Below are 144,179 nucleotides of genomic sequence, written 5' to 3'. Positions count from 1 at the left end.
AGACACACCTTAAGAAAAAGTTGAAGAGAGCATATAACAAATAGTACATAAATCATAGAAGGCAAAGGAATTTTTTATATTGTTTGAAAGAAGGTAAAAATGCTGATTAACTGTAGGTTTTTATAAAAATTGAACTTTGAAGGGATTTTAAAACACTGTTGATTTCCAGAGATTAAAACAAAACAAAAAACAAAAACAAACAAACAAAAAAAAGGCAAGACAACTGAGAAGACAAAGAGATGAGCTTCCTGAGATGATGGCTGAAGATTTTAAGCTGGTGAAAGACACTGATCCACAAATTCAGAAGGCTCAATCAGTGAATAATCTCAGGTCAGCAAAATAAAAACGAATCTTCCCTTAGCCCAACGAGGGTTCAAAAAATGGGGGGAAAGAAGTGCAAGCCAAACAAAATTAACAACCGCAATGAAAGTTTAAGTGCCTCTGTAGACGTCAGACAAAAATCAACTTTCAGGAAAATGGAATTTTCAGAGTGATGAAGGGAGTTCCTTCCAGTTCTGAGTGCAGTTAGCTCATCAGGAGGAAATAGCAAATCTAATCTTAAACTCGTCATACCATCGACTCAAAACACAGTAGGCAATAATTGTCAGAATCACAGCATCAAAATAATCACAATGAATCCGGGGATCAGCAAATCATTAGGAACACGAAAGACAGGACCATGGCCCTGGAGGTTGTGACTTGTGACAGGAGTGGGAACAAGACAGGGGTATTCTCCTGGTGTCTTCCACCGTTCCCTGCAGATGACACTGAAAACTCACACAGGAACAGGAAGAGAACCACACACCAGGTTACTATCACAAGATACTGGTGAAGATGTTGTCCTATTTCTCTCACTGAAATCTAATATTAAGAGTTGAAAATTAGCAGAGCAGTGGTGGCACATGCCTTTAATCCCAGCATTTGGGAGGCAGAGGTAGGCAAATCTCTGAGTTCAAGGCCAGCCTGGTCTACCGAGCAAGTTCCAGGACAGCCAGTGCTATGCAGAGAAACCCTGCCTCAAGACACAAAACAAAACAAAACAAAACAAAAAAGTTGTAAATTAGGATTGGATAAATGTCCATAAAAGCAAAATTATACTTTTTAAAGATACCAATTGAAGAATTCTAATTCCTGATTTGCTGTCCTTTTTCATAGTTGGGTGTAGCAGGTTAAAAGAAAAAGAGCTATTTACCCTTTGAGACACTGATCTTCATAGGAAAGCCTCTGCTTAGCCTACAGAATCTGAGAAAAATGACATTGCAATTCAAAGTCTTCCCTGAAAACAAGAGCGGTTCTCCTGCCTGAGGCCCCCAACACCTCTTCTGATGTTCACGCTACATTTACCTTATATATAGGATGCATCTGTTATGAACTTAGATAAGCTATAATCAGTAGCACCAGAAAATGGCCAAACTGTTTGCCCAGAGCATGAGGATTTTGCCTCTCCTTTCCTTTGGTAGAAGTGATGGAGCCAGGCATGTTGGCGCACGCCTTTAATCCCAGCACTCCGGAGGCAGAGGCAGATGGATCGCTATGAGTTCGAGGCCAGCCTGGTCTACAAAGTGAGTCCAAGACAACCAAGGCTACACAGAGAAACCCTGTCTCGAAACCGGCCCCCCCAAAAAATCATGGAAAATGGCTCTTAAAGAAAAATGATCCAACATAGGAACCATGTTTCTGCTTTAACAGGTTTCATCTTCTAGTAAGTAGAGAGAGAGCCAGGCTTGGCAACAGAGATGCTATCCTGGGGATTCGCCCTCACAGACAAAGTTCCCTTGAGGACAGACAGCTGGGTTCCGAAAACATGCTTCCTGGGTGATCAAGCTGGGAATGTCAGCCCTGAGAGTACAGACTGTCTTCAGCCCAGTGCAGGGCTGCCCTGGGGCCAGGAAGAACTCTCTGGCACTCTCATCTATTTGGGGTAACTGGAAAATAAGTAATATTGTTCTCCCAGTCTCCATCAGAAAAGCACTGACCTAGGCACACCACCTCACTTACCAGCCCAGCACACCTGATGCCATTTTAATTACTATGCTACAGCCTTCACGTCTCAGCGCTTTCCCTAGGGACTGAGTCACATCTCCTTGGCAAAGCAGGTGCTAGTGAGCATAAATTCTGGGTTCAGAGTCTCGTTGTGGACTCTGACATCACTCACAGTGAGCCCTCTGTTGCCTGGAACACGGAGAAGGCAGCACCTTCCTCAGAAGGGTGTCACTAAGATCAAGTGGATAGCTCACATAAAGTAAGTTCTTGGTGTACGGCATGATTCAATGTCTACTAAAGACATTGTCCCTTTCTTTGCTAGTCCCTTGTAAAGGTTTCCTGTTAACATCCCTTTTCCGGGCTGGCTTCTTGGTCTCAACTGAAACTCCTTTCCTCTCTCGCACTCAACTGTCTTTCATCTCTTCTCACTTGACCTCTTTTGCTTGGACAAGTACTTCCTGGTAGGCTCAAAGCACTATATTGTCTTACCTTCATCAAACTTAAATAAATTCCCAAGATCAGCTATGATGAAATAAGCCTTTAGGGGACTTTTCAAGTTACTATTTGAAGCTGCTATCCTTAGCCTCTCTCCCAAGTTCAAGATCTGTGTCCTATGTCTCCCAACTCACTGCTCCGTGTCCTGTGTCCCCCAATTCACTGTTCCTTTCCATGTCCTGGGCCTGGCTGTCTTTTCTTCCCGCCTCACCAGGGTTCATTGTCTTAATTTCTCCTTTTCTAGAAAGACCACCTGGATCAGAAATTTCCAGCAACACCATGGACCCAGGGCTGCAGGTCTAAGACTCATAAAATAAAATGGGGGTTCCAGATGAACCTCTCAACATCAGACAGAGGTCTGCCCAATTGCTGTGAAAGGGGCATATAAATATACATACATATGTACATATATATTGACTTTTTAACTGCTCCTGCTTCTGTCAGAACATTTTTTTTTTTTTTTTTTTTTTTTTTTTTGCCCCAGGATTTCATCCAAACCAATCCCATCTCTACCATCATCCTTGTAGGGGGAAAAATTTTTTTTAAAGATGAGAACGTCTCTTTTTATGAAAGCTTCATAAATTCTCTAGAAGAGCATTAAAGACAAAGAGTTCCAGTGGAAGTTTTTCAAACATTAATACTTCTCCAAAGTGGAAATAAGGCAGAAAAATCCACCTCTCACTACTGCCATATTGGATAGCTGCACACCCCGCTGTCAATGGGTTCTCACTGACACTGATCTAAACCACTTGTAGAAACACAAATCTCCACTGAATTGTTTGGCAGTCATTGTGAAGTGAAAACAGAAAAATAAATGGTTTTATTGTGCCAAGGCACAACCTAAAATTACCTTAGAAACAAAGCTTTTATATAAGGGGAAAGAGAATTCATTTGTTGGGAGGACCTGTGCTGTTCCACGTGGCTCACCAGCTTTGTCTCATTTACTCTTGCCCGCAATTCTGTGAGGCAGGTTCTGTTACTGTCCTAACTCACAGGAGAGAAAGAGCCTCCAAGTACTGGCACCTTCTAGAATGGATAGTAGAGTGAAATCCAAGGGTGTTTGGACTTTGTGGCTCCCAAGCTCTGCCCTTATATATTCTTAGTTATCAGAAGGACATAGGACTTTTCCTGCAGAAAGGGTAAGGAAGAACCTGTGGTTCATCCATGAAACCCTCATCTACTCCTGCTGTAGACAATCTCACCCTGAAAACACACGTGCAAACCCCTGACATCAGAGCCAGACACTCTAGCCCCTGACCTAAGAGCCACCTCCCACAAGCTGCAAACACTCAGAGAACCTTGGCTTCCTCTCTGTACGGAACAAGCTGTGTTGCCCACACAGACGATGCTGAGCCAACCAAGGCCATGGGACCATTCACATTGGTACACGAACAAGTGATAACCAGACTCCCAGACCAAGCAGCCACACCAAGTACAGACTTTGAGAGCTTAGAGAAAGAACACAGGCCCAAAGGCAAGCGGCGTAGGAGCAAAGCACACTGAAAATCAGAAGTTGTGCAAAAGGATTATCTGTTTCCCGTTTACACAGACAATACCAATACCATTTATAACCACTGCTATGTGAATCAAGTAATATGGAAAAGGCTGCTGGCAACCCCAGCGGAGGGCACTGGAATGTCCGGTCTGGTGGAGCACTGTGTAACTTGTCTTAAACACTATACTAAGAATCCACGATGCCTCAAGTTTCTCTTTGGATTTGACATGGATTTAAATATGTTACTATAAATGCTGCACATATAGAATAAAAGTACATTAGAAGCATTGAAATTAGTTTGTCAGTCATGGTCGATCAAAGCCTCATCGCGTAAGAAAGTTACACCACATGACCAATACTTAGGGGCAGGCCCATGCCCAGCAGTAGAAGGCCGACGCTAAACAAACTCAATTGTGTTTCTGTAGACTGTTTTCCTCATGTTGCTTTGCTTGAGCATTTAAAAAAAAAAAAATCTTGCTGTCTTTTGTTCTATATATTTTGATTTCTGATTTTTGTGTTTTTATGGGTTTTGTTTGTGCATACACCCCTCTGTGTCTGTCTGTGTGCCTGTGTGTTTCTTCTGCTTTTTCATGGACATTTTCCCCCCCCTCCCAGGCTTGTTTGGTATTTTATTTGTGTGTTTGTTTTCTAAAGATGGAGAAAGAAGGCATGGAGTTGAATGGGTAGGGGAGTAGGAAGGATCTGAGAGGAGATGGGGGTTGGTAAACCATGATCAGAATATATTGTGGACATTTTCAAGAAAGAAAGAGAGAAAATTATAGCATTCTACCCACCGCAGCTGCTAACAAACAGTATAACAGGCCAGGGGTGGTCTTTAGGCACGTCACACTATAAGCACCCACTGTCCTTCCTTCAGCAGGATTCACCACTGCACAGAGCTCAGTGGAACCCCAAATGCCCTGTCAGTTGCTGTTCCCAGAGCTGGGAGAGCAGCTGGGGCAGCTGGCACGGCCTGGGGAAGCCAGTGCTGACTTAGGGGCAGTGCGAGGCTCCTCAACTTGAGCTGTGTGTTGGATCCAGTAGTGACAAGACGTGTCTTCATGTTACTCGGAACTGAAAATTTGAAGAGAATAGAATGAGAGAGGAGGAAGGGAAGGAGAGAGGGAAAGAGAGAGAGGGAAGGATGGGGGAGGGAGGGGGAGAGAGAGAGAGAGAGAGGCTAATTTAGGTCGGTTCCCAAGCAAAGCATGAGGGTTCAGCAACAGCTTTGCTAGCGAGCTAATTCCAGCTGAACTACCTGAAGCATGTGACTTCACAGAGAACAATTCCATGCAGCTTCGTTACAGGAGCGAACACTGTCTAATTTGTATTTTTCTTTACCAGGAGCTGTCAAATTTAGACTCATTTCTTCCCTTGAGTGGGGCCGCTAATGAGGTTTCACAGGTGTAACACAAGATCCAGATTAATGTACAGGAAGGAAAATGGCTTCAGTTTTGAGCTGCTCTTCTGATACAGTACATTCAGGTAACTTCAGTTAGGCTTTCCTCCTCCTTCCCCTGAAATGTCCTCTCCTTCACTGAGGGAAACAGAACGATGCCGCCCACCCAGGTGTCCGCATCCTTGTCTGCAAAACTTGTGACCCTCTTTACCTAGCAGAAGGGATGCTTGCACATGCGAAGCTCAGAAGTTTTCTGTGGGGGGAAATTATCCACCGGAGGGGTCCAGTGGGAGGGAGGGTCCTCAGTAATGAGAGGAGAAACAGGAACATCAGAGTAGAACATCAAGTGAGGGAAATGTGGGGCGTCACCCGGAGTGGGAGACAGAAGAAGCCACCAGCCAAGGCATGCAGGGGACTTGTAGAAGACGTAAGGGAGCAGATTCTCTCACCAGCTCCCGCGACATCTTCATTTTAGCCTATTAGAGACATGTGTGACTTCCGGCCATCCAGAAATGTAGGGTGACATTTAAGCTACTAGATTTATAGTAATGTGTTAAGGCAGAAATCGGAAATTAATGTGTTCACTTGCCCTTTCTTCCCACTGTTCGGTCTACCTCCCTCCACAGGCACCCTGGCCCTGTAGAAGCAGGAAGCTTTTCACTCTTTCACGCCACGCCCACATGAAAGGGGCACAGCACAGCTTCCTTCTGTGGTTCTGCGTCGGGCAGGAAGCTGGGTTTTGTCTGGTATGCTCCCTGGAAGCCTGACCTGGTCAAACCCAGAAGAGCACGCCCTGGGGTAGAAAGGGGCAAAGCTCATGGTCAAAGGAGCTCAGGGTTCGGAATGGTCAAGCCAGTGGCTGCTTCAAGAACAGCTGGTAAGGGAGGCTCCCACAGAGCTCCAAAACCCAGAGAGGCAGAGGCAGGAGCCTGGTTTTTGTCAGGCTGGACAAAATGGCTGCTTTGGGAACAGCAGGCTACTTGTTTGCTCGCACAGACGGGCACTGCCGAGCGCAGAGCGGTTCGAGAAACATGGTGGCAGTAACCCAGGCTGACATGCTGGTGAATGGCAGAAGCTCGAAGAGGCCAGTGACATGTGGCTGGCTGACTGGCAGGCAAGCCCCAGAGGTCCAGTGATGAATTCTTAGGGGAAAGGGGAAGCTCATCCCTCCCCAGCATAAATGGCGAGTCTCAGCCTGTCAGTAAAATAGATGATGCTGGCCTATTATTTCATGTGAAGCAGGGACTTACAAGCCTTGAGCAGTGGGAGGGGTTTTGAGGGTGAATATGTTTGATTCAGTGGGGAAAGGAGCACCAGGGATACTTGATCTACATGTGAAAACATAGCCCTATTATATGAGGGGAAAGCGGTACTTAATTATCCTATGGGTTGGGGGAGAACTCTGGGTACGGTTAAAGGTCTTTTGCTGAAAACCAAGACACCAAAACATCTCATTAGCATAGAGTGGGTGTTTCCAGGAATCCTCAGCTGCTTGCTGAATAGGCTTCTTATCAGGAAAGGGTTGGGCTTGTAGTCTCCCTGAGGGCTATGTGATGATCCTTTAAAGACTTGGGTTTCCCCAGATCAGGCAGAGAGGGAACCCAGCTGAGAAAGAGAGGGCTCAAAGGCTACCCAGAAATTCCAGACTTTGACCTTACTATCAGGGTCCCACACTCTTCTTCCGGGCCTTGGGGAGCATGGGTTCTCCTCTGCCATCATGTCCTGGTGGTCTGTCTTCCTTCTCCACCACTCAGTGAACTGCTGCAGGAAAGGACTGCTTCTTGGAGTGCTTATGTCTCCTCTGCTGGTGTAGCACAGACCCTCTAAACACTTCTTAATGGATAGCTGCTACTTCCAAAAGCCCCATGCATCTCATATACCAGAAACAACACCTATTTCATCTGAGACTGTGAGCGAGTGTAAATGAAGAAAAGAAAGAGTGCTGATGATTCAAAGTGCACCCATGCATGAAGCGTATCAGAGAGTGGTGATGCTGCACAGAACATCTCGGAGAGCAATTACGCAGTGCATCCTGTCCCACTGGCTCCTTTTAAAATAATTTTTTGAAGTTAAATTATAATTGCATCATTTTTACCCTACTATTTCTTCCCTCTAAGCTCTTTCATATACCCCACCCCTTGCATTCTCTCAAAATCATGTCCTTTTTTCTTTAATTGCATATTTAAATGTACACACACACACACACACACACACACACACACACACACACGCATGCACACACACGTACACACACCTGTATAGTGCTACTTGTACTGTTCTCAGGGCTGACCAATTGTTATTAGATAACAATTGATGTGCTCTTCCCTGGGAGGAGACAATTTCATCCACTCTCAGCATTCCTTAGTCGACCGTATGTATTTCTTTGCCTAGGGTTGAGGCCCCATGAGATTTCCCACTACCATATTAGCACGGCTATTGGTGTTATTCTTCTTCAGGTCCTGTTTTAGGCAGCTATGCTGAGACATGGATGTAGTCTCTCCGGGCATCTCTAGGAAACACAGTCTCACAGCAGACTCCCTGCCCCTCTGGCTCTTGCAATCTTCCTGCCCCTCCTTCCACAATGGTCCCTGAGCCTTTGATGCAGGCGTCATACTGTGGATGTGTCACTTGTTTTTTGCACTTTGATCAGTTGTGGTTTTTTGTAATGGTCTCCATCTGCTACAAAGAGAAGTTTCTTTAACAAGAGGTGAGAGCTATGCTGACATGTGGGTATAAGGATAAATATTTAGGGTATAGTTAAAGATCATGCCAGTTTAGTAAAGTGGCAGTTGGAGCTTGTCCTCCAAAATCTATGATCTCACTAGTTCTGGGTAGTTGGCTAGGTTTCCAGTACCCAGCATGAGCTCCCTCTTTTTGTGCAGCCCACCCGCTCCACCCCCCATCATCGCCGTGAGGCTCCATGATTCTCCCCAAGGCTAAACCATCAGGTTCTCCTTCAGTTGCCATCCCCGAGAATTCCAACCACTATTCCCAAAGCTAACCCAGCCCAGTCAAATGTTCACTTCCCTCAGATAACTTCGCCTTGGGTTATTTTGTTCACAACAGTACTTCCAGAGAAGGTGACCGGTTTCATTTCTAAAACATGAAGGCTTTATCTATATTAATAAAAGAAAAGTGACAAACACAGTGCAGCTACTTTTCTGGAAGAAGGGTGGGGGGAGGTGCCTCATAGAGGGATATAAAATTCTGAAGGGAACAGAAGCAAGATTTTTATAAGACTATTTGAGATAATGTCAAGTACAAGAACAAAAGAACATAAACCAAGGCCCAGGAAGGGTCAGACCCTTAAGGAATTTAGGTGGAATATCTTTAGACACAGAAGCAAGTTTATAGACTAAAAATCAGAGGGTTGAAACAGAGAAAGGCTGTTGTAAGTCTATTTGAAGCTGTTAGACAGAAATTGTCCCCTGACTTATGCTCAAACCATAGATCATGGCTTCTAATTCTTAGAACAAAGTGACCCGAATTGTGTAATGGGCTCTCTTTTAGAGGTATCATTTTTTTAAATCTTCTTTCAAATTAGTTATTTAGCTACTTGGCCAAGTCTTAAGGTGCATAATCTGGGGAACCCCATGCCCCAAAATTTCCAGACAGCATTGCTCTCACAGGTGAGAAAACAAAGCTGTCCAAATTTACCTATGTGCCACAGGCTAAGCAACCAGTCCCTCCCTGACTGGGTAGACTGGCTCCTAGGACTATTGAACAGGAAAGATGCTACTTACTATATTAGACCTTGGGTTTGTGATTCTTTCTGAGGCTATAGTGTTGAAATTCCTGCTGACTCCAGAGACCATCGTTGTTACTTTACTATACTTTACTAAGAGAGATGCCTACTATTTCCTGTGTCATTAACTTGACAGTCCTGGCAAAGGAGGAAGAGTTTGGTCAATGCATGTGATATATTCAGCAGGAAAGGAAAACATTCCTAGCAGAAAATGAGACTTGAGATAGCAGTTATAAGATGGGTAGAAGTTGAAGTGTGCTAAGGGGAGGTGACCAAGTGGCAGACTGGGACTGCATGTGTGGAGACCCTGTGTCCTCAGCAGAGGACTCAGGCAAGGTACATATGAGCAATGTCCTTAGCACACACAGGCCAGGTCACACAGATAAGATCGAAACAAGCCAAAGAGACAAGCCATCTGTTCTGGCTAGTTTTATATCAACATTACACAACCTAGAATTATCTCAAAGGAGGGAAACTCAATTGAGAAAATGTCTCCGTAAGATCTGGCTATAGGACATTTTCTTAATAGGTGATTAATGAGGGATGGCCCAGCCCATTGTGGATGGTACTGCCCTGGGCTGGTGGTCATGGATTCTATAAGAAAGCAGGCTGAGCAAGCCATGAGAAGCAAGTAGTACGCAGCATCCCTCCATCGCTTCTGCATCAGCTCCTGCCTCCAGCTTCCTGCCCTGTTTGAGTTCACATCCTGACTTCATTCAATGATGAGCAGCAATGTAAGCCAAGTAAAAACCCTTTCCTCCTTAACTTGCTGTTGGTCATGCTATTTTTTCACAGCAATAAAAACCCAAACTAGGAAACCTTCAAGGGGGACTTTCAAACAAACCTCACCCAAGGCATCCGAGGCACATGGACTGAGGTTACTGAAGACAAGAGAAGGATCCAAAGTTAGCTCATTTCCCCTGTTGACTCTGCACATTAAAGCTAAAAATTAGCCTGGCCTGGTGGCATAGGATAGATACAATCCCATGTACTAAGGGGAGTGGAGGGAATGCTAAGGTCAGAGGATCACAGGTTCAGACCAGTCAGCAATGTAGAATGAATTCAAGACCAGCCAGCTAATTTAGTAAGATCCTGTCTCAACATTACCACAAGCAAACAAAAGCATGCAGAGAAGGCTTGGGATATAGCTCAGGGTTTCAGGGCTTGCTTAGCAAATTCAAGGCCCTAGGTTCAATGCCCAATTCAGTCAGTCAATTAATTAAATAAAATAGCAGTCTTTCCACAAGATTGGCTCCAACAGCTGTTGGGGGAGGCTGTGGATAGAGCACTTGCTGCTGTCGCAGAGGATCTAGGTTCAATTCCCAGCACCCACATGGCCGCTCATAACCACCTGTAACTCCAACCAGAGGAGCTGCCACCCTCTCCTGGCCTCTGCAGGCATCAGGCAGACTAACGGTGCACATGCATTCATGCAGGCACTCACATAACCTCAAAAAATAAAAGCAAACAAGTCTTGTCTTTTTTAATGTTAAGGCTATTAAAATAAAACTCTCCACATTCTAGCTAGCTTGTAAACAACAAAGTCAGCTGGACGTGGTAGTGCAAGCCAATGATCCCAGCTACTGGGGAGACTATCGTGAGAAGAGCACTTGAAATCAGGAGTCCAAGACCAGTCTGGGCCACACAGTGAGATTCCATGCCAAAAAAAACGGGAAAAAGGTGGAGGTTTCTCCCAGTAGATCCAGTGGTCCCCTTTTTCATACACAGTGGAAGCAGTTAGCTCCCGCTCTGTAGCCTCTTTTGTGAGGGTGCTAACTCCAGCCATGCTGTCTCTGCTATCACAGTTTGCCTTCCCCCCAAAACTCTGAACTCCTAATAGCATCATCTTACGGGCTGAGGTTTTAATATATGTATTTTAGGGGAGCCTCAAATATTCAGACCACAACAATCATTAATGCTGATAAGTGTGCTATATGAGAAATGTTCTTACATTGCAAAGCGGGGGTTCAATTCGTAAAACAAGCGAACAAAACTTTTAAGTAGCCAAAATTAGTTGATTAATTCAATTTGTTGAGCACTCAGTATTTACTGGGCTGGGGACTTTAGAAACATCTTGCTTTCCCCACCCCGTCTCTTGCTGGCTTCTGTGTTCTAGAGCATCACTGATGCCATCCCCCTGAGAGTAAATCTTTGTGTCCCTCTGAATTCAACACTGAAATCCTATCCTCTAAGAGAGGATGGTTCCAGAAGGCAGGGGATTAGGCAGAATCCTCAAGAATGGAGCCGATGAGCTCCTTAAAGGGATTGATGGGTATCCCGTAGTTCCTTTCACGATGTGAGGATGACGTCCCTTCAGACATCCCATGTCCCAGCATCTTTTCTTGCGCTCCACATCCTCCAGAACCGGGGGGGGGGGGGGGGGGGAAGCATGCATATTGACCATCAGCCAAGCTCACCTCCTGGGCAGGATGCAGCCATCCCTCCACCTTGAGCCCCTTTCTTTTGTTGTTGTGGTATTTGGTTTTTCATGACAGGGTTTCTCTGTGTAGCCTTGGCTGTCCTGGACTCCCTTTGCAGACAAGGCTGGCTTTGAACTCATAGAGATCCACCTGCCTCTGCCTCCCGAGTACTGAGATTACAGTTGTGCCCCACCGTGCCGGGCTCTCGAGCCCCTTTCAAAGAAGTCCTGTTAAGTCTTATATTCCACTATTAGGGCTTTGTACCAGCCAAATTGATGCAGTCAAGTATAGTGAAGGGCATCCAATGCATGTTTGAGTTGAAACAATTGAATTATATATCCTCAAGAATAAAGCAGATGGGTTTGTGTTTTTTAAATAACCCTAAACACAAGTCAGATGCATCGTCTGGTATTCAACCCAAAGCCAGTGATCTATTCCAGCACTGAGGCAATTGTGTTGCCAGACATCGTATACCTGCGAAACCCTGCACAGTAAAATTGACTGGTGATTGTGTGATAACGAGGACTACAGCGAGCGAATCATCTCCTTGTTGGCCGATCTTAAGATCTGACCATACTCCTTACCTGTCTCTCTCCTTCAAGCTCAGACAGATTGATACGAGAGAGAGCTAATGGCTAATAATAACATGTTTCTTATTGAGAAGTGTTTGCACACTGTGAACAAGGACAGTGGAGGAAGAATAGTCTTTCCACCAGGAATAAAATAGTGGCTGATACATGGTAAAGAAGATGGCTGTCAGCCAGCTTCCTCTTATACATCAGGACTTGAATTCTGTCTTTTTCAAATTCATTTAAAAAACCAAGATGGACCAAATGTAGTTCACAGTATCCCAGATGCCCTTTTCTATTTTGCATATGCCTTGGAAATAATGCTGTCCGTGAATACAGTCCAGCAAATAAAGTCTGCATGTACTGAATATGCATTATTCATTCTTTGTTTTCTCTCATCTGGTGCACACAATCACTCTACATGGCAGCCATTACGTTTGTTACATAGGAGAAAGTTGAGACTCAAGAAGCCTGGTTGTCCACTTGGTAAAACAAAGGCTTAACCTAAAGTCCAGCTGACCACTAGTGCTTGCTGTAACAGGACAGTGTTCTAAACCCCTTACTGGACCCTGGAGGCTTGGTTACATACAGCCTTGATTAGACTAGAAAGTTCCCAAGACCTTTGTCCTCGTAGTACATACTAAATAATGCCTCCTTAACCTCTGCCATTTAGCAACTTGTGAAGCACTTTTAGAGCTACCATCTCATTTGATTCATAAAATTTCACAAAGCAAATACCACTTTTCATTTTTATCAAGAAAGAAACTGTTGGCTAGAGTAGTTAGAACTAAGTTAATATGGTCAGAAACATGACTTGTGGCACACTAGGGAATATGGCAGGGACCAAAGTTAGGATCTTCATCCCCATGGAACAAGCAGCCCACGCTTGGGGGCACACCATCAGAACTGGGTCTACCTACACACCCAAAGCAGAGGCGGTAAGCAGAGGCCAAGGTTAGCTTTAAGGAGCCCACGTCTTTCTCCTTTGGACACTAATTTTGGCTCATGATGAACAGATTAAAACATTCCAAACTCATACCAGGACTTAAGTCAGAATCCAGAATGTTTCTTTTCAATTTTCATAATGGTTTTTTTTTTCTTTCTAAAATTGTTCACTTAATCACATGCCAATCTGCCCCCTGTCCTTTCCTCAGTTACTTTCTGAAGTACAGAAATGTATATGCTCATTCTCCGACCTGCAGCATCTGTGCATCCCTTTCCAGGTTTAGATCTCTTCAGTATGTCTGGTTCTTTTTAAAAGCTACATTCATGGTTAGGGAGAAATTAGATGGTGTTTGGATAGAGATCCAAGGAAATACAAATTCTACCCTTTCCATAGGGACTAAGAGGCAGAAAACACACAAGGAGAAATAGTACAGATGAAATGTAATACCACCCTCTTATTAGCCAGATGTGTATGTCTTAGATGAATCCTATTTCCTATGTACCACGGCCGACCATGAGGAAATCCCTCTGGCCATTATGCTACATTTGTGTTCCAGGAGAAATAGTGACAGCCTGGGATTCCATTCCTGGAAATTCTCCCACCGTCGACACATACCAAATCTTATCTTTAGAGACCACAAAACTAAAACTCAGTTTATCATGGGAATGGGCTGTGGTTACGACAGAGCTAACATTGTACTCTGTCCTTTCAGGCCACTCCATCCTGAGGGCGGCTTCAGACAACCATGAACCCACCAACAAAGTCATCGGAGGAAATGTTCCCATGACAAAAACGGACATGTGTGTGGGCAGACCCTTCCTCCCCCCAGCAAAATGGAAAGATGGGACTGCGTGTGTGAACAACCATGGAAACTCTGAGATGCCTAAATGCAAAGTCAGGGTTCAAGAGGAGCCCACAAAAACCCTCCAGCACCTCAGGGGTACATATACCAGTCCACAATTTCCCAGATGGAAAGCACATCTTCTGCCCTCCAGAGAACAGATAAGCATAAGAAATGTGATGCCTGCTTTAAAGTTTTCTTCCTTACCACCCAGCCAGATCCCGCACCTCCTTCTCCGGAGTCTAGCCTGAGAAGTGTAGTTCTTGCCTTTCATCAAGGAAAATTCTTTTTACAACAGACTATTGTAGAAAACCATAGCCACTCAAAATGCAGAGCTGTGGACCCCACTTCCAACAGGTACATCTACAAAACACCCCCACATCTAAGGTTCAGGAGATATCTTCGAAGAGTGAGCAGGAAGACTGTAAGAGCCAGGGCATCAGAGTTTGCTATGACATTATGTCTCTCAGTGATGTCAGAAGCCACGCCCACAAAGTCTCACCAACACGACTGCCCAAACATAGGCTGAATGAGGACAGCAGCAATAGACATGCCAAAACGGGCAGGGAAACGCCCAGAAGCCTCTGCCCTGAACAAAAAATACAGGCAACTAAGGATGCTGAGAGATGGAGGAATAGTCTTCCCCAGGGAAGAGCGCAGCAGTTGGTTACCAATGCCAAATACCCAGCCCTGAAGACATGCATACAAGTAACACTGTATAGACTGAGAAAACTGTATTTATGTATGCATATGTGTGTGTGTGTGTGTGTGTGTGTGTGTGTGTGTGTGTGTGTAACAACAATTAATGAGAGAGAGGCCATGAATTTGAAAAAGAGCAAGGAGGGGTAAGATAGGAGGGTTTAGGGGAGGAAACGGAAGAGAGAAAAGATGTGTAATTATATTATAATCTCAAAAAATAAAAGAAGTAAATGAATAAAATTTAAAAACTATAAAAAAGAAATTTCTCTTTTCAGCCATTCCTCAGCCATCTAATGCCCAAATGTTGTAGGAATTAAATACTATGATAGATCCAAATGCAGAAGGAGCCAGTCAACTATGAGCACTGACGATCCAATAACTGAAGCTCAACCCTTGGAAATTTTTAGTTAGTTATTGGTTTTAACATTCTTTTATGGCTACTCTTCTACAGAGTTCTTTTTCCTTAGCCTCTATCTTTCTAATTCCATGTACTAAAAGCTGAAATGTACCTAATTCCCACTGCCAAAGAAACATGGTGCACAAAAGATACTTAGTATGTTAAAATCTGTTTGTGCATAAGCTGGAGCCTCGGGTGTTTAAATTATCTTTTAAAAAATTAGACAATAGATCCAGGCATGGTGGTGCACGCCTTTAATCCCAGCACTCGGAAGGCCAAGGCAGGCACAGATATTTGTGAGTTTGAGGGCAGCCTGATCTACAAAGTGGGTCTAGGACAGTCAAGGCTACACAGAGAAACCCTGTCTCAAAAAAACCAAAAAAAAAAAAAGACAATAGTATTTTCTCAGTGGCCCTTATATCCCATGGAATCAAAATTCTAGAAAGCAAAGCCAGGTAATTTGGACATATTTCATAGGACTTTAAATAGGTTTAATGTTCTTAATAAAATCTTAGAGAAGGTACCTTGAGTCACAGACTGAGTACTCACAGATAATTTTTGTTTGACTTTCAAATCCAGGCCATACTATGTAGTGTCCCTCCACGATAAATAGTACCTGGAGAGTAAGAAGGGCTGTCTTCTACAGAGAAAGGCCTCCAGGCCCCCAATGTCCCCGCAACCTGTCTCCAGCCTTCCCAATCCTTGGAGGCATTTGAGTTTGTGATCCCTGCCCCAAAGTAATGGGCCTCAACTGGAGATTATATCAGGACTCCATGAAGGGGCCCTCCGTGCCAGCCTCACCCTCTCCCAGATAGCTGTGGACAATGGCAGACTGCACTGTCATGCCAATGGTCCTCAACCTTCCTAATGCTGCGGCCCTTTAATACAGTTCCTCATGCTGTGGTGACCACCAACCATAAAGTTATTTTTGTTGCTTCTTCATAATTATAGTTTGGCTACTGTTATGAATCATAATGTAATTTTTCTGTGTTTTCCAATGGTCTTAGGAGACCCCTATGAAAGGGTTGGTCAATCTCAATTGTTGATTGTGAAGTGTTGAGAACTGCTGGTCCAGACCACCATTGAAACAGGAAAGAATGGTGTTACCTTTTCCTAAAGATTGTAATTTATATTCCCTTCTTAACACTAAGGCAATAATAAATTCTACTGTTGAAACTGACAGTCAAAACCTTCTATTAATTTGCCTAATTCATTCAAGCAACCTGTCAATAGAGAGAGGGGGAAAGAAGTCTTGTAAGCCAATCATTTCACGCTGATAAAACTATTAAATTATCCAAATAGTCAAAGCAATGGTATGTAAGGATAAAGTTCTCCTTTTTTGGAGTCATAACCTATGCTTTTGATCTTTGCTAGGGGGAAAGAAAAAGCTAAAGCTAAAACAAATTAAAAGTCTAGCCAAAGCAATTTGTCCCATAAGCCCGTCTGTGTGAGACCTGGCATCTCAATATCTGAAAGCCGACACCTTCACAACAAACTCTAAAACAATCCAAGTTCCCAAGCTTGCTCTAGAATAGTGTTGCTCAAGGGGTGGCCTGGAAAGATCTTTTCTGTTGTTGTGTTGTTTTGTTTTTCGAGACAGGGTTTCTCTGTGTAGCCTTGGCTGTCCTAGACTCACTTTGTAGACCAGGCTGGCCTTGCACTCACAGCGATCCACCTGCCTCTGCCACCTGAGTGCTGGGATTAAAGGCGTGCGCCACCACACCCAGCTGAAAGACCTATTTTTATTTTATGAGTGTAAGTGATTTGCCTGCATGTATGTATGTGCACCGAGTGGGTGCCCCTAGAAGCCAGAAGAGGGATTAGAAGCCCTAAATCTGCAGCTTCAGAAAATTGTGAGCACCTTATGGATGCTGGAAACTGAAACAAAGTCCTCTGCAAGAGCGGAGCCATCCCTCCATCCCCAAAGTCTGGCCTGTAGACCAGTCATGTGAATATCACTTGAGAGACTGACAGGCATGCCAGTTCTCAAACCCAGAGCCCTGACCATCAGTGAGAAGTCTAGCGGTCAAATCTGACAGTCTATGTTCTCACATTCCCCCAGGGGGGACTCTGATGTGTGTGCTAAGTTACAAGAATCACGGGAAAGGCCTCAGAATTTTCTGGAAAGCTGAAAAAGAATCAGGACGCCTAAGCCCTAATCCCAGAGTCCTGTCTAACAAAACCCAAGATGACGTAATCCCCTCTCCTCACCAAATCCCACTTTGAACAGCACAGCTCTGAACTCACTTATGGTTCCCCGCCAAGTGTCCACAGGCATCTGAAGAGAGCAAAAACTGGGTTGATCTGCCGGCTACCTTAAACCACTTGAAGGAGTAAGCTTCGAGGATAGGAGCAGGCCTCCAGCATTTTTTCAAAACAAGCAGCTAAGTGGAGAACAACCTCCACAGGGGCCTTCAGCTGCCCCAGCGCACCAATGTCCTCACTTCCTACTCTGGAAGCATTCTGAGCCCCTTAAAAAAAAAAAAAAGAGTTGACGCCAACGTTCTCAGCTATTTCAGTCACTTTTCAAAGTGCAGCCTCTCGTCAGTTTAGTGAGATTTGTAACAACAGTTGTTTTCCAGCCCTTCTTGGATTCACATCTGAAGGTAGTGCTATTTGGGGATTACTGCAAGGGATGATGTCAGTGATGCTTCTGCCAGGAAATAGAATTTGTAGCCGTGAAAGTCACACGCCCTCCAGAAAACACCTTCTCTGGCTGAGGAGGAGACACACAGTTGTTCTAATGTTCTCAGTGTCACAACAGGTCCCCCTCCAACCAGCTTCAACAGTGCCCAAAGAGATGCTAAAGCCATTATCCCAAGGCAACACAGGTACTGAAATAGCACCCTGGGGCGGGGGGGGGGGGGTGGTCAGAGGACATGGTACAGGAGATTAAGACATTCTCAGGGCAATTGTTTGAAGAGATTGCCTCCCACTGCCCAAAATCATTGTGACTACTTTAAAGAAGTCTTGATGAGAAATGTGGGTAAATGATAGTATTTGACCGAAGTATTTATATAGACCCTGTGCCTAAAAATGCCTTAAGACTCAAGGGTGTTTTTCCCCTGAGGTGCCATGTGCTACTGACAGCTCATCAAAGGGAAGCAGAAAGAATGGGAAATGCATATTCATGTGTAATGACAGAGTAAAAAGACACCATAGGAGCAAATATTGATAGACAAATATTTTCCTAGAGAAAGTGGTATGTATATTTTAGCTTCATAAAAATACACTTGAAAGACGGAAAAAAAAAACTTTTTTCTTTCCATTTTGGCTTCATTAGAACAACAAGAGGCTTTGTGTCTCCCATCAAAGTACACCCGGATCCTTTCTGTCATGTCTGAGAAACTATTGATTCCTCTATTAAATTGTGCTATATGGAAAAATCTTGACAAGAGCAATATCATTTATTAGACTAACAAATATGTTAGTTGAACCAGCTTTGGAGACTTCTAAAATCCATTATACAACTGCAGCTCTTTTTCAGAGACCAGGATGTATTACAGAGACCAATTCTCAGGACATAGAATGACTAATTTACTGGCACATTCCAAGAGACCATTATATCTTAAGAAGTATAGAAAAATTATAACTTCAACTTTGGAGAAAATCACTAACAGCTGATGTGTCTGTACTGAAAACCACAACACGGCAGGTCTACAGCTCTGAGGATTTCCACAGTCAGCATTTTCAGACACTAAAGCAGAAACATGAACAGGAACTAGGAAGAGCAAAGTGAACTGGAAATCTGAGGTACTTTTGAGACGATTAATATGCACGAGGTCATCAGGCCCTTGCTCCAGCACTGTCTGTTCATATGGGGCTTCCCACACACCATAGTCCACTCTTCACCTGTTTCATTCCTGTTTCATTTTTCTCTATGGACAAGACACCACAAAGCCTCCTTAAGCCCTAAAATAATACACCCTAGTCTTAGACAAACACATCTTCCTTCCGAGACCACTTTATTCAGCCGCTTCTCTTTGCAGAGAAGGGAGCTGAAGCCTAGAAAGAAGATGAGCCTTACCCAACAAGATGTGAGACCACCATAGCGGCCATAGCTCCCAGTGTCATGTGCTTCCACCTCTCAGCTGTACAACCTCTGTCTTAAACCAGGTGAAATAAATCACGCCCCGTTCCTCTCTGAGCTCTCATGACATCCTATTGGGACTCTAGGTGAGAGAAGCATGGGGGAATAGAAGGATCCAGAGGGTCCTAGAAACCTACAAGAAGAACAGCATGATGGGCAGAACTGGGTACTGGGGTCCTGCTCAAACTATGGCACCAGCCAAGGACAATACATGCAGTAAACTTCGAACCCCTACCCAGATCTAGCCAGTGGACAGGACATTCTCCACAGTTGAGTGGAGAGCGGGGACTGACTTTCACATGAACTGTGGTCCCCATATTTGACCACGTCCCCTGGATGGGGAGGCCTGGTGGCACTCAGAGGAAGGATAGCAGGCTACCAAGAAGAGACTTGATACCCTATGAGCATATACAAGGGGGAGGAGGTTCCCCTCAGTCACAGTCACCGGGGAGGGGAGTAAGGGGAAAATGGGAAGGAGGGAGGAATGGGAGTATACAAGGGATGGGATAACAATTGAGATGTATTATGAATAAATTAATTATATATATATATATAAAAGAAAAAAGGAATTCATGCCCCATCACGCCATCAGTTCTATGGCAACCTCAGAACCCTCACTTGGAGACCTTGACTTTATTAAGAAGTTCATCTCTCCTCCCCAGTCAACAAATGATCTAGACAATATTGCTCCAGTAAGAAACAAATTCCACTATGCTAAGGCACTTAACTTTAGAGGGTGTTTATTACCAAGGCATCTACTGGCCTCTGCCAGTTGACAGAACAAGGGGTAGGAAGCAGAAAAGTTATTGAAAATGAGAAAGAATAGAAGCGAAGGAGAAAGAGGGAGATAGAGGGGAGGGAGAGGGCAAGGAGGACAAAGGGGACAGCAGACGGTAATAACCCCTCATATAAACCGCCTTCTGTTAAAGTGACAGAGACATGTGTTTCATAACAACTCCCAAGGGAGAAGTCAGTGCTCAAGGGTCACTGCTTCACACTGTGATGTGTGTGTGTGCACTCGTCTCTCTCTTGAGTCACACTTAATGCAATACATAGACATGCATTAATTACACATTCGCCATCTCAAGACAACAGAAGAGACCAAAACACAGACCAGGTCGCTGGCCTTACGAAGCCCATAAAGTATTGTTTCCTCGGCCTTTAAATTGTCGGGAGCCCCCTTCTAACTGCACCTGGCAGAAGGACAGGACGATTACAAACCCAGACACCAGACAGCGCTAAGTTTGGGACAGAGCTCTGGAAGCTGCTTTAGCTATTTGACCTTGAGTGACTTTTCAGTTGCTGCGATGAAATTTCCTGACATAGATAACTTGGTGGAGGAGAGCTCTGCGTAGCCTCTCAGGTTCAGAGACCCAGTCTCACCTGCTGGCTTCTATCATTTAGCCCACTAAGCCCAGAGTGTGGCAGAGAGTAACAGCTCCTCCTATGGTAGAAGGACAGGAAGCAGGGAGGTGGGACTTCCTGGATGTCTCCTCCTATGGTAGAAAGGCAGGAAGCAGGGAGGTGGGACTTCCTGGATGTCTCCTTTTATTCTGCTCCCCCTGTGTGTGACAGTACTCCCTACCTTCAGGTTGAATCTTCCTCTTCAGTCAATCCTCTCTGGAAATGTCCTCACAGACACTCAAAGAAGTGCCACACCAATGCAGGCGATCTGGTCAAAAGAGCAACAGAGATTCGTCACCCCACGCGGAACCTCCAGCACTGAGGGTCAATTTCCTCATCTCCAACACAGTGAAGTTAGGTGTAATGACCTCCACACCACTTCTAGTCCAGTATGAAGCCTAGGAATAATAACAGCCATAGCAACTGATATTTATTGGCCACTTGTTACATGCCAGGCAGGCACCCACTGAGCTTGGACTGTTGCATTCAGTCCTTTTTAATCAGTCACCATAGGGAAGGCATTCTTTGTTCCTAGCCCGCAAGTAAGCCTTGAAGAGGGGAAGAGATGTCTCAAGCCCATAAATTATTAAGTGCCATATTGGAACCATGACCCAGATGGAAAGCTGGCAAAATCTTAAGCTCACACCCTTAACCATAGTGCAGATAGCTATCACTATAAACATGTCCTCTTACTGTGGCCAAAAGAAAACTAAGCAAGGGAACTGGAGAGATGGTCCAGCAGGTAAAGGTGCAAGCCTGAGTTCAAAATCCAGGACCCACAAAGTGGAAGAAGAAAACTGACTACCACAAGTTGACCTTTAACCTCCTTATATCGGCTGTGATGCATTCATCTCCCCACACATATGAATAAATATGCAATAAAGAAAAGATAAAGCCGCTTTAAATATCTGTGTAAAAAATAAAATATTCTTTTAAAAGCTTTTAATAAAATTTAATGTGGGCGACAAAGCAGGTGGGGTTTATTTGAGGTTTTAATTTTAAACTTTCTCTTGGAGATATCAATGCTGCACCCCCTGAGGTCCTAAAAGAGAACGTGTCCATTAGAAAATGTTGAATAGTCGTTTTCTATCTCTGCTTGGAAATGAAGCGCTTTCATTTAAGATACATCATCTTCCTGCTCTGTGCTTTCCTTCTTGCCTCATCTAAGGCAGAGAAAAGACAATGTGAGTTTCTTCTTTAAACCAGACCCGTCTTTCTCAGTCCCTGCAGCCTCTGGGACAACTTTGCATTCTTCCTTTGTTGCCCTTGGATCAGTTAGGTTCCTGGTAAGCTGCATCCTGGGGTCCCTGCGTCTTAGGAGCCAGACATATCTTATCTACAGTACAGCTACCATCACTCTTCATTTCAGCCACTGTTGGTTACTTGTGTCCCTGTCTGTCCTTAGAACTAAATAAGAAAACAAACCAACAAACAGGTACAGACGTTTTCCTCTAGGCTTGTAATGGAACTTCAGGCGGACTGGGTATTTGGGAGAATCTTAGAGATCTAACTTTTTAATTTAAAAGTTGTTTCGAAAGAGCACTTGAGTAGAAATTCTAAATAACTGCCTGCCAGTTCCAACTAGCATGCCTGGGGACTCAACAGTGAGAGAAGGCTGTGCAGAAACGAGACACCTCCCAACCCATAACCTGGAGGCTGGGCCACATAACAGCAGTGCAATTGAATAACTTCTTCTAAGGGGGGAGATGCACCATCCATCCTCATGCTCAGTCTGTTTGTCTGGAACAATGTCTTTACAATGCTTCCGTGTGTACTGAGTATTTTATGAACAGAAAAAAAAATCTCATGCGCAACACAGACTGTAAGCTCATCTTGAACTCAGATGCTCTGGCAGAACATGAAGTGCGCCCCTCCCCTCAGATTCTCTTGGCACATAGGGAGTGAGCAGTAGCTGATCTTGGTGCACTGGGCTGAGCTTTCTGGGGCTCCACAGTCTCTATTACTGCCTGACATCTCATCCACAGGCCCCGTCGCCTGCGCGTTACCTTCCTGGATACATTAGGCTCTTTAGCCAGTCTGTCTAATCCAGGGTGCTTAGTAATACAAGGAGATTATGCCCAGGCTATAGGTGTCAAGAGACTTTCTAAAACTCCTGACCCAGCGGCTCCTGTCGTCTCCCTTGATTAACTCCACTTAGCATTGCAACGCAGACCCTAGAGAATAGCTAGCACTCACCAAAATATCAGTCTATGCCTGACATCCCACTCTCAAGTTATACCACTGCTCGTCTACATGGGACCCTGATTCTGGATGGTGACATCCATGGTTACTTTAGATGTTGCGTCAGGGTGGTAGGTAGTGTACCCAATCCACTCTGCACTGTGTTCACACTCACTGCACACACCCAAGTGGCTCCCGTGTGCCTGCACTGCTCTAGCTGTGAACTGTGTCCTTGTGAAGTTCACCTCTAGCGGGGTGGAGACACAGAATAAACAACGCACGATCCACCAGATGTTGCTGTTATGAGGAAAAATGAAATAAAATAGAGGGATTCAGAGCGTGGCGTGGGTCCTATTTTTGATACAGTTGTTGGCTCTGTTTCTTATCAATATACAACCCAACCAGCTTACACAAAAGGGGAAAAAGGTTAAAGGGAAACAAGAGTGAACTTTCCAGTATCCATTCCACAGAAGGAGTCTCTAGGTGTCTCTGGCCTGCAAGCTGGTCTGGCCTGTTGGCTGCTCCTCTAGATCCTCTCCACCTGCCTGTCTCTCACGTGCAAGGGGCGATCTCCCTCTCCCATTGAGGGTCTATTAGAAACACAATAGCCCAAGTGGAGTCCCTCTGTCCCCTTCCTGAGTTCCAGGCCCAGGATGGCTCCAGTCTATCTCAAGGTTAATCTCAGGGAGTATCAGTGGTGTGGTGGTGTGTCGAAGGGCAAAGGCCGCCAAGACTGCTTTCACCTGTGACAAAGCTTACAATCCCTCCCACATACAGTGATCAAGGAAACTTTTGAAAAGTGACATTTGGGCAAAAATCTAAAAGAAGTGCACTTGTAAACCACGTTCATACTTGTGGGAAGAGTGTTCCAGACAGACAAGTGAGTCAGGGGCCCTTGGGTATAATGTGCTCAGAACACGGCAGGAAAGCAGAACCAGTGTGGCTGGAAAAGGCGACGGGGAGCAGGACAACGAGCTAAACTGGCAGGGGAGACGTGAGCCTTGCGGTGAGCTAACTGATAGGCGAGACGTGACATCATCAGCTGGATAATTGCTGGGTGAGCCTGTGTAAGGCCTTGAAGGCCATGTAAGGACTTGATTTCTAATCCAAGTAGAAAGAGAAAGCAGTGGAGAATTTAAACATAGGATTGGGATGATCTGAATTAAGTAAAAAAAAAAAACCATTTGGTTATGTCTACATGACATGTACATGAGCATTCAAAGCCTTGTTCTCTATAGACAAGCTTGAAAACAAATCAATTTTATATCATCTGATAAGGGAATCAATGAAATATAGTATGTCCATATAGTGCAATGTTTTCTAGTAGTTAAAAAATCACAGTGACTTTAATCCCTATAATCCCAGCACTCAGAAGAGAAAATCAGAAGGATTGCCACAGGTCCAGCCTGGTCTATTTTATGAATTTCATGCTAGACTGGGCTATAGAGTAAAATCTTCTCTGAACATTGAAACATGGAGTTACTCTATAATAAAAACAATACCTCCTCCAGACATAGGCTATCAGGGATGACTTACTTCTTTTGGAGTTGTTGGTCCTCCCTTACTGGACGCCCACGGTGATGAAAGGCTATTTCCATGCCTCAGTTACACTTCAGAACTTGATGATAAGATCCTATTGCCGAAGACCACACACACCTGTGTCGTAGACCATGGAGAAGTCAAGCTGGCACCAACCTGGAGGCTTCCTCCCTACTGGCTGGCTTTCACAGTTCTGGGAGGGTCTCAGAGTGCTGCAAGAGGGCAAGGTCATCATCAACAGCATTGCTAACCTGTAGACTACAATAACTGCAAGATACGCCCCACTGGTGCTACATGGCTGCTACGGGGGTAACCAAGCACTTTCTTAGTGGACTTAAAGCCCACTCCATAATCTAGAATCCATGCCTGGTACCATTAACCAGACCAAAACCCATGGCTACCTAAGTCATAGACCACCACCCCCAACACAGAACCTAGTACTATTATTCTGACAATTGGATATAGTATTAAACTGCCCCCTAAGTTCTTATCTTTACACCCGTAGATTAGAGTGCATCTGTCAACCCTCATCAGAGGAGTTTCCTTTTGTAGTAGAGGCCAGCTAACACAGAGACCCACAACAGGTGGAGATGAAGAGAATAAGAGATTTTGGGATGCTCTGCTCTAAGAAAGACCCTGAAGCACAGGACAAGAGGATAGCTGATGACACCAAAAACTCTCACCATGACTGCTGCCTAGTTTACAACAAAATGAGGGAAACTTGTAACAGTGCATTGGCCATTTAAGTCAAAATACTAAATGTGTATGGCTTCAGACCCACGGATTCTACATTTAGAAATGTAAGCAAAGGAGACATTTGGGAAGTCAGTACATACCATCTTTCATACCGGAATTCTATAGCCACTAACAACTTAAAATAACGAAGTACTATTAACAAAATAATTTGAAAGTAAATGAAAAGTCTAAAACCAGGGCATTTTAAACAAATTAAGAGGAGCTAGAGAGATGGTTGGCTCAGAGGTTAAGAGCACTTGCTGCTATTCCAGAGGACCCAGGTTCAGTTCCAGCACCCACGACCCACAGCTGTCTGTAACTCCAGTGCCCGAGAGTCCAGTGTCTCTGGCTCCCAGGAGCATTTGCACTTGTGTGCACATACTCACATGCATACGCATACATGTAATTAAAAATAATAAAAATAAAGCCAGGTGGTGGTGGCTCACACTTTTGATCCCAACACTCAGATGCAGAAGCAGGTGGATCTCTGAGTTTGAGGTCAGCCTGAGTCTACAGAGTGAGTCCAGGACAGCCAAGGCTATACAGAGAAACCCTGTCTCAAAAATAAATAAATAAATAGAAAAATAAAAAAGAATATTTAAACAAATCAAGATATATCATACCATGTAGATAATATCTCATCATAAAAACAATGATTTGATTCTATATTTACTAATATAAAAAGAAAGTTAAGGCACATTGTTAAGTGTAAAAGAAAAATTAAAAACACACTACTGAGATTTATAAGTTTAACAAGAATTTTTAAGACCACAACATCTAATATAACTCTATTTGAAATATAGAAAGTCATGTGTGGCAATTCTCAGTTTTAAGAACATAGTGTGTGTGTGTGTGTGTGTGTGTGTGTGTGTGTGTGTGTGTGTGTGTGCACGTGTGTGTGTGTGTGTGCACTTATACACCATGGCATACCTGTGGAAGTCCAAGGACAATGTGTTTAAGTTGGTTCTCTCTGCTATGTGGGTTCCTGGAATTGAAGTCAAGTTGGGTTTGGCATCCCACTTTACCTTTACCCACTGGGCTATGTCTTCAGCTCTAGAGGATCAATGCTTAATGTCCTGTAACACAACAGGGGCTGTAGTCGGCAACAATTGTATTTAAAAAAAAAAAGTTCACAAAAGGGATTTCTAATTTTCCAAACACAAAGAAATGACAAATATTTAAAGTAATAGAAATAATCATTTATGTGTACTGAAATGTCACAGTGTACCTTGTAACTATATAAATTACTATATATTAATTAAGAATTTGATTTTTAAACAATAACTAGCAATGGTTTCTCAACTTTATCTCAGCCACCAAAGCTTGACTGTCACTGCAGGGTGCTCTCTGTCTCATGCAGGTAGACGCACCTTTCTCACTGCACTGATTGTCGCTTAGGACCTGCAGATCTCGGGTGTTATGAGAAACCGTTCACAACTGACAAGCAGCTCTTGAATGCTGAGTTCCAGACACAAAGCCAAACACGCAATGTCTCTTCAGTTCAGGGAATCTGTGGTTCTGTGATGCCCCTTTTGCAAAGCTTTGTCACTGACCAGATGACACAGCTGTGACCACAGGTACCACACAGCTTACTTGTACCAGACTGCCTAAGCCTTTGGATGGCTTCTGAACAGTCTCTGTGTCCCTCTCTTCTAAAATCTTGTTTTCTCCTCCCACCCAACCCAGTGTGAGAACTGGAGTACAGCCATCTTCCATATCTATGAGGGATGGACTGCAAGACCTGCTCCCCCATAGATACTGAAATGCATGATGCTTGAGTTATTCATATAAAATATTTGTATATAATGTACCTACATCCTCTTGTAGGATGACTTCAAGATATCCCTAGGTGACTGACAGTGCCTAAATCAACCTAAATACTATGTAAATCATTGCTGTGCTAAATTTTTCAGAGTATTAATAGCAAGAAAAGTGTATTGGGTGTTAATATAGCTACAATTAAAAAAAATATTTGAAATTCTCAGTTGATCGAATTCAAGATGTAGGACCATGAATATTGGGGATCAAATATGTTTTCTATGGCACTAAAACTACTCTTGCTCTGTGGTGTAAGCCCCTCCCTCTGTTTGACTACCTGCTCCCACCAAAGTAATACCCCATGCTCCTTTTTGTGGGTTCAATAACTAAAGGAACAGTTATTGGCAATCGGTGGTGTACCCTCCAGAAAATTTTCAGTGAGCATGCCCTAGCCCAGACAGTTGTCGTCTTCAGAACCGTACATGGGGTTACTTCTGGAGACTTTCTTGTTGTGGAGGCTTGAAAGAGAGCAAGAGGGACAGCACTGGTCCCCAAGGCTCTCTTGGCATAGGTGAATTTTTATCCAAAGCATTGCAGGAGCTTTGGTGCCTAGCACAGATTGCTGAGAGAGGCAGGAACAAACAGGGAGGGCTGTAACTGCCTGAAAACCATGTCAAACTGTGTTACAAGCTAGCCCCGCCACAGAGAGGGCCACTATCCGGCTCTCAACATGGTTCTGAGGGCTCTTCAAAGCACTCAATTGAATAATATTGCTTCTATAAAACCCAAAGCAGACTACTATGGAGCAAACAGATGCTATGTGATTAGAAACACAGGAAAGGGGGCTGGAGAGATGGCTCAACAGTTAAGAGCACTGACCCAGATTCAATTCCCAGCACCCACATGGCAGTTCCCAACTGTCTAAGTAACGTCAAGATGTGATATCCTCACACAGACATATATGCAAGCAAAACACCAATGTACGTTAGTTAGTTAGTTAGTTAGACAGATAGATAGATAGATAGATAGATAGATAGATAGATAGATAGATAGATAGAAACACAGGAAAGGTTCTGAAGATACTGGGTGTTCTAAATCTCTTTCTTGGCATCTCAAGTATGGTATCCAGAAAATGAAGCAGTGTTATAACTTGTGTGGTTGATTTTGTTTTCAAAATACCACTATTGATAGAGAATATTCACTATAGAGATATCTGAATATGCAGAAAATTGTAGAGAAAGATCAGACTCAAGAGCTTAGCACTCATTTTTCACTCTTTTGGTGCTTTATAGTGTGTTTTATAGCATACATTTTCTAATTCTTGAAGCAATCCATACTTAAATTTCTACACTGTCTTTTTAGTGTATCCCACTATTAAATATATTATCAAATAATATACTGGCAAAAATAACTTTTATCTCCTACAAGACCTTTCTGAGTTACCAGTCTATTTTTTAAACTCTTAATTATTTTAAAGCTGTGGCTACCCTTAAGAAATGAAGCTTGGCTGGGCGTGGTGGCGCACGCCTTTAATCTCAGCACTTGGGAGGCAGAGGCAGGCGGCTAGCTGTGAGTTCAAGGTTAGCCTGGTCTACAAAGTGAGTCCAGGACAGCCAAGGCTACACAGAGAAACCCTGTCTCAAAAAACCAAAAACCAAAAAAAGAAAAGAAAAGAAGAAGAAAAAGAAAGAAAGAAAGAAAAAAAGAAATGAAGCTTGTTTTGTTTTCTACTTTTCTTTTTTAATTGCATTTCCCTGTTTTTCTTTTCTTTTGGTTTTGTTTTGTTTTTCAAGAGAGGGTTTCTCTGTATAGCCTTGTTATCCTGGACTCACTTTGACCTCGAACTCATAGCAATCCACCTGCCTCTTCCTCCCTGAGTGTCCTGGTTTTCTACAACATACATAAGACTACTTACACAATGTTTCATAAATGTAAAAGGTTTTCAAGTAGCATGTGCTCTTCCCCACCACAGTTTTAGAAAACCACTGTAGACTGTAAATTCTGCTTATCTTTCTGCTCATGAGCAAGATTACAACAGAGAAAGTTGAGTTCCAGATTTTTAAAAACTAAGGAGATTTGTACAACTACACTCATTTATAAAACTATGTGGTCATCTCTTTAGCTTTCCCCATGTGATTGGCCGGAACTTAAGGTAGGAAAACAACAAAGCAAGCCTTTCCCTAAGATGGAGATAGGGATGCACAGACAATGCATATTCAACTCTTTGTTTTATTTAAAAGCACTCTCTGTTGTGAAAAAGAAAAAAAGCAATGTTCCAACCTTAACACATTCATTACCATCATGGTTTTGAAATAAGCAAAGGAGCATTAAAGGACTGGACATCATGCACTGAAAGTCTGGGAAGAAGAGTTGACTTGGGCAAGAACCTTCCCTTGTCAGGAGGAAAAAGAGAAATCATTTTTTAAAAAATGATGCTAGCCAGGCATGGTGACACGTACCTGTAATCTCAGCACATGGGGAGGCAGAGGCAGGCAGAGTTCTATGAGTTCAAGGCCAGCCGTGTCTACAAAGTGAGTCTAGGATAGAGACCCTGTCTTGAAAAAGGAAGAAAGAAAGAAAAAAAAAAAGATGCTATGGAAGAAGTAGATATCTCTATAAAAGAAGAAACAAAACATTCAGAGAAAAATTCATGCACACTACTAGTGCTAATCTTCCTCCATGACTCCTAAAGTTACAGGGGGAAAAAAACACTTATTTCCAAAAACTCAAGAAAGGAAGGTTTTGAGAACAAGGGACAGAGAGCTCTACTGGCTACAAGTGTGGTCCCAGTAAGGCTTAGTAAGCAGTGCTCTTCACTGTGTACCTGAGCATTTCATATTTACTGTGTACCTGAGCATTTCATATTTACTTATAGCTCTAATCTATCCCACTGTTTATGCTTAAAATTAGATTTATTTTGTATGCTCTTATTTTAGCAGTACGAGTCTCTAGAGAAGAAGTTTTATTGACTTGGTGTCTAATACAGCTTTCGTGTGTGTGTGTGTGTGTGTGTGTGTGTGTGTGTGTGTGTGTGTTTAGTGGATGACTAGAAGAATCTATGGGGAAAGCACTCACCTGGCAGCAGGTCACCCAGATCTCAGGCACACAGGGCCACAGAAAAAGCATTCACCTAAAGGCTATCGTGCGACAAATGCAGATCTACTCATTAAAGGCAAACTCACATTAGCCTAAATACTTCATGCCACAGTTAATGCCTGCTTCCTCTCCTGTTACCATGGAGATGAGGAGCAGCTGGTAGGCCCTGTGTCTGTGGTTCCCCAGCTAGCGCTGGCTGCACATCACAGTTACCCAGGGATCTCTTTAAAAGTCCAGGCTCTAACTTCACTTCCCCTCCCTGAAGCTCTCACTCCATGTCTCACTGGAAGGACGATCACCTAGGTTTTGCATAGTCAGCTCCGGGATTTTCATAAAAACCAGTTTTCTCCGAATTATTTTCCATTCTAGTGCCATCAAGAAGTAAGAAACTATGTGAAACATTTAGTCTGTGACATTTTATAAAACTCTTAAGGTTGTCCAGATGTTTGAATTGATTCAAATATTTAACAAAAAAAAGTTGCATTTTGATGGGGTTTCATTAAAAGACCCTACAAAAATATGCTGCTTCACCGTCTTCCAACTCAACCTCTTAGCAACCAATATCAAGACCACAAGGGCTCCCAGAGCAATTTATAACATTAAGTAAATTTGATTGCTTATTAATCAACTTAGGTTGTTTGTTGTTGTTGTTGTTTTGGTTTTGTTGTTGTTGTTGTTGTTTGGGTTTGGACATGATGTTTATTTTATTTTATTAATTTATTCATATTACATCTCAATGGTTATCCCATCCCTTGTATCCTCCCATTCCTCCCTCCCTCCCATTTTCCCCTTACTCCCCTCTCTTATGACTGTGACTGAGGGGACCTCCTCCCCCTGTATATGCTCATAGGGTATCAAGTCTCTTCTTCGTAGCCTGCTATCCTTCATTTTTTGTTTTTTTTTGTTGTTGTTGTTGTTTGTTTGTTTTTGTTTGTTTGTTTGTTTGTTTGTTTTGGCTGTCTAACCAAAATGGAAGCATTTTGTTAAGACATTTGTCACCGCAATTCTTTTCATTTTTGTTCTCATTTGCAAATAAATAAAATTAAGTGAAGGGGGGAGTGCACAGACCGAGACATACAAGAAAAATAGAGGGGGACAACGCAACTACAATGTCCTCTGGACGAACAGAACGGCCGAAGCCAGATCTCTGGTCCTGTACGAGATGTGTTTCACCTTGTTGAGAAATGGAATTTTCCCATTAATGTTCGGGCTGAACCTGTAAATACAGAAGAAGCACGTGCCTGCTGGAGATTGGATGCTTTTTCCAGCAGATGAGAACACATTGAGAGTTTATAGCCTGTGCTGCAGATTTAGGAACTCATTGCTTTTGTTGATTTGTCTACCACGGTGAGTAACCAGCTCCTCAGAGACTAACAGTATTAGCACCACACAGAGGCCTGTGAAGCAAGATTAAATTAAAGAATGAGCCTAAGTCTGTAAAAGTTTTGTGCCCGCAGAGGTACCATATCCACTTATCTAAGTGAATAGATTTTGGCTACAGATGGGGTTTTTAAAGGCATCTCAGGTCTTTACCCGAGGGATCGGGCTTGGCAGGCAGGATTCTGGCATCCCATCCAATGGATAGATTGTCCCTCTACCGGACCCATCAGTCCAGGGAGCAGGAGTAATGCGGGAAGTGATCCAGGGTGGTTAAGTACCACCTTCCTCCACTCCCGTTCGTTTGTTCGCCAATGTGGCTGGCATTCGAAGGGTTTGAGGGGCCTGGTGCTCCCGCCTGCAAGTGCAGGTTCTGACAACACGCTTCACACGTTCCATCATTGCTTCTCATCCGAGGTTCTTTCTTCTCCTGAACTGAACCGTCTCCTGACTCCCATCGAACCCCCAAGCTAAGCCGCCTTTCGCCCCCGCAGCACGCCCATCTATGTAAAACGCTGCAAAGAGGATATAAGCGGTATAAAATCCTGATAGAACAAAATAAAATGAGCACCAATGTGCATCTGATAGATGTAGCAATTGATTTGTGGATTAGGTTTTTATTTTCAGCCCATTGAAAAGAAATAATGTATGGAGGCAATCTAGTACTAAGCATTTTAGAAAATCTATTTGAGATCATTTCTGCAAAAGCCCTGACAGTTTGTCATAAGAGGGGAGGAGAGCAAAGGATAATTGTCTCCAGTCTAGTAAAACACAGAATAACTGCCATCACACTTGAGTGAGCTTATAGCCAGCCGGTCCCAGGGCCTCCAGAAGATAGAGCAGTTAATGTTCCCTTTTATTTCAGAGGTTATGTCACTTGTATCACAGATTTATACCATGATACAGCAATTTCATCCAAACAGATGGATAATGATGTCAAAGGCAGAAGCCCTGTTTTTATTGAGTTTTGCAAAGATTGCTCAGATAGCGGCTTCAATTGAAAAGCCCCAGCAGTACTTCAGCTCTTAATCTTTGTAATCTCAGTGGTATTAAATTTCATCATTTTTGTTTGAAGGAGGAAAATTCTGCAGTAATGGCTTCCTAATAGGAAACACAGAGGCGGCAAAGCCGGGGGCTCTCGGTGCGGCTGCTCCATAAGCACTGCTGATTTATAGAGCTGTTTATGACAGAAAGGAAAATTATCTTCTGCAGGTATAAATCAGGTAAAGAGTAGGAAATTGAACTTAGATATCATCTTGTCAGATGCTTAATGTTCTTCCTCCTGTCACTTTGGATAGGCCCAATTTGTAGAATACTGCAGAGGTAAAGGATGACAATTAACAGTGACAGGGTGGTAATAGATGAAGCTATAAAACCAGCCTGCTGGTGCCCGATGCTATGTATGATTTTAAGATGAAGTGCTGCCAAAAGTATATATTAGCTCAAACCAACCATTTCCTGTGTTCAGCAATACCCAGTGTGGCACTTGTTTGTCACTTTCATTGAGATCTACATACTACCGTTTACATATTAATGAACCCATAACATCTCACCTTTCCTGAAAGTCAAAGAAGTTCCACGGTGGCTTATTTGTTGTTTACTTATCAGAGGCGCAAGGATTATTTGCCTAAGGAGCAAATAAGGAGGTTTCTCATTATGATGATCGCATTTCTGCCAGACACCCAGAGGAGGGAAGGGAACTTAAACTCTCCAGACCGTAGGAGGTAAGGAAAGCAAGGAGAGGTCAGGATCTGGGCATGGGGAAGTGACAACAGCACAGTCCCCAACACACACACACACACACACACACACACACACACACACACACACACACAGTGAGAGCCAAGGCAGAGCTATTTCTTTGCAGTAAAGGTTAGGGAGGCTGGAGCAGAGATGGGTGGGGAAGCTGACGACCTTGGGGCTCAGGCCACAAGAGGCAATTATCCACAGAGGTTACTGACAACAAAACAAGAGAATGAATTCCTGGCCGACAGCCCTTTTAGGAGCTTTGTTAAGGCCACGTGGAGAGTCCAGCTGTCAAGAACAGAGGACTTCTCGTTGTGGGCTCTGTTTTGTTTTTCATCCCATCAGAGCCCCACAGAACATTTGGTGTGACAGGGAGATTCTATTTAGAGTGAGCGAGGCACAGCACTCGGAGGATCTCCCTCCCATCTCCTGATTAAGTTTCCACAGCTGGCAAATGAGGCTCAGTTACACATTGGAGCCCGGTCTGTCAACAGGCAGGTCCCAGGCAAAGAACTGTTTCAGGGTTAGGAAACCTACCTCAGCCCTGTTAAAGGGTAGTTGCTAACAGTAATGATGTTTAAGAGGAAAATAAGTTGCCTGAGAACATGCTTCTTCCCCAGAAGAAACAGACCTAAGGGATTTCCAGAGCTGCTTAGAAACACCAGGAAGTCCCCTAAACCACTATTGCTAGTAGGTGTCATTTCCAGAGGACTCTTGGCACCTGTTGCAATGTACAGGAGAAAATATTTCAACTGAAATTCCACATCGGGACTCAGCATAAGAATGCTGGCCCCGGGAGAGCCAAATTCTATACCATCTGCCCAAGTAGGCTGCACGTTAGATACTACATTGAAATAGAAAGGTAGCGTGAAGTGCATACTCAAAGGATTAAATCTGAACCACTAGGGCTGGAGAAATGGCTCAGAGGATAAATGCACTGTCTTGTATTCCAAAGGTCCTGAGTTCAATTCCCAGCAACCACATGGTGACTCACAACTATATATAATGAGATCTGATGCCTTCTGCCCTGCAGGCAAAACACTGTATATGTAATAAATTAATAAATCTTTTTAAAAATCTGCACCAGTGTATACTTGGAATCTATGGAGGGAGGTTATTGTGTTTTGTTTTTTATTCTTTGGGAGTTGTTTGTTTGTTTTAAGAAAGAATATTCTGCTGCTTGGATCCTTAATCATTCTTCTCTGGTAAATAAATATTTTTAAATATACATTGGTATTTGACACATGGTTTTAAATCTATACTTTTTTTTTATTGTGGGGCTGTTTTCCAACCAAGCATTCATCTGTCTAACATGTGAGCATTTGGCTAAGTCTCTGACATCAGTGAACAGTAGGGAGAGGTGACAGTGAGAACATGGACAAGCGAGGAAGCTAGGATCCAGAAAAGGCAGGCACAAATGGAGAGGGGTCGGAGGGATTAGAAATCAGAGGTGGCGGGCCATCCACCCAGGAGAAGTGAGTTCAGCAGTAAGTGAAGGAGGGACCAAGAACACTGATCACGAACAGTGAGGTGGAGAGAGGGCAGTGAGCCATTTGCAGTCTTAGAAAGGATACAAGGCCAGAACTGATAGACAACAAGGAAAATATTGGTGCAAATGGGCCAGAATTTACAGAGAAGAGCTCGTTGGCATTTCCTTACTAGCGTAGGGCAGTGGGGAAAGGACACCCACAGGACATCAGGTGGCCATTGCTGAGGTTTTAAAAACAGAGTCGCAGAGGTCAAGCTGTGGAATATGGAGGAAGCAAGAATAGACTTTTCCAGATGTTAAGCTGGGAGGAGAAAGCAAAGGAGAGGAAAAGGAGAGACAGAGAACAGGAAGAGTTCTCTGGGAAAGTTGAAAGCTTAGGCCTTTGGGCTGATGGGGGATATGCTCGGACAGAGCGTGCAGATGTGGAAATTTAGGCAGGGGTGGAAATTAAAGGCAAATGACCGGTCTTGGGATGGGTGCTAGGAGACTCATAACAAGACGAAAGGATCAGCTCTAGATATGTCAGATCGCTGAGGCGAAGGATGCCAAAGGTACCAAAAAGAAACACAGCATGTCTACATGTGTAAAAACACAGTTCTTTGTGTTGGACTTCTGAGGATCCAGCAACACATGCCTAACTAAAGCCAGCTAACAGAATAATAATAAGCTGGCGCTATCTTAAAATATCTTCTTTTTAATACTTATTTTATGTGCATGAATGTTCTGCCTGTGTGTATGTAAGTATGCTGTGTGTGTGTGTGTGTGGCACCTGCAGAGGTCAGAAGAGGGAGTCCAACCTTCTAGAAATGGAATTACAGACAGTTGTGAGCTGCTATGTGGATGCTGGGAATTGAACCTGGGTCTTCTGGAGAGCAGTCAGTGCTCTTAACCTCTGAGCCATCTCTCCAGCCCCTTTGAAATATTTTCTTGCTGTTAAATAAATTAGCCTAGGGGAAAAAAAAAGAACTTCAGCAATACTTGGAGAGATTTGCAACCCTTAAATATTTTTCATTTTTTATTTTTTTAAGATTATTTTGTGTGCTGTCTCTCTAGCCCCAATTTAAAAGGTCTAATGTAACTGGAATGTTTAAGACAAATAGATGAAACACCCTAAGAATAAATGCTCACTGCCATTTATGGCAGGGAGAAATAAAGGCCTATCAACAATTAAAGCGGAAACTTGTTGTTTGTGAGGGTAAAGATCAAATCCAGGCCTTGCACATGCTCAACTCCACCCGCAGCCCCCAGAGCGCCGTTCTTGAAGGACACTGTGCCTCTTGGGCACACACCCCCAGATCCTATGGCTCTGGACCCTCACCAAGGCAGACAGGCTCCTTTTCTTCACAGGCCAGGGTCCCTGCAGATGCAACTGGAACCAAGTCAAAGCCTTCCATACTTGTTGGCTGCGATACTTGCTGTTTGTGGGAAGGTGAGGCAACCTCAAGAACCATCAAAAACGCAGCTAAGCACGAATGTCTGAGTAAGTCGGTACTGGGCATAAGTGCTATAGAGTTACATGCAGCTGAGATAGTGTAAAGCTTTGCAGCTGGGCTTTTCCCATAGACTTTTTGCCCTTCTTCAGTATAACCACTCACACCTATGCAGAGAGAGCACAAATCACATTTTCTTTTCTTGGCAGTTTTCTCTTGACTCTTGAATGCTATTTGGCTTCTCTACACTTAACAATTTGGATTAAGCTAAAATCTAATAGAATTAGGAACCCAAATTTATAAAATAAATCTTTCAATATGCCCGAATTTTTAAAATCAAGATTACAAAAAGTTTTAAAGCAAGTAGAAGAATATAAGAAAGTGAAAAGATTCTTTGGTCACTGTAAGATGCAAAGCCATGCTTAAAAAAATATGAAGCTCATAATTTCACGGCCAGAATTAACATATACTCCTTCTACATATGAAAAAAAGATGTGCATTAATTTGACAGTGTAAGGTTTCCTCGTGCAGCTCTAAGGACAAACCCTGTACTCTTAGGTAAAGTGATAGCTAAAGTACATGACAGTGCCTCATGTCTATGGGAGGAAAGTCAGCCAAGAAAGCTGGTTGGCTATTCAACAAATACCTAACTAAAAATATAGTACTTGAGTTGAGCTTTGAAGGTTGTTTGGATTTCCATAAAATAAAGATGAAATGAAAGAATACAGTTAGAATGGCAGAGACAACATCAAGAACAGCAATTTGATCTGGACATGTTGCTGTTTACACCATTAAATTGCCTTAATAGGAAGGATTATGATCAAAGTTAGATAGATAGATAGATAGATAGATAGATAGATAGATAGATAGATAACAGAAAATTGTGAATAGATAAAATTTTTTTAGGATTTATATATTTATTTATTATGTACACAGTGTTACACATGCATGCCAGGAGAGGGTACCAGATCTCATTATAAATGATTGTGAGCCATGATGTAGTTGTTGGGAATCAAACTCAGGACCTTTGGAAGAACAGCCAGTGCTCTTAACCTCTGAGCCATTTCTCCAGCCCGATAAATTTAAAGGAAAAGATTCAAAGAAAAGGCAAGAGAAAGATGTCTTTTCATCTACCTAAATTCTAAAAATACAAAAATGTGTACAGCCTAGTCCTCAGTCTCATAGCTACTACAATGTGTGTGGATAGGCATCAGCACCCAACAAATAGTTGATCAGTGTTTTCTGCCTTTAAAATGCTTTGAGTAACCAAAAGAGCAAAGGCAGATGTACAGTACCACAGGCGCTTTGCACATCAACAAAGTATGACAAGGGCATCCAAGTGGAAAGATCAGCGTATGCAAAAACACTTAGACATTTTCCCCTGTAGACTTCATTTGTCTAATTATGTAATTATGAAAAGAAAACCAAGAAACATATAAATTAAGCCTTTATCTTTTTGCCAGGTGATAATATTGGCTTCTCATCAAATCCCCAGATTTCCCTCAGGTGGGAATTATCTCCACTTAAAAGGAGAAGAAACTGAGGCAAAAAGGGTTAGGTACTTACCCAAGGTCACACAGCTAGAGGGTAGATTTCAACTCAGGAAGGTTGGGTCTATTCACATGTTGTTAACTGAAGTATCACCATAGATACGATAGTGGATGAGGTGAAGGAAATATGGGGAGTTAACTCCACCGGTATTAGAGTTTGGAGACCATTTTCAACACCCTCAAAGTCATTCTCCAGCATATGCTGTGTGTCACCAGTGCTGCATGAAACACTACTGACTATTCCAGGGACTTCGCATTTCTGTTTGGAAATTGTGGTTAGTGGCTGTCATGTGGTAGGTGGCTGGAAAGATCTATTCTCTTGAAAACATTTCCCCTAAGTTCCTTCTCAGCCATGTGCTCACCATAAGGACAACCATGCCTATACAAGACCTCCTTGGTATCTGAGATTCTCTATACTAGAACTGAAATTGTAAATGATGAATTTCATTGTGTTGGCAGTTGGCTTGGTTGGCATCATTGCCAATTTCCTCTACCATGTAGACAACATTGCCTATAGATTTTGGAGATTAAAAAAAAAGCACTATGCTGAGGGGAATACAGGGGCAAACTGGAGAGAGCAGTTCTGAGCCTCTTCTGCTCAAATTAAGGTGTATGAGACAACCGTGCGGTCCTCTGAAGTATTCTCATTTATCTTAAAGTAATTTACACTCTGTCATGTAGAGTAAAAAATGTTCTAACACAAACATAAAAGATGCATATACATACAAAAATACTCAAAATAACCTTTACAAACAAAAGTCACTGTGTCATTGGGTGGATGGATAGGTAGGTGGATAGACAGATGGATGGATAGATAGAAAATAGATAAATAGATAGATAGATAGAGATGATGATGATAGATAGATAGATAGATAGATAGATAGATAGATAGAATAATGGACAAACAGATATATAGATATAAAGATAAATAACTGATCAAGAAACTCTTTTATGCATGTGATTAGCAACTGAAAATTGAATTAATGTTGCCGAATGTCATCTGAAGCTCTTAGGGCTGCCCTCTTCTCTGCTGCCAGGACTTTTGGGTTAAGTGATTCTCTCTACTAAAAACTGTAGCACTTCCCCACCAGTTTCTGAGTTCATAACCAATCTGGGAAAGATGCATTCTGAATCCAAATGGCATGTAAGCTCCAATTCCACAATAAAGAAGCTGATTTTTCACTAAGCATAGCAGAGTGTAAACCCTAAATGTATACTCTTTCCCTTCAAAGTCATTAGTCTACCGCAATGCCCTCAGTCTTCAGAGGCTGCCATTTCTCAAAGCAATACCAGAACTCTATTTGGAGGTAGCCTTCCTAGATTACCACCGATATCCCTGAATATTCATAGTGGTACCAAAGGTTTTACCTTTGGAGACGAGTCTGGACTTCTGGAGTGAGCCAATACTGAGCGCCAAAGTTCTTCATTAAGGTGAGTAATTGAGCTGAGAAAACTGTTTGGCATTAAAGTAGTATTGAATATAAATATGAAGATAGGTTTTTTCTTTCATTATTTATAAACTGCCTTTGACAGGTAGTTTTGCTCAGTTATATACTGTTTAAGTTTTATATATAGTTTGTTTTCACAGTAAAACTTCAAAATATTATTTGTGTGGCTCAGTTCATTTGTTTAACAGATTCATCAATGAAAACTACTTTTCCTAAGCCTAAGGTCTGATAATAACAGCAATAGATATACTGCCATATGCTTTTGTATATATTATATAAGCTTATTTTTTAAATCAAAATTTGATTTTAACCTAAAAAACAATGAGCCATCATTTAGCCAAATAACATTTTTTATTAAGAACAAGAGGAAACAACATGCAGAGATTCCTTACTCTAAATGTAATTATTTTTCTCTTTGAAAAATGGAGCACTTATGGAATTAATAACGTTGGGGGTTGTCTTTTTAAAACATTTCCTCCCTTTTTAAGAATTCCTTTGCCCACTCTGAGGCCAAGACACCCGCTCAAGGACTCTACGTGGCCAGGAGTTCACGCATTCTTCACACTTTCAGAAAAGCTGTCATGACAGAGCACTTCCAAACCTTCTTTCCACGTGTCCTCTATGAAGTCACTCACAAAGGTTTCAAAGCAATCTCCCAAGTTCTCCCAGAAAATACATATATCTGATTTGAAAAATTCTCCTATCAGCAAAACTGTGCCAGTATTATCTTTACTAGTGATTTCTTAAATAAATAAATAAAGCCCCCCCCAACTCTTTCTAAAACATCATATCAGACTCTCCAGACAGAAATGTCAGATGCGCGGCACGGGTGGCTGTTGCACTGTGCTGTTTCACTGTCTCGCATTCTGAGCAAACACAAAGGCTATTTTCCCCAAAGGGTTCAGAGGGCAGACGGTTTCATTTCTTCAGAAAATTGTTTCTCAGGATTTCAATCTTCTTAGCTGGAGATGACAAAACATAATATCAGAAACACTTATTCCTTTTATCTGCTATATTTTCAAAACATAAATAAAAGCTCAGTATACATTTAAGACAGGTAGGTTCAAACTTAGGGATAACCCAGATAGATACATGGCAAAAGGGAGTTTGATAATGTGAGAACATTTAATTGTAAATGTTTAAGAGAAAATCAATGCAAAAACCAAGCCCTTTATAAAAAAAAACAAAAAAAACAAAAAAAAAGCGTTTTGAATTGTCAGTCTCATTTTACCCAAGCAGCATCTGATTTCTCTAAATCTTCGGGTTAATGAGACAAGTGACAAAAAATTAAATTGGATTTTTAGCAAAGGGGATTCAAATGAATACCATTTGGCTAAAGCTTCTTTTTTTTTTTTTTTTTTTTTTTTTTTTTTCTATTTCTGCGCACAGTGGTGAGCACTATTTTGGTTTTCAACCTCATTGCACCCTTATTCTTAAGGTACAGTGTAAGAACTTTAAACCTCAAATGTTTTTAGAATAAAACAAACCGTGCATCTATGGTAAGATGAGCATAATGGCTTTTTGTAACATGCCTGGTGCACTTCACAGCCGGCCTTGCACAGCACTGGCTGAGCAATTTCCATTAGCATTAATATGCGCTTAGGCTTCTACTGTTCTATCATTTAGGCAATAATTCGAGGACCAATTTAATTTCATGGGAATTTCACTATTCCAGGCCAACTTGGTGGCTTTGTCATTTAAGGAGATTTAGTTCAGATCACCTCAGATTTCACAGTGATTGTTTTGTGGAGTGAGTGAGCATGTCCACACTGGCACATCTATTGCATACATGCCACTAAACGTGTCATCATGGATGAAACGAGTTATAAAATAGGATTGCTTCCTGAGGTGTCAAAGCAATCCTGTCTTGTCTCGGCCTCCAGCTGATTTACAAAATCATACAAACTCAGGCATCTGTCAAAATATTAGGGGTGTTCCATGAAGGGGATGCAAGAGCCACAGTGACGCTGTTCCAATATGGCTGCCATCTTGGCTTTAAGGCACCGCCTTAGCAGGTCTCTAGTGATGCGTTGGCTTTTAATTCGGGAATGTTAACACAGTTGTCACATGCGGAGTTTCCTTTAGATATCAGGTGTTTCAGATAACCGTATCTGTGCTGAGATAAAATTGCACTCACAGGATTCCAGGAGTGCAACTGCTCTGGCCTTTTAGTTATTAAAAATGTCAGCAGAGAAAGAGTCTTAGGGTAGTGGACAGGGAGAAGGGAACAAAAAATAAGATGCTATTTCAGAATTACTTTCTGTAGGTTTGGGCAACAAACTATATTCTAAGCAATAAGAATTACTTCTAAGGTTGCAAGAAAGCTCAGCAGAGGCACACCGCATTTTGCACCCTCTCTTTCCCTGGTGAGGGGAGGGCTGAGGAGTACAAGTGTCACACCAAGCTTCACACGTTGTGAAACCTCGATGACACTAACAGAGAAGATACAACAACTTTAAATATACGTGCTCCAAACAGACAATAACACTCTAATAAGAGCTCAGATAAAGCCTGGCACGGTGGCGTAAGCCTCTAATGCCAGCTCTCAGGAAGGCAGAGGCAGGCGGATCTCTGTGAGTTGGAGGCCAGCCTGGTCTACAGAGTGAGTCTAGGACAGCCAGGGCTACACAAAGAAACCCTGTCTCGAAACCCCCTTCCCGCAAAAACGTCAGATAGGTTTTGATATAATAACAGTGGGTGATCATCTAAGATAAAAATCAAGAAAACCTCAGAGTTGAATCACACCACAGAGGAAATGACTTACTGGGCATGTAAAGGATAGTCCGCGGAAAATCTGCACATTCTTCTCAACTTCCCACACAGTGTCTCTGAAACAGGCCGCATGCTAACTCACAGATCATCAGACAATTGCTTGTATTTTCTCTGACTATACTGCAATAAAACTAGAATTCAATAGCATAAAAAATACACAGATACAAGCAGGGCAGGCTGAACAATGTACTTTTGAACAGCCAGCTGATTGTCGAAGAAACTTAAAGAGAATGGAATGTACCTTACCGGAGCCTGTGAGACACAGCTAAGGACAGCTAAAGCAGTTAAAAGATAAAAGTGGGTAACCGTGAGTGCTGGCATTAAGAAACCAGAAAGATCCCAGAAAATAAAAACAAAAAACAACAACAAAAAAAACCAGACTAATGTTGTACCCAAGAGTCCTAGAAAAACGCTAACAACTCAAACCTTAAAGTGGTAGGGGGCAAGAAATAAGTATCAGAGCAGAGACAGATGTAACACACACGTGTGCATGCGCACACAAACACACACACACACACACACACAGAGAGAGAGAGAGAGAGAGAGAGAGAGAGAGAGAATCAATCAAAGCCTTGATTCTGCAACCTAATAAATTTAGAGATTGAAATGGGACATTATCATAGATTCTGATGAAATCCAGTCATTAGAGAGCATTTTGAAAACTTGCATTTGCATTTTTGACCTAGCAAGGAAATGAAATTAGCCTGAATGTCCAACAACAGAGGAGTGGATAAGGAAAATGTTGTACTTATATACAGTCCAAACTTAGGCAACATAAAGAAAAATGAAGTCATGACATCCTTAAGACTATGGTTAGACTGTGGCACACAAACAAGACAAATCAGAAGGTTAATTTCCTGTGTGTTCTCTCATAAACAAAACCTAGATGTAATGTTATTGTATTTGTATGAGTGTGTGTGTGTGTGTGTGTGTGTGTCTGTGAAGCTGGAAGAGGATCATGTTCATGGAAGAAGAGAAATGGGGAAGGGAAAGAGAAGAGACGGGAATGGATATCCGTGATGCAAAAGCAGAATGGACCATATCTGAGCAAAGGACCAACCAAAGGTGGGGTTGGGTCAGAGGACAGAGGGAAGGACAGTGGAGGAGGAGAAAAACCTAGAACAAAGTATAGTGGCATTTGCTCATGAAAATTGCACAATGAATCACACATTGTATTTTAACCTACCAAGTTGATTTTTAAACATTCAAAACCCACTGAAGTCAGAAAACATTTAAGCAGTCTTGAGGACAACTCTGTTAGTCTCTAAGTCTTAGGTTTCTCTCTGGAAGGTTCTGCCCCATCTGTAGCTTGGCTTCCCAGGACAAGTTGTAACAACCGTATGAGCATTCACCAAGCAAGCAAGATGCAGGCTCTCCTGCGAGATATGCATGACTCAAGAAATACACACATTGTACTATACAGCGCTGAATGTGGGGGGTGAATTGGTGTAAAAATAGGCCTCCCAAAGCTTAAGCATTTGCAATTTTTAAAAAAGTAAACTTAATAAATTCTCACCAAAGTCAACATCTTGATTTTAAAATATTATAAAAATAATTTTTACCTTGAGAAAGAATGAATACACTACCACAGTAAGAAGATAGGTAGGAACAGGCACTTTGATTGGAGGGATGGAATGAAGGAATGGGGCTGACTTGTAGAAACAAGAGGATAGGCCTAAAGGGTGAAAAAAAAAAAAAAAAAAAACCACAGAGCAAGTGCCTCTGAGACTGAGCACGTGGCTTCTATTCTCTTAATAGTTAGCTGTAACACCTGAAGTCTGTGTTATTATGAAACTTGATGCAGGACATATATAAGTGTCCTATGTGCATTAGTTTTTGGTTTGGGGGTTTGTTTTTTTGGTTTGTTTTGGGTTTTTTTGTTTGTTTGTTTGTTTGTTTGGTTGGTTGGTTGGTTTTTTGTTGTTGTTGTTTTTTGGTTTTTGGTTTTTTTTTCTTTTTTGACAGCCTAATAAAGGAAGAAGCCTAAAATAAAATAACCTCCAATATTTGAACTAGCTTTTTTTTCTATTTTTAGAAATGTTTCATTCTAGAGGCTCCAATGCAATTTAATTTTTTTTCACACTTGTTTGTGTGTGCACATGCACTCACGTACACACCACTGCACACACGTGGAGATCAGAGGACAACTTTCAAGAACTGTCCCAAGGATCAAAGTGAGCCAGTGTGTCAGCTCTAATTTACCTTTTGAATGATGAGTAAGTGGAAATAACTATAGATATTATAGAAAGCAAAAGATTTAAACATTAATAAGGAGGAGGATATTGCTCATTACCTCAATAAAAGAAGCATTCTCTGTTTTACATTTCCATTATAAACCATAAGCACTCCCCAAAACTTGGGCTATTGCCAAGGCTATTGGTTGCTCTCCACAAAGTGATGGCAAAGGCTTACTGCTGAAGACAACACCTATTTGTATCCATGAACCCAGAGAAGTCCGGCTGGTGCCTTTCTAGGCCTTTACCCCTCCTGACTACCGTTCACGGTACTGGAACGTACTTTATACACCAGCACAGAAGAAAGAAAAACACCAACCTTTCTACAAAGTGTCCAGTCTATAGTGATGACATGCCTGCATGGCAGACTGGTACAACAGTGGCACGAGAGCTGTGTGGCCAACACTATCTGACTGGATTTAAGACTCACCCATGAGATGGAAGCCATGGCAGACACTACTCAGGTGGCCAAGAATCTGAGACTTGATAGGCCTAATGGAAAACCACATATAAAGAATAAGAAAAGAAAACCATATACTATTGTTCTAAAGAAATGCAGTGATGACTTCTAACAACATGCTGCTATACTCAGAGATTAAGTGTCTTGCCATCATCAGAGAAGCTTTCTCACGCAGTAGATGGTAGTTAATACAGAGGTCTACAACTAGACAGTGTGCAAAAAGTGAGAAACCTTAGGTGGTTTCTCAATCTTAAATGGGATGTCTTCAACAAATCCCTTCTCTCAAGACTCAGAAAACTTTGGGGGAAGAGAAGGCAGAAAGGTTCTAACAGCTCTGGGGAATAGACAATACCAGGAAAACAGTGCTTTCCAGACACAACAGGACTGATAGACAATGAATCCACAGAGACTGTGGCAGCAAGCACAGCGCCTGTACAGGTCCAAACCAGATGTGGCCCCAGCACTGAGATGTGGGAATAGACATAAACTCCCACCCCTAACTCTTAAGCTAGCTCCAATTAACAAGCACTCACAAAGGAAAAATTAGGTTCTCCAAGGGTATCTCACTTGGTACACAAACCTCATTTAAGGGCAGGCTATATGTTAGAAGTAGATGGCCAACACAAAATGAACTCAAAAGTATGTGGGGATATTTCTAGTGTCATACTGATGTGTCTGGGATTTTTTTTAACCTATTGTGATTTTACTTGTATATTATGTTTTCCAATTTTGAGTTTTTATACTGGGGGTGGGCAGAGAGGGGATTTACACGTATGTGTGTGCATGCTCTTTCCTTTTTTCTTTCTCTTTCTTTTGTTAGTTTGTTCTTTACGTTTTATTCTGCTTTGTTTGTTTTATTTGCCTGTTTGTTTGTTTGTTTTTCTTTCTTGTTTTATTTGTTTTTGTTTTTGTTTTTGTTTTTTAAGACTGTGTAGCCCCTGGCTGTCTTGGACTTACTTTGTAGACCAGGTTGGCCTCGAGCTCACAGCAATCCACCTGCCTCTGCTTCCTTGAGTGCTGGCATTGAAGGTGCCTATTTATCCCTTCCCCCTCAATTTATTTATTTAATCATTTTACAGCCTGATTCCAGGCCCCGCTCTCCTCTTCTCCCAGTCCCACCCTCATCCTCCACCCCCTCCATTTTCCCCTCTTCTTCTTCTCAGAGGAGGAGTACCAACCCACCCTGGCACCTCAAGTCCCAGCAGGACAAAGTGCATCCTCTGAGGCCAGACAAGACAGCCCAGCTAAGAGAAAGGGATTCAAAAGCAGGCAACAGAGTCACAGACATCTCCTACTCCAATTGTTAGGGGACCCAGGTGATGACCAAGCTGCTCATCTGCTACATATGTGTCAGGCAGTCTAGGTCCAGCTCATGCATACCCTTTGGTTTGTTGTTCAGTCTCTGTGAGCCCCCACAGACCCAGGTTATTTTGCTCTATAGGTCTTCTTGTGGTGTCCTTGAGCCCTCCAACTCCCTCAATCCTTCCTCCCACTCTTCCACAATACCCCCCACTCCAGCTTGGCTTATTGTTTGCCTAAGAGAAAGAGGGCAAGAAGTTGGAGGATGGGGACGTGGAGACGTTATGGGAGGAGATGAGGGAGGGAAAATTATGAACAGAATATGTTGTATAAAAAGAACTTTATTTTCAATTAAAAATTAAAGTTTAAAAAAAGAATAAACTCCAGCATAAGAGAAGGTATGGAAAACAGGAAAATGGTAATCAAGTCATCTATTATGGGATGCCCACATTTTGGAGAAACATATGCCCAAGAGGATGCCTTCATTTACAGCCCTTTAAAAATATACTTGTGAGAGTCAACACTTTCTACCTTTTGGGGATTGTTAAGTTAATACATGACCAACAAGCTACATTCTAATCCATTGCTTTTGCTTTGAACAGAGAGGAGGGGTGGGGGAGGGGGCTTCTCCAGGCCTCTTTTCTTCGTCCTGTCTCCATTTTAAGTAGCAGCCCTGATAATCTATTTTATTCAAAACAAAATAAAAGCAGTGGTTGACTTCCATAACTGCCTTTGTTCTACCTTGTTGGCCCCTTTTTGCCCTATTTGAATAGTTCTGTATCTCCTTCAGACTCCATTCTTAATGAGGTTATTTACCTTGCATTCCCAATGAGATTGTACCTTATATAATAAATCGTCTGCTCTGAGGTATGTCTGAGGGGGCCCCCTGTTCAGCTATTAGAAGGTATAACCTTTCAGCTGAGACTGGTCTTAAGGCTGGACACAACTTATTTACTGAACTTCCAATTACTTAAAGATGTCACCATAGCATACAGAGGCGTTCACATTTACATACAGTAGCAGATCGGCCTTACAAACACCCGCTAACTACAAAATGACTTTTAAAAGCCCATTTGCTACCACATGTATAAATGTTCTTGCTTATGTATGTTAATGAAATACACGTGTGCTAATAAAATGCAAGCTGGGCATTAAAGAATAATCATTTTAATGCATTAGCATTGCTATCAATTGTGTGTGCTAATGAAATGCAGGCAGCTACAATCCATTTGGACTCTAAATTTCTTTCCAGTAATTGTTGTTCTCCCTCCGCCCAGCTGTTTACCAGAATGGTGACACTGGCTACTTTAGTTTCAACTTATAGTATTACCACAGTGGGAAATATCTAGCTGAGAAATGTCTCAAAGTCTAGAAGTAAATAAGGAAGCCTGGATAACCCACCATCTTGACTAGAATAAATTTAGCCTACCTTCATTGTTGAGATGGTAACAGAGACTGTAGGCAACTGAAAGGACATGGGGGAAAGCCTGTTATTTATTTAAGTCTTTGTAAGTCATACCATTTGAATAGGTTGTTTTAAAGTATTTAAATATATTAAATAAAATTTTATTCAGAATTTTAATAATTTTTCCTCAAAATTCTGACTTTCTTACTTTTTGTTCTCTTTTAATTCCCCCCCCCAAAGACTCTATATAGTGATATTTGCTTATCTATGTTCATTGTTGCTATAGACACAGTAGTCAGGAAATAGAAACAGCCTAGATGTCCGTCAACTGATGAACAGATAATGAAAATGTGGTACCCTTACACAATGGAATATTATTCGGCTGTTAAGAAAAAAACAAAATTTGCATATGAATCCGTGGAGCTAAACACAATCTTCCTGAGTTGATTTTGATGGCTTTTCTCCTCCTAAGAGAGGAATACACAGCACCTTCAGTCGGTGGGAGTGAAGCTCTGGCCGCCAGCTCAGTGTCTCCATGTTTTATAAGTTTTATCTCCAGCAATAAGGCCTTGCCATAAGTTTGGGTCCAAAGAAGACAAATAGTGCATGTTTTCTCTGATAAATAGATGTTAGCTTTTCAGCTTTAGATATGTGTTTTAATTAATCCAAATAACCACAGAAGTTAGCCATCTCATAAGGGACTGGGGAAGATGAGATCTTTCAAGAAAGCAAAAATGGAATAGAATGTTATAAAGATAAAGGGGGAAACTAGGAAGACTAAATGTGGAAGAAGGAAGAAATATGGGGAGAGACAATTAACACTAAATGTCTTTTGAAAACCGATATGGAAACCTACTACTGTAAAAGCTTCCTAAAAAAATATATATGTAGATGGTAGATGATGAAGACAGATAGATGATAGATAGATTGATTGATTGATAGAAATAAAATGAGGCTACCCCATAACAGGATGGCAATGCCTCTACTAGACATGACAGGCTAACAAAAGCAAGCAAAGAATGCCCGTGATAGGAACGGGTTACTTCTTTTTAAGTTGATGGCTAGCGTAAGGTGCCATAGACCCATCCCTCTCAAATCTTATAGGCTACTGCCAGCACTATTGGTCAACTTATACAACTTGATAAGACTCTATTGTGGAAGACATCATGTACTTGAGCCACAGAGCATGACTAAATCGTTGATACTGACAAACTCTCATCCGTATTGGCTAACTTTGCACACGGCCAAAGGAAAAAAATAATCATCACCCTTAGCTAGCTTTCAAGTCTGAGAGTTAAAATAATGTCTGCACTGGCAAGACAAGCACACTAGTGTAATAGCAGCATTATGGGAGTGACCGACCACTTTCGAATTGAATTTAAGTCCCACTCAACAAGACGAAACTCATACCTAGGCACCACTGTCAGGCCAATAATTTGTGGTTCGACAGGTCATAGGCACAGGTCATAGGCACAGGTCATAGGCACAGGTCATAGGCACTAGGAAAGAATCTACTACTCTTACTCTATTAAATAGATAGAGTATTAAATCAAATTCCAATTACACATCATTATGCCCATAGGCTAATGTATATCTGGTTCCTCATCAGGGAAACTGATTTGCATCTATTTGCAAATCAATGTAAATGAACAGAGAGACCCACAACTGGTCACGGTGCAGGGAATGAGTTCTGCAGAATGCTCAGCCCTAAATGGGGTATCTGCATCACATGCCCTCCTCCCCGGGTCACAGTGGAACTGCCAGAAGTGGTGAAGCAGTAAAAGGAAACAGTGTCTTCTGGATGAGCAGAGCAGCTGCACGTATGAACTCAGCAGTATGACCCCGCGCACTAGCCCCACGCAAGCTCACTTCAGACAGAAGCCCAGCATAGACAGGGAAGGTGGACATGAAGCCCAGCCTCTGGCAGAGAAGCTATTGGCAAGTAATAGCTGGTGGAAAAAGAGCCAGTCTTCTTTAAGAGTTTTGCCCTTGGTAAATCGATCACACTGGTGGAAGGCCACACATTCAAGAATATATGGGCAGCACAAATTGAATTTGATGAGAAAAACAAAAAAGTACACAAGGTTCGGTGGCTTGGAAAGGGACGATCTGAGAGGAGTTGGAGGAGGAGTGAATATGATCAAAACACATTGTACAAAATTCTCAAAGAATGAAAGGAATAAAACAGCAGCCAAAAAAGAGCAACTCTCTTAAGCCAAAATACTTCAGTTACAATTCCTGAGAATGGAATAATTAGCAGGAGACTCTCCTTTACATAAACCATCTTGTTCCTCTCTGCTACAGAAGACCCAGGAATAGCTAGCCTACTTGCTAATGCTTAGGAACACATAGATTATACCTAGAGAATTCAAATTTTTATTGACAACCTACCATCTTACAGGTGTTGTAAACATAGCACAGAACAAAACTCAGATATTTCTGGCAACAAGTATTTTTTCTACCAGGTGGGGAGATTATATATATATATATATATATTTGCTACTGAATGCTGATGATAATAAAGAAATTAGTTTTAATGGACAAGAAATGGGAGTGACGAATATAACCAAGTCAGAGACTGCAAGTTGCTATCTGAGTATCCATGGTAAGTTTATGGCTGAGCCCACAGCTGGAGTCAGCCAACATCTATCTTGCAGAAACATTTATATTATAAATTGCAATTCAGAGCACTTATGTATTACAAAATATAGCTCATTAGTAAGGACACAAATTAGTGGCTTCTTGGTGCTAAATTTACTATAAAATATATTTGTATGTGCATCATTTAAGATTGCTGCATTTCTACATTAAAAATGGAGTCAGTAATCATGGCAAGCAAAACCTCAAAGCTAAGAACAAAAATAATTACAAGTTAAACTATCACAGAATTATAGTCTTATGTTCATATGCTATGAACTATGAATTTGTTACCAGAAATGCGCTTTTAAAGACATTTATTTTTTATTGTTTTATAAATCTGCATGTCTATATGCTTGTGAACTGTGTACATGCCTGCCTGGTGACCAAGTAAGCCAGAAGACAGTGATGGGTCCCCTGGAACACGAATTACCAGATGGCTGTGAGCTGCGCACGAGTGCTGGAAATGAACCTGGGTTTTCTGAAAGGACATCAAGAGCTTTTAATAACTGAGCCATCTCTCTAGCTTTGTAGAATTTGTAATACAATGAATAAACACCTTTTAAATAAGGAGGCAACGATGGTTTTGACTCAACACTCAAGAACTGAGATCTGAAAGGAATCATAATCTTATATAAGTCAAAAGTTATGGTACAAATGTTTTTGCTCAAGGCCTTTTGTGGTCTTAAGGACGGGATCCAGGGCCTCACACATGCTGCCAAGAGCGCTTCACACTGAGCTACATCTTGTGCTGTAGCTTTTTTAACAGTATAAACCACTGAAACAAAATACAAGAAAGTCTTCAATATAGATTTACTAGAAGATGTTTTTAAGCATTTGGAATTTTAGCTTTCTATCAGTCTCTTTAGCTTTATTTTACATTATAATTCTCATGTAAGAGCTATCCTTAAACTATTAAAGATACAATCCTGTGGGGGGGGCGGAGAGGATGAGTCAAGCATTTGAGAAAAAAATCTGGTGATTCTATAAAGCACAACATAATATTAAAAATTAAAATAAGTTTGAAAAAAAAAACGAGTTCCCTTGACTTTTGGACAGGATGTCATTGCCTGCAAAGACTATGAGGTCCCAGGACTGTTCTTGGGAGCTTGACCAGAGGTGGTTGGAAAAAACAGTCTACTCTTCATCACTCCGCTGAAGTTCTTGACAGCGCCAGAGTCTCACACTTACCCATCTATCAGACATCTGGCAATAATCTGCCACAATGTGTATTTCTAGAAAGTATATTCTTTGCAACTACCATGGTACAAGAATTACATTTAAATAGGAATTATGAAAAACACATGTAAGTACATAAAGAACTAAGGGAAAGATTGATCGTCGCCCCAGATTCAACAAAACTTGCAATGTACTAGAGATGAAAGTGTGCTGGGTGAGCACGGTACAGTAAATAAGGATGGCACATGAGAAAGGAAAAGGAGGGGTCAGGCATACAGGCTTTATAGACCCACAGCTTAAATGAAGAAAGACAACTGGCCACCACCTGTTCCTCCAGGTAAAGCTCTAGGCTTGGGAGCCATGGGCAGCAGCCATTCGTACTCCTCCCTCCCTAGCTTCCACTGTACCAAAGCAAAGACCTGCAGGCACAAGAAAATCTAAAACTAAGAATTTTATCATTCTGGTGAAAAACTTTAAATCTCAATGAAGATGAATATTGATACTGGAGCACAGTGCCTTGCTAAAAAATAAAATCAGTTCAACTGTGGAGAACCACATTTTGCTAAGCACTGTGCTAAAGAGACAGTTGAAGCTACCTAAGGAACACTGGTTCCCCAGTGAACATCCAGTCAGTACAGAAGTCTGCATTTTTTTGGTAAAACAACAACAACAAAATGAACACTGTGGACTCAGAACCAACACTTTGATGAGATAATAAATGCATACTTCTTTTCATGCTTTAAGGAATATCTTATTGGAAAGGTCTTCTGTTGTGGTTGGTTGGTTTTCCAAACAGTTTTATACTGTGTAGTCCATTCTAGCCTTGGAACTGTCATGGTATCCAGACTAGCCTGGAATTTATGATCCTCCTAGGCCAGCCTCCCACGGCCTGGGATTACAGGCCTACAATATAATGTTCATCTGGAAGACAATTTATTAAATGACACAGAATCGAAGAATATAAATGTTTTAGAAATTTATTCAGCACCAAGAATAGAAATGTAATTTATGAATTTATGCATTTATGCAAAGAACTTCAATTATCTTTTGTGTTGTTGCAAACTAATTTCATTCTGTGATATCCTAGAAGATTTACAGTAAATGGTGCAAGCAGAAAGGATACAGTATTTCCTACTACTAAGTAGAGAAGCCAATACACAGTAAATACTCTTTAGTTTCTTAGTAATATCTGCAACAGAGCTTCAGGAAACCTGATCAACCAATTCTTCGGTATATTCCTTAAATATCATCATTACAGTGTGCCTTAGTCATTGTAAAGTACACAAGATAAAGGAAAATGGTAGTAAAAAATCCAACCTTGTCAAATGGTTACTTAAGAGCAGAGGATACATGAAATACACAACAGATAACTAGATGCAGATCTTGCCTCTGCCATTTATGGAGTGACCATACACTCATTAGTTAACTTTGAACATCAGTTTCCTTATCTACAAGACGGAGATACAAATTGTATATTCCAAAGCTGGGTGGTGGTGGCGCACACCTTTAATCCCAGCACTCAGGAGGCAGAGGCAGGCACATTGCTGTGAGTTCGAGGCCAGCCTGGTCTACAAAGTGAGTCCAAGACAGCCAAGGCTACACAGAGAAATCCTATCTCAAAAAAAAAAAAATGTATCTTCCAAAGAATCATAAACAGGCTGGATATCTATTTAGTGCTCAGTCAATAAAAGTCCTGCCTCATAGGACACTAATACACCAAAGTGCCCTCAATTACACTCTTATACACAGTCAAACATCTGAATCATGTAACTCTTAATAGCACTACAAAAATCTCATATATACTATAAATCTATTTTGACCTCCTAAATAGTGAAATTAATTTCTAAAGCTATTACAAATTGTCATAAATTCTCAATTTGTGAGGCCTGTATCACATTTTGCAGTAACTGTTCTTTGTTGCCTGAAAATTCTAAACTATACTAGCATGCATTACTTCACACTATAGCAGAACCACTTTTAAATTTATGCCCAAAGCCAGAATTAGGAAGAAACAGTCTCTATAAGAGCACAGTTCTAAGATGTCCAAAGAAATATTTTAATGGATCAATGATTATGGTATCACATTAAATATAAAAAATAAGTACTTACTAGAAGACAAAAGCTTTAATTCATTTCTCTTAATTAGAAGAGTTAATGAGCTGTGCATGTCTGTATCTGTGCACATAAAGGAAGGCAGAGGAAATATGCAAATGTGGGAGAGGACTTTCATAGTGTCAGACAAGCGAAGAGTGCTTTAAGCTCCTGGGAGTTATGGGTGCTCTAGTTGCCTCCTAATTCTTAATCCTATATCATTCGTAGCACAGTCATTCCTCCTCTCCATTTCCTGGGTAACAGAGGTCTCTGGATATTATTGCTCACATAAACTTTTTCCTTCCCAGATTGATTCTATCCCACTTTTAAAGCTGAAAGTCTTTCCCAAAAGACTTACACATATAAAAATGTTCTGAATTTGAGACTATGAGTATTAACTGAAATCTGGTGATCTTTCTGTAACAGTGATTGGCAATAGGCCACTGTTGTAGATTTTAAATTTATTTTAGAATAGTAAATGTAGATAAAAAGAAGAATGAGTAGTGAATTTTATAGTAAATTTAGAAAACATAAGAAAAATACATACCCTAAGTTAAAATACAATCAGTCAAAACATTGTTATATTTCTTTCAAGTTCTTCCTATATGCAACATCTCTCTCTTCTCCTCTCCTCTCTTTTCTTCTTCCTCTTCTTCTTTGCCTCTCTTCCTCTCTCTCTCCTCTCTCCCTCCATATCTCTCTCTCTCTCTCTCTCTCTCTCTCTCTCTCTCTCTCTCTCTCTCACTCACACACACACACACACACACACACACGTCTATTCTATGTAATATGCATAGACCATATGCAATGTGTAACAATGTGTCCATTCTTCTCTTAATATTAAATGAGCATTCCTCACACCATTGTTTTAAATTTTTAGAAATATTCAAAAAAATTAAAGACTCTCACTTCCATTCTGAATATTATGATCTATTTTTCACTAAAATAATTCAAACTGAAACAATGAATGCAGAAGAGGAAATCAAGGAGGAGAAATTGGGGTAAGAGCATCCATGCTGTCAGCTGCCTGTATGGGAGGAGAAAGCCCATTAACATTGGCAGCTGCTCCGTGGCTGTAAAAAGTAAGTTAAAGTGTTGTGGTCTCTTACTGGTGGCAAATGCCTACAAAGCCTCAGACGATAGCAAGTAGACTGTGACTGATTCTAGAGTTTGATAACAGCAGTACATGTGAAAAATAGTTACAAGAAGCAAATTCTGGCCCCACACAGGAACTACATTGCTTGGACCCAGTTCTGTTTCAACGATATATACTTGTTATTATATTTTATAAAATATACCATCCAAAGGGACTAAAAATTAAAACGCAAACCCATGGGATAGAAAACAATGTGTTAAAAAGATAGAAAGCTGTCAAATAGCTTCACAGAAGTTTTCAGTGCTAGGGATAACGTTCAGTGGAAGAGTGCTTCCACTGGGTCCTGGGTTGAATCTCCACTACTGCAAGGATAAAAACAAGACAGAGATAAAGACAAGGGTGAGAGGAAATTAATTTTATGACATCATTACAGAAGCAGGAGATTCTGAGAACTGGAAACAACTAAAGAATGACAGGGAATGGAGTGAATAGGAATACAATATTTAGAATACCAAATGTACTGATTCCTCACAATACTCTTATTTTCAAAGCTTAAAAATATGACACCTTTAAGCTAGTCTTCCATACAAAAGTCATTGCCAATAAAGCCATCAGGAGCCCGAAACCCTCCGAACACGTGTTTACCTTCATCTTATCACTTGATACAACATTGCTTCTTTTGTACCAAGCAGAGGGGCTTCTGTCCATGAGGAGTTTTAAAGAATTCCCTATTGCTCGAAGAACCATTCAGTTTTCTACATCAGTAAAATTACTATAATTTAAAACTACTACGACTAAGCACTACTATAACGCTAAGTAATCCTTTGGTAAGTCATCTCTTCATGGCACAGTGGCCTCCCTCCTTTGACTCCTGGTCCTGTTAGGAGATTAAATGAGATCTGTGTGCTCTTCCAGGAGCAATGTGTGCATACACACAACAAACTGAGTCACAAGACAGGATGGGAACTACAGAAAGAAATTTACCACTCAGGGCCACACTGGCCTAGCCATGCTTTTAAGTCTGATGATGCTAGTATTAGTACAAAAAGGGGCGCTCTTGCTTTTTCTTTTTTTTAGGTTTTTATATTTTATTATTTTTAAAATATATTTTATTAATTTATTCATATTACATCTCAATTGTTATCCCATCCCTTGTATCCTCCCATTCCTCCCTCCCATTTTCCCCTTACTCCCCTCCCCTATGACTGTGACTGAGGGGGACTTCCTCCCCCTGTATATGCTCATAGGGTATCAAGTCTCTTCTTGGTAGCCTGCTATCCTTCCTCTGAGTGCCACCAGGCCTCCCCATTCAGGGGACATGGTCAAATATGGGGCACCAGAGTTTGTCTGAAAGTCAGTCCCCATTTCATAGCATCTCTATATATTAGGGTTTTTTCTTTTTCTATTCAATGAAAGAGCCCTCTGAGAAGTCCTATAACATCCTCACATCATTGTTCTGCATGGTGTAGAACCGAATGCAGACTTGGTCTCCTCACTTTAAATCCAATGCACTTACCGTTTAATTAAGTGAAGTTGCTGTGTTCTCATCTCAGAACTTCTTATGGTCGGACCAGGCTATCAGACAGGACACAGGCACTATGAACTCCTGAGAACAGGGTCCCGTCCTTGCTTCTGCCTGATGCCTAGCTCATAGGCAGCATTCATTAGAGGGAAAATGAATGAGTAAGTGAACACTGGGACAGAAACCCTACATAACCTGTATGCAGCATTGTGTCATGATAAAAGCGTCCTTATTATCACTAAATGTTCATTTAGTCGACCATTGGCATGTGTATTAAAAAACATTTGGTAAAACTTCCTTGAGCTGTATGTTAAAACTTATTCTTAGAATACAAATTAGCTTTCATTAATCTGCCTGTTATTAGAGCAATAAGTAACAATCTTTATTAGTGAGCAAGTAGATCTTATGAAGACCAAGCTTGTACTGAAAATAAACATGCTACAACTATTTCAAAAAATACTAAACTTTACAAATTTCACAACTGTAATTTAAATGTTTTAAATTTTTTGCAATAATTGCATGAAAGACGGAAAGTAAAACACCATTTCAGTGTACTAAGGGTAATTACTGCATCTACTGCTCATGTCACGTTGATATGTGACTATGAGACAAAGGTCAACCTTCTGTACTCATACATTATCAAATGTGAAAGCACAATATTTGATTCTGACCAACCTTTAAACTGCCCACAACGTGTGAAAAATAGATGGAGTTTTACCTTGGTTTAAAAAAAAAAATGAACCTATGTTTCAGAAGCAGAAGGGTCAAGAAGTCAGTGGCAAGGTTAGATGTCAACACTATGAATCTCACAGCATCTTAGCTTATCAAGGAGGTCTAGTACAACAATTGCAAGCAAACATTGCTATACTAATGAAGACAAAGGTCTAAAAAATTAAGCAGTCCAGGCCCTCTGACAGAGGGCAGCATCTTGTGGACAATATGCAAAAATAAGGACATTAATCACTCTTTAGAGATCATAAAAGCCCCATAACGCACAAACGTTTGCAGGCCTGGGGAAGGCCCTGTGGAGGACAGGAGTGGCAGCTGCAGTCGCTCTGGCATGCAGCAGCCCAAAAGGGAGCTTCCTCATCAGAAGACAAGGCATCTCTTCTCTCACTCCTCCTCCCACTACACACACATTGCCATCCTGCCGGCATACCACTCAGTACTGCTGTGGCATATTAGATTCAAAACTAGTGTTTGTTGGGTGGACAAATTTGTCTTATCAGAATCTACGGAAACCTGAACAGTTGCTAGTCTCCATCAGTGGCCAGGGGACAGCAGGAGAGCAGAGAACAGCAGAAAGAAAATCTCTGCGTTCAGTCGACTATGATTTATTATTATATTATTTATTTGAGGTGGGAGCACATGTGTCATGGTCCATGTGTGGAAGCCAAAGCACAATTTTCTCGAGTCACTTCTTTCCTTTTACTATGCAAGCCCTTGGGACTGAACTAAAGTAGTCAGGATTGGCAGCAAGTGGCTTTACCCACTGAGTCATCCTGCCTGGCTATGGCTGTTCTGAAATAGGCTCAACTACAGGAGATTGCCATATTTAAGGGAAGACAGGTCTCACAAACAAAAGGAATTTAGATCTTCAAAAGCCACAGGGAAAAATGTGCTGAAAGGGAACAGCAAGAATCCATACACAATGTTCAACCAATATAGTCTCAAGAATCAGTTTTATTCGTTTTATTCAATTTCAGTTACAAGACTCAGAGCATTCTAATCTGAAAACCCATACACTAGAGCTACATGAACACATAGTTGAGAATAAGTTTATTCCAAGTATTTCCTTTGAAAGATTGTTTGTATAAAGCAAACCACTGTAACTTTAAAAAAAATGCCTTTGGAATTCTTGCTAACGGTAAGACATGAGTGACTAGCTTCATTTTCAGGAAGCAGCTTGTAGTTCATAAAACACACATTGGAATGTCTTAATTATACTTGTACAAGCACAGGGTCCGTTTTCTTTTGCTCTGTTCAGCTCTGAGGCAAGTACCCAACTTTAAAACCTATATACTGGCCTACATATTGAAAAAAGAAAAAGTCTTAAATCACTCTGCATAAAAGTGTATATGGGTATCCAGGCCCCACTAGATCCAGATGTCAAAAAGCAGCAATGTAAGTTAGTTCTAAGCAAACATCAGTCACAGCATCAAATGGCTTAGGAAAAGGTAAATGAAAGCCAACCCAGAGCCAGGTGTGGTAGTGCACGGCTTTCCTCACAACGGTCTGGGGACAGAGGCAGGTGGATTTCTGTAAGTTTAAGGCCAGTGTGGTCTACACAGCTAGCAAGAGATACATAGTGAAACTCTGAATGTGTGTGTGTGTGTGTGTGTGTGTGTGTGTGTGTGTGTGTGTGTGTGTGTGTTTACACGTCTCATAGGAATCAGCAAAACTGCTGAGCCCAAATTATCTTACCTGCATCTCGTAAACCCAAGTAACAGGCTCTTTTGAGCATTGGTCCACTCTCTCACCCCATTACATGTACTTAGGTCACCTCCAATTTAGTTCTTTCCTTTTATTGAGGCTCTCCTATTTCAGTAACCAAGAGAGCAAAACAAGATATCCTCAATTAGCACTTTGGCAAGTTCTCAAGAACTCTTTAGTCCCAAATCCATCATCCAGGGGAATTTCAGGCAGAAACAGGACATCGACCTCTGGTGCTGGCAAAAGCAAGTCCATCACTTAATAATAGGAATATATTTTGTGATTATACAAGTGGTGCATCCTCTGCCAAGTTCTGGTTTACTTTGGTTTGAGATCGAGGCAACAATAAGTAAGAAACATGGTCTATCTCCAGGATGCAACGAGAGCTGAGAAGCAGACATACCAAGCAACCAGGTGTCTCCAGAACAAACGGCATGAGTGATACCACACAGGCACGAGAGGCTGAAGGGCTTCAGCCCAGTTCCTTCCATTACCAAAGGAGTGCGCACAGGCAGTAAGGAAAGCAAAACAGTTGCCACGTCCAAATCCTATTTGCAGCCCCATAAGCCAGTTTTAGGAAATGGGCTCAGTCTCCACGTGACACTTCTAGCCTCGAAGTCACTGAAGACCCTAAGAGAATGCACGTGATAGGGCCTGGAGCCTGACCAACAGGTAGCACTCCAAGTATGTGCACCAAATGCTCTGCCTGCAACACCCTCCAAAGCAAACTAAGAAATATTTATTTCCATGAAAATAAATTTCTCCCAGTTTTCCTAAATCAAGTGCCAGGGATCTGGTAAAATTCTTGAGTAGCTAAAAATGTGGCCTCTTTTCAAAGAATTCTGGACTGAGGGAGGTTTTTAAGAACACTTTTTAATCTTCTCAGAGAACTTCCAACATTTATCAGTTTTGATGCCAAAGGGAAAAAAGGGGGGATGGCCAGGGAGCTCCTGAACCCACCTGTCACCACCCCTCAGTGATGGCGGCTCCCGGCAACCACTCCCAGCTTTTGTGTAGGTGCTACAGACTCGAACCAGTTCTTCATGCTCACAGAACACATTTCTCTTCTCAGCTCCGACTTCAGCAATTTTTTTTTTAAAGTTATCTTATTTTTATACTGATTTCATTAGTATACTGTGTGGGCACACACTGCCCCAGCAGGCATACAGAGGTCAAAGGAGCACCTGAGGGCGCTGGTTCCCTCCTTCCGCTATGTGCATCTTGGAAATCAAGGTCCAACTTAAGAGCATCAGTTAGCAGCAGGCACCTTTACCTGAGGAACCATCTCTTGGGCCCTAAAATGGCTAAAGGTAGTAAGCAAATAAATAAATGTAGAAAATGACAGTTCAAATAAGCTGAGACAAATTGATTGCCCATAGATTGATGCAATTCAAATGAGGTTTTAATACTGCACTCATTTTAGTTTTCATCGTTTTCCAAGACATAACTTCTCCATATTTATATAATTGTCTAAATTCAGAACTAGCCAGTAGTATTGATACATTTAGAAATTTAATAAACTTGAAATAAGTCAAATTGTGAAATCATTAAGATCTAACAGGTCTCAATTCACAACCATTTGTACCTTGATTCATCATTACTTGATACTGAATTTATTTTTTTAAAGCAGTACAAGCTGAAGGTCTTAAAGCCCAGGGGAACATTCTTTTCTTTTTCTTTTTTCTTTTCTTTTTTTTAAATGATTCTTTCATTTATGAACTGTAATGTCAATGTCTTCTATAATTTTTTTGTTTGTTTGCTTTGGTTTTGGTTTTTTTTTTTTAGTCAGGTGTATCTTTGGTTGGCCTAGCCTTGCACTGTAGACCAGGCTGACCTGGAACTCACAGAGATCCACCTGCCTCTGCCTTCCAAGTGCTGAGATTACAGGTGTGCGCTACTGTGCCCAGCTCTATTATCTATAATTTTTATGCCACATAGAAACTAAGTACCTTTTTCCTGCTAACTTCCTAGAGTAGTTTCATTGCCCACAACCACTCTAAACAGCTGTCCTCCACATTCTAGCCTTCAATTGATACATATAATACATGTAATAATTAAGGTCGGTACTGTCAGTTGGAAACAGAATAAAGTTGCTAAAGAAAGCATAAACTTACCAATACCAAGACAGTGAAAAATCAGTGGCTCAACAGAAATCGTCTTACATTAAGATCTGACTTGGCTCAGCTGCCCACTGTCCCTGACCTAACTGACCATCATTTAGCACTACGGAACTCAGCATGTATTATTTAATGACAATCACTACATAATTCAAATCAATCTCTCTGTCCTCTCTCTTCTCTCTCCATCCCTCCCCCCTCCCCCGTACCACCTCTCTCTCCCCTCTCTCTCTCTCTCTCTTACACACACACACACACACACATACACACACACACACACACACACACACACACACACAGCTACAGACTTGGTTCTACTGTGAAGTATATGCACAATGATTATATGATGAAAAAGACATAGTTTAATAAATAATAAAATTTCCAACCTTGGGCTCCATGTGGGGCTACTCCAATTCAACAACTTCCTTCAGTATCTACATAAACAGGAGGTATTTCAAGAGGAAGAGTTTGAGAAATCGAGGAGACCAGGAGAAACTTTGCAGATATGCAGCACTGGAAATAGCCTATGTTTACTGAAAGTTATGTGTGTGGTAGAGGGGAGGTAGTAGTGACAGTAGTTATAATGCAAAAAAGACGTGAAAGTCAACTGGGAAGAAAATTGCACTAGACTTTGTCACTCAATATAGTTAAGTTTGGATCTCCTCTTTCAAACACAGAAATTACTGAAGGCAGAAGCAAATGTGTGAAGCTGCACTGCACAGAATGGGTAGGAAAACAGCAGGATGCAAACAGAGAAACAGTGTAAACGGTAGCTTTCATAACCTGAGGTGATGGAGGCATGAATGAGAAGGCAGTACAAGGATGACAGCGAGCGTGGCTTTTAGGAGCTGGAGAAACAGTTCAGCAGTAGAGCTGTGCTTAGCATGTATGAGGCCATGGGTTCATTGTGAGAACTAAGGAGGAAAAGTCAACACAAGTCATTTGCTTACATTCAGATCTTGGATTTCCCACATACCAGATGTAGACCTCTGAGAAAGCTGATTATTCTCTCAACATCTTGTTTCTTTCCTAAATAAAGATATAAAATCTCCACAGGACTGTTCCCCAAGAAACAAAATTGTGTATAAACTCACATACATACAGCAGGCACTATATTGTTTGATGGAAAAATGCAGACACATTGTTAATTTAAATGAGACGGAAAAATAACATAAATGTAAAGTGTTTAGAGGAGAGCAAGGCACAGTGACTCATAGAAATGATTCCAGCATCCAGGAATCTGAGGCCACAAGTCATAAATTCCAGACCACGCTGGACTATATTGCCATACTCAGTGGAGGTGGGTGCATTAAGAAGCTGTGGATAGACAGTTTGAATACAGAGGGGAAAAGGGAATAGACTTGAATAGTGATGCTATCTGATGAAATGAGAAACAAGTTTGAACAAGTGTTCTTTTAAAAATATACTGATTTCACAATGCATTGAATAAATCATAGCTATGAAGAGAAAGAAACAGACCAAGCTAGAGATCTGACATTCATAGGCAGGCAATGATTAAGTGCCTGGGTATTGATGAGCGCTCCCAGAGAACGAATGTCCAGAGTAAGAACTGACAGTAGGCACAAGCCAGAGAATATCAACATTTAAAGATGACAAGGGGCACCGGGCATGGTGGCACATACATTTAATCCCAGCACTCAGGAGGCAGAGACAGGCAGATCTCTGTGAGTTCAAAGCCAAGCTGGTCTACAAAGTGAGTCCAGGACAGTCAAGGCTACACAGAGAAACCCTGTCTTGGAAAAACAAAAATAAAATTTAAAAACCCAAATAAAGATGGCAGAGGAAGTCTTCAAAGGACACTGAAAACAAGAGACAAGAGAAGATAACGGCAGTGTAGTCTAGAACCTAAGGATAAATGTGTCTCAAAAAACCTCAGCTAAACCCAACTGCCAAGTCAGAGAAGGAGTTAAGAACTGTAGAGCATTCACTGGACTTGTCAAGTTATCCACATGATGAACGAGTGGAGCACTGCTAGACTCTCACCATATAGACAGAAGAGAAGTAAATTGTGAAGACAGTTGATGAGAAAACAAAATACCTTGCAATAAAAGAGTTCTGAGCAAAAACAACGTGACATGACACAGGACTGAAAGGCAGTGGGCAGCTTCAGACAGAAAGATGAAGAGGGCATCTCTGTCAGAAAAAAAATTTAAGCTGACACTTGAGCAGGAAAGAGCAAAGCATAGTCTCAGAACTGTGAGGAGACTCCGATGGCTACAGTAAAGGGATATGGGTAGGAAAGAGAGAAGGTAAACCCTGTCTGTCACTCACACTGAGGACACAGGGAGAGGGATGTTGAACAATGACCTGTTTATTGAGCGTTTTGTTTAGGAACAGGGAAGTTAACACTCTGGTTTAACATCTTGCTTTCTCTCACTTACATTAGTCTTAACAATCAGAAATGGGGAGTCTCATTCTCTTCAGCCACTGTCTATTATAATATCAAAATAAGATTTTGTTCTAAAACACACCAACAATTCTCTGTTGTGTTAATTTTACTAACCTCCTTTTAAGATTTGGGTTTTTATTTTTAATTATGTGTATCTGTGGGGAGGAGAGTGCATATGAGTTTGGTGTCCTCAGAGGGCAGGTAGAAGGCATCAGATCCTCTGTACCTGGACCTGAAGGAGTGAGCCCCAAACTGGGTGCTGAGACGGGAACTCTGGCATTTGGTGAGAGCAGGACTCACTCTTAACCACTGAGCCACCTCTCTAGCTCCTCCCTTTATATTTCTTTTTGAAGATGTTTTTGTAATATCTGCCTAGTTTTACCATTATATTCTTTTTCTCTGATGTACTCATTTTTAAGCATTTATACAAAACATTTTTAACATGACTCGACAAAGTGCTACTAACTAACACACACACACACACACACACACACACACACCCCTAGTAAAAATTTAAAAACAAAACAAAAGGTTATATAATGCTGGAGAAATGGTTTAGTGATTAATGGTACTTTCTGCTCTTCCAGCCAAGTTTAATCTCTTGCACCCATATGGCACCTCACAAGCATCTGTAACTATTTCAGATGACCTAGTACAGTTTTCTGGCCGCTGAAGATACTTGCCACATATGTGCTACCCAGAAACACACACAATTGAAAGATTCATACTCATAACATAAAAATAAACACATCTTTTTTAAAAGTTACATTCTATAGCTTCAGTCCTCCATTTCCTTAATCTAACATTTAGACATGTGCATCTGTTTCTGTTCAGAGCAACTAAACTGAATGTTCACTTTTAAAATTCATTATCTGCCAGAGAAAGACTCTATGGCCCTTCCATATTTCACAAGAATTTCAATAATAATAATAATAATAATAATAATAAATTCTACCATATAAATTAATATCTATTCAATATCCAGCAAGAAAGGTAGGCACATCATATAAATTGTTTTTATCATCCCAGTACCTTGGTATTGTTCTTCCCACTTTACAGATGAACTGAATGCAAAGAGCTTAGGAGAAATGCCCAAGAGTGCAAAGCTGACACTCACGGTCAGTTCCCCATGCTTGAATTTACAGGCATTACATTAAAATGCCTCAGAACATTAACAAACTGGGTACACACACACACACACACACACACACACACACACACCAGATGAGGTGTTAAATCACAAAAATAAACATTTAAATGATTAAAAAATGATTTTAATTTAAATACACATCTAATAGCCAACAGACTCGCCAAACAGCACTATCGCGTCTCCCCTATGGCGTGACTTCAGTTCAGTTGTTCAGCACTGGGGAAGACACATAGAAGGAAGCTGCAGTCAACTACCACATCATGTTTAAGAATAACTAGTCTACATCAAAAATCTTCCCACCTGATGCCTGGTATACACACTCAATCCAGCGAGCTTCATTAAAGTCAACTGCCTTGTCTTAAAAATATATTTGTCTCTCAAAGTTAAAAATTGTCTATGGCATAATGTGTTTCAAAATCAGAAAAAAAAATAGCTTCTAATTGAAAACACTAAATTTCTTATTTCTCTGAATCTAAAAGTCTAAATGAAAACAAAACACCATAATTTACTATATGTTTATCATACAGTGAGCTCTCCCTACCAATATTTTTTCAGATAGTCAAGTCATCCATCAAACACTATGTGAAGTCTAGATATTTAACAAAGAAAACACCACTGCCAGGTTATCTTTATTTTCCTTAACAAACACACACACGCGCGCGCACACACACACACACACACACACACACACACACACACACTGCATTTATGTATCATTATTATTTTACAAATATAAATAATACCAAGAATTCAAGTACAGTCAAGTGCAGACGTATTTCCTATTTGTTAATATGTAAACATAAACTAACTATATACATCATGTGCCTTTGGCCCAGCTACAAAATAAAAGACATCAAAAGAAACACTGCACTTGACTGTTCAGTTGCATTCTTATTGAGAATTCGTACCAATGCCTGTGTAATTAAAGTTACAGCTTTCAGTATCGCTTAATGTAAACACCTAAATAAGATATTTCCTCCCACTGGCAAATATCTCGAGTTAAAATTTAATGATGAAGTATTCAAAATCTTAATTATGTTTCAAACCTTAAACACTATTAAAGAAATTGTTCCTAGCCAAAATTGTTCCTATGTCAAAATGGATATTTTTTTTTACAAGTTATACATATAGAAAACAAAAATGCTTATTAAAAAACTTTAGAATGCACCAAATATCTAACATCTATGCATGTTAACTGATACCACGTGCTCTTACTTCCAATGCCCAATGCCAGGACTTGGGCACACTGAATTTGCTGGGCAATATGAATTTAAATAATATTAAGCATATACATAGAAGGCAATTTTTTCTTGAGTACCACAAAAAAAAGCAATAACTGACATCAACAAGATTACAAATATCCAGTTGAAGGCACATAGTATTTACTACTTTGCCACCAAAGAGTCTTCACTTGGTTCAAGATTAGAAACAGAGTCGGCTCTGAGAACAGCTGACTCGGCTTCGTTTGCTGGTGTCTCCTCAGTCTCAGTCTCTTCTTGTTCCTCCTCTGGCTCCTCTGAACCAGATGTTTTTTCAATCATTTGGCTCATCTGCTCTGTAACTGGTATTTTGTCATCTCTCTGCTCTGTACTATTATCAAGAACATCTTGTTCTTCTAAAGATTCTGAAAAGAGAAAAGACATAAGATTTCAGGGATCTTCAAATGTCAAAACTGCTAAATAAGACAAGTCAAAGATAAACATTCATACATACTAAGAAACAGAACATGATCTAACATTACCTATTAAATATTCTACAAGTACCATTTAGAAATTAGTATAACTGAATAATAGAACAAAATAAACCTATACTTTATAATTTCATACACAATAAGCTTCTAAAGATCATCTGCTAGCTCAACATGCAAACCTCAAGGCCCCAAGAGAATGAAATGCTACAAGTGTATTATTGATTTTTTTTTTTAAACAACTTGACACAAACTTGAATCACCTGGGAAGAAAATGCAATTGAAGAACTACCACTTTGAGATTGGCTGTGGGTCTGGAGCATTTCCTGATTAATGATTGATGTGGGAGGGCCCAGCTTACTGTGGACAATGCCACCGTTGGGCAGGTGAACCTGCCCATACATATACATACATACATACATATGTACATACATACATACATACACACATATATATATACAGAAAGTTGTGTTCTTAGTCCCTACCTGAAAATTTATTCCCTTTAAATTCTACTTTTGAGTTTTAACTTAAATCTCTAAATAATGATTTAATAATAACAAGCTTACTAATTAAACTTTAATTCTTTAAATTTTAAAGAATGAGATGAGAGAAAAAGTGATAAAAGCAGAGAAGCTTGAAGTCACCTAATTTTAAGTCAAAGCCAAAAATCTAGCTTTAAAATATTTATTTTTCATAATGAATGTAATATTCTTGCTAGCAGAAAATAATTAAACCACGTGAGCTAATAAGCAAAAGGCAAAATTTCCTACACTCATAATGTTCTTTATGACAAACTGTGTTACTGATACAAACAAAACCTAGGGAAGGACAGCCTGCTTAAGAAAAGGCCCTAGTTAAATCCCTTGTAACATATAGCCAAAATTGTACAAAGTAAATAGTTTCACAAGAAAAGTATGAATAATATGCATCATTAGTATAGAAGTTCTAGAAATCCATGATTTTTTAGCATATTAGTTTAATAAACACAAACACACCTTTTGTAAGAATTTGGAAAACATTTTTAAAGTATCTCCTGAAACAGACTAGGACTTGAAAATAAGTGAAGGACCTATTTATAAGTACATATCTTCCCTTGGGTTGATCTGTAGAAAAACAATCTTGATGGGAACAACACTAAAAAATATTTAATAATAACCTGGCATGTGACATGCCTATGACACAAATCACAGGACTTGAGGTTGAGAGGCCAATCCCAGTTTACAGGAAACCATACAGACAAGATCTGAATGACTGGGTGCACAGTATCAATAGACATGTAACAGCACCTAAACATAAAAGCATCATAATAAAACCATGTACAATTCCCAAATTACTTATTTCTATGGGAGCATTATTTGCCTATTCTAATAAAAACAAAAATTGGGGACTTTTGTTGTTGTTGTTTTGTTTAGTTTGCTTGTTTGTTTTTTAGTGAAGCTACAATTTAAAATAGTTTAGAAATATAAAATACATTTTAAAAGATGTTAGTATTTGACTACAAGACACCAAAAGACTAAGTCTCAAAGTGACTTGAATGACCTAATTAAATATGCAAGAAAAATAAATAAAATCAGGTTTGGCACCTATAATACAAAACAAGTAAGCAGCAAACAGCACACCACAATGTAATGCACAATGTAATGAAAGAAAAATGACACATCAGTCTGCTTTGTTCCCTATTCCTATCCACCCCCCTCTACTCCAATATTATTAAGAAAACAGTGTTTTTAATAAGAACAATTGGTAACTGACTGTTCAAGGCTAAGTATCAGCTTAGCTAGACAAACTCAAAACTGAATGTAATTATAATAATATTGTTGTTTCACCTATAAACACACATATGCAAAAACACGTAAGGTTCTTACCTTAGCTTTAGTTTTAATCCTAGCTTTTAAGAAATAAAATTAAATAATCTAGCAAACAATTTGATTTTTTGTTGTTGTTGTTGTCCCGTGAAGAAATCAAAACTTGGCTTTCTTAGCACATTAGTGCTCACTATACATGCGCCTACACATATCCCTCCACGTCATTATATTAAAATTGACAATTTTAGTACTTAAATCCACAGGTTGTAAAGAAGGCATTTTCCACAAGATTTGCCTTCCTTAGAGTCAATATATTTAAGGAACAAAAGCATGAATTCCATCCCAATTCATAAAAATGACTCAATGAATATCTATTATGACCAGTTTTTTAAATAATAAAATTCAAAACATAATACTACCTAGTTATTTATCATTGGTTAACAATTCAATTAAACAAATTAAGAGTTTCATTAAAAGTCAACGAAATGACTCCTAATGATATTCTGCTATACTCATAGGACCAGTGCCCAGCGCAATCACTATGAGAGAGGTGTCGCAGCATCTGATGGGAGCAGACACAGAGACCCACAGCAGACAGCAGGCAGGGTTGGGGGACCCTGTAAAGAGGGGAAGGAAGGACTGTGGGAGCCAGAGGGCTTGCGGACACCAGGAGAACAGCGCCCACAGAGTCAACTAAGTAGGGCTCACAGGGGCTCACGGACACCGAAGTGACAACCACGGAGCTTGCACAGGTCTGCGCAAGGCCCTCTGCATACATGCTGCGGTTGGTTAGCTTGAAGTTTTTGTTGGACTCCTAACAATAAGAGTGGGGGTGTCTCTGACTTTTTTACCTGCTCGTGTTTTTGTTTTGTTTAGTTTTTTGTTTTCGTTTTTCTACTACCGGTTTGCCTTGTCCAGCCTTGACATGAGGGGATATGCCTAGTCTTACTGCATCTTGTTATGACGAATCCGCTCAATATCACTGGGAGACCTGCTCTTTTCTGAAGGGAAGCAGAGAAGGAAGAGCAGTGTGTGTGGCCAGGAGCAGGAGGTGGAGAGACCTGGGAGGGCTGCAGTGGGGATGTACTGTATAATACAAGAATAAATCTAAAGAGAAAAATTTTCATTACAAGGCAATGGCCTAAAACTAAATCATTACATACAAGTGTTTAGAGAAAGGAGTCAGAAGATCAAATTATATCTATACCTAAAGCAAAATACAACAATATACAAGTTCAACATAAAAAAAGGTTGAAGGTTTTGGTGAGGAGTCTGATATATACACAGAAACCAACAAAATCTTCATTATCAAATGGTATAATTTCCTAGAGCATCATAAGAAAAATACAAGAGAGTTCTTATTCATTCAATATGAGAAAAATAGATACCAGATTACCAGACAAGTTTTATATTATATAAAGTTTGCTTAAGTATTTTTCCAGTATTAGGTAAATGCCATGAATTTTCATATTATCGAGAGAATGCAAGCCATTTTCAACTAAAGAAAGTAAATGAGCCCTAGGCTAACACAACTGAGCAATGGAAAAAGAATATTTTTCAAACATGGTAGAAAAAAAAGGACAAGAATGTAGACCTCGTTGCAACATCTGTGAAGAGAATGCCTGCTATAAAGTCCTTTGGAAGCATTTTTATTAGTTATTATTCATAATTATTAGTGTTTGGGTGGCTCATGTGCCATGACATGCCTGTGAAAGCCAGGGACCACACTGTGGAGCAAGGTCTCTCTCTCCACCTCTATGTGGACTCAAGGGATCAAACTTGGGTCACCAAACACTTTCACGGCAAGTGCTTTTACTCACTGAGTCATCTTGCTGGCCCCAGTTTTGGGAAGAGGGAAAATGTAATCAAGCACATAATGTCAGTTAGCTGTGTTAATTTTTTATGTATTTATACATTATCATTTATGCATAAAAGGAAATAAGGAATCTAAAAGCAAGTCCTTTTTGGTATGCCACACCTAGCAGTTTTAGAAATACAGCAATTAATATCCCTAGTTTCTTGTGTTTTTGTCATAATCTGTTATCAAAATATCTGGATGTACAATTCTAGAATTTTTTTAAAAACTCAAGGATTAACAGTAATTTCTTCTAAGGCTATGGTGAAACTTGACAAGATTCCATATGCTGTTCTAAAAAATGATTCAGAAAATTTAAAAACCTTGCCCTAACTGTGACTTCTCCTATTATCAGAACCCAGACAAAACAGAACTGCAAAGGCAGGAGGTGCAGCCTGGAAGGAGGCACTCCTAGTTCTGTGTCATCTATATAAACGTTTGCTGACATATGTTGAGAAAAAACACAGGAAAGTCACGTTTTCAGAGTACTTGTAAAGTCAACATAATCTGTGCATTTCTGCTGTCAAGAAGAAAGTTGAATATCCTTTCAAAATACAAAATGAAAACAAAATGTCTGTCGAGTTTGTCCTCAATTTTCTACAATATTGATGAATTTGGAATTCAGAACTGTAATTTCCCAGCTACATTGGCTATTAGCAGAGTGGATGACTGAAATCACACCGTCATAAAATAGCTCTATTTAACTAAGTAGTATACCACCAATGTTCAAAATAAATTACAGCTCCCTTTGCTAATCAGAAATACTCAGCATCGTTTACTATAGGATCCAGGTTTGGACTGACAACTGTGCCATAGTATAAATATAGGAGTCTTGGAGAAAACGTTCCATCTTCTCAAGAATCAAAAAGGAAAAAAAATGTGGCCAGCCACTCTGATGAATCCAAAGAGAAGTATGAAAAAGGTACCGCTGTAAAAGCGTCCTTAACAGAATGGAATTATTGCTTTAGCTTTTAGCACTATGGAGCCATCAGACCCTGCCTCAGCTTTGGTCTTCACCTATTAACATTACCTTACTGGGGTTCACTTTGAGCCAGTTAGACTTCATTCCGGAGATTTCAGATAGAAAATGAGACATCTGAGGCACTGTTCCTCCTAGATTAGATGAGAAGGAAAGGGATAGCTGTGTGTTGTTTGCTAACTACCCATCTTGACCTTAGTAGAAGAAATAAAAAAATAGGACCCATCATCAAGATTTATATTTTGTTGGCTTGTTTTTTCCTCTTTAAAAAAGTCAAACGAAAAATACTATTGGTTTTCAAGCATTCACTTTAGCTTTCTTAAGCAAGGTTACTCATGGAACGGACTTCAATTTTTCCTCTAGGCATCTTCAGTATAAAATCCTTTATTCTCAGTTCCAAGAGGTCGCAATGCCAAGGCAGATGGTTTGCATGAGCCAGCATGCAGCTCAGAGCATGACTTAAGCCAAAAAAAAAAAAAAAAAAAAAAAAAAAGGTTGACAATGTCTGGAGTTGATGCTGCAGACTTGGAGACGAAGACGCATTCACTCAGCTTTGGAAGGACACAGGCTCAGTCATAGCTGTCTGTACTCACGTTCACTTCGAGACGTGTTAGTAAGCCAAAGCCAAGCCCAGTTCCACACATACTTCAGGGTCATCCCTCCAAGTTAAAAAAAAAAAAATTGACTCTCATACTAACCTTGTGCTATCTAAAATATTTACTGCTTCACATAACCCAGCTAAAGAGATTTTAATGCTCTTATGAAAACAAATCAATCATATGTAAATGATAATTGCTACTAAATTTGTGAACTTCCAGTATGTTTCTGTAGATGAGGCATAGTACCAAAATATTATGGTCTGCTCCATAATTTTAGCCATCTTAGCCATCTTCATAATTAGAACTGAGTAACAAAAGAAAATGAGTGAATACTAATAACAAGAAATAGTTGGCACTTTTCTACTTTACCTTGTCCTTTTTCATGAAACTTCCTTAAGAATTCCTAAGATAGAGTTACAAAATGAATTCTAAAAACAAGTTGTGATAAATCATATTTCCCATACAAAAAAAAAAGTGACTCCTCCATCACAGGCCATGCTAAGCTCATGGACCTCTAATAAACCGTCCAGATGAAGCACAGTCCTACTACCTAACCAAGTTGTCCAAACCATGCAAAGATGACTTTCCAACTCCTAAGTTCTCTGCTTTCTAGCCATTTCACTAAGTGGTAGACACACATATTCCAAATACTTTGTCCTTAGAATAGTTGTTTCATAATTTGAGTATTTCATTTAGATACATAAAAATGATTCCAGGAACACATCATTAGTCAAGTCTCTCAGACTTTAGAAGAGCTTACTCCATAAGCTATGTTTAACCAACTGGTGCCAAATGCTGATGATCACATGACCTGCATTTGACCCACATCATAACAATCACAGAAGAAGCCATCACAGCAACAGCTGACATATACATGCTGAATAATCTAATTAACTCATTGTCATCTTTAATAAATATTGTGCTTTAATTATTAGGCTACACACACTACCAAGACAAACACTTCAGTTCACATGGTCATACCTTCACTGAGCTGGTTCTCCAAGGAGGGTACACTTTCTGATAATATGGGACCAGCCAAATTTGAGCCTTCCACTGCCTGCCTCTTCTCAAAACTAAACTCTGGAAGTCGTGGAGCTTGGGGTCTCGTTTTTCTTGCAGGGTTCAAGAAAAAACAGTAGGCACATCGAAAAGCTGCATAAAAGAGATAAAAATCGACCAACCAAGTTTCAAAAACTAATCAACTCACAAGATTACTTTTATAAACAGCCAGGCTCAAGAAACAAATTTATAATTTCTGAATTTATTGCCTTACTATAAAATAAATGTTCTAATCAACAATAAATTTAAAGCATACTGCATAATTATTCTGATAATGTAAATATTTATTTTAAAGTAGAAAAGGTGTAACAAGTTAAATAGCAGCTTAATAACAAAACTATATAAATAATAAAACTACAAATATAAATACTTGACTGAGCTTGCATTTCAAGCCAACATAATAATTATATATTTAAAAACCCAGACTCTTGCCCAAAAAGATGTATGTTAAATATCTGAAGCATAATTTAGCATGTGAGCATTTAATAATGGTTGCAAGTAAAAATACAAAAATGAGTGCTTAGATCCCAGCCCCAATAGTGAAATCAAACTCCCTGTAGGTGGGTCTGAGTAGCAGAACATCTGAGAATAGCTGGCCTACAGGCTGTGCATTATGAGGAAGAACTTCAAGCTATCTTTTCTGTCTTGTTTTTAGTATTAAATAAGAAAACAATGTACCAGCCAACATGCACAGGCAGTACCTAAAATAAAATGACATCACATGAGAGTGGACAAGAATGATATATTTAGGAGTAAAACGTTTAAATCTAATTATACAAAACTCCATACCAATATATTCAAATTCTTCCTTCAAGGCCATGCCATTGTGAGAAAAGCACTGCTGACATATGAGGGCGTACCTATACACAAGGGAAAATAACAACTGGTTACAAATACAGATAAAGCCCATGGGAGAGGTCATCCAGCCACTGTGACTTATACTAAACACAGGTGACTATGCTATAACAAAATGTTGCCAAATCATTAACAACACCCCTTGAGCAAAAGCTAAAGTTAACAAAAAACAAAATTTCAACTAGTTTGAAATATAATTTAAGAATCAGGAGAATCAGTAATAGGGTGATTGTTTAGCATGTGGAAGATCCTGAGTTCTTTCCCCAGAAGCTAATAAATAAATACTTAAAACTAAAATAAACACAGGACATAAAACATTTAAAGGTCCATGTGTGTACATCTGGATGTATGTACATGTGTATATATGTATGTGAGTATGTACACACAGGCATCTATATATAGCTTATACATGCTATTTTTTAAAAGGAACAGTTAAATATATCCTAAATTAACAGAAACAAGTTTAGTAACGGGGCGTGGGAGGTTAAGAACGCCTCCGCAGTTAAGATCGTAGTATACGCTGTTCTTACAGAGGACTGAGTTTGATTCTCAGCACCCACATCAGGCAACTCACAACCATCTGTAACTCCAGCTCCAGAGGACTCATGCCTGACTTCTGTGTATACCCGCATTCACACTCACACACACACACACACACACACACACACACACACACACACACACACACAGCACTTAAGTTTCTCAGTGACGTATTGTATTCCTGAGGATGATGGCTTCCACATTTGTGATAAGACTGGAAATGATGGAAACTTCTTAGAAATTCACAACAAATGTTATAAAAAATAACTTTTAAAAAACAAATCCTGGGAAATTGTGCAGAAAATAAATACATTCAATTCTATATAATTAAAGCCAATAGTAAATTTTTATATGATATGGCTCCTGTGTCTTTCTCACTTATCAGTCACACTTAAATATCATTCTCATTTTCTGATCTCTAATCAGAACTCAACAGATTCTTAGCTCAATCAAATCATTCTATTTTGAATAATATACAACTTATATTTACATTAAACTATGGTCCCTTCATGAAACTGATACCAACTAATAAATCTGTCAAACATGCTCTCTACTATCCCATGAGCTTTTCTGAAAGTCTACACAGTGAGAAATGCTCTGCACACTCATAACTACCTTCCTAGAGTCATGGAAGAACCAAGTAATACAATAATGTGAGAAATATTTGAAAAAACAATAAGAGCTAAATAATACACTGTTTCCATCTACTGAAAGGATTTTCATCACTACCACAAGTGATGGATATTTTGAACAAAATAATGCCATTTCTCTAATATGATTGCAGAACTAAAAATACAAATACAAGCCAAACATCACATATATACACATACACTGGCCAATGTTTTTTCATGTTTCTTTATCTACTCGCCTAGCAAACATTACCTGTTCTGTGGACCATCACCAACTAAATATTCAACAATTCTATCCAGAGCCCCTCGTTCTCGAGGAAGAATGGGTCTTGCTAAGGGTGGACCTGGAGGATGAAGGCCTAGCAAACAAATAAAAACATATGGAATTTGGTTTTCTGTGTAACTGAAGCGATACAAGATTAAATTCAACTTCCAAAGTGATCTGAGTATGTTAGAACATTTAAGAGATTTTAACAAAGTGACAAAATACTCTTATAAATCTCTGTACAGCATTAAATGTCTGTTAGACTACCATACTATAAAAACCTACTGCATGTGCACTACATCAGAACCACCAACATAATTCATTAGGATAGGAAACTATGTTGGGTTCTGTACAAACTAATTTTTAACATGCCCTACTCCTAAAAGCCTATGGTAATAATCTGAATACTTCCACTTTGGACTCCAAGTAACTGATCAGGTTTACCTTCCCAAAAGACTGTGAGAAATATATGAAGTGTATTAAGAATTAATAACATGTGAATCAAGCAATATAAGTTAAATATCCCTTAGAAACAAAAACCAAGACAAATCCTGCAATTGCCCTAGCCTTTTGGCTTACAGACAATTTCTAGGCAGGGGTAGGAAGCTGCACGCAGAGGAGCTGCAGCTGTCTCCCAGAGTTAAGAAGACAGCACTGGAACTCTGGGGAAGCTGGAGCAGCTCAAGCTCACATGACAGTGCCAAAAAGAGGGGTGGCATAAAGAGGGAACCACTTAAACGTCTATAGAGGGCCATCAAAACACTCAGCAGACGACTGACCAGCTCATGCATCTGAGGAAACTATCTGAGAATAGAAAAATCTTCTTCACAAGATTAAAGCAAACAGTGTTCACACACACCCAGAATGGATGTCTATTTCCAAGAGCTAGAGTAGAAAAATCTCAAAAAAGAAGTGGAAGAAATACACCAAGGAGGGTAAAATTTGCAATGTCTGGCATTCGAAAAATACTATCCATGTAAAAAAAATAAACAAAAGCACAATGTATAATAAGAAAAAATAAAGACTGTTTCAGATAAGATTTGAACTGGCAGGTAAAAATACTAAAATCTTTACATCTATCTTCCACATGTTTGAGAACCTAGGGGAAATACAAGGTATACCAAGTAAAGACATGGGGATACCAAGACTAAATTTCACAGATGAAGTCTACAATGTATAGAATAAAAAATACACAGATGGGATAAACAGACCATCTGATTGAAGACATAGCGATAGAAACCATACAAATAAAACAGACCAAAAATTAAGTGTGTGTGTGTGGAGGGGGTAATCAATAAGTCATAGAACGATTTCAAATAGTCACGTGACCAGTTCTCTAAAGACAAGTGCATACATGATCTAAGAGAGACAGAATTTCCTCAAAGTTTGAAAGGTTTAAAAGCACAGATAAAGGAATCTTAACTCCCAAACACAAGACGTACAATTTTGTGTGCGCACACACACACACACACACACACACACACACACACACACACACACACACACACACAAATCAAACTGCTTAAAAGTAAGCCAAAGGGGATACAATATAGAGAAAAGGAAATAAGAATAACAACAGATTTTTCATCAGGTGCAAGCTAAAATAAAACTGATATTTAACATTCTGAAAATAAAAACTGTCAGGATGAATCTGTATCCAGCATAAATATCTTTTTTAAAATGAAGACTATGCAAAATGAGGTCTTTTTCTAGATGTTCAAAACAAAGACTTTATCACTGGTCAAACTACATTACAAGAATAATTTTTTAAAGTCCTTGAAGTCAAAGAAAGTGGCAACAGATTTTAAAAGTAAAGGATCTGGCTACAGCAGTGGCCCAGTGTTAGCATTGGCAGTCCCTGCAGAGGCGCTGGATTTGTTTGCCAGCTCCCACACTGAGACTCACAACCATCGGTGACTCCAGTTCCTTAATATCTGATGCTCTCTTTTGTCCTCCAAGAGAGCTAAGTTCACAAACATGGAACACTGAGCGTGGAGGCGAACACCCCTGATACCAGCACTTGGGTGGTAGAAGCATTTGGAACTCTGACCTACACAGCAAATTTCAAGCCCGCCAAGGCTACATAGTGAAATTGAATGACTGATTAAAGGAAAAAATATTTGTGAGATACATATGTGTATTAGTAAAATAAAAATAAAAGCAAAAAGGAAATGAAAATTAGATTAACTGGAGAAAGTGAGAAATAAAAAATATCCTCAATATCTGAAAGTCCAATAAACTTTTTAAAAAGAATTAAAATAAATATTAAATAAATAACACAAAGGCCAAGAGAGAGAAAATGTAAGTGTATTTTTGTCAGATCTTTAAAATTGTATTAGACAGTATCATATCACTTAAACAACTGTGACTAGAGATATTTACTAAACCTCAACACAAGCACTAAAACCACATGCCAAAAAAAGGTTACAAATAATATGGCAATGAAAAAAAGCTTAAATATAGTCATAAAAAATTTCAGTTCAAAGAGACTCAGAAAATGAGGGAAAGAGTAGCACACACACAGGACAAATGAGTTTACTTCATATGGAACATTTATACTCAAACCCAAATATACTCATTGCTTCAAATGTATGTGGTCCAAACACCCCCCCCCCCCCGATGAAACAGACTGTCATACTGCATAAAAATGCAACTCTTCACTATAGTCTCTGTATAGTTTTTAAAAAATAAAAACAGGAAAAATAAATAAGTTTACGTAAGATGATAGAAAATATATAAATATATGCTAACACTAAGCATTAGAAACACTGGATGACTATAAAATTCACAATGACAAAGGCATCAACTTATCAAGAACAAGGCACCAACAAGACAGTACCATGGATAAAGGTGCTTTTATCACCAAGCCTAATGACCTGAATTCAATCTCTGGAACCCACATTTTAGGGAGAACCTAATCCCACAAGCTGTCCTCTGACCTCCAAACCCATGCACGCACACACACATAGATGAATAAAAGTGATGTTTTTTTCCTTAAAGAGCAACATACCACATATTTAAGTGTACCATAACAGAGCTTCACGTACATAAAACAAAAACTAACAAAAATTTAAGACAAGATAGGCAAATATAAAAGTATAGTTGAAGGTTATCAATAACTGAGTAAAAAAATTAATCTGCATAAAATTAGAAAAAAAGAGAAGACTTGAACACTCACTACTCCTAGCTTTACCTAATAAACTTTTATACCTGCTCTGCCCAACAGGAAATCTATATTTTTTTTCAAACAGCAATAAGTTACAAAGACATGACATAATGAGTCATAAAACAGGTCTCAATATTTTTAATAAGATCCAAACAGTACATTTTCTGACTATAAAAGAATCAGAATCAGCAAAAGAAAAAAAATCTTAAAATTCACAAAAAATTAAAAGACTAAGTCCTATATATCCAAGTAACTAAGGATACAAGGCAAAATCAAAACAGAAATTAAAAAATAATTAGCTGAATTAAAAACAACTTTTTAATGTACGTGTAGCTAACACAGCACTTAGACAAACATTCTACCACTCAGCTACATTCCCAATTCCCAAATTAGATTTTCAAAGCATTTACATCAACTTAACTTGCTGGAGTATTTTACTTTTACATATTTAAAGTGAATATATCCACAAAGCAATCTGGATACATAAAACAAAAACTTCATTACAGTAACTTAAGCTTTCTGCAGCTTGGTCATAACTCGGTTAAACAGCTTGGTAACTTTAAGAAGGATGCATTTAATACTCATGCTACATGGGCAGCAGTAAATAAACATCAAAGGCAATTATTACAGGAATGCTGGGCATCTTCACACAGTTGGGCAAATTATCAAGTACCTGCTGCTTATTAATTTCCAAACATATGGGAGCACTGTGGCATTACACATTAAATTGATTCTCTTGCAAATATGTTAAAACAAAAAATGAATTATTAATCTTCTCTATGATGAATTATTAACATTCACACTTTTTTGGCAATGCACAATATAAACAGTACTTCCATACAAGCTAATTAGAAACTTCAGCAAAACATGCTTTACATACACATAAACTGTAAGGTCTAGTTGCTTGTTCAGTCCTATGCTACATAGTGCAGTCCCTACAACTATGTAAGTGGCTCAGCTGCATGTGAGCCAGAGGCTCTCACCTGAAGTTCTTATATTAAACAACCAAAACTTGAATTTACAAACTACGGGTATCTCAAATCAATTATTTTCAATCCATTTAACTTTCTCAATTTCACCCAATATATGCCTACTTTTGTCATTACACATAAAATTTTGAGGTCTTATTAAAAATATTTTAAATGCTGTAATATTTTAAGCATTTCATTTATAGTCAGTTCCTTTTATTTATAAAGCAATAGTTTCCTAGTCTTCTAAAATCTTAGTTGCATTTTTTAAAGGAACACATGCAAGAATCTACCATAAGAAACGCTGGGGTTTTTTACTTACATAAATGTTCTAATAACCTATCTGATTAAAGTAGGGTCTAGTCTCAAAGTCATTATAGACTCTATTTATATAGTAGTAATTAGCCATGAAATAGTAAAGTACCTGAATTGGATAAACACCATAAATAAAATGTAACTTATTCCTATTTAATAATCTGACATGGAATATACATGAAATAATGTCACCTGCTAACGCTGTGAGTAGATTTCCAAGCCCTAATCACACTTCAAAAAAATACAAAGTATTTGGCCATATGTTACATGCCTGAATACAATCTAGAGATCCATCACACTTTTAATAGAACTTAAAAGGAACCCATCAGAAAATTCTACAGTTCCATGAGTTAGAGGAGAAAATCTACTAGCTCCTATTTACAAAAGTAGTATCAGGCACAATCCTTGAACATTTTTTCTGAAATATGGTAATAGTAATGTTTTAGTGTCTATATGAGAAATTAGCAAAGAATATGAATACTTTCTAAAGGGTTTTCCACTATCCCACCACACATATATAAATCTGGAGCCATTCTAAGAATTGAATATAAAAAGATAATGCTACACTGTAGACTACAGAATGCTACAAAGTTTTATTGCCACTTAAACAAAGAAGCCATAACAGTTAAATGAGCTCAAGAAATAGGTTTTGGTATCACAAGGTGCCAGCTGTAAAGAGTTATAGCTAATTGAATATGGAGCTCCTGCTTAATCAGATAACTGCTCTGCTATTTCCAAATGAAATGCCATTTCCATACTGTCTGAAAATGGCCCATTTTATTGGTAACCAGAGAAAACAATATAAACTGTAAATAACATTAAGTGCTTTGTTTACCCATTCCAGGAACTGAAGTAGCAGGGGATCCAAGGCGCCTGGGTAAGGCTGGGGCAACAGTCCTTTCTGGTGGTCCCCCAGGAGCTGAAGCGTCCTTTGATGGCCCAGGAGATACTGCAACTTGTGGAGGAGGGCCCTGACTAGAGCTTGCTGGTGCTGGGGAAAGGTTTCTTTGAGCTGCAGTCCGCTGACGAATCTCTGAAAATAATAAGTATAATCTAGACTTAAAGTCTGATATACCATATCAGCCACAAAACCATAAATGTCGTTGTCTAAAATGCTGTGGCAGCAAAAGACTGTATCTAACCACTTATAATGCAAACTCTACATGACATCAAAAAGTAGAAGACTCTCTTTATGAACCCATAACTCAACTATACATTTACATAACTAAATTTGATTTTTCTATCTACTGACATTTTAAAAGTAAATTCAATATAATATAATCACCACCCAGGTATGTGTCACATCTTTTTATAATAAGCCTTCCTATGGTATGGGAAAGAAAACATCAGAATTAAGTGAAACTTCAAACAGTAGATTTGCTTTCAAGACTAAAAATAGTAATTTTAATAAGGAAATATCTATCTACATGTATATTCTAGAATAATAAAATAATCCAAGTAGTCATAAAATGCTACTGAAAAGTATACTTCTCTACTCAGGTACCTATTTGTTCATACTAGAATTGCCTTTTTGGCACATTTATTTGTGCCACTACATTCGTAGAAGGAAAAGTTCCACTTTCCATATATAATATTTTGTCACACATGAATCTTAGCTTTCAGCTTTAGAAATTACAAGATTCTCTGTAATAAAGATTAGTCAAATGTGCCAAATTTAAGTTGCTTAAGTTTCATTGGAAAAATAGCTTCTCTCTCTTGCTGCTTTCAAACAGTTGCTAAGTTGCAAAAGGGACCATATGGCTCTAACAGCATTTACTAACTGGTTACACAGAGTCTTTCATGAGCCCTACTAGATGACATAAATAAAATTCTAACATTCCCTTTTATACTTAGTGTTAAGTATCAAGGAAAAAAAACCCTTTATAATTTTTTTTTTTTAATTCTACATTTCACATTAAACTCTCACAAGCCTAAATTACTGGACTGGAACTAAAGAAATTATATGTTGATTGGTCTAAACAGCAAAGTGAATGAAACACTTTGGATTTGGATTCTACCTGACAGAGTTTTAAACTTTTGTTTGTTTGGATAGGTACATATACCACAGGCTGGCATCAGACTCCCTAAGTAACTGAGAATGACCTGGAACTTCTGATCCTTGAGCCTCCACCTCACAAGTAGCTGAGTTAAAGGCAGGCAGCATCAGGCCTAGGACTTGCATATGCTAGGCACACTCTACCAACTGAGCTACATCTTCAGCTTAAAGCAAGGATGACTTAATGCTTTCACTAATAATCATAGTCAAAAATATTCAGTCACCAAGTATGAGAATATGCCTATCTATACTGGTTTTAAAATCAAAATAAGGCAACTGAATCAAACTACTATTTTAGAATAAACAAAAGAAAGAAAATAAAGTTTAAAGTAATTATAAAACATGTTATAACTATATTCAAAGTTCCTTAATTTTAGCTCTATTGTTTACTTCACATGCACGCAGCTTTTTCTAAATCGATGACATCTCTTCATTTCATTTCCTCATAGTGAAGAGTTAATGGTTATGGTTATTGTAAAGATTAAATGAGAAAAATCAACACAAAGAACTTAGCCAGAGCACATGCAAAGTACCTAATAAACAAGTTACTAGTATTAGCATTAATAAGTATGTTTTATACATTATGATAACCAAAAACTAAGCAATATAAGCCAGGTATAGTAATACACAAGTAATTCCAGTAGTAAAGAGGCAAAGGCAGGGATAAATTCAAATTCAGTCTAGGGTACATAGGGAGACCAGTCCAGGGTCAAAAAAGTTAAGGGCTGTGGCTATAGTTCAGTAATAAACAACTGCCAAGAATGTGCAAGGCCCTGAACTCAATCCCTAGCACTAGAAAAATGAAGACTAAAAAAATAATAAGGTAAGCACTCTTAAGTAATTTTGTTTCCACAGTGATTACTTTTTACAGGGAATGAAAGATGATTAGCACTTAACAGCATTTGCTGCCCTTGTAGAATATTTAGATTTAGTTCCCAGCCCCCACAGGGTAGCTTACAACTGTCTATAACCTCAGTTCTAGGGGATCCAACACCCTGCTTGGTCCTCCACAGGCACGGGAAAGCATGTAGCACACTTAATGAAAAGAAAAACCACATTTTTAAATTACTGATTTATTTTATATGTAAGTGTTTTGTCTTTGTGTATGTATGTGAACCATATGCATGCCTGGTGTCCTCATCAGATCCCTTGGAACTAGAGTTATATGTGGTTGTGAGCCACCATGTAGGTGCTGGGAACAGAGCCCAAGGTTCTCTGTAAGAACAAGTGTGGTGGCGCACACCTGTAATCCCAGCACTCCAAAGGCGGAGGCAGGTGGATCTCAGTTTGAGGCCAGTCTGGTCTACAAAGTGAGTCCAGGATAGACAAGGCTGGACAGAGAAGCCCTGTCTTGGTGGCGGGCGTAACAAGTGTTCTTTACCACTAAGCCACCTCCCCAGACCCTAAACATTTTAAAAAATACAAGTATTAAGGGATTGGAGAGATGGTTCAGTGGTTAAAAGCAATAGTGGTTTTTCCACAGGATCTGGGTTTGATTCCCAGCACCCATACAGAAGCTCACAATGGTCTGTAACTCCAGTTCCAGGTGATCTATGTTTTTTTCTGTCCTCTTCCAGCACTAGGAACACACAGATAAACATGCAAGCAAACCATTCATACAAATTAAATAATAAAATACAGATATTAATTTACATATTAAACATCTCATAAGTTATTTCTGAGTTTCTTTAGTGAAAAATATAAATTTATTTTTAAAATTAGAATCTGAATCAGTAGCTTTCTGTTAATTAACTCTTGAGATGAATATTCTATAATGAAAACTATGACTTAATTTTATTTTTCAAAATTAGCCTAGGAATTTTCTTTGTTGTTGTTGTTTCAAGACAAGATTGTTCTGTGTAGCCTAGGATGTCCTGGACTCACTTTGTAAACAAGGCTAGCCTCAAACTCACAGAGATCTGCCTGCCTCTGATCCCTGATCCCTGATTACAGGTCTGCACCACCACGAATGTCTGACCTAGGAATTTTCAATATCAACTTCCAACTGACTTAAATATCAACTCCCAGAAGCTATGGCATATGCATGGAAGTATCTCCTTAGCAGAAGGAGATAAGACTGTGCCAAGCACATGGTTGCTTACAGATTCTCACATAGAAACGATACCATATCTTTGACACTATTATTTTGTAATTCCTCTCAAGAGTCTTGGTAGATAATATAAATGATTTCCTGACTCCTCCTCTCATCCCCTACTTTCCAAATTTAATCACCACCAAACCATGTCAATCTACTCTTGAGTCCTTTCTCTAGTTCAGTAGTTCTCAACCTTTCTAACGCTGTGACCCTTTATTACAGTTCCTCATGCTGTGGGGACCCCCAACCATAAAATTGTTTTCATTGTTACTTCATAACTGTAATTTTCTACTGTGACAAACTGAATGTAAATATCTGATATGTAAGATATCTAGTATGTGACTCCTATTAAAGGGTTACTGGACACACAAAGGGATTGAATCCCAGAGTTTGAAAACCACTGTTCTCGTCTCTTTGTGTCCACTTATGTTGCCATATCTTTGTTTGGTGTATGCCCTCCTCTTGTATCTATACTAGATTATATCCTAACTGATTTATATGTTTCAACTCTGTTCTGTACTCTAATCTCCAAGCTTTAAAAAAAAAAAAAAGTTTTCACTTTTCCCATTCTGGCCTGAGTGAAGTAGGCTGAAGGGCCAGTGAGACCCAGAAGTTAAGAGGTTTTTGACAGCCAAGGTCATAGGCATGTCCGCAACTGTCATCATGCCACAAAATAAATATATTGAGTTACACCATAATAAACAATATGGATATCAGTTGGATGAAAGAAAGAAAGAAGTAAGGGAGGGGAGAGAGGGAGGGAGGGAGGGAGGGAGGGAAGAAGGGAGGAAGGGAGGAAGGAAGGAAGGAAGGAAGGAAGGAAGGAAGGAAGGAAGGAAGGCCATGATGGTGCCAAGAAAGTACAAATGAAAAAGACAAACAAAAAACAGAAGAATGATGGGCAGACGCCCCAGGAAGCAGTACCTGCCTACCTGCTGGACAGAGGGGGACAGTCTAGAGCAAAAGCACCTTCCAACATGATTAAACAGAAAGTGGAGGCAGGAAAATGGGATGTCCCTGTACTCAAAGTCCATGCCCAAGGAGAAACAAAAGTATTAAAAGTTATTCAAACAGGAAAACGAAAAGGTATGGAAGACGCTGGCTCCTAAAATCTGTTTTGTTGCTAATGGTTTACAAGAAAACCACCTAAATATGAAAGGTTCATTAGGCCAATGGGCCTACATTAAAAAAAAAAAAAAGCTCATACAGCCTGAGCTGAAAGGTACCTCTTGCCTGCCAATACCTGGTGTGAAAAGACTCCATCACACCCACTATAACTCTGGGTATGATCACCAAAGGTACAGTTATTACATTGAATGTGAGTTGGGCCTTGTGACACAAGGAGGCAAGGTTATTGGAGGAAGTATGCCCATGTTACCAACAATCTTGAAAACAATGGGTGCATAAATGTGGTCTTGCAGGTTTGACAGTGACTTCATACAAGTTACACCGAAGACTACACATCATCAGGAAAATCACTGTAATCTTTCTGAACCACCAGTAGCCTTATCCCATATGCAGTCAAAAATATTTATTAAATTATAAATAAAAATAAAAACTCCCTAGGTCTTTTTTTTTTTTTTAATCTAATCTTACACCCATCACAAAGGCTAAGAGCAACAAAACAAATGACAGCTCATGCTGGTGAGAATATGGAGTAAGGAAAACACTCATCTACTGCTAGTGAGACGGCTGACTTGCACAGCCACTATGGAAATCGGTGTAGCAAGGTTCCTCGGGAAGATAGGAATCTATCTACCTCAAGATCCAGCTATAGCACTCTTGGCAAACACCCAATGGACATACCATCTTTCCACAGATACACTTGCTCAACCATGTTCACTGCTACTCTATTCATAATATCCAGAAATTGAAAACAACACAGATATCCCTCAGCAGATGAATGGATAAAGAAAATGTGGAATATTACTTATCTGGTTTTTAAAAATGCAATCATGAAATAGAAAAATGATCCTAAGTAAGGTAACCCAAGAGAGACAAAGCTGTTAAATCAATGATAACCAGGCTATAATCTGTAGAACCACAGATCTTAGGTATAGAATAAGGGACTGGAGGAGACAGATTCCCCCTAGGAATAGGAAATGAAGAGTTATAGATGGATTTGGGGCGGGGGGCTGGAACAAGAGGATCAAGTGGGGAGGGAAGGAGAAAAAAGGATTGGACAAGGGAGGTAATATGAGGAGAGACAGCTAAAATTATGGGTCACTTGAAGGACGGTATGGAAACCTAATACAGTAGAAGCTTCCTAAAATACATAAATATATGAAGGCAATCTAAATGAAATTGCCAAATAATGGGGGAAACAGAGGCCCAACTGGGCATCTCTTGTCACCAAATAAAGTTTCCAGTATCAGAAATAGGTTACATTTAAGAAGAGTTGTTGGCCAAAGGAGTCCTATGGGAACACAAACACACACACACACACACACACACACACACACACACACACACACACACACACGGCTGTTGTCAACACTGTAAATTGCTCTCTACAAACTGATGGCAAGGCCCTTTTGCTGAAGGCAATACCTATACAATTCACTGAACTTGGAGAAGTCCAGCTGGTGCCTACACAGAACCTTCACCCCTACATGCCATCATCTTTGGTACAGGATAGTACTATGCATGCTGCCAAAGGAGAAATGTAAACCCCAATCCAGCTTACAAGCCCTTTGACGTACAATGGTAGACTGCCCACAAGATATGGTAGCGCAATGGTGGGGCAAAGTTTATGAGAGTAACAAACCAATATCTGATTGAGTGGCCAATAACCTAAGACTACATAGCTCAGGGACCTAGACAGAAACTAAATATCACTTGCTGTTCTACTAAAAGAACATAGCAATAAAATGACTCCTAATGACATTCTGCTATATTCATAAATCAGTGCCTTGCTCAGCCATCATCAGAGAAAGTTCCTCCTATAACAGATGGCAACAAACACAGAAACTTACAGGCAGACAATAACATGCAGAGAGTGAGAGACTTGAACCACTCAGCCCTCAATGGGAATCTCTCCACCAAAGTCCTCCCTTAGAGATTAGAGAACCCCATGGAAGAGAAGGAGGACACAGTGTAAGAGCCAGAGGGGATAGAGGACACTAAACAAACAAAACTTTCTTAATCAACAGGATGGGTGCACTATGAGTTTACAGAGATGGAGGTAGCATGCACAGGGCCCTTCATGGGTCTACTCCACATGGGGACACATGGCCCCATCCCTAACCCAGAAGCCATCTCCAAATGATAACCACTTGCAAATGAAAATGTGGTTTCCTCCAAGGGAGCCTCAATGGGGACACAAACTACTCTTAAGGTAGGCTGCATGGCCAGCAGTAGATGGCAACAGAAGACGAGTTCAACCACATATTTCAAGGATCCTTAATGTCCTGTCAGGGCTTTGTTTGTTTGTTTGTTTTAACTTATCTTCACATTTTTATTTTATTTTCTCTCTTTTTACCCTACAGGTCCACTGCAAAAATATTTTAGCTTCCACTGTAGTGTTTTTATGGGATTCCTGAGTGGGCAAACAAGTGGCTCTCTGGTTCCTGTGCCTTTTCTTTGTCTTTGTTCCTTTGATTTGTTTGTTCTGTCCTACTCCAATGTGTTAGTTTTTATTCTATCTATTATGTTTTATTATTATCCTTTAGAAGCCTGTTTGTTTTCTAATAAAACAGAGAGAGGGGGATAGATCTAGATGGGAAGAAAGTGGGGAGAAACCAGGAGTAGAGGAAACCATAATCAAAATATATTATATGAGGGAAAAAAAATCTATTTTGAGTAAGAGGAAAAAATAAAACCCATAGGCTTCAGTGGTTTGCCTCATTGTATTATAAAGAAAACTCTATTCCATAATGTTACACATAAAATCTTTTAATAATTTTATTGCTTCTTCACATGAAACCCCACCCCCAGAAGAGGAAAGAAAATATTTGCAGTCCATCAAGGCATCAAGTTTTTTTTACATACTAACCATTGTCTATGGAGATCTCCTCAGGTATCTACATAACTCATACGCTTATTTCTTTCCTGTCTTTAAAAATATGTCACCAATGAGATCTTCCCCAGAAACTCTACCTAACAAAACTACAACCTGCCCTTCCTGTAGGGACTTCCTATTTATCAGCCTTTATCTTACTCTATTTAGTACTAATTTATTGTCTACCACTTTACAACTTGGGAAACAAAACCAAAATCTCTTGTGGCAAACACTCAATAAGCATTTGTTGAAAGAAAAACAGACATTATTAGTACATATGCTCTATAGCTTTATGTCAACTTGACACAAGCTAAAGTCATTTTAGAGAAAGGGACCCCAATTGAGAAAATGCCTCCATAAGATTGGACAGTGGGCAAACCTGTAGGGCATTTTCTTAATTGGTGATTGTCGGAGGAGGGCTCAGCCAATTGTGGTTGCCATCCCTGGCCTGATGGTCCTGAGTTCTATAAGAAAGCATGCTGAGCAAGCCATGAGGGGCAAGACAGCGCTCATCCATAGCCTCTGCATCAGTTTCTCCTCCAGGTTCCGGCCCTGTTTGAGTTACCGTCTGATTTCTTTTGATGATAAACACGTATGTGGCTGTGTTAAAATCCAAATAAAAATAAACACTTTTTCTTCCCAACTTGCTTTTGGTATGGTGTTTAATCATAGCTATAGTAGGCCCACCTAACACAGTGCATAAGAATTAAATACAGTCCAGTATTTCAAGATCTTGAAAATGAAAAAGCTTAGTCCTTGAAAAATTTAGTCCTGTATAATCAAGATCTTGAAAGAAATTTCGTTTTTCATCATCCGCAAATGCTTATATTTCTATATGATATAGAGAGTATGCAAGAGTTTATTCTATGGCAAATTTCATTTTTCATTTCCATTCAAGCTCTATTGCTTTTTAATATACTGAGACAAGAATCTCTCCATCTTCTAGTCCATGACAGTACAAGCGTCTAAGCAGCAAATGGTACTATTTAATGTGTATACACACAGGTCCCTACTTTTTATGTTTATTCCTTCATATTTCATATCAATTATAACCCATATTTTAAGATTAAACACAAAAATTCTTTACCAAAACATATTAAGGAAAGATCTTACAAGATCATCACAAAAAAAGACAATGAAAGAAAATTCCTGAAACCGTTAAAAGAACTCTAAGGAGAAAAGACAACTAAACACAGGACAGAACTCAAATGGTATCATAGAAGAGGAAAAGGTGAGGTCCAGCCTTTAGTTAACAGTAACACATCTTGTGGCTACAAACATACCTTCTTGTTATGGTAACAGGAGAAAGTTGGTACAAGAACAAACAGGAACTCTACACTGTCTTTGCCATTTGTCTACAAATCAAAACTGTTTTTAAAACAAAAAAGAAATCTACTTGGGATCAAAAGAGAATGTCAGGGACGATGGGTTAATCATCCAGTAAGCACAATATTTAACGTAAAACCTAGGCAAACCAAACAATGCTATCCTCAGAATTTGTAATCAGTTCAAGCACAGTCAGCATCATTAACAACTCAGTTATACAAAATTAAGATGTCTATTATACATGCATCAGCTGCAGCTCAGCAATCTGCAAGAGAGCTAAGAAAATAAAGACACTTACATATAATCCTTTTGGAGAGTGGATTTTTTTCAAGGGCCATAGGTGAATGCTATATATGTATTCAGTACTTGTTCTCACTTTGTCAACAAAATTTTAGCTAAAAAAAAAAAAGAAGGCAGCTGGGCGGCAGTGGCGCACGCCTGTACTCCCAGCACTTGGGAGGTAGAGGCAGGATCTCTGTGAGCTCAAGGCCGGCCTGGTCTACAAAGTAGGTCCAGGACAACCAAGGCTACCCAGAGAAAACAAAAACAAAAACAAACAAACAAAAGTCATCACTTTATTCTCCAAAGTATCTGCCTGCAAGTATTCAGTAAATGTTTAATTAAATGTTTATATTAGTTGAGAGGGAAGAGTGTGTGCATGTAAGCCATGATGCATGTGTGGAGACCGAAGACAACTTGTAGGCCTCAGGCCTCTCTTTCCAACATGTGGATCCTGGGGTGAAGTCAGGTCATCATGCACGGCAGCAAGTGCCTTTACCCAGAGTCATCCTGCCTGCTCCTTCTGCACGTTTTTAAATGATTGATCACAACACAGCTAAATATGACTTGCAAGAGTCTGCAAGCAGTACACGTATCCAAAGCAAATGAAAACAGCAGCAGCTTATCTATAATTATGATATGGCGTCAAAAGAAAAAATTTTCATTTGGGCCTCAAAAGTTTCTAAGAAGGGTTTAAATTCTCAAAATAAATTTAACTAAATTATAAGATACCTAAGAATGTGTTTTAAAGTAACAGCCACAGCTTTCTGTAAGATATCACATTGAAAAACATATTTACTAGCATTATTACTTATCAAAAAATGTTTCACACATTAAATAATTCCTACAGTCAAGCTAATTAGTCATATTATACCAGTTTTTCTGTATATGGAGAGAACACATAAAATCTCCTGTCTTTGCAAATTTCAAGTACACAATGCAGCATTGCTAACTAGAGTCACTATACTGTACACCAGCTGTCTAGGCATTGCATTCATCTATAGATCTGAAATCCTGTCTCCCTACAGCTCCCATCGCCTCTATATCTCTAGAAACAACAATTTTACTCTCTGCTCCTATGAATTCGGTATTTTTTAGGAAGTAGTACTATATATACAAAAATGCTTTACATCGAACAAAACTTTTTCTATGTATAACAGATGTATAAACTATAGGAAAATTTAACAGTACTTATGAAACGGGAATTTTACTAGAAACATGTATAAGTAATTTATTTTAATCGTATATGAACTTTTGCTTTTACCAAAAAAGCAGTCAAAACTTCAAAAAAAGAAAGAAAGAACACGCTAACCCAAAAATCCTAGTTATAAAGGCTGACAGAGTGAATTCTTTCCACACAACCATACCAACTAGAAAACCTAAAAATGTGACTCATTTATCTCCATGGCTCTTTTGGAGATAAATAAAGACTACTTTCCAAAGTTATGGTGCTACTGTAACTTTAAAACGAGGTTTCAGTTCTGCAAGGACAAGAGTTACAGTTTTCTATGTATCTGAGATTCTTCAAGGCCAGAAAATCTTAAAAACTTTTCAGATTCTAGTGAAAAAATACAAACATCTAAAAACTCAATGCAAACTCAAACTGGCTGGCTCATAAGCCTGAGAACCTGAGCTCAAGCCCTGCAACTCACATACAGGCAGGAGGATTGAGTCAACTCCAGACTTGCCCTCTGACCTCCACATGTAAGCCTTGGCACATCATATACACAGTAAGAATAAATTAAAACAACTGACAATAAAAATAAAAAGACTTGAAATTTAACATAATATTTAATGTAATGCTGATGATGTACGTACGACAGGTAACACAACACCAGAAATTTGTTGTTACATGAAATTCAATTTTCTTTTCTTTTCATTTTTAATTTTACTCTTTTATTAAATAAATGTGTTAATTTTAGAACAAACTTCAACCTTGCTAAAAAAAATTCTCCAGAAGGAAATCATAAAAATGAAAATATAGTAATAACATATATTCTAAAGATTATTATTTAAAAAGCTTGTAAAATACAAGTGATATTAATCAAATTTCATGATTAAAACCAATTATACTTTAATCTCAATATTCAATATTCTATCAATATATACCTCCAAAATAAAAATGAAATAAAATTAGTGTTTATGTCAGGTTACCAAGTATAAATTAACAGAAAAGCTTTTAACTTTTTACACGCCACCAACACACACTTGTGCACTCACTTGGGTAAATATGGATCTTTCCAACAGCAGCAGCAGTTTCTACTAAGTTATTTACCTTGTCCTGGTTTTGCAGTTACAGCTGCTCCAGCAGATGGCGGCTCAAACTCCTGTCAATTACAATAATGTTTAAATTATACAGTGCCCCATTACAATGTAAAAATTGTAATGAAAAAATAGTGGTATCAGTTTTACCTTTGCTTTCTTTGAGTCTGGATCAAACCTTTCAAGAATTAATTTAGCTGTCTTATAAGTTTCTTTTTCCATGACTTCTTCAAGCTACAAACAAAAATTTCCATTAACTGCTATATTTTGAAAAATACTATTTTTATAAATCTTACTCAAAAGGTATTAAAATATCAATCTTGGAATTAAGGAGGATAAAGTCACCCCTCTCCTTTTTGTACTTATATCCAGCAAAATGTATCTAAATCAAAAGATTTCCTGCAATCAAATTATTGCAAATAATTAAAATCCAAGCTTTTAAAATAGTTTCCAACCTCTAATACATTGCTTTCATTTTAACAGCTTTACTGCAAGGAAATACCAAATATGGCTAATTGTTTACACATGATGAGGAGAATAATTACATGCACCCACTTCAATAATGGAATGTGCAGAAATCTATCAGCCATCATTATTGGAAGTTATTAGACATGACAAGCAAATGACAGGCAATTCCTCAGATTTATTTCCTCATAGCACTTAATGCTATTAATTTAAGAAGGTCGTTAGCCAAGAGCTTTACAAAATAAAATCTCTGTGCCAATTAACTGCTGTCAGCATCGATTTTAGATTATTTATTAGCAGAAGCAATTAGCTTGCTGCAAACGCAGTGAAAATCCACTAACTGGGAGAACAGCCATGGAATGTGCTCAAGTGACTCAAAATGCGAAAGTTTTCCACCTCCTCTTTTTTTACTTAGATTCAAACCACCTTAGAAGGATAAAACAAACAAACAAACACAGAATTTAAGTAAAAATTTTACTGAGTTCTATGCTCACATTAGGGACTGTAATGAAAATACCTCATTGTTATAGCACTTTATTTACAATGTTCTCAAGTCACTTCATAGCCTAATACAAGGGTTCAGTTTTAAAAGTAAGTAATCACTAGTAAAATATCATGTTGGCAGTTGTGGTCCAAGATCAGAAAAAGTTGAATTTTAGTACCAGACAGTCAGTTATGACAAATAACTAGTGTGCGATATAAAATACTTTTGGAAAAATTGCAACATGACCTTTTCCTTCTCAGTGACCAATAACCACTTACATTCATTATATGTCCTGTTCACTCCATGGACACTTACTTATTTTTAAAAGTAATCCAAAGAACATTCACTTAGTTAAAGCATAGTTTTAAAAGAAATATCCTGCCACAACTGGAGTTAATAGATTCCCTATTAAATGTCTAACATTTAAGAAGCTAAGTCCTTAGACGAATGATTTATAAATCTCAATTTAGTAAAACTAAAATTTTTTCTAGTTATTTCAAAATTATAATAAATTCTCAAGATAAGCAATGTCAAAATTCAGTTTCAACAAGTGAAAAAATTAAGAATGGAGGTAGAGAAGAGTATCATGGACTAGAGCCCCAAATCAACATCATCACAAAATATTAAAGAATTGAATCTCTGATATTTAATGACATCTGGACCTGTGTCGTTCCATAGAACTCTCAATAATGACAGATGTGTTTTGTCATTGTTCTACATTGGCACAATAGAAATCACTAAGATGATTACCATAAGTGAGTACTTTAAACATTGCTTTGTGACCTACAAATTAAGTTTACAGCTTTATTTCACTATAAATAATGAAAATGTAAATAGGCAAATGTGGCAGGTAGCTACTGATTTGGTCAGCATAGCTACAGATGAATCCTACTGCTAAGTTTACAATTAGCATACTAGGAAAATTAAGCCAGTCTCTGAAAAACACTGTACAATTTCTCCTGTATGTGATTCCTAAATTTTATAGACATAAAAACCCATGTATATATGAAGAAAAAGTGGAACTGTCCATGGGAACAAAGAGGACTAATGGAAGGAAGGACAACAGGGGAATATGAGAAAATACATACTTGTATGAAATGGTCCTTATGTAACATAATAAATATAATGAATATAACCCCACGTGGTGGCACACGCCTATAATCCCAGCACTCAGGAGGCAAAGGCAGACAGAGCTCTGTGAGTTCAAGGCCAGGCTGGTCTATAAAGCGAGTCCAGGACAGCCAGGCCTCTTGTTACAGAGAAAGTCTGTCTTGAAAAAAAGAATTTAAAAAAAAGAAAGAAAGAAAGAAAAAGAATTATATACAGTGAAAGTTTTTAAAAGATAAACTGCTTTTAAATTTTAAAAAGATTATATACAGCTATAATCTTTAACAGATAACTCACAGTCAAAATGCAATTTCAACAACTGTGATTCCTAGTAGATCAGTCAGCAGTAAGTATTTACTTGTGTGTCTGTGTTTCACATATTTATCTTAAACAAGATAATTTAAAAAACACTAATAGGTACCATCCCATTCTCAACTACGTTTTTAAATTTTATTTAAAATTATTTTCACACAATATGCACCCCTGCCATGAGGTCCTACTGTGTCACCACAGACAAGTGTTCAAGAGCTGAAACCTCTACAGTCAGATACCAAAATAAATTGTCATCCACTTAAGTTGTTTTCCTCAGGTATTTGTCACATAAAAAGAAAATTAGTACGATTTTTTTACACTCAAGAGAAAAGTACACTATATTGACCATATATACTTAAGTTTCATTTTATGAGTTTCTATATAATAGCATACTATCAGCAGTTAGCACCATTGCTATGCATTAATACTAAGAAAATACGTAAAAGACAAACTCCAAAATCAATTCACTTATTGTAGACATTTATATGCCAGCCTTACACCTCAGGGCTTTTGTCTTATTCTTAGTATTCTTCCCAAAACACTCAAAAAATGTTTTTCATCTTACTAGCCTCATAATAGGTGTTCATGGGATCAACAGTGCTGGAGTAGAGTAAAAGATACTAAGGAGAAAATTACCTTATTCCCTCTTACTTCAGTCTTTCATGTTGAATTTGTCTCTTACAACTAATATTAACATTCTCTCTCCTCTCTCCTCCCCCCGCCCCACCTCCTCTACCTCATGGTGTTAAAGAAACCTAAGAATTAACACGAGTCCATGTTTCTTCCACTTAGGGCTCTAACAAACAATCTGGGTACCCATCCTTATACCCTCTGTGCCTCATTTAGTTCTCCAGTACAAATTATGTTCTTACTTCTCAGCTTCCAATTAACATAAATTCTCAGACTCTCAAAAAAGTCTACATGCCTAAACTACTTTTTCCTGTGTGTTATTAACTAAAAAAATTCATAATTTAATTTTGACATTAAAATACTGTCAAAAAGTATTCCTTTGAGAATCACTAGGGTATAATATATAAGCATTAATAATCCAGTTCTTAACTTATTTATATAAATTAACTTTAAATAAAATTTAACTTACTATCTTTTTCTTCTGGGACTTTAAATCATCCAATGCTTCATCTAAAAAACAAGATTTAAATCAAAGCTAAATCAAATATCAAGATGCTTATATATGAGAATTAATCATCATAAATAATACACATGAAGCAAACAGAAGAAAATGTTCAGGAATTATGTAAATTTATCACACATGTAGAGATAAAAACTATCTTAATGTCTACTCATATATTTCATAGTCTTCCTGTATTATAGATTTCAAGATTAAGGAAAAAATGTAAATCAATTTTATATAGACAAAATTCTTAATATTTTTCAAAAACAATACTTTTACTTCTCTTTGAACATTCTACCACTTTAATTGGCAAATCCCAAATCTCCCATTATAATAAAAATATTCTTTGTTTATAAGAATCATATTGCTTATTTTAACAAATGATGAAATTTTGAAAATCTTTATGATACCTAAGAAGAGACTTACAAAGAATTATCAGTAGCTTTTCAAAATTAAAGATTTATAAAATTTGCATGTTTATTTAAGCTGGCATAATGGATTCATGATACTCAAAAGGTAGCCCTTAAGTCAGGAATAGTGCCATACACTTTTTATCCCAGGGAGGGGCAGAAAGATCTCTGTGATTTCAAGTCCAGGCTGATCTACATAATGATTTATAGATGCCATGGCTACAAAATAATAAAATAATTTTAATAAAAATAAATGATTTTATAGAAAAAAAGGGAGAGTTGGAAAGATGGCTCAGAGATGAATGGCACTTGTTGCTCTTGTACAGGATCCAGGTTCAATTCCAAGCACCCACATGATGGCTCACCACCATCCTTAGCCCCAGGCTCCAGGGGACCTGACGCCCTCTTCTGACCTCCACAGACGCCAGACACTCATGGTGCACATATATATATACATACATACATACATATATATATATATATAGGCAAAAATACACATTAAATAAATCTTTAACAAAAGAACATCTCTTTGAAAATGTATTGTTTCTAGTTTTTCTGTAAAAATACTTAATTAGCAAAAATAAGAAGTAACTTCTGAAGGTTGTTCTCTGGCCTCCACATGTACACTGTGGCACACATACGACCACGTACAAACACAATAAATAATGTAGTTTTTTGAAAAGAAAAAATAAATTTACTAGGGAACAACAATAAGACTATATAACAGTTATCAGTACACATTTAATTTGGTTCATATTTAGTGTATTCAAGGAACTGAAGAGATGGCTCATCAGTTAAAAACACCTGCTGTGCAGGGCGGAGTGGTACATGCCTGTTATCCCAGCACTCTGGGAGGCAGAGGCAGGTGGATTGATGTGAGTTTGAGGCCAGCCTAGTCTACAAAGTAGGTCCAAGACAGCCAGGGCTACACAGAGAAACCCTGTCTGAAAAACAAAAACAAAAACAAAAACAAACAAACAAACAAAACCAACCAGAAGGAGGAAGGAGAGGAGAAGAACACCTGCTGCTCTTGCCCATGACTGGAGTTTGGTTCCAAGCATCCACACCAGGCAGCTCACAACCACCTGTAACTCTGGTTCCAGTGATCCAATACCCTCTTCTAGCTCCACACACACACATGTACATACATATGGCATATAAACACACACGCAGGCACACACATATATAATAAGTAAAACTGGTTTTAAGTATAAAATAAATAAGCGTATTCAAATAATGTTTGTCAGAGATTAAGTATGTAATTATATTTAAACAAGATAAGGTTTACCAAATAAGTAGGGTAAGAAAAAATGTGAAAGAATCAAAAGTGTCTGAAAATAACTGGTTATTTGAGATAGAGCACATATCCCAAACTGAAAAGAAGTAAGGTCATTTGCAAGGAGTATACTTTAAAGGTCATCTCTTTGTACATACTGAAACAAAATATTTTTAAAACAAGTAACACTTATAAATATACTAGAAATTTTATGTATATCAATATTTTATGAATATTCTTAACTATGATAATATATTGCATTTATATTTTACTACTCTATTGTAAGATATTCTTCAAAATATATAAGCAATGAGTTTATAGCTGTTTAAGTAGGATCACAGGTACACAAGAGTTCAGTAGGCTACACTTTTGTACAGTGGGGGGAAGAGAAAAAGAAGCATACCATATACAAAGTTCATTTAAGATAAATGTATCTGTCTCATTGAACACCAAGTAGACAGGCTGTGCTTAGCTAGAGCCTTCACTCCTAGTGAAGACTGGTGTTCACGGTGCTGGGTGGTACTCCACACACTACAGAGGAGAAAGGCAAGCAGCTACAACCTACACCCTGTGGTCTACAAGGATGACCTCTTGGCATGACATGCTAGTGTAATAATGGCACAAAAGTTGTGGAAGTGATCAATCACTCTCTGATCGGATTTCAGGCACACCCCACAAAATGGAACAACGCTGGCATTGCTCAGGTGTCCAAAAGCCTGAGAAGAGAACAGCCATGGACCTGAGGGAAACCCAGTGCTACTGTGTCTGTTCTGCTGAAGCAGCAGTTCTCCGCTGTAGGCCACAGCCCTCTGCAGGGGCAAACACTTTCACAGGGGTTGCTTAAGCCCATCTGCATATCAAATATTTATATTACAATTCATAAAAGTAGAAAAATTACAGTTATGAAGTAGCAACAAACATTTTTATGGCTAGGGGTCACCACAACATGAGGACTTGTACTAAGGAGTCATGGCAGTAGGAAGGCTGAGAACTACCGTGCTAAAGGAACAGAGCAGTAAAATGACTCCTAATGATATTCTGCTATACCCATAAATCAGTACCTTGCTCAACCATCATCAGAAAAACTTTCTCTTAGTAGATGGAAACTAACATAGAGATGCACAACTGGACAATGTGAACAGAGTGAGAGGCTCTGGAACATTCAGTACTAAATGGGAAGTCTCCATCAAATGTCTCCCTCAGGGCCGAGGGAGCTATGAGGTAGAGGCAGTGGAAAGAGTCTAAGAGCTAGGGGGGCTGGGTGACACCAAGGAAACAACGCCTTCCAGAAAGAATAGGACAGATGCGCATATGAATTGACAAAGACTTGTAGTAGCACAGATTCAAGCCATGATAGTCCCAGTGCTGAAAGGTAGACGTGAACACGAGCTCCCTGTCCCTAAGCAAAAAGCTATCTCCAAATGACATCCTCTTGCAAAGGAAAAATTAGTTTTCTCCAACGGAGTGGGCATATTAACCACACTTAAGGGTAGGCCCCATGTGTAGTAGTAGATAGGCAAAACAAAATGAACAAAAATGCCAATTTTTTGTATCATATTTGCTTTGTTTGGACATCTGTTTTTTGTCTTACCAGTGTTTTGCTCATATATTATGATTTCTGCTTTTGTGTTTTTACGGGTTTTTTATGTATCTAAGTATGTGTATGTGTGTTTCTTGTGATTTTTCTTTGTTTTTGCCTTTTAATTTTTTTAATTGCATATTTGTTTTCTAAAGAGAGAGAAAAAAGTATGGAGCTGGGCGGGTGAAGAAGTGGATAGGATCTGGGAGAAGTTGATGGAGAGAAACCAGTGATCAAAATATATTGTCTGAAAAATGTTTAATAAGTAAAGAGATGTATAACCTTGATTAATTGAGACACTTTTGTTTTGTTTTTCAAGACAGGATTTCCCTCTGTAGCTCTGGCTGTCCTAGAATTCACTCTGTAGACCAAGCTGGCCTCAAACTCATAGATCTGCCTGCCTCTGCCTCCCATGTGCTAGGATTAAAGGTATGCACTAACACTGTCCAGCAAGATATTTTCTTTTTAGCCGGGGAGGGGGGGAGGGGGGGTTGGGGGGAAGGGGGCGGGGTTCAAGACAGGGTTTCTCTGTGTATTCTTCGCAGTCCTGGATTTGCTTTGTAGACCAGGCTGGCCTTGAACTCACAGAGACCTATCTGTCTCTGCCTCCCCGAGTGCTAGGATTACAGGCATGCGCCACCATGCCAGTCTCCAGCAAGATACTTTTTAAAACTTGAAAAACCTTGAAAGTTTACACATATATAAAGCATATATAGAAGCAGATTTTTATATTTAAATATTTCAATTAAAACAAAGCTAAAGAGTTATAAGGTTAATGAGAGTAATACAGTCAAGAGAAAAGGCTCAATGGTTAAAAAGTACTGGCTGCTCTTCCAGAGGAGGGTTTAATACCAAGCACCTACACAGTTACTCATAACCATCTATAACTCTAATTTTAAGACATCCAATGACCTCTCCTGGACTCCACAGGTACCAGGTATTTATTTATTTATTTATTTATTTATTTTTAGATTTTAAAATTAAAACTTAAAAAAGATATATTTTTTCAAATAATGTTTCATTTTCCCAACATGAAGCCTCCCATGGGTGAGATTTTTTTTTGTCTGTATAATTTTTTTTATTAATTTATTCTTGTTACATCTCAATGTTTATCCCATCCCTTGTATCCTCCCATTCCTCCCCCCCCCCCATTTTCCCATTATTCCCCTCCCCTATGACTGTTCCTGAGGGGGATTACCTCCCCCTATATATTCTCATAGGGTATCAAGTCTCTTCTTGGCTACCAGCTGTCCTTCCTCTGAGTGCCACCAGGTCTCCCCCTCCAGGGGACATGGTCAAATGTGAGGCACTATAGTACGTGAGAAAGTCATATCACACTCTCCACTCAACTGTGGAGAATATTCTGACCATTGGCTAGATCTGGGAAGGGGTTTAAAGTTTACCTCCTGTATTGTCCTTGGCCTTAGTTGGAGCGGGACCCCTGGGCCCAAATCTGCCTATCATATTGTTCTACTTGTAGATTTCTATGACCCTCTGTATCCTTTTATTTTGCTATTCTCCCATGCGTCTCTCATTTAGAGTCCCAATAGGATGCCTTCCCCTCTGTCCCAGTTTGGTACCAGGTATTTATATGCATGCAGGTTAAATGATCATACACATAAAATGAGTAAAAAGAACAAGAATATGTACACTACATTTTACTCTGTACCAATGTTTCCCACAAAGATTAATTTAACAAATTCAATCAGCTTTCATTTTTTTTGTTTTTTGGGGTTGATTTCTTTTTGAGACAGGGTTTCTCTGTATTGCCTGGCTGTTCTGGACTCCCTATGTAGACCAGGCCAGCCTCAAACTCACAGAGATCTACTTGCTTCTGCCTCCTAAGTGCTGGGATTAAAGGCGAGAGCCATCTCATCTGGCCTAGCTTTTTTTTTTTTTTTTTTTTTAAACTGTTTTGTATTTTAAAAAAAAATCTAAACAATACTCATGGACTTTGTTGTGCTGTACAGCAAACAATTCTGATACCACACTAACATCTCAGAAACAATTTCATAACTGGCTTATAAAATAGCATACAGGAAAAATGAGTCTGTTTATCTATTTAATATATATTTATAAAAAAAATTGGAATTTAAACTTACTATTCCTCTCGGTTCTCTTGGAAAAGAAGAAAATAAGCAGAATTCTTATGGTCCAGATGCTAAAGAGGAGGCAGAATGCAAAACAAAATCCATCATTACAAGAGACCAATCAGAATCCATCATTACAAGAGAATAATCAGAATCCATCATTACAAGAGACCAATCAGAATCCATCATTACAAGAGATCAATCAGAATCCACAGATGAGAACAAACAATTTCAATCAGAGTTAGGTATTTCTTTCTACACATTGAGAGCCATAAACTACTATGTTCTGTCAAGGAATACCAGAAGCTCGTCTGAGTTATCAACAGAGAAATTCTCAACCTAAACTACTTGGGCCTTCTGAGAGCCCCCCCTGGAATTATAAAACTGCCTATGTATGAATACATTTCTCTAAAGAAACCATTGCGTTTGTCAATTTCTAAAGAGTCTATGAGCCCTCCAAGGCATTAAGAACAATATTATAGATTTTTCTATATTTAATTTATTAATTTTATTTGTATCTATATGTATTCTCCATGTGTGTGTATGTGCCTATGTGTGGGAATGTCCAGAGAAGCCAGAAGGTGCACAATCACCTGCAGGTGACGCTCAGCTGTAAACCTACTAACACAGACGCCGGGAACTGAATTCAAGTTCTCTGCGAGAACAGCACAAGCGCCTAACCACTGAGCCATCTCTCCACCCTCAAGAATACTTTCTGCTAAGTATCAGTTTCAAAAACTTTTCCTATCTATTTCCTTGTGTTAACAGACAAACACATTTTGTTTTTCCAAATGTAGTAAGAGTATTATTACATAATCCCTACCATTTAACATTGGAGGGATCTTCTTTACTCAATGGAATAAGCTATCTGGAGAAAGAAATTAGGAAGGGGGAAAAAAAACCCTTACTTTGAAATAAATACTTGATAATAAAATTTAGCTAAATAACTCCTCTTAAGATTTTATCATAATTACTCTTTAGGCTTGCACTACTAATATACCTAATAATATTAAAGAATTAAGTGATACTATCACAAGCTTGTCAAGGTCATCTCTTCAATTCAGTATCAGTATACAAACAAGGCCAGCAAGATGACTGTGGGTTAAAGTGCTGTGAAAACCTTACAACTCAAGGTCAATCCCAGAACCCACATAACTAATCCCACAATATTGTTCTCTGTCTTCCATAAGTATGTCAGGGCATGCCTGCAACCCTACACACACACACACACACACACACACACACACACACACACACACACACACACACGAAAAGATTAAAAATTAAATAATTCACAATAAGCAATGTTATTGAATAAAAAACAGACCCACATAGATTTACTACTAAATTCAACTTTATTTTTAAAGAAGTAATACCAGTGCTTCTTAAACTACTCCCTAAAATAGAAAGGGAAATAACACTACCAAGCTTTTTATGAAGCCACTATTATCTTGATAACAAAGCAGAAAACAATTATAGGAAAGTCTCCCAAATGAACACAGAAATAGAAAAATTCTCAACAAAATATTTACAATTCAAGAAAGTACCAAAAAGAACATCTGCCATGTCAAGCTGGTTTGGTGGCAGAAATGTAGAGACGGTGCAATATGCACACAATCAATAAATACAGGCATCACATTAATGGACTCCAGGACAGAAATCACACGATCATCTCAATAAAGGCAGGAAAATTTTTAACAAAGTCTAATATTCCTTCATGTAAAGAAAAAAGCTGTGAGGAAAGTAGTAATTGAAAAAACAATAAAGCTATATAAAACAAACCTATATCCAGCACTGTACGAAATGGGAAAAGCTCAAATCATTACCTAAAATCAAGAGCAAGAAAGGGTATCTACCATCTCTATTCTGATATAATAGAGTGCAGTTTAGTCAGCTAAGGCACCAAGACAAGAAAATAAAAGTGTATAAATAGGAAAGGAAAAGCCAAAGTATCCATATTGGCAGGTGACAGAACTCTACACGTGAGACAGCCTAAAAAAAACAAAACAAACAAAACAAAACAAAAAATCTCCCCCCACAAACACTGGTAAACCCTCATAAAAAGAGGCAGGATACAAGATTAACATTGCAAAATCAGTAGCGCCTCTAGGTACAAATAAGAACCAAGCTGACAAAGAAATTGAAATCTGGTGCCCCATATTTGGCCATGTCCCTTTGTTGGGGAGGCCCAATGGCACTCGGAGGAAGGATAGCAGACTACCAAGAAGAGACTTGATACCCTAGCACCGTATTCAGGGGGAGGAGGTCCCCCTCAGTCACAGTCATAGGGAAGGGGGATTGGGGTAAAAGTGGGAGGGAGGGAGGAATGGGAGGATGCATGGGATGGGATAGAAAATGAGATGTAATATGAATTATTTTATTTTTCAATAAAAATGTGTTTAAAAAAGAAAATAAAAAAACAATTCCATTTATAATTACTTCATAAACAAAAATTAACTACTTGGGAATAAACATAGCCATAGAAGTGCAAGATCTCTACAATGAAAACTTTGTAATACTGAAGAAATTTAAGAAGACACTAAAAGATGAAGATACCCCCAGATTCATACTCGTGGACTGGAAGAATTAAAATTGTGAAAATGACTACACAACTAAAAGCAATTTACAGACTCATTCGATGCAATCCCTAACAAAATTCCAACATCATTCCACACAAAAGTGTGTGCGTATGTGTGTGTGTGTGTGTGTGTACTCGCATGCATATCATACCTAATTCCAAGTTACACTACAAGCTATAGTAACAAAAATACCATAGGACAGGCACGCACACAGACACACAAAAAAACCCACATAAATAAATGAGATAGAGAACCCAGATATAAACCCGCACAGTAACAGCCACCTAACTTTTGACAAAGATGCCAAAACTATATATTGGAAAAAAAACAGCCTTTTCAGCAAATGACACTGGAAAAACTGGACATCCTCAAGTAGAATGGAAACTAGATCATTATTTGTCACACTGTTTTAAAAAAAAAAAATGAAACCAACACCATGAGCTGAAAAGGTGGCTTAGCAGCTAACAGCGCTGGCTAGATTTCTGATCACAGCACCATATCAGGCAGTTCACAAACACCTGTTACTTAAGTCCCAGGAATCCAAAATCTGTCCAGAACTATGGCATGTGCACACTCACATGTGTACACACACACACAAATAAGTTATTTTTAAAAATGACTTTCAAGTGGTTCAAAGACCTTTATAAGACCTAAAACTGTGAAACTATTAAGACAAGAAAGAAGGGAAAACATTTCAACATATAGACAAAGGCAAAGACTTTCTGAATTGGATTCCAGTATCACAAGAACTAATACTAACATTTGACTAATTGGATCTCAGGAAACTAAAATTTCTATATAGCAAAGGAAAACAATTAAGTGAAAAGACAAGCTACCAAATGGGAGGAAAATCTTTGCTGGCTATACATCTAACAGATTACCATCCAGAATATACAGAGAACTCAAAATCAAAACAATAACAAATCAAACCGCCAAATCAATAAATGGGCTAGAATGAAATGAATAGATAATTCTCAAAAGATGAAGTCTAAAATGGTCAATAAACATATGAAAAATGTTCAACCTCACTAGCTATCAGAAAAATGCAAATTAAAACTACATTGAGATTCCATTTCTCATCCCAGCCAGACTGGCAGGCATTGAGAAAACAACAGCAAATGCTTTGACAAGCAGATAAAAGGAAATCCTTATATACACTGCTGATTGGAATGTGAACTAATCCAAGCATATAAATCAGCATGCCTGAAAAATTAAAAATAGATCTACCCTAAGACCCAGGTCTATCAACCCAAGGTACTTACTAGAAGGTCTCCAGAGCAACACATAACAGAGACACTTGACTATCAGTGTTCACTGTAATACTAGTCACAATAAGTTGTAGACTCAATAATACCTAAGTGTCCATCATCAGAGAAATTAATAAAGTGTAGTATACATACACAATGAAAGTTTTTCAGTTATAAAGAATATATGTACCTTTCAGGAAAATGAATGCAGCTAGAGATAATTTTATTAAGCAAATTAAGTCCGTCTCAAAAAGACACTATTTCACTTTTTTTATAGACATACAGAAAACACCAGCACCCTATACAACAAATATATTATGAAAATTAAAACACAAAAAATTCTAGATATAAACTTAGAATATAAGAAAGAAACTTAGAGCCAGGCGTGGTGGCACATGCCTGTAATCCCAACACTGGGGGTGACAGAGGCAGGTAGATCTCTGTGAATTTGAGGCCAGCCTGGTCTACAAAACAGTCAAGGCTACATAGAGTAACCCTGTCTCAAAGAAGAGAAAAAGAAGGAAGAGGAGGAGGAAGAAGAAGAGGACGAGGAGGAGGAGAAAAAGGAACAAAAAAGAAGGAATAAGAGGAGGAGGAGGAAGAAGGAAGAAGAAAGAAAGACGAGGAAGAAAAGGGAAAAGAGGAGCAGGGGAAGAAGAGGAAAGAAAGAACAGAAGTAGAGAAAGGGAGGGAGGGAAGCAAGTGGGTAGGAAAGAAAAGAGTCAAAGAAATAAATAATATGTCTGTAAGATTGCTTATAAAGGATACACAGGCTGGATGTATAAGTGGAAGTTTGTCTAGCATGCATGGGACACTGGGTTTAATCACCACATACACACACAAACAAAAACACTTAAATGTGACATTCTCCACAGTTGTGTAGAGAGCGGGGACTGACTCTGACATGAACTCTGGTGCCCCATATTTGACCACCTCCCCGTGGTGGGGAGGCCTGGTGGCACTCAGAGAAAGAATAGGCAGGCTACCAAGATGAGACTTGATAGGTTGTGACCATATGGTAGGGGAGGAGGTCCCCTTCTGTCACAGACCTAGGGGAGGGGAATAGGGTGAAAGAAGGAGGGAGGGAGGAATGGGAGGAGACAAGTAAGGGGATAACAATTGAGATGTAATCTGAATAAATTAATTAAAAAACAACAACAAAAACAAAAACACTTAAATGCTTCCTGTGCAGGCAACATGACTCAATGGACAAAGGTACTGTAGAAGACCATGATAACAGGAATTAAATCTCCAGGACCCATATAGTAGAACTACCACCCATCAGTAGCCATTTGGCCTAAACACGTAGGTGCATGTGAACACACATACATACATACACACACACGCACACACACACAGACACACGCACATACACACAAACAAAAATAAATAAATAAATGTAACTGTTCTAGTTTTCTTTCTGTGGCTGATAAAATGCTCTAAACAAAAGCAAGTGAAGACAGGAACTAGTTTCTTTGGCTTATACTTAACGTGTCACAATCCATCATTGAAGGAAGTCAGGGTAGGAACTCAAAACAAGGTATAAACAATAGAGGAACATTGTTTACTCATTTGCTCCCGGGCTCACTTTAGCAGCCTTCTTATACAGCCCAGAACCGCCTCCCTAAGGATGACACCCCACAGTGGGCTGGTCTGGTCTAATCAATTAGCAATCAAGATAATCCCCCACAGACAGGGGCACAAGGCCAATCTAATCTAGACAATGGTTCAAGTGAGATGCCCTTCTCCAATGCCATGACTCTACCCTAAGTCAAATTGACACAGGTATATCTGAACATTAAATGAGGCTTTTCTACCTTTAAAAAATGATTAAGGCTCAATTGAAAGAGTTTAACATATATTATGCACTGGATTCTATCCCTAGTATCACTAATAATTACTATAATGAATAATTTATTTGACTCAAAAGTAATTCTTATGACTTAGTAGCAGACCCAGCAAAGCAATTTTTGGCAGCAAGTGGTAGTAACAGAGTTCTCTATCAGGTATCTATAAATTACCTTTTGTAATCAGAAAATGAACTGCTACATAGAACTAAATGTTAAGTAAGAGTATTTTCCTAGTTTTATTAAATATTAATACTAAATATTTAAATCTTACTTATAATCTTAATTTTCTCCCTGCTTTTTATTTTTAAAAAATAGAAAGGAAACAATGTAGAAAGAGCTCTTATAAAGTCATCTACTTTGGAATTTTTGAAAACACCAAAATATTTCTAAAAAGAAGGGAAATAAAGAAGCTAAGAACAAGGCTGGCAGCACAGCTCAGAGGCAGAGCTCTCGGGTAGCATATTTGGAGGCCAGCAACCAGAAAATTAACTGCAGTGTTGCACATTAGCTCAATTTCAATCTCACATATGTACATACAAATAAATGTGTTCACTCTGCACGTACAAAGTTGATTGTTTTATGAGTTTGTGAGTTCAAATTTAGAAATGTGCTCTACACTAAAGACTAAACCGAAACTTTAAGTATCACACTTTCTCCCCCCAGTTTTGGTTTTTCAAGACAGGGTTTCTTTGTGTAGCCCTGGCCATCCTGGAACTCGCTCTATAGATCAGGCTGGCCTAAAACCCATAGATTTGCCTGCCTCTGCCTCCTGAATGCTGGAATTACCCAGTTAGTATCACTTTTGATATCTTCTTTTCCTATATCTCACTTCTTCCTATCATATTCGATAACTTTTAATTTCCAAAACATTTTTAAGTTATCTATTAACTTCTGGTGTCACTTGGCAGTCCAATCCATCTTTATCTTCAGATTAAATTTATTAAGCCACACAGGGTGGTACAAGCCTTTAATTCCAGCACTAGGGAGGCAGAAACAAGCAGATCTCTATGGGTTTGAGGACAGCCTAGTGTACACAGCAAGTTCCAGAACAGCCACTGCCACACAGTGAGACTAAGTCTCAAAAATAGAACAAAAGAACTTATATTGCAGCTCCCTAGGCATTTTACTTTTGTCTTCTCCTTACCCAATCTCCATAAAACAGCATATATTAGACTCCCTTAATGTAATTTCTATTTTGCTATTCTTCCACTATAGAAGCTTCCGATTTCACCTATTAAATTCCTACTCCCAGCTTTGATCTTCCATGATCTGGACATTGCCTGATTCTCCAAGCTCACTTCACAGCATTTTTTCTCTCCATCACACATTCTAAATATGCCTGCAATCTTTGCCCCTCACATAAGCTATATACTCAAGTTCATAGTCTGCACATCTTCTGTTTTCTAGTTTTAGAAACATCATCCCTCAACTCCTAGACTTTGTTTTTTACAATGTAAAGTATATGCCGGTGTAAAAAATTCAAGCACTACCAGAAAACATATAGAATAAAAGAACTAGTTAAAATTCTACCATTAAAGCCAGATGTGGTGGTGCACACCTGTAATCCTAGCATTCCAGAAGCGAAGGCAAGTGGATCATTGTGAGTTTGAGGCCAGCATGGTCTACAAAGCAAGTCCAGGACAGCCAAGGCTAAACAGAGAAACCCTGTCTCAAAAAACACAACAAATTCTACCATTAGAAAGGATTACCACAGCCAGGCGTGGTGGCACACACCTTAAATCCCAACACTCAGGAGGCAGAGGCAGGTGGATCACTGTGAGTTCGAGGCCAGCCTGGTCTACAAAGGGAGTCCAGGACAGCCAAGGCTACACAGAGAAACCCTGTCTTGGAAAAAAAAAAAAAAAAAAAACAACCAAAATAAACAAACAACCAGAAAGGATTACCACTAATATCTTGGGAAGAATCCTTTACTCATAACTTTGTAATTGTAAATGCCATTATATGCTGTACATAGTCTTCATAAATTTCCACCTTTTTCATACTTGTTCTTCATGCTTTATACTCAATTCAAATACCACTTCCTTAAAAGAGTCTTCCTAGGACCTTTGCAAAGGAATCTGCTTTTGGCTGGCTATGGTGATGCACGCCTTTAATCCCAGCACTCGGGAGGCAGAGGCAGGCAGATCTCTGTGAGTTCAAGGCTAGCTTGGTCTATAAAATGAGTCCAGGACAACCACAGCTAAACAGAGAAACCCTGTCTCAAAAAAAAAAAAGAAAGAAAGAAAGAACAAAATCTACTTTTAATCACATCACTTGACTTCCTTCATTGCACATATTTCTCTCCAAATTAACTATGTCGCTGTTAACTACTTTTTATCTTCTCAATCACTGAGGAATTCAAATTACATGAAAGCAGAATCTCACCACTACTCTTCCCATCACTACGTTATTAACTACTACCTAACACATTGTAGATGCCTAATACTTAATAAAGAGATGGTGATTTTGGTAAACGTGTGTGTGTGTGTGTGGTACTAGTAACGGAACCCAGAGCCTCACATATGCTAGCAAATGTTCTACCAATAAGCCATAGCCTCAACACCTTTCACATTTTCTCTTTTTGAGTCAACTCCCGCTACAGTCCAGGCAGGCCTTGACCTTGTGATCTTCCTGCCTGTTTCCCAAGTAGCGGGGACTATACAGGCCTGACTTCTATTAACATTCATACGCTACAGAATCCTAAATTTTTATCTTCTATTGAATTTTCTCTAACTTCACACTCATACCTAATCATCCACTTGACAGCCCCAATTGGAGAACACAGTGGGGTCCACCAAACCTGCTCCTACTCATGTTGTTCCCCATTTTGATGAATGATAATGCCCTCAACCAAATACCCCAAACTATGAACTTGAATTTACCCTTGAAGTGATCCTTCCTCTTCAACCCATATTTAACCAATCACCAAAAGTCTCACAATACTACTTCCTAAATCTCCAATCCATCAATTTCATTCATTCCATCTGTTCTTCTCCCACCCATCAAATACAAATCATTCTCCATTTCTCTCTTTCAACTATAATGTCCTTCTAGCTTCCTACTCCAGACCCACTCTTACTTCCTTCTAATTTATTAGAAGTGACACTCTCAGTGGCTATAATGATGCGACATCAGTGTGGCTAGACTTAGAATCACTTAGGAGACAGACATCTGGACATGTCTGAGAGGCTTAACTCAAGTGGAAAAACCCACACTGAATGTGGACAGACCCATGCTCTGGGCTGGATCCAGACTTAATACAAAGGTAAACATGAGTGTAGCAATAATGTTCCCCTTCCTCTGATTCCCAGCTGCCAGCACCATGTGCCCATGCTCCCACAGCCACAGCTCTTGCGGCACGTCATACCACTTTACACATAGTCCATGCTGCAAGCCTCAGAGTCAGACACCAATTCTGCAGAAGGCTGCAGCAAACAATCACATACATATCCTTCCTCCCAAAGCATCCTTTGGCTAAATAATCAATCACACAGTAATCTAAACAACTGATGCGAAGAGACTGTGCAGATTTAATCAAAAGCTTTTGATTTTAAGGTAGGATATTATCATGGGTTCCCCCAAGTAAATCAGAGATTAGAAAGTTGACCAACATCCTAAGTCTGTAGTTTCTCCCACCAGACACTCTAAATAGACTGTTGTCTGACCCCTGGAGGCCGAGGCCTATGAGATTCTAAGCAAAGAGCCACTTAATCTGCCTAAGTTTCTCAACTTCAGAGCTCTGACATAATGAATGAGTATTGTTTTATTCTGGTATAACGAATGAGCATTGTTTTAAGCTGCTTAATTTGAGAACAATGGAAAACATAATCAAGACTCTTTCTAGACCCCTGTCCCCACACTGAGCCTGGCTTAGGGCCCCTGTTCCCACAGCATTTTGTTATCTGTCACAACATTACTTTATATAGCCTAAGATCTATAGCCAATGATTTTTCAATTTTGTTCACCATACACCATTATAACCAAATATCTATACAACTGTTATCTATAAATGTTTGCTAATTAAGTGGAAAAAAATTATTTCCCAAAATTCTCAGTTGAGATCTACCTCCTATAGAGCGCCAGATTATGTAATGCTTGAGGAAGAAATTATTGGCTTATAGCAATAATTGAAAAGAAAGGAGAGAGTTAGGGTGAAAGATACATACTTAGGATCATTTGAACACAAATTATTTCAGTTTTACAAAACCTCTCCACTCATCATCTCTCATCCATGCCCAATGGCTGTAAGAATCATGGCCATCCATCAGAAAACTATACAACATTACTAATAACAGTGGTGATATCTCTCAGGTATACCTTTGGATTATAACGTAGAAATTATCCTACAATTCTAAAACATAGTTATCAAAGTACAAAAATAATCTAATTATTCAATTTGAGACAATATTTTATAATAAAATGAATGACTACTTTAAAATTATCTAGTCAGAAAAGGAAAAGATCAGCAAAAAGAATACTTACATAAAAGGAAAAGCAAAAAATGGGAGTGTCATGACAAGTCTTGCTGTAAATTCATCAGGGAGATACCACAAATACACAATTAAGCATGTAAACAGATAAAGTACTGAAGAATAGATAATTAATCTTCCAACCCATAATTTTTGCAATCTCTGATTTTTTTCTCTAAATTCTTCCAATGCTTGAATTTCCTGTTAGGAGAAAAGTATTCTATATTATTAAATCTGATAAACCATTTAAAAATTAAAATCAAAAGAACAAGACAGAAAGATTATATAATATTCCTAAAATGCGATGAAATATAATACACTAATATTTTAAAGTAAACATGGAAAAATATGATTCCTAAAACTCAATGAAATGCAATGCTCTAATATTTTAAAGCAAACTGGAAAACTAAATCTGAAGTTAAGTAATCTAAATAAGCCTTCCCCAATAATCAGAATTTTTAATCCATCAAATTAGCAAAGACTGAAAAAATGAAATTAGCATTAGCAAATACTGAGTCAAGAAAATAATAATTCTCCATATATGGCCTTTAAAATTTGGCAAGAAAAAAAAATTATAGAACCAAGAGTGGTGGTAGCATACACCTTTAACTCTGGCACACAGGAGGCAGATGCAGGCAGATTTCTTCAAGTTGAGGCCAGCCTTGTCTAAATAGACAGTTCTAGGCTAGACAGACAGAATAATATAGTAAGAATGTCTCGGAAAAAAAGAAAAGAATCAAAACAGTGACTGAAACTACATCATCTCAGTCTATTTGCTACCTCCAATGTTCCTAGGAAAAAACCAATTAGTATATAAGAGAAAAACTTAAAAGCTATAGAATTGGTGCAAACTGACAAAAGTTGCACAGTAGCCTGCAATCTGCATTATGCTATCACACTGACTTACACCATGCTAGCTCTAATTGCAGTTTACTTAATACAGGCTTACGTCACTGAGAGAGCATGGGTTTGGTTTGGTTTTGAGATCATGCAACACTTAAGCTCTCAGGAGGTCTCTATATCAGTGGTTCTCAACCTGTGGGTCACAACCCCTTTGGGAGGGGTCACATATTATATATGTGCATTACAATTCATAACAGTAGCAAAATTACAGTTATGAAGTAGCAATGAAAATAATTTTAGTGCTGGAGAGATGGCTCAGAGGTTAAGAGCACTGGCTGCTCTTCCAGAGGTCCTGAGTTCAATTCCCAGCAACCACATGGTAGCTCACAACCAACAATAATGAGATCTGCTGCCCTCTTCTGGCGGACAGGCAGAACACTGTATACATCAATAAATCTTTTTTTAAAAAAAGAAAAGAATTTTATGGTTGGGGGTCACCACAGCATGAAGAACTGTACTAAAGGGATGCAGTGTTAGGAAGGTTGAGAAGCACTAATTTCCCATAGCTCTTTTCCAATATACAATTACTAAAATAATATTTAATTAACATCTAAAACAAATGAAAATGCTCTAGAGGCAAGGAACATACCTTATCTATATTTTCTAGAACTTCTACTGTTGAAGGTTTTGCCTGTTTTAGACACAGAAATAAGACATGGCATTAAAGCCTGTTACTGCAAACTTAACACTTGGATTTTAAAAGTCATTAAAGAACATTTTAATTCACAACTAGGTTTCTCAGTGTTATCTAGCTGTATGTCTACTGTTTATAACTATAATTGGAAAATTATAATTACCAAGCTCATAACAACACTTTTTTCTAAAACTTTCAACTGTGATAGCTCTACTTTTAACATTCTTAACCTCAACAGAACAGACTTTTATAAAGAGAAACATTTTTCATCCAAAGGAATTCATACACCAGAACATTCACAGAGTAAAGATGGTCTAAGTTCAGGAACGCTCCGACTCTGTGTAAGCTTCGCACTAACTGATCTCAGCACTGACAGTCCCACAGGGCTCTGGAGGCCAAACTAGGCTATATTCACTGTGGTTCCGAAAGCACACAGTCTTGGAAAAGGTCTTTTGTTTGCTTGTTTTAAATGTGTATAGGTATGTGCTTGCATTTATGTCTGTATACCATGTGTATCCCTGGTGCCACAGAGGCCAGAAGAGGATACTGGATCTCTTGGAATTGGAGTTATAAATAGTTGTAAGGCACTAAGGAGGTGGAGGGTCCTCTGAGCCAGGGTCCTCTGAAAGAGCAACTGTTAACCTCTGAGCCATTTCTCCAACCCCAAGTACACAGCTTTTGAAAGATGAGATTTTCAGTCAGGCACGGTGATGCACGCCTTTAATCCCAGTACTGGGGAGGCAGAGGCAGGCAGATCTCTGTGAGTTCAAGGCTAGCCTAGTCTACAAAGCAAGTGCAGGACAGCCAAAGCTACACAGAGAAACCCTGTCTTGGGGGAAAAAAAAAAAGGAAAGAAAAAGAAAGATGCTAACCAAAAAAATGTTGTTTTCTCACAACAAAAAGTACAGTTATGTGAGTTAATGCATATATTAATTAGCTAGATCTAAACAATGTAATGAACACACTTTGAAATGCTGCATACAATAAATATATGCTATTTTTCCTATGGATTTTTTAAAAAGAGAAAGGAAGTCAATATAACACAAATCTAAACCATGGAATTATTCTAATAAATCAAAAGAAATTATTCTCAAGTATTACTAGATGATAATTATGATAAGGAATAAGGAAATCAGCTTGGCCTGGACTACATTATCTCTTCTTAGAGTATATATCAATATAATTTATATTTTATATCCCTAAATCTGAGATACTTTCTCTAAAGACTTATCTAATAAAAGTGGCATTTTTAATTTTGTTCAACTATAGCTCTTAAAAGGATATTTAATGTGACATAAGTAAATTTATGTAACATTCATAAAAAACAAAAAGACAATTCCTGTAATCCCAGCACTATGGAAGCAGAGACAGAATAAATTTCTGTGAGTTCAAGGCTGCACAGTGAAACTGTTGCCAAAATAAATAGAGAAATAGGTACAAAAGTATGGCATAAAAGTTAATTTCAACTACTTTTAGAATAAACTTGGAACTTGGACAATATGAAAACTACTTGTACATAATACATAAATAAAAATGAATTACTAGAGATGTTAGATAGCCATAAAATAAACAAAACTACCAAAATAATATCCAAAAAGGTAATTCTAAATGGAGTTAAATGAAAGTAAATATATAATATCAAATTCACTAAAAAGTGTATATCCCAAAGGAAACCTTCACAAAAAGCTTATGTAACAATTTTGTTAGATTTTTTTAAACTAGCAATATAGAAAATATTTTCTTACCCTCCATCGAGAAAGTAATCCACCCATCTTTTATTTGTAGAAAGTTGGCACAATAATAAATATCATGAGTCGTCCAAAATGAGTCACAGCTAAAAACAAAGCAAATATTTTAAAATTTTAAATTAAATACCCAACAATTCTCTCTAAAAATATTATATTACAATACTACATTAAAATACATGACTTATTTGTTGGCCTCCACGTACACACAATTTGAATTCAGATATGGAAAGTGAGGACATATTTAAAGGTAAAAATAGAGTTGAAATTTTTAATGACAAATCACTTTGTCATTAAAAGTATATATGTACCTACAAACAGATTTCCTATTTTTTTAAAGTAGTTTCCCTATATTGTTCTTGTTGTAAAAGAATAAATTCTTCAATAATTTGAGCCTTAATTCCTTTGTAAATCAAAGTGAATACTGTTAATAGTCTGTTACAGGGCAGCTTTTAGTATAAACACCTTAGAGATAAGGAAATTAAATGACTAAGTTAGTGATTTGCCCCATAGCAAATAAGAAGCATGGCCTAAATTCTGACTTCTGGCTCCTATTTCTAAGCACTGCTGCTCAATATCCAATTAAGCACGTATTATTACTAAAAGTCTAAGGCCCTCACTTCAGCTAGCTATGTATTCCATTTGTTTACCTATGATTTTCAAATGTTTTATAAAGACTGAGAAATGGTAGTATCATAAATCAATTGAACAGGTAAAATAATGATTAAGTTAAAATGGCAAAATTATACACTCAAATTTACATGTTTTATCATATTATAAGTATATGCTTGTTGATATATGAAACGACTTCATTTATACACACATGCACACACACTATGTTCACAGCTACTTCTCCCATATCTTAACCATAAATATAATCACAAAATAATTATCAGCACCCTGAAAGAACTAAATGCTATTTATATAACAGAATTATCTCAAGGCATGTCTATTTTAAGAGTTTCTATTTCTAGAAGATTAATGAATGCCTAATTATAAAGTACTTTCATTTACAAACTGATTCTTATGGACAAAAATATTATCTGTTCTCAAATACTCTGAAGCAGACAAATGTACTTTTATAGCCTACAATTAAGTTGCAAACTAAATATTAATCCTGCAATATTAGCTCAGCATTCAAAATTGTAAAATGTAATTATGAGATATTCTAGAACTCTAATGAACAAAAGTATAAATTTCAGAGTCAAGATTAAACAAATCTTAAAACATTCTTAAGATTCTAAAAGTAATCACAAAGAAAAGTAGAATAAAAAAGATTCATATGACCACTTAAATTTGTATTTCTCTGTCATCATTCCACTATTTTGAAACTAGCTGTGACACCTGGCAGTGTTTCATGCACAATTGGACGGCATTTGGGAAGGGGGGTGGGGTTGGTTTGGTTTGGTTTCTTGAGACAGGGTTTCTCTTTGTAATAGGCCTGGCTGTCCTGGATCTCAGCCTGTCCTTGAACTCACAGAGACCTACTTGCTTCTGCCTCCCAAGTGCTGGGATTAAAGTTGTTCACCATAGCCCTGTATATTTCCATTTATAAAAGAACTAGATCCTTCCAAGTCAAATTTGTAGCCATCACACCTTAAGAGCAAATAAGACAGGGTCTCCATATATAGTCTAGCTTACTCTCAACGTCTACCTATCTGCCTCAGCCTCCTGAATACTGACTGGCATTACAAACTTGCACCATCATACCCTGATTGGCTTAGAATGGCTTTTTACTGTTTGAAATTAATATCAGTTACACACTTAGCACTAGATCTCTAAGGAGCCCTAAAACAAATGATTTGCAGCCAGGTGGTGGTGGCGCACACCTTTAATCCCAGCACTCAGAAGGCAGAGGCAGGCAGATTTCTGAGTTAGAGGCCAGTCTGGTCTAAAGGCTACATAGATAAATCTGGTCTCAAATTAAAAAAAAAAAAAAAAAGTTTATTTTTATGTGTATGAGTGTTTTGCTTGCATGAATATGTGCAGCATGTGTGAGCTTTGAACCCCAGGAAGTCAGAAGTGGATGTTAGACACCCTAGAACTAGAGTTGCAAATGGTTGTGGGACCGTGTGGGTCCTCTGAGGGCTCCCAAGCGCTGGGCCGTCTCTCCAGGCCCTAAGTGTGTTTACAGTGACCAATAATGCTTACCATGCTGTATAATGTTTTCTATTGTTAGTCACAGTCAGGTTTAGGTGGCAAAACTAAAATCATGAATGTTTTTAAGTTCTCAACATATTTCAAATCACATTAAAACAATGTGATAACTACTAAAATATGGCTCACCCAGATACTAGCTATATGAACTCGGGTAAATTACTTACGCTCTAAATGTTCGTTTATAAAGTGGTAAAAATGCTTACATTCCATGGAATTGTATAAATTTTGAAATTATTTATCACTTGGCACAATGTTCAGCACAGTGTTTAGTTAGTTGTAGCCATTACTACTGCTATTACCAAAAAAGCACATGTATTAGTTAAATGAAGCACATGCCTAACTTTTTAGAAAAATGAGCACTTATTTCATAATTTAAATTGTTTAAAAATAAAATAAGTTTGTATTTTTAGTGAAAATATTTTTCTCATTTACCCTAGCATGGGAAATAGAGAAGAATATCCTTCAGGCACTTCTCATTGTAATACAGTTGTAGGCCTTCACAGAAAACAGCAAGAGAAATTGAGTTTTGTGTTTAAATTCCAAGCTTAAATATAAACTAGTCATCTTCAACAGCACGTTTACGATTAAATTTAGGATTAAATGTGATTTATTCAAAATAGCTTTCAAACATCCAAGCAAGCAACTCTGAAATACCTTACACCAGCTTTATTGCCCAACAATAAGTGAAAATAAGTAGTACACCTCAGCCATGGTGGCACAGGCCTTTAATCCCAACACTCGGGAGGCAGAGGCAGATGGATCCCTGTGAGTTCAAGGCCAGCCTGGTCTACAATTCAAGTCCAGGACAGCCAAGGCTACACAGAGAAGCCCTGTCTCGAAAAAAACAAAAACAAAAAGCAAAATAAAACAAGTACACCTCTAAAAGCACTTTTAATGAGATGACTGACACACACACACACACACACACACACACACACACACACACACACAAAGACAGAAGATTTCTACAGGAAATCACACTTGTGTGACAGTCACCTGTCCTTGCATTCTTTCAACATACAAACACTACCCACAGACTACTGTGCTGATTCCAATAGGTGTCAAGAAACTTTTTAAAACTCTACACTTAAATTGGTCACCCTTGTGTGGGAAGGATTGTAAACCTTGTCCCAGGTGAAAGCAGCCTTGGTGGGCTTGGAAACACCACGGATAGACTGAATGGAGCCACTCTGGGTCTGAAATTCAAGAAGTGGACCGGGGGAATCCAGTCGGGCTATTGTGTTTCTAATCGAACAGGGTGGGGACAGGGATCCAGACCCAGACCGGCCATTGCACACCTGAGAGAGACGCAGGCGGAGGAGAGAGGAGAAGGCTGCATCTTTTGGAGCAGGATCGCACGTGGATTTGGGGGAGAGACCAGCTTACAGGCCAGACCAGCATGCAGGCAAGAGACACCTGGGGATCCATCCCGTGGAACAGATACCAGAAGGCTTGCTCTTGTTTCCCTTTAACCCTTTTTCCTTCTTGTATAGGATTTGTTGGATTGTATAATAAAGTCTAATTGTTAAGAAACAGAGCCAACATCCTTGTTTAAGAAAATGTATTCAAAATCAACTCTGTTCCCCCTAAGAAGGCAGGCACGATGGAGACCTTTTGGAACTAAGTATTAGCCCTGGCCACCAGATTGAACATACTCCTGAAACTAAATTTACTAACACCATCACACCTCTATACAATTTTGTCAAAGCTGAGACCGAAGGCCACAGAGACAGAAAACAACAGACTCTAAGCACTACAGAGCAGAAGCCAAAAAAAGAGGGGGGGGGGGGGCAAACCACGAAAAAAACTCAGTGAGTCCACAGGTGTTGCTTACAACTGCACGCAAGAACAAATTCACCAATCCGAACTCCCCGTCCATAAACACATCATCAAAGAACTAAACCTCCTGACGGGCCTTTGGAGTTGCCCTTCCCGGGTGGCTCCGGACACCCCGCATCCTCGTCCTTCCCGTCCACCCCTCGTGCCGGTCCGCTGTCCCTCCAATATTTAAGAGCAATGGTGATGGAGCGGCCCCTCCAAGTCCCTTACAATCCACGCCCACACGCGGACTCAGCATGACACTGACAGTTTTCGGAGCTTCCCGTCTCGCCAGCTCAGACGAACACAGAGGCGATCAGAGTAAACCCCCCGCCCCCCGGTGGATAGTTCAGCTAGGAGTGTGCTTTCTGGGACCCTCGGGCACCTCGACACAGGTCAACCATTTCGCGGAGTCCCTGAGAACACAGGCGGGGAGAGCATCGGCCTTGGGGGAGGCAGAACCGAGTCTCGTGCGCTCTGGAGCCGCTCGGGCCGCCGTGCTGGGCGATCCACGAGAGAAGGCAGCAACTGTATTACCGGGGTGGAGGGGGTAGGGGAGAGCGTCGCAGCCCCGCGCGGTGTCCCCGGCCGCCGCCAAGCTCTAGGCCACTTGTCACGGGGCGGAGGAGGCAGCCGGGGCCGGCGCGCGGAGGAACCGTGGGACTGGTTCCCGCAGCCCGGAGAGCCTCCGTCTACGCGGGCCCTCCTCCCCTTCCCGGTCCTACCTGAGGGAAGCAGGCGCCAACCCGGCCCCGGCGTCCACTCCCGCAAGCCTCGGTCGCCACCGCGTAGCCCGCCTCGGGAACAGGCAGCAGCAGCCGCTACTGACAAGAGAGCTGGGCCCAGCCAATGCCTTCCCATCAAACCCCGCGCTCCCGCCGCCAGCCAATGGGCGCTGCGGTCGGAGCGCGCCGCGCCCCGCCCCCTCGTCACGTGATCCGGCCGGGTCAGCCGTTGGTTCCTTGGAGCTGCGCCTTTGACGTGGAGGGATGATTCTAGGCTGTGTGTCTTGCGCGGCCGGTGTAGGCTGGCGGGACCTCAGCACAGCAGGGTACGGACGTCTGACTCTTAAGTAGTTGATTCTTATTCGTCCTCTACCTCCATTTGTCTTAAACAACAACGGCCGGCCCCCCACCCCACTCTCGCCGGGCAAAAAAACGGATCCTGATGGTCCTAGCTAGACCTTCTAAGTGAGAGACCAGTAGGGAGGACAAAGGCGGTGGGCGTTGAAGGTCGAGACAGTTATGTCTGGAGTACCTGAGATCCCAGATCAGCTGCCGTCCAGCAGGCAGCAGCAAAGGTTTATACTGCATAGCTCAGCCAAACCAGTGGAGACACACACATATATATAGCCTGGCCAGATGCGGTAAGGACTTGAGGCTTCTGTTGCTCTGGACGTCAAAAAGGGTCCTTTGACGACTGGGCGCTTACCTCACCATCCTGAGATGAAGTTCAAATGCAGAGGATGGCCTTTTCAAACTATGGGTAGCACCAAAGGCTGAGCTCTCCATCTTGGCACTCTTTTTAGCCTCAAGAATACCTCCCCGCAAAGCTCTAAATTAACTGGGCCTGCATCAAACCGTCCTGCTTTGGAACCGGCCTAAAAAAGTGTTTCCTAGTCAACTGCAAGTATCAACAAATGACGCTTGAAAGAGGAAGGGAGACTTCAACAAAAGCATTTATGTTCTATCCTGTGTGCAATCATTTTGATGGGTTTTTCTACCTTAGTTACTAAAGAAAATATTTCTGATTTTCAGAGCTCAGTAGGTATAATATGCTAAGTTTACACTGACAACACGAGAAGACAGAGGAAGAGAAGAGGACATAGACTTAGTATCTAGTTTGTAAAAAGATTCTCTAAATGCTAAAATCTTCAGTTACATCTTTGTGAACTTAAAAGACCAGGAGGAGAGAGCTAAACTTTAGTGTGCAGTGTGAGTCACCTCAACAATGTGGAAAAAATGAACAGACATTTCACCAGGTATTATCATCATCTTCTCCTCCTCTTCCTCCTCCTTTCTTTCTTTAGGTTGTTTTTGTTTTTTGAGACAGGGTTTTTCTGTGTAGCCTTAGCTGTCCTGGAATCGCTTTGTAGACCAGCCTGGCCTCGAACTCACAGCAATCCGCCTGCCTCTAACTCCTGAGTGATGGGATTACAGGTATGTGCCACCACAACCGCCTATTGCACCAGTTTTGATCTGGAAAAGTAGCCATTTTATTTCCCAGCCTTTGCAGCTCCTAAGATTTTTAATCTTATGCTGCTGTACAACTACATCTTGTCCCAGATCTTTCCTAAAAAGAACATTTTTGACTCTTGCTAATATTTTGTCCTTTGATTTTGCATTGATCTATTATAAAAAGAAATTTAAAAATCAGGATGTGGGTTGAGAGACAGCTTAGTGGTTAAGAGCACTCAGTGGTTAAGAGGACCAGGGTTCAATTCCAGCACCCACATGGCAGCTCAGAACTGTCTTACAAGTTCTGACACCCTCACCCATACATACATAAAGGCAAAATGCCAGTACACATAAAAATAAATTTTAAAAAATTAAAGTAAATATTAAAAAAAAAAAAAAGAAATAAAACAGGACAGCAGGTCAGAGAGGAGCTAACTGAATGCAAGAGATTCTAAAAATCTATCCTGATTGATTTCCTAGGGGAATTAAATTAGAAAAAGATTTAATCTAGGCAGGTTTGAAAAGGAAACAAAGTGAGTCCACGACAATCAAGACTACACAGAGAAGCACTGCCTCCGGGGGGAAAAGGTAGGGGGGACATAAACTCTAAATATCCCCAAATCTTTCAAGGTATTTTTCAAATGAGGAATCTTAAAGTAGAAAGATATGTACGTTGTTAAAGACAGCACTACACCATTTTGTCTTATGGGGAGGTAAGATCTGCACTGATCTAGTGTGTCCAAGGCCCTGGGTTCGGTCCTGGGTACCATAAAAGAAATGAAGACGCGAGTGAAAAGGGAGAGTTTGTCAAGGGACAATGTAAGAAAGGCAACAGAGAACTAAACGTGGGATATATTGCTAAACTACAGACTACAGGATGACGTTGAGCGTGTGTGGCCCTTTGTCAGGTACTAAGGAAATATACAATAGCTACAATAAAGCATCCAACAGGAGTGAGAGAAAAACTACAAGTTAAGTAAGTGTTCTATAAACCTATGTCCAAGGTGTTGAACATCACAGCGGCCAAGGATGATGCGGGAAAGCCAATGAAGTGCCTGCTTTAGAAAGTCGTGATCTCAAGAATGGCTCCTTACTAAGCCGAAACTGTAACCAGATTACAGCCAAAGTAAAATCCAGAGAATACTTTTAAGAGAGGAGGCCATGTGCGGTGGCACACACCCTTAATGGGGAAAATTCAATTTTCTTAGGTGTTATGAAATTTATAGGAGAAGAAATCATCAATCTAGTCAGAGGCCTTAGAGAAAGCTTTGTTAAGGAAGTCACATTCAGATCCAAAAGATAAGAAACATAACCCTGGAAAAACACAAGTAATGTCCAATGTAAGGGCCTTTTGTTAGAAGCAGGCTTTGCAAGTCTAAGAGACTAAAAGAGGGCCATTGTGACTGGGTCATAGACTACAAGGAGACACTGATACAGTGTGAAACTGGGCACCACACTAAAAGATCCTTTTTGGCCTTGTTTTTAAAAAAAACAAAACAAAACAAAACTTAATCCTTTTGAGAAAACAGTTTGATAGGATCAGAGCAAAATCATTCCAGCTACAGTGTGGGAGTACAAGCATGGCTAACATTGGAACAATTAGGATATACAAGTGATGGGTGAAGTTGGACATAGTTCAAGTGAAATGAGATAAAAGCAAGAAAATAGAAATAAGTAGAGCAAATGGAACAAATTAGGAAGTTAAATGAGAGGTCTTGGTGGTAGATTCAGATCAAGATTTAAGGAAGGAAAGAGAAATTAGAAATAACTAGAGGTGTCCAGTGGGCCCAGTAGATCACTACTAATGCCATCATTGAGATATAGGGAACACTGGGAAAGAGCCAGGGCCAGAGGGAAATGCTCATTTTTGACTTGAACAAAGAGTTTAGGATGTTTTTATGACTTCAAAAGGAAGTATAAACAGTTGGATTTATGGGTCTGAAGCACCAAAAAGCCTGTGCTAGACAAAAATGTCTTGCTTTATAATCTGCCCTTTTCTGCAGTTAGTCTAAGTTAGATATTTTGTCTTTACATTTAGAATAGAAAATAAAAAGTGGAGTTCAGCTTAGCAGTGTCCAAGTGTCTCTGAAAAGTCACCAGAGGTCCTTGTTAAAAAAAAAAAAATCTCTCAAGCATTCCTAAGAGATGCTTGTCTGATGTGGGGCCTGAAATTTGGATTTTTGATAAGCACAACTGTTGATTCTTATTGCTATGTTCGTTCAAGCCATGAGACTCTGGTTCCAAAAACTAACTGCATGAGACCCACTAAGGTACTTACTGAATGCAGACTTTTCTCACTGTGGAACACACTATTCTGAAGGGCAGGCTGCGTGCCCAGCAGCAGATGCCAACAGAAGAGGAGCTCTGGGCATCTTGCAAGGTTCCTTGTCTCATAATGTCCTGTCAGGGCTCGCTCACTTGTTTTTTTTTTAATCTGTATTTTTCCCTCGTTTTTTTTTTTTTTTTTTTTTTTTACCAGACAGGTCCATTGTGTATCTATTATGGCTTCCAAGTCTGTGTTTTTATGGGATTCTGAGTGTGCAAACAAGTGAGCTTCTGTGTCTACATTTGTTTCTTGTGTCTTTTCTTGGGCTCCTTTCCTGCTATTTTTTTCCTACTCCAATGTGGTTGTTTTGTTATTTTATTACACCTTGGATGCCTGTTTGTCTTTTTTGAGATTGTTTTTAATGATTAATTTTTATTTGATGTACATTAGTGTTTTGCCTGCATGTATGTCTGTGTGAGGGTGTCAGATCTCTTAGAACTGGAGTTGTAAGCTGCAATGTGGATGCTGAGAATTGAACCTGAATCCCCTTGGAAGAGCAACCAGTACTCTTAACCACTGAGCCATCTCTCCAGCCCCCACCTGTTTGCTTTCTAATGAGAGACAAGAAAGGGGTGGATCCAGATGCAACGAGAAGTAGTGAGATACTACAAGGAGTGGATGGAGGGGAAGCCATAATCAAAATATATTGTATGGGAAATCTATTTTTCAATAAAAGAAAAAGGTCATTTAGATGCTGGGAATGTAGCTCATTGTTCAATCACTTACCTAGCAGGTACTAGAACCTAGGTTCCATTCATTCATTGTATATTAAAACAAGTAAATAGTAGTCATGGTGGGCCACACCTGTAATGCCAAAACTCAGGGAGGCAGAAGCAGGTGGATCTCTGTGAGTTCAAGGACAGCCTAGTTAGTCTACAGATAGAGTCCAGAGCAGCCAAGGCTACATAGAAAATCCCTATCTCAAAAAAATATATATATAAGTAAATAGACAAAATATAATTAAGTTATAGTGCTCTCTCAGGTTAGCCACTTTAATCTCAAAAACTAAAACTGGCCTTCAATTCTTTCTGAGTCACTTTTCCAAGCTTGTCTGAGTCATGTTCCCAGGCTTAGGCTAAAAAAACAAAAAAAAAAGCCTTACATAGCCTTGACTTTCCTAGACTCCCTTTGTAGACCAAGCTGGCCTTCAATTCACAAAAATCCACCTGCCTCTGCCTCCCTGGGTGCTGGGAGGGGAAGCCATAATCAAAATATATTGTATGGAAAATCTACTGTTCAAGGTTCCTTGAACATGCACCACCATGCCTGGCTTTATTGAGTTGGGTTTTTTGAGGAATAAAACAGATTTGCACAGTGAGAAGTAATCTCACTGGCTTAGCTATGCAGCTTTTTGCACATAGTTGATTTGATTTGGTAATAATTTGTTCAGAATTTACAAATTTAAATTCATAAGAGATGTTGATTTTTATCTTTTTCTTTGTAATAATGCCTTCCTCTGGCCTGAGCACTAGACTGTTAAATATTCTTAGCCTCATAGAAATACTAAACATTAGCTCTGCTTTTGTATTTTGTAGCATACTATAAACTACTGGCATGTTTGTCTCATGGGTAGTGTTTGTGCCATGAAAGCTTACAGATTGTTAACCTAGGCATGGTGGCACACGCCTTTAATCCCAGCACTCGGGAGGCAGAGGCAGGTGGATCTCTGTGAGTTCAAGACCAGTCTGGTCTTCAAAGCGAGTCCAGGACAGCCAAAGCTACACAGAGAAACCCTATCTCAAAAAACAAAAACAAAAGCAAACAAACAAAATACAGAGTCTTAGACTCTACAGACTAGAACCAGTAGGAATTAGAAGAGCGAGAGAAAAAACAAGAAAGGAAGATGATGTTTTGTCTGCATGCATGTCTTGTGTGAGGTGTCAGATCCTGTAGAACTGGAGTTACAGACCATTGTGAGCTGCCATGTGGGTGCTGGGAATTGAACCCAGGTACACTGGAAGAGCAGCCAGTGCTCTTAACTACTGAGCTATCTCTCCAGCCCTCCTAGAGATTATTGTACACTTTCTTCTTTCTAGTTTCACTGTCTAATAACTCAGCCTTAAATGAGATATAGCTTAATCCCTGGTTTTTAGTTTTATGTAAGTATAACCAAAATAAGTTTGTTTTAACATGTCTTGAAGGTTCTGCTGAGCCTTTATTGATATATGGCTGTAGTTTATTGATTTCCATTGCTGTTGCTATATTTCAGGAATATACTATAACATAGTATTAATGAACATATAAGCTATTTTCTGGTTTATTGTCAGCAATTCTGTTGTAAAGGATTATTTGTGTTCACATATTTAAGAATGGGGCTTCTTAACCTTTTTCTACTTGTGATCTCTTTGTACCTGAAGAACTTTTATGCAACTTTGAGTATGTAGGTATGTAGAATCAGTATACAAATTATTTACTAATAGTAAGCCATAAAGACATTTCATTTTAAAATAATTGTTTAGCACATATATAATTTACCATTTGTTAAAGACAAAGTTTACACACTAAATGAGATAAATATGCTGTGTCGATCTTTAAATCTTGCCTAAGATCTTATACTGTAGGACGGAGGACAGCATTGACATTTTTCAGTGTTGATTGGAATTTTTATTTTTAAAATCAGTGCTATGATAAATACTTAGTACAGTGACAGAAGTGTGTTTAGGCTATTTCCAATATTCTTAGAAATTTTGTCCTAATTTCAAGACAAAATTTTTAACAGATTTTATGAGGCTTAAGCCAGCAACTCAAGTGGTAATTTTGAAAATCAAGCACTCTAATATAGTACAATCCAAAATCAACCCTAACTCCAGTACATGCTGAGCAATAAGATATGGAATGCTCTAAAGGCCCTTGCTTTGTGTAGTTGAAGTATAGCTTAATCTCTGGTTTGAGGGGGGTATGTAAACAAAATTGAAATAAGTTTGCTTCCAAAAGACCAGAAAATGTTATGTATACAATAAAAGTACTGCAACTCATAACACAGTAGCCTGCCCTCATCAACACTTAATATTTTCAGATATTTCAATTTTAACCCACCTAATGGATATATTACACTAACCAATGAAATGTTCTATCTTGAATTTCTTTGTAATGAAAAACCAATCAACTTCATATGAAGGTTTCCTCATTGTTCAGTGTTTTCCCATTTGTATTGTGTGTTGATGGTATTTTTCCTAATGATTTATGTTAGTGCATTGCATACTGTGGAAATAAATCTTATGTTGATTATGTTATGAGTGGTTTTCCTCACTTTCATGGCTCATCTCTTTACTCTCTTAATATTGACAGAAAAAATTCTGTGTGTGAGTCTCTCTCTCTGTGTGTGTGTGTGTGTGTGTGTGTGTGTGTGTGTGTGTGTGTGTGTGTCTGTTTGTGTGGTTATTCGAGGCAGAGTTTCTCTGTATAACAGCCCTGTCTGTCCTGGAACTTGCTGTGTAAATCAGGCTGGCCTGGAACTCAGAGATCCGACTGCCCCTGCTTCCCAATGGCTGGGATCAAAGGTGTGCGCCACAAACACCTAACTGGAAAAACTCTTTTTGTTTGTTTGTTTTTGCTTTGATTTTGTTGTTGTTGTTGTTGTCTGGTGTTCTATTTTGTTTTGTTTCAAGACAAGGTTTCTCTGTGTAATGGTCCTGGCTGTCCTGAAACTTGCTTTGTAGATCAGGCTGGTCTCCACACAGAATCCACCTCCTAAGTGCTGGGATCAAAGGTGTGCACCACTACACCCTTCGGGAAAAAGGTTTTTTCTTTTCTGATACAGGATTTCCCTGTGTAGCTGTGGCTGTCCTGGACTCTATTTTTAGACCAGACTGACCTGGAACTAGCATCGATTTACCTGCCTCTGCCTCCCAAGTGATGGGATTAAAGGCGTGCGCCACCATGCGAGCTAAGAAAAAATTATTTTTTCAAATATATTTTATTAATTTATTCATATTACATCTCAATTGTTATCCCATCCCTTGTATCCTCCCATTCCTCCCTCCCATTTTCCCCTTACTCCCCTCCCCTATGACTGTGACTGAGGGGGACCTCCTCCCCCTGTATATGCTCATAGGGTATCAAGTCTCTTCTTGGTAGCCTGCTATCCTTCCTCTGAGTGCCACCAGGCCTCCCCATGCAGGGGACGTGGTCAAATATGAGGCACCAGAGTACGTGTGAAAGTCAAACCCCACTCTCCACTCAACTAGTGGAGAATGTCCTGTCCATTGGCTAGATCTGGGTAGGGGTTCAAAGTTTACTGCATGTATTGTCCTTGGCTGGGGCCATAGTTTGAGCAGGACCCTCTGGGCCCAGATCCGCCCATCATTATGTTCTTCTTGATGGGTTGAATTCATTAAGAATTTTTCCCAAAATTCAGGGAAAAAATTCTTAAGTCAACCCATCATCTTTTTCTTTATGATTAGTAATACCTGTTTTCTGTTTCAAAAATCATTTTGCTCTTCTGTAGGAAGATTTTTTTTTCTAAAAGTTTACTATTTTACATTTCTTTGCTCTGGAATTTTCTTTCTTTCTTTCTTTCTTTCTTTCTTTCTTTCTTTCTTTTGGATTAGAATAAAGATGACAACTGTCATTCTACACTCCTTTCCATGGGGAAAATGCACAGTACTAAGGCGTAATATGCTCCACTCTGCAGAACTATCCTGGTGTATAATGACATGAAGGAACATCATATCATAGTAAGAATGTTTGGCAGGAGAATCTGCTTACCTTCCCTCATGGAGGCCAGCAAGGCAAGAGAGGGAGAGGAAACAACAGGGTTAACTCCTAGTGTCTTCCTGTGCATAATCCGTAAGACCTAACTCCCTTCCACTGGGTCTCACTTCACAAGTGCTCCACTACCTCCCAGCAGTTACTCAGCCTGACAAGCAAGCCTTAATTAAACACATGAGTCTTTTGGGGGCACATGACCATAGATAGCATTTGCTTATAAATCAAAAAAGGTGTGTGTGTGTGTGTGTGTGTGTGTGTGTGTTTCTGTGAAATATTTCTGACTTCGGTTTTCTGTTTATCTGTTAGGCTTTTTTGTGTATTGCTGAATTTGATATGCTATTTTATTTCAATGTAGAGAGCTTTCACAAATGTTAAGTTCTTTCTCTGGATGAGTTATAAGAATAAACTTGCTTTTCCATAGTCAATTGTCATTATTTTTTGCTTTTTATTTGTCTTTGGAATCAGGTTTTCTTTCCTTTTTTTTTTTTTTTTTCCTTCTGGTTTGTTTGAGACAGGGTTTCTCCATGTAGCCCTGGATGTCCTGGACTCACTTTGTAGACCAGGCTGGCTTCAAATTCACAGAGATCCACCTGCCTCTGCCTCTCAAGTCCTGGGATTAAAGAAGTGAGCCACCACGCCCAGTTGGAATCAGGTTTTCAAGAACCCCACTCCCACCACACACACACACACACACACACACACACACACACACACACACACACACACTATATATATATATATATATATATATATATATATATATATATATATATATAATCTCCAATTGGACTTCCGCTCAACTTCCTTTGTGTATATTCCTTTCCTTTTATGTAAGCCTTTCTCTCTGGAACATTGTATGTGTCTGCATTGTTCCCATACAAGCCTCCTGTTCTTCACACTCTCTCATTTTCATTATATTCCAGACCTTGTAATAGGATTCTAAAAGTACTCCTGTAAGAGTCACACCTTGGGTCAGTCAGTAAAATAATAATCCAAGTACTGCTATCAAGGAAATCTGCAGAAGAAATTGAAGCTATAAACCTTGTTAAGGGGAAAATTCTCCCGGACAATCTGAGTGGAGTCAATTGACCTACTTCCCTGGCAAAGAGGAGTGGAGCTGCAGCCAGCACACTCCTCTCAGTTAACAGAAAGGAGCACAGCTGCTGATCTTGTGAAACTAAAGTGAAGAACCAGCTATGCCACACTCTGTCTGCATTTCTAACCCTCAGAACAATGTAATGATAGATGTTACTTCAAGGAATTAAACTTATGCCTGGGGACAGCTAAATAGCTCAGTGAGTAAAGTCACCAGATGCCAAACCTGACTACCTGAGTTCTATCTAGTAAGCCACAAGACTGAGGGAAAGAACCAACCATATATATGTACATGCACGTGCGCGCGCACACGGGCGCGCGCGCACGCACACACACACACACACACACACACACACACACACACACACACAATGTATTTTTACAATTTTAAAACAAGGTAAAGCCTACACACCATTATGCCAGAAACAAAGTTGTAAATGGCAGGCAAGAGTCTCACACTGGGGAATTCCTGCAGAAAGTGGAGCTCCATGCAGTAAGCAGGAAAATCTTTCTGACTTGAACAGCTGAGGCTAACAGCCCTCTTCCTTCTGCCAGAGCTTGCTTCATACAAGACATTCACCCCAGCTACAAGAAACATTGACACTAACCTATCTCCACTTTCATTTTGTAAATGTATGTTTATTCTAGTTAGTTTACAAAGTAATGGGTTTATGGTATGGTGTGACATTTTCTTAAATGTTTTTATTTGATTCTCTTTCTCAACCCTCTCTTACACACCTTACTCTTACACACCTTCCTCCCCTTTCCACCACCATTTCTACTATAACCTCCCTCCCAGTACCCCTCCTCCACTTCTACATCACGTGTGTTCTGTTATCCTCTCACCTGCTGTCGTAAAGCCTCTTCCCACCCTGCAGGCCGCTTTCTAGTTTCCTGGCCAGTATCCCCGCTTAGCCCATACTTAAATAAACATACTAACATATGTTGACTTTGTTTTACCTTGTAACTCATCTGAAATGACTTTAATGACCTCTGTCCCTGTATATACAATATTTTTCCGTGTAGCTCTCTTGCTTCTAACCACCCACTTTCTGTAGGGTTTGGTGACCTCTTCCCTACGTCCATACTATTTTTCTTCATGGTTCTCTTGCCCCTGACCATCCATTTTTCAGGTTCACTCTTCACTCCCTCATTTCCCATCTTCCTATCACCCCTCTTTTTTTTTTTTTACTTCTCAACTATCAATACTAATAGTTTTTGAAACACTGAAGTACATTTTTCTTGACTGCTCAGTTCCCTGGGGCTGCTGTCTCTGAACCTTTTCTGGGATCCAGGTGAGTAAATACCCAGTGTTCAGGGCAGCACTGGTACTGCCGCCAAGTCACTGTATGAGTGACTGCTTCCTTCCTAAAACAGAGTGAGGATCATAAATTCAGTTGACAACTCACTAGGAAGAATCAAATACTACAAAACCAACTAATGTGGAGAGTGAACAAAAGGGAAAGATGGAGGACATCGTCATCCCAGGAGACTTGCAAACTACAACGAACACAGTCTGAGGAAATGTGCCACTCTCACTCAACTCTTCAGCATCAGGAGCCAAAGCTAAGGAGCAGAAGTTCCAGAAAAAAAAAAAGCTACAAATCCTACTTTTTAAATGAAAACCTTCCAAGAATTTGGATATATTCAGGAGACCAAACCTAAGAATCTACAAGATGGGAAAAAGGATCTAAGGTAAACATTAAAGGTATGAACAATTTAGTTACAAATTTATACCAGAAAAATATCTCAAGTCTAGAGAAATAAAAACTGTATGCTCAATTTTCTTAGCCAATATATTTTATTAACAACTTAGTGACCGAGCATACGTCACTTATAACCCGACTAACCAAAACAATAGGAAATGAGGACACAATAACAAAATCGTAAGGATATTAGTTCTGAGGAACAATTCTCCTGGCACAATCAGCAGGATTTCTTCTGCTGGAACCTAGAGTAACCAGAACCCAGAACTTTAGCAGGAGCTGGAGCCTCGAAGCCTTCCCTCTAGCGGTTCTCTCTAGGAGCATCTCGAAGTGCAGCGATGAACAGCCAAAACTCTCCCAAGTCTCCAAAAAGCCCTGCCTCCAGATCTGGGCTCATTTATATATCTCCTTCCAGAGTCTGTTCACAGGATCTTTTCAGCTGGCAACAATCAAGCTCCTACACGAGGTGGTCGGTCTTCTAGTGGATTAACCTCACCTGTTCTTTCACAAGACCGTTCCAATCCTGCACTTGGGATCCTAAAAAACAGGTTTATCTCACCTTCAAAAAACACAAGAAACATTCAGAATCAAATGTACAGGGGCTGGAGAGATAGCTCAATGGTTTAGAGCACTTGCTGCTTTCCCAGAGAAACAGGTTCAATTCCCAGCACCCACACGGCAGCTCACAACCATCTGTAACTCCTGTTCCAAGGGCTCAGACTCCCTTCTCTGGCCTCCCTGGATACCAGGCCAGAGAGGATACATGTAAAACAGGAGGCAAAGGAGGGACTGCTTGTGAAAAGATTACACGGAACAGGGAGGACGATGGGGAGAGATGAGGAAGAACAAATTATTTAGCCAGGTGGTGGTGGCACTCACCTTTAAACCCAGCACTCAGGAGGCATAGACAAGCGCATCTCTGGGTTTGAGACCAGACTAATCTACAGAGTGAGTTCTAGGATGGCCAGAGCTACACAGAGAAACCCTGACTTTAAAAAAAAAATTGTGAAAATATTGCACTAAGCTGGATACAGTGCCACATGCCTGTAATCCCAGCTCTCTGAGAGGCAGAGGCAGGTGGATCTTGGTGAGTTTGAGACCAGCCTGGTCTACAAAGTGAGTCCAGGACAGCCAAGTCTACAAAGAGAAACCCTGTCTCGTTAAAAAAAAAAATTGCTAACATGTATACATATGTGTGTATATGTGTATGCATGCCTGTGTGTATGCATGCCTGTGTGTATGTGTACACATGCCTGTGTGTGTGTTCAGCTGGAGGTGAGACTAAAAATGATAGAGCACTAAGCATGCAAAAATCTTAAATTTGATACCAACAGTGTAAAACACGATGCTATTGCTGCTGCTGCTGATGATGATGATGATGATGGTGGTGGTGGTGATAGTGATGATGCAGCAGCTAGGTGTGGTAGTTCACATCTGTACCAGCACCAGAAAGGCTAAGACTGGCAAACTGCCACAAATTCAAGACCAGTGTTGGCTACAGAGACTTTTAAGCCAGGCTGCACTACTGAGACTGTGTCTCAAAAAATAATAATAATAATAATAATAGGAGCTTGTAGGCTTTGAATTTTTTCAAACCTTTATTTGGAGTTCTTTAATACCTATAGCTCCCTTCCAACCCACCTGCCCTAGCTAAGAGAGAAAAGAGGTTAATGAGAACAGGAGAAGTAGACCTTTTTAGGTTCAGTTCCTTGGAACAATGCTACTCTTTGTAGTCAGGATTTCAGCAGCCCCATTAAACAGCAAACCAGCAATTCAGCAAAGGTGACTGCAACCACAGTAGCTGGAATCTGGAGCAGCACCTGGAACCTGGAAGGAACCTCGAATCATTCTCTGGAGCATTTCTCTCTAGGAACATCTCGAAATGGAGTGATGAACAGCCAAAGGATAGGAAATTATGCCAAGATCAAAAAGCCAAGCCTCTTGTTTTAGGGCCTATAAATATATACATTCTCTCAGAGTCTGTACTAGGTTATTTATCAGCTGGCAAAGACCAGGCCCACACAAGAGACAATTCCTCTTTTAGTGGACAAACACCATGTGTCCTCTCACAAGTCTGTTTCCAGTAGACAAAAGACCTCACACCCTCACACAAGTCTGTTTCATATCCCACACTTGGGATCAAAACAAAAACATGTTTACATCCACTACACAGGGTTTCTCTGTGTAGCCTTGGCACTTGCTTGGAACTCGCTCTGTAGAGCTTCAAACTCAGAGATCCGCACCACAGAGCATTTTAACAGGTGTGTTTACAGGTTGTTTCTGGTCATTCTTTTCATATCTCAACGTCTGGACAGTTTATGTTCTTGCCTGCTGCTTACGTTTACCTCTTAGAGAAGAAGGTAATGAGAAACCAGAAAAACATGCTGTAACTTAGAGCCCAGGAACCATATGAGCCACCTATTTTCAAGAGTTATATTGTAGCCAGGCGTGTACATGTACTACTGGTTAGTGTCTTTGTCAACTTGACCCGTTAGAGTTATCTAAGGAGTGGGAACCCAGTTGAGAAAAGACTGCCCGGTACTTTTCTTAGTGACTGATGTAGGTGGTGCCAAGCCTAGGCAGGTGAATCTGGAATGTATAAAAAATAAAAAATAAAAGGCTGAGCAAATTATGAGGAGCAGGCCAGTAAGCAGCATTCCTCTATAGCCTCTAAATCAGTGCCTGCCCTAACTTCCTTGAGTATAAGCTGAACTAAGCCCTCCCTTGTCTCCCCAAGTTGCTTTTGTTCATGGTGCTTTATCACAGAAATAGAAACCCTAACTAAGACATGGCATAAACATGGCACTTGGTTTGAGCCTTGAATCTCACCATGGAAAGCGAGAACTGAATCCAAAAGCTGTCCTCTGAACTCTATACACACGCCATACATACATGCAATGTGTATATTCACACACACACACACACACACACACACACACACACACACACACACACACACTAAATAAAGTCCCCCAAATAAGAATAGTTCAACCTCTAGGCACCAAAGCTTCAGGGAGCTTCCCAGAGTTCCACACTTAATGGGAACTGTCAAACACTGACGGACAAAGGATAGCAGTAAAAATTAAAGCCTCATTCACAGCTCTCCTGGCTACTGCTGGCGTGCCTTTTTGCTTACCCGGTTATAATTTGTATCGTTTCTCCATATCAAGCATAGCCATGTCTTTCTGCATACGTTGTTAATCCTTCCAATGAATTATAAAGCAAAGCATGGTTTGGGGGAACCCCTTGACTTGAATGTAGTTTCAGAAGTTGGGATGGGGTGGGCAGTCCACAGGACTATGCCTTCAAAGTTCATGGTTTGGCGGGTTCCTTGCAGTTTGGTCCATTAGCTTGTATCAGGACACAGAATTCATCTCTCCTGTAGGTAATGGTCCAGTGGGTGGGGGTGGGAGTCGGCTTTTTCTGTTTTGTCTAGCTAAGCTGCTATGTTTGTCTCATATACCACCAAAGGTTTAGTCTGAATTTGGAGATTTATAGTCAGCCGTCAAAGCTGTTGCTATGCAGCTTTGGGTCTGTTCCGCACATGTGCAGCTCAAAAGTGAGACCAAGTATTATGCTGGTTTACCAACAGGATTGGAGGATCATCTTCAAGCCTTTGTCTTCCAAGATTTCCCCCACACCTTACAACCCACAGGGCTCCTTTGCCTAATCTCCTGGCTAGAAAGACAGGATAGATGCCTCTTCAGCTGCTAGCTGCTGAGGTTCCCACAGTTGGGGCCACCCACAAAGGAACAGTAAGAGAAAAAAGAATGATTTAAAACTACGTACTCTCTGAGAGCTCCCCTAACAGAAAGCGAGGGAGAACACAGACTCATCTCTGCTATTTGTCTACCTTTCCTAAGCCAAGAAAAAAATAATAATTACCCCAGCAGGCTGGCCTGTACGCATTACTTTTCCCAGCTTTCTGACAGAAATTAGAATTCAGAATTGTAACTGTCTGCAACATGGACTGTGGTGCTATCAGGAGCCCTTGGCTTAAGACTGTGAGTAAAAAGGGAAAATGAGAAACTCACTCCTGAAGATCTCACCTCTTCAATGCTTTCCACCTACCTGCTTTACTCTGTAAGGTCTCCAGATGGTTGTTTTATAGAGTTTGTTTAGAAATCTTAGTTGTTTTTTTTTTTTTAACCAAAATATTTTATTTTTTTCCTTTTTTTATTATTAATTTATTCATATTACATGTCAGTTGTTAGCCCATCCCTTGTATCCTTCCATTCCTCCCTCCCTCCCGCTTCCCCCCCCCATTCCCCTCCCCTATGTCTGTGACTGAGGGGGACCTCCTCCCCCTGTATATGCTCATAGGGTATCGAGTCTCTTCTTAGTGACCTATTATCCTTCCTCTGAGTGCTACCAGGCATCCCCATCCAAGGGACATGGTCAAATATGGGGCACCAGAGTTTGTGTGAAAGTCAGCTCTCCTCCACTTAACGGTGGAGAATGTCCTGTCCATCGGCTAGTCTGGGTAGGGGTTCGAAGTTTACTGCCTATATTTTCCTTGGCTGGTGCCATAGTTTGAGGAGGACCCCAGGGCCCAGACCCGCCTGTAGTTTCCAGGACCCTCTGGATCCTTCTATTTCCTCATTCTCCCAGGCTTCTCACACCTAAAGTCTCAATAGAATGTCCTCGTCTCTGACCCACTTTCCTGGTAGGTAAAGTTTTTCATGGGGACATACCCCTTGGACTAGTGTCTCGATATAAGTGAGTATATACCATTTAACTCTTTTTGCTTCTGGGTGAACTCACTCATTATGATAATTTCTAGTTCAATCCATTTGTCCACAAATTTCGGAAATTCCTTGTTTTCAATAGCTGAGTAGTATTCCATAGTGTAAATGTACCACAGTTTCTTTATCCATTCTTCTACTGAGGGACACGTAGGCTGTTTCCATGTTCTGGCTATTATGAATAAGGCAGCTATGAACATGGTTGAGCATAAGCCCCTGTTGTGTGGTAGTGCATCTTCTGGGTATATTCCAAGGAGTGGAATAGTTGTTAATAGTCAGATAGATATCAAATCCCAGATCTCAGGATGCCTGCCTGCCTCCTTTTCTGTGGTAGGGCTGGGAAGGATAGAGGTCAGGCCTCACATGTGACAAGCATATACTTCACTGCTGAGCTATGCTGCAGCTCCAAGCTTGAATACTCTGTTGATAATTTTTTTACATTAGCATGCAAGCCAGGCAGTGGTGGCACACGCCTTAATCCCAGCACTCCAGAGGCAGAGGCAGGTGGATCTTTGTGAGTTTGAGGCCAGTATGGTCTACAAGGTGAGCTCTAGAACAGCCAAAGCTATACAGAGAAACCTTGTCTCAAAAACAAACAAACAAAATAAATAAATAAATTAGCATGCACACAGTATTAAGTTTCATTATGGCATCTTCAAACAAAATTTGGTTTTGTTAATTCCCCAACTCCCGGACTGTATACTTTTTGATAATGTCTTGATTTGACAATGACTTCTTAATATCTCCTATAAAGAAGAAAAGCATAATTGAGTAGTTTGGTTAATTATAACTGACAGTAATATTTCAGCTTTGAATTGATAGTGAATAAATGTTAAGAACCGACGTTAATTATGAGAAGAGCATTTTTGGGGTCTTGTATCTACAGTATAAAAATTCAGGACTATGCTGGCAAGAAGGGTTAGTAGGTAAAGGAGCTTTTGATGCAGGCCTAATGGCCTAAGTCCAATCCTAGAACACATACGTGTGGAAAGAAGAAACCAACTTCACAAATTTGTCCTCTGACATCCAGACATGTACACACAAACACACACATACACACACACAAACACACACACACATACACACACACACAAACACACATAATCACATACACAAACACACACATACACACACACAAACACATACACATACACACACACACACACACACATACACACACACTACAAGGCTTTAGAATGTCATACAATAATTAAACAGAAATCCTTTTTAAGTCTGTGACAATTACTATATTCATCCTTAATGTTCTTGTTGCAGAAATGTGAGTTTTTTTGTTTGTTGGTTGATTGGTTGGGTTTTTTGAGGGTTTTGTTTTTTGTTTGCTTGTTTGTTTGTTTTGTTTTTTTAAGACAGGGTTTGTCTGTGTAGCCTTGGCTATCCGGGACTCCACTTGTAGACCAGACTGGCCTCAAACACACAGTGATCTGCCTGCCTCTGCCTCCAGAAGGCTGAGACTATAGGCGTGCACCACCATGCCTGACTTGTTTTGATTTTATACTGAGGTTTTTCTTCCAAGCCTTTGAAAAATAAAATTTTGAATTCTAAAATGTACAAATGTAAATGACCTTTGTGCTGCAAGACTTGAATAGCTTTATAATGGCTCCTTAGATTATACTTCAACTTAAAAAAGAAAAATATTTAACAAATACCATATGAGGGGAACCAGAATAGAAAAAGAAGCCCTTAAAGACAGCTTTTCTTCCCTCAGCAGATGGGAGTCCTGAGCGGCACGTGATGTGCGTCCTGCACACGTGTTACCATCTTTCTAGAGTGCTAGAAGCTCTTTTCCCCCACGTTTCATAGCTGCTATATTGTCAGGTGACTCCATAAATATTTTCAACCACAGCTTAATATTGTCCAAACTTTGATTCACATTGCTTTTCCTTGCTGTTTTGTTTGGGGATTATTTGTTTTGAGACAGGGTTTTGTTGGAGGTTGGTCTGATGTATTTTCATGCTAATTAATAAAAGGCCTGGGCGGGCAAATGGGATAGGCATGGCTCAGGTTCTGGGGCTGCGGGAGACAGAATCTTGGGAAGAAGAGAGACCTGAGGAGAAAAGAAAGAAGGTTGCGCCATCATGGATTAGATGGAGGAGAAGCACATGGCCGGCGTGGATGGAGCATTCGGCCCAGATGATGATAATTAGCAAGTATTTGGGATTATGGATGGGAGGTAGCTTGATAGAAATTACTAGAAGCAGATGACATGGGATTAGGTCAGTTATCCCATACCTGCCCCACTATGGGAAGTAGTTTAGGGGATTGATATCTGCCCTGACCCAGGTTAACTAAGGCTATTTTAAAATATAACAGGTGTCTGTGTCTTTTTAAAAATATTTTATTAATTTATTCATATTACATCTCAATTGTTATCTCATCCCTTGTGTCCTCCCATTCCTCCCTCCCTCCCACTTTCCCCTTACTCCCTTCCCCTATGTCTGTGACTGAGGGGGACCTCCTCCCCCTGTATATGCTCATAGGGTATCAAGGCTCTTCTTGGTAGTCTGCTATCCTTCCTCTGAGTGCCACCAGGCCTCCCCATCCAGGGGACATGATCAAATATAGGGCACCAGAATTCATGTGAAAGTCAGTCTCCACTCTCCACTCAACTGTGGAGAATGTCCTGTCCATTGGCTAGATCTGGGTAGAGGTTTGAAGTTTACTGCCCATATTGTCCTTGGCTAGTGCCATAGTTTGAGCAGGACCCCTGGGCCCAGATCTGCCTGTCATAATGTTCTTCTTGTAGGTTTCTAGGACCCTCTGGATCCTTCTATTTTCCCATTCTCCCATGCTTCTCTCACCTAAAATCTCCTCTTCAAAATGTCTGTGTCTTTATTGATTGCTAGTGGGTTATACTGCTGTAATAATAATTATAGGCCTGATAATAAACATTTTAGGCTATACTGGTAACTTAACAACAACAGGGTTTCTCTATATAGACTTGGCTGTCCTGGAACTCACTATGTAGACCAGGTTGGCCTTGAACTCACAAAGATCTGCCTACCTCTTCTTCCCCAGTATGAGGATTAATGGTATGTGCCACCACCACCCACCTTCCACATTCTTGAATATAGCTATAGGCCAGTTCTTCATTGGTGACAAAATGGAAAAGGGCTCATAAGCTTTTTTTAAATATTTATTTGCTATTATGTATACAGTGCTCTGTCTGCCTGCATGTACACCTGCATGTCAGAGGAGGACATTAGATCACATTATAGATGCTTGTGAGCCACCACGTGATTGCTGGGAATTGAACTCAGGACCTCTGGAAGAGCAGTCAGTGCTCTTAACCTCTGAGCCATCTCTCCAGCCTGATTCATAAGCTTTTTAATCACAGCAGTAAAGCACAATAACGGCCAACTAACGTCAGTGCTCACGTTTGACAGAATCTACACAATAAGGGAGACATTTGGTATCTTTATTTGCTGAGTCTTTCACGGTGTGTATATGTGTGTGTGTGTGTGTGTGTGTGTGTGTGTGTGTGTGTGTGTGTCCCATTATTTTAATTCCTCATAAATCACTATTGTTTTCATTTGGAATGTCTTTCCTTCAAGTTTCATGTAAATATTAGCTGAATTCAATAACTAGCTCTATGATTTGCATTGAATTTTAATTATTGGATTCATGTCTGTTATTGTTATCAATAACTTTTGACAGTTCTCTATAAGACATAATAACTTCAACTGTTCTTTTCAACACTTCAAATAAAAGGAAAAGTTATCTGTTCTTTGGCTTATATGTAATATAAGAAAACATGGTCTTTTAGTGCTACCTGTCAAATATTTGAGTGGTCTAAGCATACCCTTTTCTATCTGAAAACCCACCCAATATAAGTAAAGTCTTTCATGAAAATAATTTATAAATAAACAGTGTTAGGCCAAGAGTCATGGCTTATACCTATAACGTCAAAACTTGAGAGTCTGAGGCAGGAGGATTGATTGCCTTGGGTGCAAAGACAGCCTGGGTGTAGAATTAAACCTTTTCACAGATACAAAACCAAATTATTTTCTAAAAGCATTTATGAACTGGTAATAGAAATTCTGGGGTGTACTAGGAACACTGGAGCTGGGCAAGTGATGCAGTGGATAAAGCACTTGCTACCTGAGAACCAGAGTTTGGATCCCAACACCCATACACATGCTGCGTGGCCATGGCAGCCTACCTGTGATCCCGAGGTACAAGAAGTCCTAGGGCAGGATTGCCTAGCTAGATTAACTCTGGGTTCAAATGAGAGACCCTGTCTCAATGTAGAGGAAGAGATAATCAAAGAAGTCATCAATGTCAGCCTCTGGCCTCATCACCCATGCACACACACTTCCACACATAGACACTCACACATCACACACGTACCATACACACACCCACACAAGTAAACATGAAAGCCAAATAAGCATAAGAATCCTGAGAAATCCTATTTTGCAAAATTCCTATCAAAATAACCATGTGAGATGTAGATCATTGTGTGTGTTGTCTGACCAAGTATTCTTTGTTGGTGGTGGTGGTGGTGGTTTGGTTTGGTTTTTGAGACAAGTTTTCTTTGTATAACTTAGCCTGTCCTGGACTCAGTTGTAGGCCAGCCTGGCTTCGAACTCACAAAGATCAGCCTACGCCCCTCCCCCTTCCTCCCCAGTGCTGGGATTACAGGCATGCGCCACTGCGCCTGGCTGCAGTTGACAGTAATGAACTTTTCATTTCATGTATGTTAGTGAAAGTTTAATCTACAATTTACAACTTTACTTGTCTGATGACAGAAAGAATTTTTTACAGACTATGGAGTTTCTGGCTCCATACACTGCAAAGATTATATCTGCTTCACTATCAACTTATCCATCGCTGCTGTCCAGATACCAATTATAGCATCATAACAGAGGTAGGTGAGGTAATGCAAGTCCTTTAATCCCAGTCAGAGGCAGGTGGAAACACAAACACATACGTATGTACATACATACATACATACCAACCACAACAACAAGCAAGTTGACAGTGTGCACTAGACACTAGAAGTTATTCTTTTTTATTTGTTTTGTTTTTTCTTTTGGGGTTTTCGAGACAGAGTTTCTCTGTGTAGCCTTGGCTGGCCTCAAACTCAGCAGATCTGCCTGCTCCTGTCTCCCAAGGGCTAGGATAAGCGCTACCACTGACGGGCTGCTAGAAGTCACTCTTATCCTAAGAGGCAATAACTACCAAAGTGACCACAAACCACAGAAACATGGTCTCACTGGAGGCAACACAGCCTGTCTCCAACCACCACAGACCTGGATCCCCACAGCACCTCCACAGCTGCAAAGCCACACCATCAGAGTCAAGTGTGCCAAAGGGAAAGCCTTTGGATGCAACAGTCTTCCACTAACCATACTTAAACTGCTTTAACACAGGCAAATTTTGCAAACATACAAATCCCTGGGACTGAAGAGATGGCTCAAAAGTTAGGAGCACTTGCTTGCTTGGGGTTCAGGTTTCCAGCACCCACCTGGCAACAGTAACCCCAGTTCTGGGGATCCAACGCCCTCTTCTGGCCTCTGTAGGTGTTAGGCAGACACATGGTACACATACATATATGCGGGGGGGGAGGGGAACTTAATACATTTTAAGTATAGAATTACTGTTTCCTAGGCCAGTCATGGTGGCACACACTTGTAATCTCAGCTCTCGGGGAGACAGAAGCAGGTGGATCTCTGTGAGTTCGAGGCCAGCCTGGTCTACAAAGCGAATGCAGGATAGCCAAGGCTACACAGAGAAACCCTGTCTCAAAAAAATAAAAACAAACAAAACAAAACCAAAAAAGAAAAAAGAAAAAAAAAAGAATTACTACTTCCTCCATGGAAGTTTGTGTTACTTTTCTAAGGAGTCCTAACGTTTAAATTTTTACTTCAGGGTAAAACTACCTAAAGACTTTAGTTCCAGATTTTAATCAGTTTCTCTTATTGCTCAGAATACCCTGTTCCTTTCATTCTTTCTGGTGAATCCATATACTTCTTTCAGAAAGTGGCTCACACTTCTAATTCCTGAGAAAGGATCTAGTATATTTGGAGATTTTAATAAAAGATGGATCCAAGTATCATTGTGTGATGTGCTATTTGTGTATCAGAAGTAAATTGTTAACTTACTTTCAATTTTATCTGTAAAAATATAGGTAAGGATATATATTTTCCTGAGTGGTCAGATTTTTTAAAATTAATATTTGTCACTTTAATTTATGTTTATAGTAGCCTCCAAATATTGTCCATAGAGTGCTTGAGAGAGCCCTTATTCAGGCTGGAGAAATGGCTAAATGATTAAAAACGCCTGTTGCTATTACAGTGAGCCTAGGTTCAGTTCACAGCACCCACATCAGGTGGTAACTTGCTTTTTGGTCATGGCGTTTCATCACAGCAGTAGAAACCGTAACTAAGACAAGCTGATGCTAGGCATGTAGGGTATTGCTATGACAGATCTGACCATGGTGTTTTGGGAGGATTGTGGACGATCTTTGGAACTTTGGGCTACACGAGCCATCGAGTGTTGAGAGTAATGCAGAAGACGGAGGCCCTGCTTTGTGGAGTTCCAGAGGGAAGTTTAAAGACTCTATTGGAGACATCTTTTATTTTGAATTGAAAGCAGCTGAGGTTTGGCGCTTGGAGAGTCCAGGAGAGGCCATTGGCACAGCCTCAGTAACAGTTGAAAAGCCAGTACTGAAAGGATCGTGCAAAGAAGTTGAGGTTTGGCACCGCGAAGAGAGCCTTTAAGAGGCCATTGGTGAAAGTGTGGCCCAGCTGCAGAAACCCGAAGACAAGGGGTTACTTAGAGGAAGCAGGTCAGTAGAGGACGGGCCGTGGAAAAGGATGCTCTGTCCCAGTCCATCCGTCCCTATCTGCTTCCTGACCTCCAAGAGGGGAGACCAGTCATCTCAGCACGTGTCCCTGCTACCATGGTTTTCCGCCTCACCGCAGGCCCACAGAAATGGAGCAAAGTGACCATGAGCCTTTGACACTGTGAGCTAAAATAAATCTTCCTCCTTCAAGCTGTCTTCCCAAGTGTTTGTCACAGTGATAGAAAATCTACTACAATGATTATTAATGAGGAACATTACCGGTATAATTATTCAGAGACAGGGTCTCAATATGTACCCTTGGTTGATCTGGAAATTGCTATGTAGAGCAGGCTGGCCTTGAGTTCAGAGAGCTCTGCCTGCCTCTGCCTCCTAAGTGCTGGGATTAAAGGTGGAACCATTGTGTCCAGCATAATATTAAAATACTATAATTTTAGTAAATAACATTATTACTTTATTTTACAGTTCCACCAACCAACGTAAACAAATCTTACAAAAGAACAAACAGTTTTATTTTCTCCTATGGCATTTCCCTGTCAATAGTAAAGCATTATAGTTATATCACTGTTATTCAATTTAATCTTACGAAATAAAGCATAGCACTTGAAATGGATCAAGATTTAGGACATCTGCGGCTTATTTTTACTGTGTGGAAATCGGTATCTTAGAAGGTCTAGATGCAGAATTACGTTTTTTTAGTAGCGTTATTTGGTCTGCTAATCTACCATTTCCCTATACTCCAGCTCAAACTTAAGACATAACTCTCTCCAGTTATAGACAAGAAATGTCAGTTAAGCAGACTGGTCAATGCAGTGAACTGTGTCCTTCCCACTACCCTCCTTCCCTACAGTGGAAAAGAAGCAAGCTCAAGGCATCACGTAATCGGGACATCTCCTTCTCTCAAGGCTCTGCCTCAGGTGTCGGAGGCAGATAGATGGGTTGTCCTTAGAATTCACCTGAGACAGAGTCTACAACGTCGCCCTGGAGCCTTTTTTAATGTTTAATCACTATCACTGTCGGGTCAGTTTAAGTTCCTTCCTGCTGATTTTTCCTCCAAAGACACGGGAAACAATTGGTCAGCGGCCGCTTTATAATCACCTTTCCGATACACCAAGGCAGTTACCAAGGTGCCCTGCCACCTTGCTTTTTTCTACAGCATGCAATTTATCTTCCTTCCATTTTTAATATATTACTACTTCATCGTATTGTCTAGGTTATTTCTCACTGAACTTTTTCACTTCTTACATATCACTCGTAGCTGGCTTTGCAGTAAGTTCTTCCATTGTGATATATTTTATGCTCACTATTGCAGGGCAGGCGAGAACCCCACATTTTACTGTTTTGGTTTTCTGTGGTGTTTGGGGGTAGAACCCAGGGCCCTGAGCATGAGCTACAACTTCAGCCCTATACTTTGAATCATTCACTGACTAAATACTTACCTGGTACCAACAAAAACAATGCAAATCTCCTTCTCCCATATGACATATGTCTTAGAAGAAGAAAATAACAAAACACAAAGCAAAACAACAACAACACACACACACAAAAAAAAACCCTCTAAGAAGGAGTCTATAATACATACCATTTTTGGTAAGGGAAGGCTTGCTGTGATACAGATACAGAAACGGTGCAGTGGCTTGAAAGAGGCATACTTCCTTTACCTCCTGTTCCGAGCTGAATATAGTACATTAAGAAACTGCTGCTGGCATCACCCGGGGAACCCACTGTCGCTGTCACTGTGTATCAGCACTCTTACTGTCATTGTTATGATTTCTTAAGTTGAGTCACCTGAATTCCAGCCATTGGGGTGAAGAACACAGTTCCGTGAGGCTGCCTATCCTCAGATGTGGTACTTACTAACTTTTCTCTGCAATGGCTTTTACCTCTTTGCCTGCTTCTGCGTCCAGCATGAAACACCAAACTGTTTTTCCATTTAGATGTCCTTGGGACACTGTATCCCATTTTGTCAACCCTAGCTGGAATTTACTTTTCCCCCATTTCACATCTCCTCTAGGCACATGAAGGACCAGTCCCTTCTCTCTAATCAGGAAAATTCTGGGCCTAACTTACATTCCAGAAATGGACACCAAAGAGGGGGGACTGAAGCCACCATCTAGGATGGAGTCAGCCCGGTATTTGTCTTCTCTGTCTTCTCTTCCTGGCTGGTTTTCCACGTTCCCTCCTGGGAGGACCTATACCCACCCACACTGTATCAAACGCCTGTGTAGGGGCGCCTCTGTGTTTTCCATTGTTAATTGCTATGCAGCAGTTCCAAGTGGCGGCAGAAGATTTGTATTGTCGTTTCTGTGACACGTTAGCTGCTTTCTATGTGCAAATGTTTATCCTCGCCTGTCCCTAAAGAAGAAGAAGAAGCAAGCTGCCCTGGGGGAGGCCTTGGAAGGTCATGTTGCCCTTCAACTGGCCAAAAGGCAACAATACTAAGATATGGAGCAGCACACAGTCCTGTTGCTGATTGGTTCAGAGTGAGTAAGCTGGGGACCTCTCCCTCTATGCTAATAGCGTTCCTTGTTTTTGTATGAGAACATAATGTGGCTTTTGTTACATAAAGAGCTGGCTGGGCTGGAGCTGAAGCAGAACAACCAGGGCAGAAGGACAGAGGCAGCAGACAGACAGAAGCATGGACAGAGGCAGCAGACAGACAGAAGCATGGACAGAGGCAGACAGACAGACAGAAGCATGGACAGAGGCAGCAGACAGAAGCATAGACAGAGGCAAGAGACAGACAGAAGCATGGACAGAGGCAGCAGACAGAAGCATAGACAGAGGCAGACAGACAGAAGCATGGACAGAGGCAGACAGAAGCATGGACAGAGGCAGGCAGACAGACAGAAGCATGGACAGAGGCAGCAGACAGCAGCATAGACAGGAGGTAAAGAGAGAGAGCCACATGGCAAGGGTACGGCATCAGGGAAGTCAGCTGAAATTACAAGCTAGCTAAGAGATTGCCCCAGCAAAAAGGCCAACAGTCTTAAACTATATAGATCTTTTCACATCTTTATCCTTACACTCCAATAAGAACCCCCTAAAAGCCCCCCCAATAATTCCCTAAGTGGCTTTCCCCAGGGGGGGGGGGGAGGTGTTCTTATTCTTTCCTTTTCTTCCCCCCCCCCCCAAGTTTCTCTGTGTAGCCTTGTCTGTTCTGGACTCACTTTGGTAGACCAGACTGGCCTCGAACTCACAGAGATCCACCTGCCTCTGCCTCCCGAGTCTTGTTCTTTACAGCACTACAATGCTAAGAATTGAATATGAAACTTGGACATTCAGAGCTAATTCTTTACCACTGAGGTACCTCTGATCCCAGAAGGAGTTATATTCTTTCAATTTGTATTTTGCCTCCAGATATATATTTGCCCCATGTATATGCCTGACACCTGTCGAGTACATTGGCCAAAAGTATGTATCAAATCCTCTAGCAACAGTTACATGCTTGAGTGATGGAGTGGTGGTTGTGAGCTACCATGTCTGTTCTAGGAGCCAAACCCAAGTTCTCTGCAAGAGCAGCAAGTGCTCTTAACTGCTGAGCTATCTCTCAAGCCCCTCTTTTTTTTTTTTTACATTTTAATTTTACTTTTAATTATGTGTAAGTCTGTATGTCTGTGTGTGCATATGTACATGTGAGTTTGGGTGCCCATGGAGGCCAAAAGAAGATACCAGATATTCTGGCATCACAGGCAAGTTCAGCACTTACATGACAAGGTAGCTTAACAACCATCCTTAATTCCCGTTACAGAGACCCAGTGATTTCTTCTGAGCATCAGAGATACGAGGCACATAGCACATGATGTGCATGCGTTCATGCAGGCAAAACATTCATGCACAGAAAATAATCTAAAAATAATCTGCAAAGAACTTAATCAGTTTAAGATTACCTTTAAAACACCTTAATAATGCTAATAGGTTGCTATATTTATGTATACAAAAGTGTATTAAGAGTGA

At 39.7% G+C, this 144,179-nt stretch overlaps 1 protein-coding gene and 1 pseudogene across 1 annotated transcript; one reads left to right on the top strand and one right to left on the bottom strand.

The window, feature by feature from the left end:
- Positions 1-63,886: 63,886 nt before the first annotated feature.
- Lnpk (lunapark, ER junction formation factor) lies at positions 63,887-117,512 on the bottom strand. The gene is made up of 13 exons (XM_051166111.1): positions 117,363-117,512; positions 112,660-112,748; positions 110,870-110,911; positions 109,391-109,578; positions 99,245-99,303; positions 93,845-93,885; positions 90,528-90,611; positions 90,391-90,442; positions 79,195-79,392; positions 73,899-74,004; positions 72,411-72,481; positions 71,544-71,714; positions 63,887-65,261 (listed from the first exon to the last, which is right to left on the bottom strand). Exons 2-13 carry the CDS (start codon positions 112,684-112,686, stop codon positions 65,023-65,025), a joined length of 1,278 nt encoding a protein of 425 aa, XP_051022068.1. The 5' UTR covers positions 112,687-112,748; positions 117,363-117,512; the 3' UTR covers positions 63,887-65,022.
- Positions 83,079-83,937, top strand: LOC127206836 (ribosome biogenesis protein NSA2 homolog; annotated as a pseudogene).
- Positions 117,513-144,179: the final 26,667 nt, after the last annotated feature.

The sequence above is a fragment of the Acomys russatus genome, chromosome 24 (genome assembly GCF_903995435.1).
Source record: "Acomys russatus chromosome 24, mAcoRus1.1, whole genome shotgun sequence".
In the NCBI taxonomy this organism is placed as follows: Eukaryota; Metazoa; Chordata; class Mammalia; order Rodentia; family Muridae; genus Acomys; species Acomys russatus.
This window is presented reverse-complemented; position numbering and strand designations above follow the sequence as displayed.

Coding starts and splice junctions, on each gene's coding strand:
- Lnpk (XM_051166111.1), bottom strand. CDS start 112,686: ATGGGTGGATTACTTTCTCGATGGAGG. Junction 79,393..90,390: donor AACTGCAAAACCAGGACAAG/GTAAATAACTTA, acceptor TATTATTTTCAG/AGATTCGTCAGCGGACTGCA. Junction 71,715..72,410: donor GGAAGAATTTGAATATATTG/GTATGGAGTTTT, acceptor TCTTTTATGCAG/CTTTTCGATGTGCCTACTGT.